Source organism: Pholcus phalangioides, unplaced genomic scaffold (genome assembly GCF_987345545.1).
Source record: "Pholcus phalangioides strain wild (caught in Gottingen) unplaced genomic scaffold, Ppha-v1.0 ptg000010l_1, whole genome shotgun sequence".
NCBI lineage: Eukaryota > Metazoa > Arthropoda > Arachnida > Araneae > Pholcidae > Pholcus > Pholcus phalangioides.
In genome coordinates, this window is record NW_028301603.1 from 1 (window position 1) to 103,475 (window position 103,475).

The window sequence follows — 103,475 nt, forward strand, 5'->3', positions numbered from 1 at the left end:
TTATTCTCCCAACCCTTGGATTGAATTATCCGTGAGTCCAGAGGAATCTTGACTTGGAAGCATTTCGTCCAAAACCGTAGTACACATTTCCAGAAGGGTCGTTCAAGGTGTCGCCATCTTGGCTTGGATTCCATGCATAGCTAAGAACATCTCTCTAGATACAAACTCTGAAATATCCTTTGCTCTGAAGTTCTACCACAAATGTAGTCGAGAACGATTGGATGCCAACTTTCCTTTGGACTATGGCATCTTATTTGAATCTGGAAGCAAGCCCTGAGATCCTACATTCACTGCCTTCACTTATTAATAGTAAGATGTACACACATCTCACAAAAATATGCTTATTATCTTTGAACAATAGTTCCCCAAAGTGAATTGGGAGAGGGTTTTCCCACACCAGAGTGCTCCAACAAGCTATTGCTTATGATCATTGTCACGTGAGGTATATCTGAAATATATCAAAAACGAAGTTATACTCACTTAGAGAACATGTCAGATCATTGGCATTTTCTGTGCTGTAACCGTTACAATCGAAAGGCTAAGAAATGAAGAAGACGTGCACGTTAAAATCATTCGTACATACATTTTTCTTTTGATTCAAATCATTACTAAGGATATAATATATGGAAATTTCACAGAATGAAGGATACCTACCCTTAGAAATGTCCTCTTGCATCAATGTTGACTCTGCCACGGGTCACCCCCCCCCCCCCCCCACAAGACAAATGTGCTGAATGGAATTCAAATCTGGATATTCAAGTGACCTGGCAGGTCTTTGGAAGGTGGTCTATGGAAAGCTCTCCGAGAAGTAGCTAACTGAGACTTGTAATAGAAGTTGTCCTTGAGGTTCATTCCACTTTCATCGGGATGGATTATTGACGTAACCACACTATTATTGAACACCACGTACATCAAGGTGACGGCCGAAATGCGTCGATAGCTGGTTGTGGAAGAACCCACTGTCTCAAACATCGCCAAAAAAATAACACCCCCCCCCCCCCATCCCTGATCCAACCATGACCTTGTACAGTTCCTAACTTGGAATTTCAGATCGATAGCCTCAAGCTGGACTGAGACGAAATGTAAGCTCTATGAGCAGCTCGTAGGCCTGCACATACCATCTGACCATCCGGATGCAACCTTCATTCAGCTGTACGATAATTTGAGCTAATTTGAAGCCACCCTCCCCCCAACAAAGACCAGACCACTCAGAGAACCCAATCCCTGACCACGATCACCACTGAACCACACATGCACCTCGTCCATATTACTCTACGGAACTTCTAACGAATTGGTATATGTTGGAATGTGCGTGTCCGTGTTGTGAACGTAAAGTGGCTTGTTTCCGTGTAATGCTTGCTATAGCGCTGCCACCTGACATCCATTTTTCTAACTGTGAGTGACGTGTGATGATTGAATAATTGCATCGTTGTGTGTGTGTGTGTGTAGGCCTGTTGCTCTCTGTGGTGAGACTTTTTAACACGAAGATCGGCCCGGACCACGATCACTGAAGAAGAACCGCAATTTTCCCGGTTTTCTTTTAGCAATTTCTACAATTACGGATTAAACGTCCATTCGTGGTTCCCCTATAATTTGGCGGTTAATAAATAGAGAAAGAGAAGATTAGGCAGATTACACCGCACAAAACGACACTACTATTAATTTGCTACGTTTCTACAGCACTGCCCCATACAGGGGAGCAAACTCCCTCGCGTAACTCTACTACGAGATTTGCATGTCCTTGCTCATTCCCAATTCCATGGCACTTCAGTACATACAGTACACCACACAAGTTTAGACACTAGGGTGAGATCACGCTATATCTGAGAAGTACTAATTGCATCATAACAAATTAATTGCCACTTATTAGGGTGAACACCACGTACACTTTATGCTGAAAATAATGAAATTAGACCCACTTTGTAGACGACATTACGAGAAAATGAACAAAAATAGTTAATAAACAATCGACACAAAAGTTTAGACAAAGCCAAATTTTCAGCAAAATCAAAATTATTTGAAACTGGTCGAATGTTAATTTTTGTTTCGTTAATACAAATACAACGCCACAACAGGCAAATTGCCCAACGAGGTGGCTGACTTAAGAACATCATGAATCCCCGAGCCCCTACCTACTACTGCTACACCACAAATGCACCCCCCCTCCCCCGCGGAACCCCCCAACGAATCGGTACATGCGGGAATGTGTGTGTACGTGTAGTGCAACCTGACGTAAAGTTTGTTCCTGTGTAATGCTTGTTATGTGTAGTGCTGTCATCTGCCCCCAGTTTTACAAACTATGAGTGAAGTGTTATGGTTGAATGATTTACCGTTGTAGGACTGTTGCTCTCTGTGGCGAGACTTTTTAACGGGGAGATCGGCTCGCATTTGCGCCTTGAAGTTGGGAACCACAGAAAACCAACTTCAGCCGACCACCACTGTGGGGTTCGAACCCGGATCCTCGCATCGCGAGTCCGTCACTATAACCACTCGACCACCACCACTCGTTTCTGTCGAAGAAATTGAGTTTCGCATTATCTGCGGCTCAAAATTTTACCAACAATTCCCAATGGAAGCTTTCTTTTGCGGAAAATAGAATACTGCTGATATTATTATTTATTATTATTTCTATAAACTTCTCAACACAATACTAAAGATTCACAATAGGGTTGACATCGGGGCTACATTCTGGCCAATCAAGAACTTCAATATTGATTTTGTGCATTTTAAATCAGGCTTTGCGACTTGCCATGCGTATGGCCACCACTGTTTTATGCTTTAAGTGACAAATGGAAAAGCTTAGAAAACCCCCCTGAAATGTTTAAGAAGCTTTCATATCCGTAGAAGTATGTAGGAAGCTTATGGGATCCTAAAAATCCGTAGAAAGTGACTTCCCCTGTGTATGGATGCATAATCTTGCTGAAACTCTCACTAGGGGAGACCGGCTAGAAGTTTACCAAATGGTGATTAATTATCCTCTAGTGTCTGTATGTAATGCTGAGCATTTTGGCGACCTTTAAAGAGAAGCTATTGACACTCGCTCATTGCAGCAGAACGCAACCTGAACCATCAGTGAACCACTACCTCGTCTGGGACTTGGATTTGTCCGCGGTTCCTTACGTAAATCGTGGAAATATTGCCCACATCTATCTGACCCCCCATCCAGGTTCCACTTCTTCTTATCGCTGAATAAAATAACTGATTACCATTTCGGTGATCCATATGGCACAGACTCTTGCGAGATAACTGTAATCTGTGTTTTTTGCTCAAGTTGAAACTTGAGCACAAAAAGTTGGGTTTTTTCATAACTTTTCGAAATATACGTACTATTGCACCCGTTTCCTAGTAATTTTTATTACTAATTGCCACCCTGTTTTGATATTCAAATGTTCGAAAAATATTTTCAGAGACAACGCAGAGAGAAGGGTCTGTTAAACCTTATTATTCAATAATTCCGATCTTTGATTACTCAAGAGCGAATTTCACGTGTCTAAACTGTTGCGGTGCACTGTGTAGTTTGGTAATAAGATAAGAGTCCTTCAAGAAAACGTAAGAAACAAACCTGGCACTCTCCTTTGACGCAATACATGTTCTGATTCTGGTATCCTCTCCAACAGGGCGTGCCGTCTGGTATGGTCCACCCTTGAGTCATGTAGCCTCCACCACGTTTGTGGCACCAGACGTAGCACGAGTGAGAATCTGTAGCAAAAGAAACATACATGTAGATACACCAGATGATTTCTTGAAAACAATGTCTTATGCAAATGAACTTTTTTCTTTTTCTTCAAGGGGGATGGGGTCGGGAGGGGGGAAGATCAGGCTTTTGAAAATACACTAAAAATGGTATATCTACTCTATAATATAAAATCACAAACTCGAAAAGGGCCTGTTGCTAAGCAACCGAGTGACGGAAGTGGGTGAAGTTTTTGAGCGACGGAAATCTGTTACGTTTTTGTGTTACGGAAGTCGGTTACGATTTTGGGACGAGTTTTCATTTAACTCCTGAACACATCGGGAACTGCTTGACCTGTAGGGATCAAGTTTTGTGCATGTACTCATAGGTATGTATACATCACCAGTGCTCCCAACACACAGGGTCCGGGTACCCAGGGCGGGGCATTAGACAAATCTCTTTAAGGGGGAATTGACAGGTTTCATTTTGAGTCGAGGATGAATAAATACTTGCTTCTCATTGCGCATCGTGCTGCATTGCTTATTATGGCACTGCAAAAATAATGGTGCATTACTGATTGCGGTGCATCGCATTGTAATGCCGCGTTTAATGCGTATTGTGGTGTATTGCGTACTATAGTGCTTTTTATAGTGCTTTGCTTATTGCGATGCATCGCATACTATGCTGCATTGCTTATTTGTGGTGCATAATATTACTGATTTATATTACTACACACATTACTACATTACTGATTGTGATGCTTTAGGAGTTGTAGTGCCCTGAGTGCTGCATTGCTTATTCTAATGCATTGCTTATTATGGTGCTGCTTATGTGATGCATCGCGTATTGTACTTTATTGCATATAGTTATATGTACTGTGGTGCGTTGCTAATTGTTATGCATTATAGTGTATCGCGTACTGGATTTCTCATTGCAATGCAGTGCTTATTGCGTATTGTGGCGCATTGCGTATTGGGCTGCATTGCTTATTGCGGTGTACTGCAAACAGTCGTGCATCGCTGATTATATCGCAATCCAGATTGCTGATTATAGTGTATCGCTTGCTTATTGTGTTTCAGTGTGTTCACGCCCCTAGATGGCAGCAGCATACCGTTAGCGAGCGGCCGTTGCCTTGGTGCCTGCGCGCGCAACGGGGTAGTATGATTACCGCGATCAAACCGACAACAAGGCGGCTCATGTATCGTTTTCCCTCTCATGTTTCAATAAATTCAGTTAATTTCATCTTGAATTGTCCTTAATTATCGATGGTTCGTTCAGCGGAATATTCGACGCTAGTTACCAGAGTCCCATCCTGAAAATCATGCCACAAAATCGTGAACACAGTGGTTATGGCGTATTGTGGTGCTTATTGCGATGTATAGTGCTTTATTGCGTATTGAGCTGTATTGCTTATTGTGGTGTGTATTGCGTATTCTTATGCATCAATGCAGTATGCGCATTGTATGGTACATTACGTATTGTGGTGCATCGCTGATTGTGTTGCATTGCGTATTGTGGTGCATCGCTGATTGTGTTGCATTGCGTATTGTGGTGCACTGCAATATAGTGCATTACGTATTGTGGTGCACTGCAATATGGTGCATTACGTATTGTGGTGCACTGCAATATGGCGCATTGTTGATTGTGGTGTATTGCGTATTGTTATGCATCACGTATTGTTGATTGTGGTGTATTGCGTATTGTTATGCATCACGTATTGTTATGCATCACGTATTGTTATGCATCACGTATTGTAATGCAGTGCCTATTCCGTATTGTGGTACATTGTGTATTGTGCTGTATTGCTTATTGTAATACATTGTGTATTGCTTAATCTAATGCAGTGGTTATTGCTATTGTGCTGTCTTGCTTAATCTAATGCAGTGGTTATTGCTATTGTGCTGTATTGCTTAATCTAAAGGCCCGTTTACACGAGACAAGCGCTTTAGTTGGCAACTTAATTTTAACTTACCGATTCTTCTTGAAACTGTACACACGATAAGTTGTAAGTAGGCGTTCATTGGATAATTTTTACGGAGGTGAGCGCAGTTAGCGCATGCGCGCTTCAGTCTACTCAAATCCACGGAGAGAGAGAGACGCAACGCGCGGGAGAATAATAGTAATAATTTGTTTTATTTATCTGGCATTCAGAGAGGTGCTTTTTGTAAAGCTCATAGCTTTCGTAACGATGGATGAAGATGATCAGGTAGAACTTACGAATACTGTGATCACAGCCACATTATATGATGTTTTTTAAAGAAGGATATAAATTTATTCACTTAAATAAATTTATTCAATATAAAAGGAGAAACTATATCACTTGCGCAAGAGCAACACACTGAGCAAGAAGTAGGTCACGCAAGGGAAACAGTTCGCTTGTCCCCTTTTTTCGCCTCTGCCACCCACGTAAGGGGGGGCGAGAGATGCAGTGGTTAATGCTATTGTGCTTTAATGCTTAATCTAATGCAGTGGGTATTGCTATTGTGCTGTATTGCTTATTGTAATGCAGTGGGTATTGCTATTGTGCTGTATTACTTACTGTGGTGCACTGCCAATACAATGCTGATTTTAGTGCATCGCATGCTGTATTGCTTATTATAATGCAATCCGATGCAGTCTGTATTGCGTATTGTGGTAAATTGCTTATTGCGATGTTTCGCTGATTGCAGTGCATTGCTGATTCTGCTGGTTGTTGATTTGTACTGTTATGCATTACGTAGTACTGTAGTGCATAACGTGCTGCATTGCTTATTGTAATGCAGTTCTTATTGCGTATTGAGGTGCATTGCGTATTATTCTGCTTTGCTTGATGCGATACATCGCGTTTGCGCATTGTGATGGATTGCTTAATGTGGTGCACTGCAAATGGTGGGTGCATTACTGATTGTAATGCATTCATTGCGTATTGTAGTGCATCGCGTGCTGTATTGCTTATTTTCATGAGTGCATATTGGGGTGTATTGCTTATTGCGGCGTACTGCAAATAGTGGTGCATTCCATATTGTAGTGCATCGCGTGCTGTATTGCTTATTCCAAGACAGTGCTTATTGCGTATTGGGGTGCATTGCGTATTATTGTGTGTTGTTCAATGCGATACATTGCGTATTATTGTGTGTTGTTCAATGCGATACATTGCGTACTGTGGTGCATTGCATATTGTGCTGTATTGCTTATTGTAATGCAGTGCTTACGGTGTATTGTGGTACATATTATGGTACTTTGCCTATTGCGATGCATCGCATATTGTGGTACATTCCTTATCATGGTACACTACTTATTTTGCAGTATTGCTGATGTTGGTGCATTGCTTATTGCTGCATTGCCGATGGTAGTACATTGCCTTTTGTGTTGTATTGTGGTGCACTGCATATAGTGGTGGATTGAGTATTGTGCTTCATTGCCGATAGTGGTGCTTTGCGTGTTGTGATACACCGTATGTAGTGAATCACTATTGCTGTATTGCTGATATGGTGGTGCATTGCATATAGTGGTGCATTACTTATTGTGCTGCATTGCCTATCGTGGCCTATCACGTATGTATTGCGGTGCATCGAGTATTCTGTTGTATTTATGATGGCAGTGCATTGTTTATCGAAATCAGAATGAAAAACTGGCAATGAATAACTATTTCGTAGGCATTTGCAGTGCCTCAGGAATATTTTGCTTTATAATTAAAGAAGATGTGACGAGGAGTTGGGGGAGGGGGGTTGGACGCCGTAAACGTCAGAGGGGCTTTGCCCCCCTAGTATATATATATGCATACATTGAGTACATGTTCTTTGCCCCCCCCCCCCCCCGGAAAAAGTTTAAATGACGGCCCTGTCTCGATCGGCGTTCCGAGGTACTCTGGGGTTACTTGAAACATCGCCAGGGGCTCCACGAAAATTATATTACTCCCAGAACGACAGAAAATACTAGGGGATTTTTTTAAAGCGGTGTTTCTCAACCTTTCATGCTTTAAGTGACCCGATAATCATATCCTTGTATTATTAGATATCATTTGGATGGTTCTCGGAATGGGGGTGGGGGGGAGGGGAAGCGCAGGTGAGAAACGTTGCCATGGACATAAGTAATTTACATTAAATCAGCGTTGAACAATCAGCAGAGTATAAGAGGTCTCTTACGTTCATGTGCAATCAAATATTTGTGCTCCTTCCCCGCCCCTCCCCCAATAAAGCGGGTTAATGCAAAGTTAGATGCAAGTCACTTTGGAACGACGTGTTTGGTGCTCTTCAAATTTTGCATGCTTCAGGCGTTGGCACGCCCAAATACGGCCAAGGCTATAAGAGAGAGAGAGATACTTACTCTCCTGACTAGGGAACTGAGTGCCGCTGTTCTCGATGGTGTTGTCCCTCGCGGAAGCTTGACGGCAAGTATCGCTTATGAACTCGTCCAGCATCAACTTCCTCGTCGAGATCGAACAGATCTGCAAAAGAATATTCAAGATATCAACTGTAATCTAATCCATCTTGTAAATGTCGAATTGCAAGGGAAAAAAATAAGTATTTTACTTTATTCGTGACGAGATATTACCCTCGTGGCATCACACGTGAGCACCCTCCTATCCTTGCCCGTGCAGAACCGACCGCCATTCTGAGGCCTAAAACATATATATACGGGGGCAGTTATATCAATTACAAAGAATAAGAGTAAAATTTTATTTGTCAATAGGATACGCGTCACCTGTCTCAATACCTGGGTTGATCACATCTCCTGGACGACACCATGATTCCGACAGCTGGCGCAGAACCTCTGGAGACGCAATCTGAGGTGCAAGAGCTGTAAGGCGACCAAGATCCCCATTGACCGTCGACGGCATTCCCTCTAGATGAACCGGGTCCCCTCTGGATGGCCACGCACGATCCCCCTTGGCACCACTTAGGGAAAATTGAACGAGAGCTGTCAGAATTATTGTATATAATGGGAGCGTAGTAATCAGGTTCTGTAAGCGCGGCAGGGTGATAGGTTCGATTGTCTCACCTTGTCCCTTCCGCAACTCGTCCCTTCCAAAGCAGGATGGGCCGTGAATGATATCCCTTTACTGCCGTAACCCGTGTCACATCGAAGCATTCTGCATATTTCCTGTGAAAACAGAGATGAATTCACGTCAAACTGGATTATCCAAGGCATTCGTTTAGTCCGACAGATAAGGCCGCTACACACTACAATCACATGACGTGGTCCCACATCACGTCAGATTCGGGCCAAATTCTTACTCGTGAGAATTACGTGGACATATTCATTAATCTGACCTGGTGTGGGACGTCAGCCTAGCGTGTAGCGGCCTTCAGCCGACGAGGCCAACGAAACGGAATTACTCATAGAAAGCATTTATTCCTAAAATTGGCAAACCTCAGATGTCTGGAGGCCTGATCGTCGACTCCCGTCACCGTATCTCAAAGTACACTGATAGTCCGCATCGTAAACTTGACCCGGTGGCTTCTCTGGAGGAGGCTCCAACAGGTCCGTTACAAAAGTGTTTGTCGTCTGAAGGCAATTCGACTGAGGGGACCTTAGAACGAGATTACATGTATTTTAAGCGGGTGGAATAATGACTGAAATATTATATATCACCATATCTTACTGAGAGAGAGAGCAATTGAGTAAAAATGAGAAAAACCTTAGAAATTTTTCCAGGTAATTTCTGCTGCAGCTCGACCAAGTCGTCTTCCCGGCACCTAATGTCGGTGACATAACGTAAGTATCCGATTCGCAGTGATTGCCATCTTGGAAGCCATCGTGTTCCATCCCGAGACTGAAATTTACGATTAGAGTAATTAGTAGCTTTTGATTTCACCAAGATTTGAGAGCATTTAAATTTGTTTCCTTCTGAAAAAATAAAAAGCAGCCATACTCTAGTATGAACGCTTTCCGACTAAATATAAGCGTGGATCAAATGAAAACGAAACAGATGTTAAAATTTGGTTTATTGTTTTTGTATGAGTACGATGAAACCTTGTGTGTGTGTGTGTTTGTAGAAGTAGAGAGAGATGTATATGAGAGAGGAAGAGGCAACCCCCCCTCCCCACTGCGGAAAGGACTTGCATTAGATAGTCGCGTGTAATCGCGTGATATGTGCTGGCGGTCGGCCGACAGTATCGTCGTAACAGACAATCAGTTGTGGTTTTTTTTTGTCTGTGGAATGTTTGCGGGTAAAGAAGAGCAACGTCGTAGTGTTTTTGTTATGTAGTGGCAGAAGGAGTGTGAATCCGTGAAATGCATCGCAGTATAGGGAGAACATGCACTGTCATTGACTCGTATGCATGACTGGTGCGCAAGCGTTTCCTCGTGGGACGGGAATCTATGAATGATGATATGCGACCTGGGGTCAAAGTCGAGTGGTGCAGTGTCAAGATGCTCGTCTTCACCCCCCCCCCATGAAGGTCACCGTAAAGGTCTACAGTTTCGACTCCGGGGAAAGCACATCGAAAACAATTTTTTCCCTTACCGAGCCTGGGACGACCGCCGGTAGAGAGCACGTTCATTTCCCACCCGACTCCACTGGTTAGAAATTACCGTGTGGCGGTATGACCAGAGTTGGTAAAGTAATAAGTGATAAAGCGTGCATGTAATTAACCATGCCCGTCTACCACCATGACGGTGGCCGCCAGGTTCGATCCAGGCGAAGAACGTAGATAAAAAAATGTTTTCCCTATCGCACTTCAGGTGACTACCGAGAGATGTCGTCTTCATTTCCAACCCAATCTCTATAACGGCAGTGAATTGCAATGTAGCGATGTGGTCGGGGTTGGTGCGTGGTAAAGTAGATAATCAACCCAAACAGACGATGCACAATAAGGGGCATCAGCAAGAAAGTGTTAGCGCGTTTAGGTTCCGCTCATGCATCATTGCAGAGAAACACCACTACAAGAAATTGAGTGCACAGTGGAAACACCTGGTGCCAGTCCTGCAGACAAGTCAATAACAGTGCATATTCTCTGTGCACTGCCTTCGTTCGCCGATGCATTTCGCGAACCCAAACTCCTTCTGCCACTAAAAAACAAAAATACTACGTTGCTGGCTGTCCTTTACTCGCAAACATCCCGATAAGAAAAAAAAAAACCGATTGCCTGTTGAACCATATTGTCGGCCGATCGAAAGTACATATCACGCGATTGCCAAGGACTAGTCCATCCCGCAGTAAAAATGGGCTTCCTTATATCCTGGTGTACCTCTAAACAAAGTTTCATCTCACTCATACAAAAATAATCCAAATTATAACAACTGTTCCGTTTTCATTTGATCCACCTTTATATCTGGTGGGGGAACGATAGCTACGCGGATCGGGATGGTGAAAAGCTCACGCAACCGGATTGTTGGGTTCACCTTTATTGGTGGGTGAACTTCAATTCCCTTTTTTTTTTCACAATAATAAAACTTTTCACATAATCACATCACACGAATCTGCCACTTTGCGTGATCTTTATTTGATCACTCAATAACGCAAATGGTCTCCATCATTTTACAAACTACACGCCTCACATTCACGTCTGCACATAGGCAGCTCCCGAGACCCACTGATCGTCCAAGGTCTCTCGTCCGTCCTCCTTTGTCTCTCAAAGGCAGGTGTCCCGATGTTTCGGCGATTCCATTTTAAAGAACAAGGAGGGTTCTCTTCGCCTCAACTTCTGCCATTCGTGTCTTTAGGAAGCACGTCTCACACGCCCCCACCAAGAGAGAAACTTGCCTAGCAGAGGCTGGTTTTCTCTTAAAAACACAATAAGCACATGAGTTTATAATAAATCTTTCCCTCTCTTTACAAAAATTCACACATGGAATTCAGACTTACATACATGTTCAAAAAAAAAAAAACAAAAAAAACAAGAATTAAAATTTAAGCCAAAATACGTTCTGCAATAGAGATGATCATATATGCATAAATATACATATCCATATATTTGTATACGTACACAACAATACTCACATATATGAAATATATATATTCTGTTTCCTGTCTGTTTGAAAGTTCCGGGTACAATACTATGATTAACTCACGTGTACGAAATGTACATAGCAATATCAAAAAATATATATAGAATACATCCTTTAGATTTAATATCCGAATACGAGATACGCACATACATTACAAAAAAAAAAGTACTACAATCGTGATAATGCATCTGGTACCTGATTTAACGCACCAGCTTTATGTACAATCTGAAAATTCCATTGTTGCAGTGCGAGAGCCCAGCGCATCAATTTCGGGCTTTTGGGTGCTGTATCTTGCAAATAAGTCAGTGGCTTGTGGTCAGTTATTATTTCGATTTTCATCCCAATTACCCATTTTTCAAATTTCTTCAAACCAAAAAGAATGGCCCACGCTTCCTTTTCTATGGTGGCCCATTTCCTCTGAGTATCATTAAGTTTTTGACTCACGAAAGCGATCGGTTTGTACTGGCCCTCGGTATCCATCTGTGTGAGACATCCTCCTACCGCAACGCATGATGCATCTGCATGTACCTGAAAATTTTTGTTGAACTGTGGTGTAGCTAGATAAGTTACTCGGCATAATGCATCCTTTAACTTCTGGAAAGATTCTTCCTCTTCCTTTCCCCAACAAACTTTATTTGGAGATCCTTTCTTGGTGAGGTCAGTCAAAGGCGCTGACAGGGCCGCGTAGTTTGGAATATGTGAACGATAAAACCCCATTAACCCCAACACCGAACGCACTTGTTTTTTATCAACAGGTGCCTTCAGGTTTTTGATAGCCAACACTTTTTCCTCGTCTAGCCCATGTCTTCCGTTCCCGATTCTATGTCCCAAGTATTTTATCTCTTTCGCTGCGAATTTTTGCATACGTATGGAAAAACCGTAGTTATCTAGTTCTCTCAGCACTGCAGATATATGCATAAGGTGTTCCTTCCAGGTTTTAGAAAATATTATTATTATATCGTCTATGTAAGCCTGAGCATATTCATGATGTTCCCTGAGAACCCGATTCATTTGTTTTTGAAACGTACCACTGGCCCCGACCAACCCGAACGGCATGGTCTTCCATTGGTATACACCATTGAGAGTCGCGAAAGCCGTAAGATGTCGACAGTTTTCGTCCATTTTGATTTGCCAATACCCTTTCAATAAATCTAAGCTGGTAAGCCAACACGCCCCTCCTGCCACGTACATTAGTTCTTGAATGTCTTTCATCGGAAAGACGGCGACCTTAGTCACTGAATTCAGTGCTCGATAGTCAATACACATACGAATGGAGGAGTCTTTCTTTGCGACACATACTACAGGGTATACAATTTCTGCCTCTGATATCTCAATAAGATTCCAGTCTAGCAACTCCTGAATTTGTTTATCGACCTCTGCGCGATAAGCCATTGGTATTTTGTAACAATGAGGTTTTTTTCGTGTGGCATTGGGTACCAATTCAATCGTGTGTTCGCCAACCTTAGCTGGTTGAACTGGTCTCGTGAACAAGATCCTATGCTTAAAAACGAGATTTTTTTAAATCAGCTGATTGCGGTTTATTAAGTGAATCTATATTAAGATCATTTACCCCTTTAAAAAAATCAGTGGCCTTTGAAGTTTGGGTGTGACATGTCTCTTCCAAAATCTTCATCCCCTTCGAAAATAATACTGGCCGAATTTACACATGAGGAGAATTTCCTGATTTTGTTTACATGTACATGTTTTACACTGCCATCCCCCATCTCAATTAGAAGTGAGTGCTGGCCCTTTTGTTCCTTGATAAAACCCGGACCTTGCCACCTAGCGTACATTTTGCTGTTATTAGTCTGGTATTAACACTATGACTTTGTCCCCCTGTTTGAATGATCTAACCGGAGACCTCAGGTTATAATATTTCGCCATTCTATCTTGTTGTACTTGAGCTGTAAGATTAGCTTGTTCCGCTGCTCTTTCCAACTGACATTTCATATTATACAGGTACAACGATATCGGTTTCGTGTTCAATTGCAACCCGTCATATTTGCCTGTCCATGTATTTTTCAAAATGCATAATGGGCCTTGTGGAGGTCTGCCATATAGAAGTTGAAATGGTGCGACTCCCGTAGTATTATTAGGAATTTCCCAATACGCCCACAAAGCATATGGCAGTTGCAAATGCCATTTCCTACCTTCGGCATGTATAACGTGGTTCAACATCCTTTTCAACGTTTGATTGAATCTTTCAACCAATCCATTTGATTAAGGGTATCCAGGAGTTGAAAATCTCGGGCACGCTCCAATTCTTCTCTCGAATTCTTTAGTCAACTCCGCATTGAAGTTGGTACCATTGTCTGATGCTATGACATTAGGTATGCCCGTTCTAGCAAAGATGCTTAATAATGCCTCACAAGTGCTTTCTGCAGAGATGCCAGTGAGTGGCAAAGCCTCCGCCCACCTGGTATGTTGATCGACCAGACATAAAATGTATTTATGCCCCTTAGAGCTACTAGGGGTTATTGGACCGATTATGTCAACATTGACCACCTGGAAAGGCAATTATGATCTTGTTACGGGAGTTATTGGGACTCTTTCCCTCGTTAATACTCGATTAGTCAATTGACATTCTTCACACAGCTCACAGTACCTTTCGGCATCCTTCTTCAGAGTGTCCCAGAAGAAAGAGTACCGTATTCTTTCGATTGTTTTTCTTTTTCCCATGTGTCCTGCAAATACTGAGGAATGCGCTAGTTTCAATACTTCATCTCTTCTGCCCTTGGGCAGAACTAGCTGCATCACACTTTCCCCCAGAATCTAATCTCGATGCCATAAAAGTTCCCCAGCAACAAAGTAGTTTGCTTTCCCAATTTTCGCGTTATCCCATGCTCCACGTAAATCCGTACACAAATTTTGTTTCCGAAGGAACTGATATTCTTTCGAACAGAATTCGAACAGAATTCTTTCTATGATATTTTATCATGTGTATATATTGTTTATAATTTGTGTTAATTGCATTTTTAATGGGGTTGCTGTATTTTTGAAACATATGACATCCATATTTTTATGGGCATCTTTTTATCAGCCACCTCGTTGGGCATTTTGCCTGTTGTGGCGTTGTATTTGTATTTGTATTTGTATTTGTATTTGTATTTGTATTTGTATTTGTATTTGTATATCGATGACAGCATTTTATCCTTTTCGTCTAAATTGCTTCTTTCTTGATCCATCCCTTCTTTATCAATTTCCTCGGAAAACTCGTAACTCTTGCCTTCTTGACCATTCTCGGACATTTTCTTGGGTTCCATCAGCCCTGCCTTGGAGTTAATCTCCTCTGTTTCTATTTTTCGAGTGTCGAGCGAATTCCCCTCTTCCACACACAGCATATTTCAAACGTCTGGTGGCAACAAAACGTCTTCCACCAAATTCTTGGCTATCGCACACAATACCTCCTGGTGCATCACGTTTGATCTATCCCCAACCGCCATTCCTAAAGGAATGCTTAAAAGTGGGCATTTTACCGCAGGTCCGAAAATCCCTTTTAAAAAAAATAGTCGGCCTCCCTTCTGTTTGGATTTCAGGAAGTACTCCTGTCTTATTACGGTAATCTCACTACCAGAATCTACGAGAGCATAAACTAGTTTCCCGTTTACACTTATTGGAATTCTTTCTAATTTGCTAAGGTGTTCTCGAACAGACTTTCCCGAAGTTGTTTCCCCAAAAGATCGGACTTTTGCCACCACCACCCTTTCGTGCTCGTCTGTCTCTTCTCCCAAAGTTCGGGTATGGTTTATGTTAGCTTTTTTTTCACCTTCAAATTCAGTAAATTTTCGCTTCTCCAGAATGGGACAGTTACGTCTGAAATGAAATTTTGAATTACATTCAAAACAATTGGGTTTTCTCCAACTCTCCCTGTATTGTGCTCCTTTACTGCTCCCATCGAAGAGTTTGTTCTCTGTCCGTCTATCGTGAAACTCTGTCACTCCAACTGCCTCGACGTTTTTCCCTCGGACTCGAAGCCATTTCTCTTCCCCTCGATGCGAAAAAAATATCACATTCTCTCCCTAGGTTTAAACCACTCCCTGTTTTGTCGGATTCCAATGTGGTACGCTGCCTCCCGGTCCAGTGTCTGGAAAAATTTATCGGCTACAACCAATGAGTTCACACTTTCGAAATCCGTGGCTCCTCTCATCCTGATATATTGTTCCCATTGCGACGTAAGTCTTGTCGCAAACTGCATGAACGTCTCTTCCTCGTTCCGACTCGCTTTTTGGAAGTTTTCGAGACATGTCTGCGTGGAGGGCTGATACTCCCTCAACACAATTAATTTCAACTCCTTATAATCATCATATTTGTCACTGCTCAAACATGTCAATAGATTAGCAGCTCTCTCTCCCAACATGCAAATCAAAATTTTTGCCCTTGCCTCCTCAGGTACATTTTCACTCTCGAAAGCTTTCTCAAGACTGGTGAAAAAATAGCCCTCCAACCCTCAGACGGGACTTTGACTGTCAACATCTTTACTACCTTCACGAAATCATCTAAAGTCTTTACCTTACTTCCAGACTCGTTTGAGCCACTTCGATTTTCCATGCCAATACGCATTTTTTCTAGGGCTAAACGCTCCTCGCTTTCTAATCGAAATTGGAGTTTTCTTTCTCTTTGATAAATCTCTCTCTGAATCTCCTCCTGCTCTACTCTTTCGCGCCTTATAGTAATTAATAGTTCTCTATTTCCTCATCGTATGCCTTATTACCCAAAATGATATCTTTCAATTCCATTACCTTGATATCAGGTGCCACTGCCTCACCGAGCTCAATGGCCAATATCTTCAGTTCCTCTTTGCGGTATTTCATCAGAAAAGTAATTTTCCTGTCACTCAATGAACCGAAATTCAAAAACACTATCGGATTCCTACTATCTACCGAATTTGTTGAAAAATTAAAAAGTTTTATGCAACGAATGATCTCACCCCCCAAATTTGTCTTCTTCTTTTTTTTCGAAAGGCAAAGGATAAAAAAAACCAAACAAAAAAACAGTAAAAATACAAGAAACACATTGATCACGATTTGCGATTACACTTACAACAAACACAAAAGAATAAAATCTTCAAACCAAAACTGTCTGAACTCCATAATATTTACCGCCGAGAGAGAGAGAGAAAGAAAAATTTTACTCACGCCACCGAACTTATCGTTTCCTTTTCGTTGTTTGGGTTCCCTTCTTGCCGGCGTCGCCTCGATGTTTGTTTCTCTCACTCGCTACCGATGTATCGGGCTCATCACAAACACATCACCAGTTTTTTCCGAAAGGCACCGCTGCAACCGGATTGTTGGGTTCACCTTTATTGGTGGGTGAACTTCAATTCCCTTTTTTTTCACAATAATAAAACTTTTCACATAATCACATCACACGTATCTGCCACTTTGCGTGATCTTTATTTGATCACTCAATAACGCAAATGGCCTCCATCATTTTACAAACTACACGCGTCACATTCACGTCTGCACATAGGCAGCTCCCGAGCAGTGATGGTAACCTCTTCCAGCAAAATTTCCCTCAAAAAATTCCCTTTTGACTAAATTTTTCCCACGCACTCAAAAAAATGTGCTGCCATCTAGCGAGGAAAATACATAATCAAGTATTTTACAATAGAAAATTATTGCACTGATTAATTTCTTACTTTTTTGCAAAAACTCTTTTGTTTGATGAACTCTCAAAATTTCCCACAAATGCTAAGAAATTTCCCACTTGGGCAAATTTTAGCCAATTTTTCCCACGAATATGGGGAATTTCCCACGAGTTACCATCACTGCTCCCGAGACCCACTGATCGTCCAAGGTCTCTCGTCCGTCCTCCTTTGTCCCTCAAAGGCAGGTGTCCCGATGTTTCGGCGATTCCATTTTAAAGAACAAGGAGGGTTCTCTTCGCCTCAACTTCTGTCATTCGTGTCTTTAGGAAGCACATCTCACACGGATGGTTACGAGAGTCATCTCTTACAATGTACAAATAGGCTTCCCTTTAATGTGAGGCATTTGGCTACACATAAGGGTGTCCCAGAACTCTACCGCCAAAACGAAAGAGGGTGATAGCATGTGTGACATGTAAGGACAATTTTTGCCATGAAACGTAGGGTTTTTTACAATTTTGATCAGAGTATGTTGACATACACTTTGAGCCAAAGTAGGGGTGGGGGGAGGACTAAAATGCTAACAATTTGAGAAAAGTTTCCATACTTCAGTGACTCTTGAAGCCAGGTAATGCACGTATTCCTCCGAATAAGTGGGTTGTGACCCTGACTTTTTCAGCGGAAGCTGTTTGTTCCCACGAGTACCTTCGTATTTTGGTGGAAGAGTTCTCTGGGGCACCCTGAATAAGTTCGAAGATATCTGATGTGGGATTGTATAACGATAATTACTATATATATGCTCGTAAAAAAAGTACCTGTGTCCCATTTCGTGAGCAGCTACCAGGACCGTCTGAAAGCTAGTGCCTTCGCTGATGGTGCAGCTGTTCAAGGGATTGCACATGCCACTCACTGGAGCTAGACCTATTTTTTATAAATTTGAAATTCCCATCAAAATTTGCACTTTTTATAGAATATATTTTTTAGTATTTCCACATGTTTATATTTTAAGAATGTGGTAGTTTTTTGAGTTTTTTGGAGGTTTTCTTTCCCCGACCTTATATTTTTTATGGAATTCACAAAACACACAACAGAATTTATTACGTCGTTTCCCAGCCCAACGAGACTGTCTGGCGACTCACAAATAGCCTTAAATATCCTTACATGTGGAATTTGCAGTTGCCAGTTGATGCGAAGTACCGAGCTCTCGTCTTCTCCGTCTTGGTTTCTCTACTTAGGTAGAGATATTGAAATAGATTTTACGTCAATAATCATATGGAATTTACGTCGAAACAAATATTTTCATTTGTCGATTTCTGAAGCTTTCAGTGATCTTTCTTGACGAGTATGTTAAATGCAATTTGTTTTTGCCTCGAATTTATCAAAAACGAAGCCAAAATCAATTTCCAAAATCTCTGGATCCAAATTGTTGGTGGATTTGCAAATTCCAAAGAGAAAAGAATTTCCGTGCTCAACAGGTGGCGGCGGCAACTGTAGGCAATGGGAATTTTCTAGCGCAACTCAACCGAAACTACATTTTTGTAGTTTTATGTTTTTTACGAACTGGTTTTTTTTTTCGACACTCAAAATCACGTTCAATCATTTGATCATTTTTGTTCATTTTCTGCACACGAGGGCTAATTAGACCGGGACCTACAATTTATTGCCGATTCTGAACGGCAGGCTTGTTTTTATACTGATCGAGAGGTTGGTGCGCTAACCCCTCGATGGGGGACTCCTTGTGGTAGAAATTTTGCCTGCGGTCATGTCGCCGTTTCTGTTGTACCCCTGTGTCAGGAAAGTTTTCTGACAAGGATGAACCGGGTATCGAACTCGCGACACCTCCAAACATCCTTTGGTACTTTAGGCGAGCATCTTATCGACCTGGGCTACCGCGCGCAAATCACGTTCAATTTAAAGATTGAATAGCAGATATTAATGGCTTTTCATTCCTGCAAGGACTAATGTTGGTCTCTATCGGGAGATAGAAATTTTATAATTTTCTGTCGATGTGTGTCAAAGTAAATTAATGGGAACAATTATCGACTTACGTGACAATATCATCAGACCGTTTTTTTTTTGTTTTTTTGCTTTACTCTGGAATTGAAAAAAGAACCTTGGGCTTTTTAAAGTGGTCACATACACCTTGAAGCACCAAATAATAGAATTTTTTTCATTAGCCTATCGAAAACTTTGGCTTTCACTGTATTACTGAATGAAAACCGCATGCCAAAATTCCACCTTGAACGCGAGTTATGCTTCAAAACATGTCTGCGTGGAGATTAAAATGAACCAAAAGATTTCAGATCCATACGTAAATATTTGATTCATAAAAAATAAATTCAATTTTATTCAATTTTTGAAAATTTAAATTTTACGTTTAATTTTACATAAGAATGAATCGATGAAATTTCAATCTTTTAGTTCATTTTATGAAATGAATCGTTTTCTTCATTTTCATTTCTATATTGCGTGGTTACATTGATGTTGTGTCATTTTATCATGCGTGTAAGCTGTTTCTGATGTTTTTTTTTGATAATTTTCAAAAGATTAAGTATTAAAGATGTGTAAAATTTTATTCTGGCATAGAATGGCATATTTCATCAATAACATGTGAAAAAAATTGTAATAAATCAATGGTTAAATAGTATGATACTTTAAGTATCATACTATTTAACTTAATACTTTTTTTTCCCCTGTTGAAGGGTATGTGATCCCTTAAGCCGGGTTTTCCTAGGAGCAGGTTCCTTCAGCGCGCGGAGCGTAAAAATGCTGATTGGTAAAAAAAAACCTGAATTTCAGGTTTTCAACCAATCAGCGTTTTCACGCTGCACACGGCGCAAAAGTTTTACTCCTAGGAAAACCCGGCTTAAAACTCAGAAGCAGCATCTTTTCCGTTTCTGGGTGGGAAGTTTATTTGTTTCAGTTTAACTTGAACAAGTTTTCACCTGGATTAGGAATTATATTTTTATATATACATGGTGATTCAGAAAAGATGGGGGGGGGGGAAACTTGAAGAGGTGATAGTACACACTAATACAAACAATTGTCATCAAAGAATGCATGGGTCTAACATGAAACGCAAACGCGCTAGCGCATTTCGAAACAGTCGCTCCGCAAACGTTAAAACGGCATTCCTGTTGAAATTTATCGGCAGAAAAAAGAACATCATGCATGCAAATGTAACCCGTGGAAGAAGAAGGAACCGTATGCAAATCTGCGTCACAGTGAATAAAAGGCGCAGACGGCAGCCCCGTGAGGTTATTCCAGCGTGCAACCGTTCTAACAGTTGTAACGTACAGGATACTCACTCAGTAATACTTTAGTAATACTCACTTTAGTAATACTGAAAAAGCAGGCATGTATTTCAGTATGAAAATACTTAGCGTATATCATTAGATATGTATTAACATATGAACAGGCACGTAGAAAATGAATTTTATGTACATGTATTCAAAAAGGTCTCTTCGCGTTCTCCTAAAGTCATTTTTCCGCTTTTTCGAGGCTTAGTTCGTCCTGGACTGGAGTATGCTGTAAGGTTTTGGAGACCATACCTACAGAGGGACATAGACTTGGTTGAAGGGGTGCAGAGAAGAGCTACGCGTGTCCTTATTGGCACACGGGGCTTGAGTTAGGAAGAGAGACTTCATTTTTTGAATATGTTTACATTGGATGAACGCAATTGCCGAGGAGATATGATCGAAGTGTTCAAAATTATCAATGGGATGGATAGGATGGACCATGAACTTTTAGTACACCGCCAATCGACTGCTTTTACAAGGGGACACCAGTATCGATTGGTGAGGGACAATGCAAGGTTATGGTGTCGCAGGGAATTTTTCTCTAATAGGGTTGTTAATAAATGGAATAGCTTACCCCTGGAGGTAGTAAATTGTAACACAATTGACACGTTTAAAAAGAAATACGATAAACATGTTGGGGTAAATCGAAAAGCTCTATCCATACTTAGAATCACAGACAACCATAAGTATTCTTTATGGGCATTGTATAATATTTTATCATGTGTATATATTGTTTATAATTTGTGTTAATTGCATTTTTAATTGGGTTGCTGTTTTTTTTTTAAATATATGACATCCATATTTTTATGGGCATCTTTTTATCAGCCACCTCGTTGGGCATTTTGCCTGTTGTGGCGTTGTATTTGTATTTGTATATGATTTCGAGTTTTTAGTTTTACTGCGCCATCTGTGAGTGAAATCTGAACTCTCTTTTATTTATCAAAAATAATTTCATGATAAGTTATCTTGGAACAAAACGTACCTTTTCATGTCAATATGTTGAGCTGTTATTCTATTTGATATTTATCTTCTTTAGGGGCGAGTTCTTTTGCGTGCCGTCATTTTGTACTCGATTGGATAATGGAATTCAAAGAAATCCTTGAACAAAATAAGTTTCCGAGTTCTCCCGATTTCCGTAGTATTTCACGATTCACAAGAGCGTAGTTTCGTACTTTAAGGTAGAGGAATGCGTAGAAACTACTGAAATCCCGTAGTTGTTGGCAAGTATGGTAGGCAATTGCCTGCGTTTGCGCGCATTATGAATTCCCATGGTAGTACATTCGCATTAATCCCAAAATTGACCCCCCAGCTTCTTCCCGAAATTGACTTTTAACGAAAAGTAAACGTTTGACTGAATCTGCACAAATGGCTTCATACAAAGCAATACAATGATATCTAGATGCATTCTTGTAATCTAGTTACAGGGACACATAATTTAGTTCCGTTACATAATATATATCCGAAAACTAGATTATTTATATTCCGTGCAAAAAAAAGTGCAAATAAGAGCTTTTAAATTTTTCTTTTAAATTTCAAAAAACAGTAATAAGTGAATGAAATTTTATAAGATTTTTACGTCGAAAAATTAAGTAGGATTTTCTGTAATTCCTAGTCATAGACAAATTAGTAGAAAAACAAAATTAAAAAATTTTGAATATTTTCTGTGCAGAAAGAACTATAAACCCATCAGACAAGTGATTAATGAATATGCCATAGGCTAATTAGAAAATCCGACTTGTTGCAAAAAGCGGGCTCATTTTGTAACGCACCCGGTCAACTTGAAAATTATCAAGTTTAAGTTATTAGTCTAGAAATGTGTTCTGCTTGCTTGAACAGCCTATTTGTAGCCGTGTTTAATGCAATCGGCCGAATTTTTAAATTACCCTAAAACACTTTTACGTATTTGTGTAAGAAGATACAAACCATTGTCTGAAACGCAATGTTTGGAAACAATGAAAATTATACATTCCAAAATCCATTGTTGAGGTAGAAAACCCGAGCAGAAAGCCGGGTATTGTTGCTAGTTAATATGAAGGCTACGTTTTTTCAAGTTTAATCGTAGTGACATTCTTAAACCTCAAAAAAAGGATACTCACCAAGCAGACTCCGTTTTCCGTGTGCAAGATGGCCGATCAGAACCAAGCAGTTGAGTACGAAAATTCCGTCAGCGATGTCTTCCAGTCGGTATCAGTGCCGTCTTAACGCATAGGCCCACCCGGGCACGGTCCGGTTGCCTCAGAAGAAAAGGGGCCTCACAAAAATGAGATTCGGTTGAAATTTTCAAGAATTTGCAAGGTAGGATCTTAGAAAAAACCACTTGGCCCGGGGGGGGGGGGCCCATGATGCTCTTAAGACGGCCCTGGTCCTTATTACCCGACTGCTCAGTAACCCTAACCTGTCAGAAAATGATGGCTAATCTTTTTTGATAGGCTGGTCGAACAAGGTTGGAACGAAGTACTCCGTCGCATCTGAAAAAGGCATTTGACATCTTGATGGAAGAAGAATTGGCTGCCTTCGCGGACTACGAAGGCAGCTTGTCAGTATTGACACGTGAGAGGCGATTACTAGCTTTCGCAACGGAGGACAACGTCCCGGCCAGCAACATCTATAGCAGTAGGCCTCCGCGCGAAGCTCGTGTAGTAATTTCATCTGTAGCCATTTGCTATAGCGAGTCGATGATGCATGCGATATCTTTACACTTTTCTGCAGTATATATCCAATGACTATAGGGTAAATGGACTTCTTCAGTGACGTCACGAGCTTCGTGCGGAGGCCTTCTGCTGTTTGTGGTGTTGCCCCTGCCCAGAATTAAGGAGATTCCAATCCAAACTCGACTAAAAATCTAAAATTTGAAAAACAGAAAGGCACGTTATTGGATTCAATGTTCAGATCATTTTGCTGCGCAACTTACCAACTACATGCCGCTTACGCCTGCCATTTTCATCTACGACGTACATGTTGATACTGGAACATAAAGTAAAATATTGTTTACTAAATTTCAGAGCAAATGAAATACATTACAGATCGTACAATGAAGCGAAATCACCAAATTATTCCAAACCACCAAAATTTTTGATTTGAGAAATATTTTTTCAGTTGAATGCAAAGTTTTTGATTTGAAAAAATATGTTTGTGGGTGAATGCAAAATTTTTGATTAGAAGAAAAATATTTTCTGCGTATGAATGCAAAATTTTTGAGATTTGAAATTATTTTTTGATAACGAATGCAAAATATTTGATTTCAGAAATATTTCTGCCGATGACTGGAAAGTTTTTGATTTGAAAAATGTTTGAGAATGAATGCAAAGTTTCCGATTCGGATTTTTTTTTTTTTCGTGAAATTCATGTATTTTTAGTTATGGCCAACGTCCGAAGTCTGGACAGTAAAAAAAAAAAATGCTCAGACTTCAAGTATTGACTCTTAACACGTGCACTACTATGACAAGTGTGAAAATGCGCCAAAAATATATTTTACCCCGAAAGAAGCAGGGCGTGATCCCATCGAGGTGATTTGCCTCTTCCGTAATGCCTCCTGTTGTGCTGCCATATGCAGAAATTCGTCAGGTACGTGTCAATGTTATCAGATGGGTGCAGATCCTGTACGAAACGTAGAAAATTGCCAAAATCGTAATTAGGACGGGGATATTATGCATTTAAAAAAAAACTAAACCGTATAACAACGTTTTTAATCATTTCAACATACAGAAGGTTGAGTCTTCAGCGTTTCGAGCAGTACCAGCCTGACATCCGGGGACTTTCCGAGAGACGAATGTTGGAACAATCTCTGCACCTGAAGAGACATGAAAAACATCTGTCACAAACAACTTTCCGGTAAATAACACATTATGAGTTCAGTTCAACAAAACCCGTGAGTCAAAACTTCCGGGCCGAGTTGCATGGAGTTACTTTTTCAAATTTTCAATTATTTAATTTATTTTATTTTTTTGGGAAGAAATTATTCACTTTAACAAAAACACTTTTGATATTTAGAAGAAAACAATACAAAAAAATTTAATTTTAATTGACAAAATTATAATTAATGTTATTAATTGAGGAAAACGGGATTTTGTTTCAGTTTATTTGTTTGACTGATGCAAATATAATTACATGCATTACTAAGGGGCATGCCGAATTATGTATGGCAAGAACGGTCTGTAAGATAACACTGAATTTTTTCCACTGACAGTATTGTCCAAAGCGCTTGCAGGGACTCAAGCGCTCAAGCTCTCTCTTCAAGCGCTTTAGTATAGTCTAACACTAAAGTTAGTCGTAATTGGATAATTTACGATCATTTACGCTTGTACGAAATTATCATGCAGTTGTTGCGACATCTAGTGTCGGAAATGGGATTGAAAGTCTTTCCATCTGAGCTATTTAATGAAGATTGAATTTCTGCATTAATGAGAACACTAAAAATGTAATGAAAAGTTATTTACAGCAACGTAATAAGTAAAAGTGTCAAGTTTTCAAAATTTATAAATAGAAAATTTGCAATCGATTATATTTTAAAACATAAAAGTTCATAAAATAAATGTTGCTTTAATTAAGAATCTTAGGATAAGGAGAAGACAGGTGAACTTCGAAGAGAGCGGATGTGCGTGGGCGGTGCTGTCAAATTGAGTGCTGAGTTACATACATCGCAAGAAGCAGAGGTCAAGCTTGCGTGGGGACGGCAGTGACGCCCGTGTGTGTGGCGGGGTGACTAAGAGATTGTAACGGTGAAAAGTGTTTGCGCGGGAAGGTCTTAACGAGACCAGCGTATTTCTGCAAATTTTGATACTTTGGATTCCACGTCCGAGACATTTAGTGCCTATTGGATATATATCGGCTAGATGAATGGATAACTGTATTAGTGGCGACAAAATGGTAAGTGCTGCTTCTGTTGTCATTTTCTTTTTGGCCGAGTTTCATCTGTGAATAGTAGTGCAAATGTCGCGAACCATGGTTGGTAAAAATAAGATGATGGTATGCTTTGCGCATAGTGTATTGCTAAATAATGATAAGTTAAATGTTAGTAACATAATTGATAAGATCAAAGAAACTGTAGATGATGAAAAGCTACCTCTTCAGGACACTATAGAGTTTATTTTTTATGAACTGGATCCAATTATTCAAGAGTTCATAAATCATAATAAGTTCAGTGAATGGCTATGTGAAATCGATAGTGAATGTGAAACTAATGGTATCTTACGTACCATTATAAAATTAGTTGGAGACTACGAAAATTCAAAAGATGCTGCGTCTGATAAAATAATTAGTACCGAAATTTTTTGTAGTATGAAAAAATTATACAATCGTGATTTCCAGAAATGTGGATTGTATTTAAGTAAGTGTAGAGATGACGAAAAATATCCGATAAGGACGCGAAGTAAAAAGAAAACTAAAGTAACTCCTGACATTATTGTCAATGAAAAGGTAATTGTTGAAAAGGAAACACGGACTGCGGATGAATCCCAGGCTTCCCAAAACACTCAACAAGAAAAAACAAAAATCATAGCAGATGATCAGGTGGCTGGTCCATCTAAGCAACCTGATAATTGTTTGCCCAACAGGGCTAATGGAAAGTCAATAAGTAAAAATGTTGAAAAAGAAAATACAAATGATCCAGATCCCACTAACACAAATGAGTGGCAGTTGGTTGAAAAAAAGAAGAAAAAAGTCAGAATACCACCATTAAATTTGACAAAATACAAGAACTGGAAAGAACTCTCAGTTAAAATTAGGGGTGTTTGTGAATCAAATTTTGATGCCAAAAAAACTGGCACAACATTGCAATTACACGTAACAACAGAAAATGATCATAGAGCTGTGACTAAAATGCTTGAAAAAGAGGGAGTAAATTTTAGCACATTCACACTAAAGTCAGACAAAAACATAAGAGTGGTTATTAGGGATTTGGATACAACAACATCTTGCGATGAGATCAAAGAATCTGTCGAGGAGTTGGGTTACACAATTATTAGTGTGGTACAGCTAAAGAGCCCCCGTCATAAAGATGGTGAAAAGATTATGGTCCCAATACCACTATGGCTCATTGATTTGCCCAGGACAGATAAAAGCAAGGAAATATATCAATTATCTTCATTAAATTACTTAAAGATAAGAGTAGAAACATACAAAAGAAGGAAGGGGTACACGCAGTGCTACAACTGCCAAGCCTGGAATGGGCACACAGCCCGAAATTGTTTTAACGAAGCCCGCTGTGTCAAATGTCCAGAAAAACATCACACATCACAGTGTGATAAGGTAAAGGGTAAGGACTTACCAGTGTGTATAAACTTCTTTAAATCATCCGGCGAGTTTCCGAGGATGTAAAAGGTACCCGGGGAACCTTAAAAAATTTGGTCCTAAAGCAGTTACTGGGTCACAAAAACTTAGACCACCAAAGCCCAGGCTTTTTTCCGTCACAAGTTCAAGTGACGATGAAATTGAGAAAATAGACATTGAAGCTGAGGAATTACCTCAACAGCAAAAACCAACAGAAGTAAATAATAGACCTACAAGAAGGCATAAGACATATGCAAAAGCTGCAAATGTCCACGAAGAGGTGGAAAATAACAAAAAAGAAACTAACAAAAACACAATGACATCAAAAGATGTTAACATGACTGAAACAAACAATAATGTATACTCTGTACAAGAAATTATACCCACATCAACTATTGCAGTTGAACGTAGGGAAAGTGTAAATAATGAGGTAACCGCAAAGATTCCTCCCAACAGGATAGATGGGGAGGTGTCCCAGATTGTGAATACCGGTAATAATGAGATATCATTCCCCTTACAGGAGTTAATGGGTCTAATGAGAAAATGTTTTAATAACATATTACAAGCTAAGACATATCAAGAAAAATACTCAGTATTTATTGATAGCTTTACTGAAATATCCATGAAACTATTATCGGTAAACTTCACCAATGTTCAATAATAGTTCACAACAAATAAAATATCTCAAGATCATGGCGTGGAACGCCAGAGGTATTATTCGTGATCTCCAAGAATTAAGAGAAATTGTTGCAGATGAAGATTTTGATCTGATGTTAATTTGCGAAACATTTTTAAAACCATGTTATACAGCTAAGATAGCAAATTATGATTGTATAAGGAAAGATAGAACGCACGAAAGAGGAGGGGGAGTAGCCTTATATATCAAAAGGCATTTAAATTATGACATTGTTGACCTCCCACATTCCCGAGATTGCGAAGCGTTGGCAGTGGATTTGCACCTCACTAGCACTAGAAAAATCCGAATTTGTGTTTTATACAAACCACCAAATAATCAATTTGATATCTCTCTGTTAAATCATATATTTGACTGCAATTATGCAACAATTCTTAGCGGTGATTTAAATTCTAAATCACCAATTTGGAATTCAAATAATTACAATGCAGCAGGACGTATATTAGAGCAGTATTGCAGAAATAAAAATATTATTACATACGGGCCAAGTGCTGCGACACACTATCCGGATGACAGCAACCGAACACCAGACGTCCTAGATATTACACTGGTCAAAAACCTTAGTGTTCCTTTAGCAGTAGAGGTAATATCTGCACTTACATCAGATCACATTCCAACAATTATTGATGTTGATTTCGAAATTCCCATACAACAAAAAATCAAAAAAATTACAAACTGGCCACTATATAGGCAAGTGCTTACAGGAATTGAAACACCAGATAATGCTAGTGAGTGTACCATAGATATAGAAAATGAAATAAACTCATTAACACAAAAATTGCAGGACACTGTTAATAATTCCACTCGGGAAAGGTCAAACGAAAACAACCCATTAGCACTCCCCAGATATCTGAGGGAAATGATAAGAGAAAAGAATAGAGCTAGAAGAAGGTGGCAAAGAACCAGAGATGCTACACATAGGCTCAGATATACAACATTACGAAACAATACACGTCGAGAAATCAGGGAATTTACAAGTGAACGATTTCTAAGGTTCCTAGAAGATGCTAATTGTGAGGATGGGTCGTTCTATAAAATTTATAGAGCACAAAAACCCCGTAGCCAAAGACTTACATCTATAGATGGCCCGCATGGACTGGTATATACAGATGAAGATAAGGTAGAAGTATTTGCAGATACCTTTGAACTGCAATTCTCACCAAACACTAATACTTCAAATGTTCAGGTCGAGAGAGTGCTTAGAACTATTAATGAATATTTTGATAATCCTCCACCTGAAACACAAACAGCTCTCACTCCAACAGATATCAATGAATTAAAAACAATAATAAAACATTTGAAAATTCGGAAAGCATCTGGGCATGACCTAATTTCAAATATGGCACTGAAGAATTTGCCCAATAATATTTTAGAATATATTGTCAAAATTTTTAATAGATTGCTGGAGCTCAAATATTTCCCATCTAACTGGAAAACAGCAATTGTTAAAATTATACCAAAAGCTGGCCAAGATTTGCACTTTCCAAGCAATTGGAGACCCATCTCATTGCTTAGTAATTTTGGAAAGTTATTCGAGAGAGTTGTGGTAACACGTATCAACACTTACGAAAAGTCTCATCCAACAATTGGGCCCGAACAACATGGATTTAGAGACGGTCATTCTACAACCACACAATTATTAAGAGTTATAGAAACACTCCAAGAAGCTAGAATTTATCATGATACAGCTGCAGTTGCACTGTTGGATTTAAGTAAGTCATTTGACAAAGTGTGGCATGAGGGGTTGCTCTATAAAATGATTAGAATGGCCCTACCCTTTAGCATAATTAAAATTGTACGTCATTATCTTGCAGCAAGAACTTTTTATGTAAAAATCAATGACACAATATCTACAACTAGACGAATTAGATCATCTATAGTGCAAGGCAGTGTTATAGGACCTTGCCTCCACAATTATCACATGAATGATTTTCCAGTGGCAATTAAGGGTATTACTGCGCTGTACGCAGACGATTCAATGATAATTTGTACAGATAGAAAACCACAGAAGGCATTAAGTAATTTACAAGAATTAATTGATCAAGTCGAAACATGGTGCGAAAACAGCAGAGTTAAACTTAATGCAGACAAGACAGTATTTATGTGGATCACAGGAAAACTAGATCTACCCCCAGATGCCGGAATAGTGGTTGGGGGGAAATTCATTGAACCTGTTATAAGTACTAAATACCTGGGAATAATAATTGACAAACGATTGACATTTGTGCAACAACGCAATTATGTAATACGAAGAGCAGACGTAGCAAAACACACTTTAAAACGCATACTTGCAAGCAGATCAACATTGACAATCAAGAACAAATTAAATGTATACAAAATGGCTATCAGATCCATACTTTTATATGCTGCACCAGTGTGGCTGTACTCGAGCAATCAACACATGGTTAAATTAGAACAATATCAAAACAAAACAATAAGAGCTATGCTGGGAGCCAATTGGTTCATCAGGAATAGAAGTATAAGAAACGATATAGGAATGCCCACCATACACGCCTTTGCTCAAAAGCTGGCTAATAATCTCTTCCAAACTCTTGAAGAGTCAGAATACCAACATCTTAGGGAAATATCCACTTACCCAAAAGATCAGATATCAGCTTTTTCCAGACCCAAAAACTTTCTGGTTATGAAAAGACCGGAGGTACCGGGATTGTGAAAAATGTATATAAGCAACTATATATAGTGTAAATAATTAGACCAACTGCAAAATATCAAATTTGTAGATAATATATATTTAATCAAATAATCATAATTAACTGCATTTAATAACATATAATCGCATTTATTAATATGATCTATAGTTGACGCTGAACATAAAAATGAGAGTAGGTAATATATGCATTATGATGAATGATTAATGTTAAAAGAATAGCATTAATTATAACTTAATGACGTCCTAACAGGCTGATGAAGTGACATTCTGTCACTGCCCTGTTGAGTGACACTTTCTGCTTTCTATTTCTCCTCCAGCCTACTTAAGCTTTCTTTTCCCCCTACATTAATAACCCAATATGGGTAATATTAAACTCTAAGTAGTTTAAAAATAAAACATATACAACCATGGCGAAAATAGCACTACTAGTCCAGGATGGCTAAGAAATGACTCAGGGGTATGCACTGATTGCCAATTTCAGTCGGAACCCACAGGCCACTATGTCATATTTAGGATTAAGAATCTTTATATTGAATTTTTTTCGAGAATTTTATTGCTAAACTGTACGTGTAATAAATCACATTTTTCTCGGTGGCACTTTCTCCTGGTGAATCCATACTAAAAATCTCCTGAAAGTTCATATTCACTATATTTCTAACTCAAACTTACACAATCCTTTAGGTCAGCGAGTGACCAAGAGAGTTTGTAAGCACGCGGGGAAGTGACTTGGAGTGAGAGCAAGCAGGTGAATGACCAAAAAGAGTGACCTGCAGAGCGAGGGACCTGATCATTGAGTGTCCTAGAGCATGTGAATGACCAATAGAATGACTTAGAGAGTGTGAAGGCATATGAATGACTAAAAGAGTGATCTACAGCGTGTGCAAGCGTGCGAATGGCCAAAAAACAGCTTTAATTGGCAAATTTACTTAAATTTGACAAATTTTTGCAACAATTGTGAATATTATCTACGGATCCCGATTTTCCGTATTTTTATGAAGGACGTAATCAGCCTAGGCTTTTAACGTGTTGTGTGTATTGATACTTTTGCCCTGGAACACCTTTCGCGAGCCGGGTGGAACCCCTAGGCCAGCCGTCACATTTGGCGGAGAATGTGTGTTTACCCCCCGCTATACAATGTCAAGAGACTACATCGCATTAGCACGAGAGGCATGGCACAGACACACACACACGCTCACCGCATTCATCATGGTGAGTACGAAAGTCTTGAGCTGCCTGTCGGTGTCCTTCGGGAACGTCCTCTTCATCTGATCATAAAGCGCCTGGTCGATGAAAACCGCAGTCTCGATGGTTGACGACGACGACGAATCACCGGCATTGGTCGTCGCGGCCCTCCTGACGCGTTTCGGTGATGCCGTCGTCGTCGAGTTTCGGTCGTCCAAGTACTGGACATCGGCGATTTCTTCGTGTCTTTCGGACGCGATCTTGGCACTCGGAGACGCAACGTCATACGGGCTGTCGTTCTCGCTGGCACCGACTACATCCACGGAGTTGCTGTTGTTCTGCATCGACCAATGGTGTTTCCTTCTCAGCGCTGTGGGGGCAAAAGAAATCAATAATATCAATCGAAAACGAACAGATGCATACGATGATAGTGATACTGATACAGAGCCACGGTGATCTATAAAGGTTTCGTGGATCCAATTGATCTGGAAATGTGTCCGGGCCGCTTAAATGTTCTGGAACTGTACCACGCATCACTCAAGTGATTCGTAATTATGCCATGGATCCCTTAAGTAATTTGGGAATGTGCTGCAGGTAACGTGAGTGATGTACAAACGCACTGGGGGCCACTTAAGTGCTCTAAAACTGTGCCACATGTCACTCAAGTGATCTGTGAATGTGCCACGAGCCTACTTGAATGATCTGAATATGTGCCACGGGCCGCTTAAAGGACCTGTAAATGTGCCACTTGGTTAATTTTTACGAAATTCGGTTTGGGGAGGAGCAGTCCGCATAACTAGTGGTGTAGTGGTGTAGCAGTAGTAGGTAGGGCCTAAAAATACGCATATATCGCTGTGAGAAAAATAATTTTCAAGCTGATTTTTAAGAGATTTTTTCCGCTCCCCGAACTTTATGGGGGGGGGGGGGGAAAGATCATGTATAATTTCTTTTCTTTGGTACAAATGCTAAATAGGTATATTGAAGGCGTGGAGAGGAAAAAATCTTGAAGAGATCACGTAGAGGACAACAGAAGAGACCTGTTGTCAGCACTGTAATTACTAGATGGAGATATGCAAATTCACGGCACTCCCTGGTCCAAGGGAAGGCTCCATCCAAAAAAATGGTGATCGCAAATAGTAATAGAAATGTGCTGGGTATTAATTTTCCGAGAGGGATGTGCGAACCTTTTTTTTTTTTAACAAGAACGTAAGTCAGCGCCTATGTCTTCAGCTATCGGATTGGACTAGGGAACACCCTGAAAAGGTCTAGTTCCCCAAACTTTTTGTTCCATCTCCCCCCCCCCCCTCAACATTTTTTTGTTCTCATCACCTCCAACTCAAGCCAACCCATAGAATCCTGTACTAAACCCATAACTTCTACCGCCCCTTGGATCATTCCATTGCCCCCCAGGGATGTGATATTGCCCACTTTGGAAAACACTGGTCTAGTTGAAGATCCAGTGAGAACAAAGAACTATCTGTGCTTGCTGATGCATCGTCTTGGTCCATATCGGTTTTTCCCGCTTGTTGTGTTCTACCTGAGCACTGCAAGCCTGAATTTTAGAATGTCATAATAGTGCGGTAGATTGATTAATCAGTTATTATAATATTATCAAAATATAATCAGTTATTATAATACTATCAAAATATAATCAGTTATTATAATATTATCAAAATATAATCAGTTATTATAATATTATCAAAATATAATCAGTTATTATAATATTATCAAAATATAATCATATATTTTAATATAATCAATTATGTAACTATCGTAATCAGTTACAGAATGGATCGCAAATTTTAGTTTGTTTTTTTTTCCCCAGGAACAACACTACCTCTTTTCCAATAGCGGCCACATTTTCACGGCCCCGTTAGTGGCCGTTTTTTGTTGGGAGATTTTACTGTGTATATATATATATATATACATACACTCACACAATAAAACCGGTTTTTCTTCTTCCCCTCTACTCTAGCAGCGAAGACTCACTGCGCAAACGCGGCGAAATTTGCATGACGGCGCGATAAACCTAGGTGGCTCTATCATTTTGGGACACTTTTTCTCTATATATAAGGCCGGGATTACATTATAAGTTTCAAAGTTTCATGAAAGTTCATTTATAAAACTTGAAAAATGTAACTAATAAGGTTACCGGTTTCATTCGAGCAAATGCAACCAATGCTCTTATTGGTCGCATTTTACAGGTTTCATAAATGAAGAAACTTTTATAGTGTAATCCCGGCCTAAGAGAAAACATTCGATAATTTTTTTATCTTTTGTAATTTCAACAAAAAATATTTAATACAGCTAGGTATGGGTGTAACATGGCAGCTCGTATCAGGGAAAACCCGGAAAATACAGGTAGCTCTATCATTTCGGGACACACCTTATTTTGGCAAATGGAAGAGACATGCCACAATGCCAAAAACAAAAAATCAAACCCGCATAAACGGAGAAGTTGAACAAGTCCAAACTTGCCAAAAATAATTTTCGTGCGGAGATGGGAGAAGCCCGGTAACTGTTGAACGACCGAAAACAAAATCAATGCCGGGAAGACGGAGCGCTCCAACGAGTTTTCACGAGACAGAAATGGTTCTTTTTTGCATAACAGCTTTCGTATTTCTTGAAAACGTAAGAAATACACGGATTCGGTTTGTAGATCATCGGATAAATGAGCCAACCATGTTAATGAACTCGATACATACCATGAGGGCAAAAAGTGTCTCTCGTAGCAGTTTCTCTCTTGACGATGATATGGATGGGCTTGTCTTTGTCGGATGTCGCTTTCAACTGCCTGTATACAGGATGTATTGCGTAGTCCGAATCCGAGGTCTGTATGTAGCCTCTCTAAATTTCAAAATAAATAAAAATAAAGTAAAACATCGTCGTATGAGAGGTGCCCATTGAAATGAAACTGCATGTGCGGTATTCAAATCCTGCAAATGTTACCGTGGAAATATTCACTGATGATTACGCATAAATCATCTCGGTAAGTTTGTGAAACTGAACAACATTGACCACTTTTACCGACGATGATATGTTGTCCCCCTCATGCCAGAAGCACGAAAGTGCAATGCGCTTGGGACAAAAAAAAAAAACCTTGTGGGAAATGACATTTTTGAGTGTTTACTCTCGCTACAAGGGCTGGTCCGATCAATCGGGTCGGTTAATCGATCAATCGTTAATCTTAGTTAAAATTTTTAGTTGAATTAATCGACTCGATCAATTCGATTGAAATTTGATTATAGTTTGCAGAAAAAGTTTGTAATTTAGCTCGATTTATTTGACGACACCAATTTGATGTCTTAAATTATGTTCTTATTTACATGACATCCTCCCCCCCCCCCCACACACAACACTTATACACTCTTTTACCCCATGAAAAACTTAAATTTCCCTTAGCTAAAATTTCAAATTTCCAATTGGAGATCATAGCTCGTACGGAGCCGTACCCTTTACGGAGTGAACAAGAATGCATTTATAAGACGCCTCCTTCAAAAGTCCCATTTCAGTCATTCAGTCGGGCATACATTTCAGATGAGTGACCATATTTAAAATTATTTGAATCAATGCATTAATCAAATTTTTCGGCATTGGGGGAATACATGTCGATTTAATGGAAATTGGTAATACAGAAATTTCAGTTTCAAATTGAGTTTGATGGGCGTTTAAGAAGAAGAGACCAAAATTTATTGTCTCCACCGTGTGAAAACAACAGTTTCCGTATGTTCCGTATATATTTTTGACATCCATAATTTTGCAGACATTTTTTTTTTCAGCCACTTTGTTGGGCAGTTTGCCTATTGTGGCCTTTGCATTTGTATTTGGGAAGCATCAGCTCCTACTACCAACAAGTACTATCCGGCAAGAGCTTCTAGGAAATCAAGCGACAGTATGAAGATTGGAAGTAGTTTCGAAATCAGTGATTAAACCTAAAATAACTGACTTAAATGACAAGATCCAAGAGAAGAAACTTTAAGATTTTTGACAAATAACGTTCAGCATCTTAAAATGCTTCACGCGGGCAGCCTTGATTTCTTAATTTATCCTTATATTTGTTTAAAACTAACGAATATAGGTGTACGAAATGAATAAACTATATATTTATAGCATCAGTTAATATTATATACGTAGTTGCAAAAAAAAAATATTCGATAAAAGTTCGATTAATCGGTGGATAAATCGATCAAACATTTTTGATTAACCAGTTGAAAATTTTAATCGATTCACAGCCCTATATACTCTCTACCCATATTACTCTACGGAAGTTATTTTCCGAAAATGTTTTAGAACACGTGTTTCGATAGGGATACACATTCGATTTTCAGGCAAAACTTAAGGGGTGTCACGACCCCTGAAGTCGAATTTTCAAAAATGACTTGTAAAAATATTTCATTCGATAGCAAATAATAAAATTTCGTGTCAATCGGTTAATTTGTTTCGAAATTAATAATTTTATTAATGTTAATTTGTTTGGTAGCGTTTACCGTATATAACATATACAAGAAAGAAAACGCTTTGAATGTAGTTTTCTCAGATTGCAATTTTTAACCCGAATATCAGATGATTCGTTAGAATTCTATGCATTTTTAAAATTTGAAAAAAAAAATATTATATTAAATATATAGCCATTTTTGAAAATTCGACTTCAGGGGTCGTGATACCCCCACTTAAGTAGCAAAATAAGATATTCAACCAGCTGATAAAAAATGGGGGAAATTTGCATATTCGTGCTTCTGGCAGGCGGAGGGGGGTGGTGTGGGAGATATATCTCTAATGATGTTGTCGGTTGTGGTTTGTCCTATCAAATATCAGTGCTCTCAATCCGATTTCGGCAGACAGATCTCCACCAAAATTTCAAAGAGAACTGAAACAGTATTGGAGGCAAAAGGCGGCGGTACAACGGCGAACCAAAAGAGCGGCCATAATAAATTATCCATCCAATGTGTAGTAAGGTATCTGATGGTAATATAGGGCGTTTTTTTATTACCTACGCAGTTTTTTAATTGCCGCGGAGTTTTTTTTTTGTTTGAAAATTGGCAGAGCACTGTTCCGATCATTTTTGTTGTCTATTATCACTCCGATTAGAAGACCATTTGACATTTCTTCATTTTTCAACAATTGTGCGGTTCAGTATCGCGAGCAACGCATTCTTATTGTAAAAACTCATTACAAAAACGGGGAGTGCTACGCAGAGACTGTACGTAAAACTTCGCGCTATCTTTGGACGTGACAATGCCCCTACCGCAACAACAGTTTCGATGTTGGTACAGGTTTCAACAATCGGATGACTGTGTCTGCAGAGAAAGTGGAGATGACATACGTTAAATTTTGCTTCGATTTTGGCTGATTTATAGTATTTTGATTAATGCATTTTTTTTACATTATTCGTTTTTCAGAAATCATCATACGGGCCTCAGCAAAAACCAGTGAAGCTAAACATGGCTATATTGCCCTCAGTTACCTTATGTTAATTTGTCGATTACGTGCCTTTATGTGAAAATTTCATTTTGCACAAAATGCGTGACAAGTTTTGCCAATCATCTTGAAGTTGAAATATCGTTTGTTATAATCCAAGTGACATTCAAGCCTTTCTATAGTCCACCAAGGGCAGGTGATACTTACCACACCATCACAGATCGAAATAGCTGCCATGCTGTCCTTGTGATTCTTAGAATACCCGTGGTAGTAACAAGAATCGTTGAGACTTAAGCTATTCAGGTCCATGCCGTGATTCTTATTCAGATGTAGAGGGAATGCTTGTCCGTGAGCAAGTATATTGAGGTGCAGTTCATCGGAATGGCCGAAGGAAGAGTTTTGTGTGTCCCGGAACGGGATCTCAACGACATCCACATCCGACGAGTCTGAAATCAAAAATCAAGTGAAAGTATAAGTGTTCGATTTTAATATTTTAAACTGTATTCTTTTGATTCCTTATCACAGTTCCGCATTAAACACCATCAGTTCTGTATCAAAAAAAAGAAAGAAGAAAAATACTAGAGAACCACCCGCGAATATCCGACCATTATGCAGGGTAACAATTGCCCTCAATCGCCAAGTCAACTGAGTCGGACGTAGGATTTATATTTATATGAATACAACCACGTTCTACGATATCCTGTCGGGCTATTGTTCCTGTAGGTCGGATTTGCTCGACAATTTCGACCTCTTTTACTTAATCCATGCATGTTCAAAACTCATCACAGTACTGTACTAGAAAATATACAAAACTAGCTATAATAACCTGCGCTGCCTGATGCTGACCTTCCGCAGCCCCAGCGGAAGGTCCAGCATCAGCGTACCAATCGTGCGATAGTAGCGATGAGAGGGACCCGCCCATGCGAAGCGAACCCGAAGAAGAGCGGGGCAGCGAACAGCCAGCACAAGACGGGACGCATGGCGGCACCTACACCATCATGGTACGGGCTGACCGTCAATGGCGAGGCATTGCCCGAGGAGTACGACAATTTTGCCGTGCACCGGTGATAGCCAAAATTGTGCGCGATGAATATAAAATTGACTTTTGCAACGCGGAGGACTATGGTATAATCCTGAAGTTCATAGAAAGTAGTCCCGCAGAAATTACGAGGCGATCTGCATCGGACGCCCCTACCCTCAAGTGTCGTTTTACGAGGGCTAACTGCTGCGATACCAGCAGAGGACATAAAAGATGAACTTCATAAAAACGATGAAGGATTTTCACCTTTGGATGTAACTCAAATTCGCTCCCAGTGGAAAAGAGCCAGGGGCAAACCATTGCCTCTATGGAAGGTAGATTTGCCGGGCGACCAAGATTCGAAGCGTATATTCGATCTCAAAAAGCTCTTTTTAATCGATATAACGATAGTGCGTTATCGAAGAAACCCCAATAGAACATCGATTAACATCTGTTATCAATGCCAGGCCTGGGGTCACCGAGGCGATGAATGCGAGCGTCCACAAAAGTGCCTAGTATGTGCGGGGTCTCACGATGTGAAACAGTGCGGTAACATAAAAGGAAAAGATGTGCCGACATGTTCAAATTGTGGAAAAGACCACACGAGCAACTAGAGTCGAGTCAAACGAACGTGATTGGCCGGTCAAACGCTACGGACTTCCCTACGGCGACAGGCGAGCAGCGAGTTCAAGCGAAAAAATAAAAGTCCCGCTCTACGGACTTCCGCAAAAGCACAACCGAGTTGCGAACAAACTTGGGACAAAAGTGCGACAAGGCGAGTGAGCTGCCCCGAACAAGCAACGACCAGCCCAGGCGTAGGTTGAGCCCAGAGCGTACCGTTAGTGATGCCGGCGAGACGAGCGCCCAGACTGCGGAAAAGGACATTAGAAAACCCGGATTAAATACGCGTGTAGAAGTGGTCTCGGATCTGGACTCTGATGCTACCAGCGCAAGCGATAGCCCAGCTGGCGAAATTTACGAAATTGCACACATACACACACAAAATTATATATGAAGAATACACTATCTACCAATAAGTATTTGGACACCTATGCAAATGACGATATCTGCAGTCCTGAGATACGTCACGCCCTCCGCCGGTATATATCGTGTAGGAAACAACATCGGCATTAGTCGCATGCAAGATGCCGCTCAGTTCTGAGCTCTCTGATTTCGAGAAAGGTATAATTATCGGGTATCACAAAAATGACCGATCCTTAAGGGACATATCTAGCGAGCTGAAGTACCCAAAATCGACAGTGGCCTATGTGATTAAGAAGTGGAAGGTGAGCTGTGATTGTCGGAATTTGCCCCGAGTCGGCAGACCGACGGGTGCTGTCCAGAGAAATTCGGAAGAACCGCACCCAACCGATGGCCCTCATCCGCGTGGAGTTTCAACAGGCATCCGGGAGTATTGTTTCAATGAATACCATCCGTAAGGTAGCACATCTGATTGGTTTTCATGGTCGTGCTGCTGCCCATAAGCCTTTGATCACAAAGTCCAACCGCGTTGCTCGGTTAATGTGGTGCAAAGCACATCGAAATTGGACCGTAGATCAGTGGAAACGGGTTCTTTGGAGCGACGAATCAAGGTTCACCCTCTACCGTTCGGATTACAGGGTCTGGGTCTGGCGTCTGCCTGGAGAACGTCTCCTGCCAGAATGCATTGTCCCAACAGTCAAGTTCGGCGGAGGTGGAATTATAGTCTGGGGGTGTTTCTCCTGGTATGGACTGGGACCTTTGGTCCCCATTCATGGTAAGCTCAACGCCGATGCCTACTGCACTATTTTGAATGACAATGTACTTCCTACGTTGTGGCAGTTTTACGGGGTGGACCCCTGTTACTTCTAGGACGACAATGCCAGCTGTCATACTGCGAGGTTATCCAAGGCTTGGTATGGTGCCAATGGGGTTCATCGAATGGACTGGCCTGCCCAGACCTGAACCCTATCGAGAACCTCTGGGACGAGTTGGATCGCCGAATTAAGGGGTGCCCTACCCGTCCAAAATGGGTGAAGGAACTGACATGTCTTCTCCAAGCCGAGTGGAAGAAAATACCACTAGCCGTCACACAAGGACTTGTGGAAAGTATGCCCCGGAGGGTTCACGCTGTAATTGCCTCTCGTGGAGGCTCTACCAACTATTGATTTTGAATAAAGTTAGTTTTTCTTTTCTATCACAGGTGTCCAAATACTTATTGGTAGATAGTGTATAATGACGAAAAGCTCGCGTAAAGACAAACGAGCACTTCTCCAAGAATTTCAGAGAGAAGCTGGGCATCTCGCTCGCTAAAAATTTTGCAGAGCAGCTTGCGATGAAGCAGCGAGCGTTCAAAAAGAGCAATTAAGAGCTCTTAATTAACCGAAAACTAAGATTTCGGTATTTTTTCTATCTTTATCTTCGTTTCCCTTAACCATCTTTTCAAGAATATTTTCTACAAAACCATATAAAAAACAAAAAAATTGAGGCACTTAAGATGTGAGGCTCTGAAAAATAAAATAAAATATTCTCTCCCTCTATTTTCCATGCTTTGCTAATAGTACTAATACTTTTCCTCTATTTTTTCACCACTAATTTTTTAATTAATAAATTGCATTTCATGTTTTTCGATTCTTTTCAGCCAATCATATTGCAGGCACTTAACCGACGAATGAGGTGTGACCATGGCGCAGAGTAGCTGACGTCACGAGAGCAGTTCACTTTTCCTGCCGAAAATATTAATAAGTAATATTACAAACAAGTTCGTCCAAACATGTTGAGTTATTAATTCCTGGCTAATTATTTTTAATTAGTGGCGACCTAAATTACCGGACTCTGACCAACATACACGCACTTTCACAAAACACATACATTTGATCCCTTGCCCTTCTTCTTCATATTGTGCCCCCGCGGGCCTGTTTTGAAGGCGGCAGATGTCTGTAAACAGATAGGCCCCGCCAGAAATCATTTTTTCCGCATTTCCGCACGATAAAGAAATTACAAAAAGTGGTGCCTTGAAGAAACCGTGGAATGACGATGACAGCCCAGATGAAGATAAAAACGAAGATACCTCACCCCACTATGATGATCTGATGGATTACCATAAGCTTGGAGACTCAGAAGAAAGGGATTAAAAAATTTGAATCATTTTCTATTGTAAATTTCCGTAAGCTATTCATTTTGCGTGAAAATATAAGAATTTGTTTTCTCTGAAATGCACGGATTTTTTGGGGTCGACTTATACACGGGTTTTCAATTTAGTGCGGTTTTGGTAGTGCTGAAGTAGGGTGGTCGTCTTATATACGAGTCGGCTTATGCACGAGTATATACGGTACCTAGATTATGGTACTGCATATTTCTCGGCTATTGGAAGTTACATTTGTGGTCATTACAGGATCAAAACTATAGAAATTTTCAATTTAATCCGGCAGCGTTTACTTTAAAACTCGGACTCGAGTACGTGCGTGGGATCTATATAATCCATCTCATAATGAATCAAGCAATCGTGAGTTAATAGAATGATTGTCAATAATGAATATAAAATTTCGAATCACAGTGGACCAGCTAATCACAGTCATCCATGTTTTTATATTGTCCAGAAGCCACATCAATTCGATTGTCGGCATCGATCTTCAGTAGTCATAGATCCGCCGTCGTATAGGCCGCAAGTTGTATGTCCTCGCCTGACTTCTGCACTCTCGCGGGGTGGTTATGTGACGTCAGTAACTCCTCTCAGTGTTGGCCGCAAGTCGTACTCCCTCACCTGGCTGCAGCACTCCCTTGATGGCATATACGTCGGTGCCTCCTCTCGATTCGCGTATACCTCAGCCTGGAAGACACTGCTCTCAGTTGCACAAGCCTTCTCTTCCAAGATACTTCACGAGAATCACCATGCCGCAAAACCACAAATGCACTTCCGGTTTCTTCGGGGGGGGGGGGGGGTCTTCGAGCCATCCGTACAAACCAGTCTTGTATCGGGCGCTATCACAAGATTACTATTGGATAGCATTATCTGGTTTACCGCTATGTCCATGCTTGGGCTGTGGCCAGGTCTTGGGCGTCTTTTCGAAGTCGGCTACACGCAGTCGTCTAGCTTCCACCACAATATCCTCGTCGAGGTGAAGCAGTCGTGTTTTGCGCGCCTCGTAATCAAAAAAGCTACTGAGAGGTGGATTCCCAGTTGTTACATATAAGACGGCGTTGGCCGTGGTGACGTCAGGGCCATCTTAAGAGCATCATGTGCCCCCGGGCCAAGTGGTTTTTGAGAGGCCCTACCAGGTAAACTCTAGTAAATTTTAATCAGATCTCATTTTTATCAGGCCCCTCCACTCTTCAGCCTCCTCGGGCAGTGCCCGGGTGGGCCCATGAGTTAAGACGACACTGGGTGACGTATGTCCCTGAAACATAAAGTAGGAATGGTCTCTGAGCTATATTCAGAGCTCTTCTTTGCCTCTGCGTAGGATCTCGATACCAAGAAGCGCATCCATAGGATAATTTCTGCTGCACCACAGACTTGTAAAGGCCCCACCGCGGTCCGGCCACTCTTCGCAACAACTGCAAAGTCTCATGAACTTCGTCAATCAGTTTCACCAAGTGCGACATAAAGTTAAGCCGGCTATCTATATGTACTCCCAGATACTTTATTTGCTTCGAAGGCCAAATGCGGGTATCGTCGATTATTATGCGCGGTTTATTTTTCTTAGGATGGGGCCAAAGAAACTTCGTCTTCTCGACCTCCATCTGAAGATGATTCTCACTAAGCCATCTAGTCAGTTTGTTGAACGTCATCAGTAGTGATGTCGTCGTGATTAGCACCAGAAATCACAAAAACCAGGTCGTCCGCAAAGGCTTGAATATGGATATGCGGTTCCCAATCAAGCTTAAGCAGAGGGCCCAGGACCAAAGACCATAGAAGACGACTGCTGCAAGAACCTATTTTGAAATGATGCGGGATCACCGACTTCTCTAGTAGCTTGTTGAAGATCGATGTCTGCAGCATATCTCTGAAGAGTGACTTCAATATAGGGATACTTATGTTCTCAAATCCAGGAGCCCAGCGATTGTTTTATTTCTCCACGATGTGCAGGCACTTCAGATTTCGAGATTGGGAGGTCGCCACTCAAAGTATTACTGGATCGCGGTAACCAAGATTATATCGTCTGTGGGGTCCGGGAAAATAGTTTTCAGCTGGAGTTCGGCGGCTTTCAAGATTGTAGCGTTTGAACCACTTTGACGCATGATAATTTGTGGCGAGATTCGACGACACTTGAAGACCGAGCGGTACGCTGGTCCAAAGTGGCGATTCTGTTCTTCACAAAAGTTCGCCGAACAAGTATCCCTTGTCTTTTTCACCAGCCGCGTAAACTTTGCCTAAGCTTTTTTATATGAGGTTCTCGCTACACCTTTGGTATCCTCCCGTGCCTTCAAAAACTTGTGATCCAAAGCTCTTACCTTCCTCTCATTAGCCAGCTCTTACGTCCACCAACTTAGCATGTGGGCATTTTTCTTGTGTGTGAAGAACAAGGTGTCTGTGCAAAACAAACGGTGACTGAAATTGGTACATAAATTTGTCTACCGCAGCATTCACATCGACCTCGGTTACAACGTGGCTGATTCGCTGATGTAGCTCAGAAACCATCGGCTTAATTGCTGACATTAGCTTGTATAACCTTCTAGTCGTGGTTCTGTCTCAGTATTATTGTGACAACATACAGCTCTCAAGACCATGTGAATGTATTTGTGGGAGCTGAAAGAGTCATCGTCCCCACTGACCAGGTAACCTCCACCATAATTGAAGTGAATGTAGTGAATGTTAAATCGGGCCAACCTTTCAATTCGTATGTAGGAGCTGTTCGACTGGAGTTGAATAAAAACATGTTGCAACCCCCTAGAAATTCCTGTAGTGATCTTCCTCTGGAATCTCGGGCTGTACTATCTCTTCATGCTTATCGGGAATCCGATCCGTATCCCCGCCGATTATGACAATATAAGCATGAAAGGGAAATTTCCGTACTAGCGCCATTCTCCCTCCGAAAACAAGCATCGTATTTCTCCGAATATTCGGATGACGATGAGGATAGGGGAGACCCACTTCTTAAGCATCGGATGATCGTATTTTCTACTCGCCATCGCGAGTAGAAAATACGAAAAATTAAAAATTTATTTCTTGGACTTGGAAATTTATTACGATGACTTATAAGTGGTGTTTTTCCTTGAAAGAAAACTATGCAATTTCGTCGGCTTTTTGCAATTGATTGGATGGATTCAATTAGAAATCCAAGTGTAGGATACAGTGGAACCTCGCTACAACGATGCTCGATATAACGATAATTCCCTCTACAGCTATATTTTTTCGAGATTTTTTTTTTCACGGTATATTTCTCGATGATATAATTATATTATCCTAAAATTATATACATATATATATATATATATATATATATATATATATATATATATATATATATATATATATATATATATATATATATATAATATGAAGCAAAGTGTAATAATCACCCACGTCCATCAAAATAGGCAATGGAGGACAGACAATACAGTATTATCCCAATGTGATTTCGGTAGTTCCTTATGAAGTACGGCTTAAAAAGAACTTCAATAAATTAATTAGAATGCTGAAATATCTTATAACATTTAAAAGCTGAAAAATATATTTTAATTGTAGAAATAATTCTTCATATACTCTTATTTCCCATCCTCCCCATTTAAAAAAAGTATCTAGCTGATAGCCGAGCTAACACCTTCCGTTTTTAACGTTAAAGAATGTGAAAAAAAAAAAAAAAATGTTCTGCACGTGCATTACATGGAGGAAAGAATTAGTAAAACTGAATTGCGTTGCCACCGTCGTTGAACAAAAAATTCAGTAAATGTATAGTAGTAGTTGCTTACTTCCCCACGCTTAATTTTGATTGGTCAGTGGTCGATCGGCCAAAGGGAAAAATCGCTTTTCCCTGTGTAGAAAGGGATTTCTTTGATTTTCCCTCTTTCACGTCACCTGACGTTAAGGAGTGAGCCTACGAATAATTCCTTGGTATCGTTTTTCGGATTATTCTTAACGTCATGCTTATGAACCGATGCTTATAATTCGGATCGGATGAGAATAAGCATGAGGAGGTAGTACAGCCCCTGTATTCTTATATCTCAGAGCGAAGAGTGGCAGTTCGGATCCGTACAGAATATTTTCTCTATCCCTGGTGACATATTAAACACTTCCTCCATCTCGTTTAGCATATCTTCCACATTCTCATAAGGGGAGACTTAGGCACTCACAAGAACCAGCTCAGTTGTACAGGTACAAGATGTTGTACAATTCTGAAGGTTGCTGGGTCAATGTATATGGAAGGAACTATAATAGCGCTTTTCTCGTCGAGGGATAGCCATCTGGTAATAGTTAGTTAATAGTAACTAACTAAAAATAGTAAACTGTAAGTACGCTAATACAGTACTTGCTTTCCATGGATCCGGCAACAATATTTTTAGCGTATGTTACCTCATAAGCAAATGCAAAATTTCACATTTTGAATGTTTAAATGGTTGAACGAAGCACGCCAAGAAATACACATACTAATGAAAATAATCGAAAAGATAATTTTGGAAAGAATTCGATAAAATGGGCAGTACAGCGACTGTGCAACTTCAGTAATTAACAAGGTAGCAAAGCGATCGCACTCTGTTCTGCAGGAGAATGACGTCAGACCGAACGTGAGACTTACATGGCCCTGCATTGTCGAACCTGTGTATCCAGCATAGGGGCTGTCACACTCCATATTCGCACACCAACCTACTTCATTGAACTTTTTGAGGATCAATGTATGATTGTTCTTTACTACGGCTCTGTTGTTTGAGTTTTACATTTTCATTTTCTTTGCGATTTCCTCCTAAGTGTCTATTGCTTCACCCTATGATCTGTGTAAATGCCAACAAAAAGTAATACAGTGGAACCTCTTCTAATGGACAGTCCCCGTTAACGGATACTTTTATGATCACCGGTCCTGTGAAATTGGTCTTCAATGTATTGCACTCTCCGTTAGCGGACAGTAGAACCAAGCGCAAACTCTTATATATATTTTTTCAATCTGTAATTCATTCATTTTTGGACAGAAACCGAGAATTGATCATTAATAACTAAGATTATGTTTAATCTCAAGCTAGTAAATACGATAAATCGTAAACTAATTACTTAATTGACTAAACGTAACTTTAGTCCAGGATGGTGAATTCGAATGGTAATGTGGGTTTGCAACCAACTCTGCACCCCTTCAACCAAGTCTATGTTCCTCTGTAGGTATGGTCTCCAAAACTTTACAGCACACTCCAGTCCAGGACGAACTAAGCTTCGGAAAAGCGGAAGAATGACTTCAGGAGAACGCGAAGAGACCTTTTTGAAAATGAGACCACGCATTCTATTCTTTTTTTTTTTACCACTGCTGAACAATGTTCAGAAAACCTAAGTCGCTCGTCATTGAGAATTCCCAAATCGGTGACCCTAGTTGCATCCGGGATAGCGACACCATTCCACTCGTAAAAGTGAACTCGTTTATGAGCATTTTTGGTACTGTTGCTCAACTTTTGAGCAGCAGTGTAAATATGATCCATGAGTATAATCATCACACGTATTGTGTACCATGCCATTCATTTAGAACCGGATTAACCCATATCATGGCCCTAAGCACTCAAGTTATTTTTGTACCCCTTCCCCCACCGCCCCATTTACGCATGGCCCCTGGGGCCTCATGACAATTAGATCTGTTTAAAATTTTCGAGAGTAAGTATGCAAATTAGTAAAAAAGTATTTTCAGGTGAGTAGGGAGAGGATTGAGAAAAACCATTTTGCCCGGTCGCTGTGATGCCACGGCTAGGGAGCCTGAAGTGCCGTTAAGGCTATTTAACAATTTGATCTTGTTAAAATTTTGGTGAGATTAAGTATGCAAATTTGATTGGTATTTATACCTATTTAGGGGGGGACAAAAAAAATTGCTTCGCCCGGAGGGGCCTATGATGCTTTTGAGACGGCTCCGGGTTACTTTATGGAAATTTAGTGAAATCTCGATCCAAAAACTGAGCATTAACGCGAGTTCTTGCTCGAAATTAGTTTCTCTGCTTTTGTGCCACTGTCAGGGTCGCAACTAGAAGAACGAAAATTTATTCTTTATCTTAGAGTATGGGCACCCCCACCCCGTAATTTTTAACGGGAAAACTTTCTGAGCTTCGGACCCTCCCCTTCCTTCACGTCCTTCCTTAGTTACGGCCCTGGTCCATCTTTCAATTAAGATCTTCAACTCTGTAATAAAACACTTAAAATTTTAGGATTTTCTACCGGATGGTTGATGCTGGGGGAAAAAAATTGCATATTTAAAAAAAAAAGGGAAAATTTGATCATCTTTTTGCGGTGGCTCCTTTTCTCCTAAGCACCGTGCTTATTGGCTAATCCGGCCCATTCGTAGTTTCTGAGGCCACTTGAAATCAACCAGGCAAACATGAATGCTCATAAAATTTCCAACAAAAACACTCAAAAAAAGTAAGTCATCGCGGGTGCAACCTATTTCCCCTTTGAACTGCGCATTCACCATTACAACACAAAAAACCTCTTTATTACGGGAAGTTCCTATTCAGGCCCGACAGTGCAGCGAACGCGCTCTAATATGTGTGTGACGCCACCCAATTTTTCTTTTCTCTGCCCAATGCTTTCACCTGTTCCAATATGGAGAAAATGATATATCATTACCTCTACCCGGTTTGACAATTCGGTAAAGCATACATGCTCAACCTGCGGCCCCGCTGGCCAAATGTGGCCGTCCGAGTCATTTGATGCTACCCGTGACCTCAAACCTAATTTTGTAAAAATGAACTATATAAGCGGCACATTTTCAGATTACTTAAAGGGACCCACAGATCATTTACAGATCATTTTAGTGACCCGGGTGCAGTTTTAGTTCACTTAAGGCAGTGGTTCTCAAACTTTTATCACCCGCGGCTCCCTTGCTAAAATCATGGTTCGTCCTCAGAGTAGTTTAGTAGATATTTTCACATATAAAAATCTAGACGCACAAATCAATATCTCTAGCTATACCAATATATTTGACGGTCCGGACAAAGGTTGGCGACGCTCCTAGTTACCACAACGCATACTTGGAGATGCACCAACTTGTGGGGTCCTCAGGCATTCCCAGATCGCTCAAGTGACCCGCGACCTACTCACATATCCCTTGAGTGACCCGCGACCTACTCACTTATTACTTGAGTGACCCGCGTCACAGTCACAGATGACCCAACTGACCTGCGGCACATCTATGGAATTACTTATGTAGCCTCCAGACCAACCGTAATTCCGCTCTGTCCCCCCAAGGCCCTAGGAAATATAAACTCTCACCAGAGCAACAGGCCTATACCGATACAATTAATCAATCATTACACTTCACTCATAGTCAGAAAAATTGATGGTAGATGGCAGCACTACACATGTCAAGCATTACCCAAACAGACTTCATCTGGTTCACTTCACGTGCATTCCAACAAGTACAAATTCGTTAGAAGTTCCGCAGAGGAATGTGAGCGAGTCGCATGTGTGGCCTAGTAGTGGTAGTAGGTCCTTTGCTGCAAAGAGAGAAATAAGGTATATCTTCAAGACTTTGAGAACAATTTCGAGGGGTTACCTTATTACACAGAAAATCCTTGGTTGTTTTGTCATAAATTTCTAATTTTTTTTTAATTACTGTTAAACGAGGGAAAATTGTTTCTAGAAACGAAAGATCAACATGTTTCATTTCTTAATGATAAGGCGGATGCTGTATTTAGCATTCTTAATTGATAATTGAAAATTCATCACTGAATTTTCTTCCTTGTAATCTTCATCTCCACAAATAACCAGTCTTTCGATGAATCTTGTATTGACAAGTGGAGAGGACGTTTCTATAAACATCTCTTATGTTTATTTTTCATCTTTTCATTGCAGATTTTTGCATTAGCTCTGAATTTTAACGCATAGGCAATTTTAGCAATATATCGACAATTCACCAGGAAATTGCAACATTCCAACCAATAATCTTGGTAACAATTGCCGATGTCCCGTCCTCAGTGTACAGCTACGATCTCGAAGAAATATGATCACCGCCACGTCTAACGTTAGGAAAGAGACAGCATAAATGAAGCAAAGGAGCGTTTCCCGTTAGTTTTTTTGCTGTTCTTTCACAACTTTCTGATTGGATGTTAGAGGACAGGGGCCCGTATAAAAATTTCGATTTTTTTATTTTGTGAAACACTGTATTTTCACTTGCAAAACTGGTACAGTGTAATTTTTGAACGCCTTTTGAGCGTTTTTCGAATCGAAACCAACCATACCCTCAACGACGGACGGTTGATAAAATAAACCCTTTTGTAAAGATATTTCGAAAACAGCAATAACGATTTTTTTTTTCCTTTCGAAATATCCTTTAATATACTTTTTAAAGTCGCGTGTTTTTTGTTCTACCTAGGACGCCTGATATTGTCGGTATCTGGTATTACCTGGTAACTACTGTGGTCATAGCGATGGACTTTGCATCGCGAGGACCTGGATTCGAACCCCACTGTTTTGCTGGACGGCTGAAGTTGGCTTTCTGTGATTTCGAGGTGCGAATATGCGAGCCAATCTCCCCTTTGTAAAGTCTAGCCACAGATATCAATAAGCCTCAATACAAATATACAATTTTTCAATCGCTTCACTTCACTCGTAGTTAGAAAAATTGATGGCAGATATCTATAAAAAACATTACACGAAAACAATCTACACATTAAGCGTACAACACATACATGTACGTTTTCCAGCATGGCCCAGGTCTTGGACCACTTGCCCGTCGTTATAACGATATTTTTTCTTGGTCCGCAGAATATCGTTACGTCAAGGCTGCATGTACATGTAATATAATGTAAATACATGTAAATATAAATAATATGTTTTTTGTTATGAAATCAGTTACATGCAGGCAGGGCCGCAACTAGATGCTTGGTCAGCCTGGGCAAGCATGCATTTTGGCGCCCCCTCATAATGTTGAAGGAGAAATTAAAGAGTGAAATTTGCGCCCCCTCTAGTACAGCACCAGATCCGTCTGCACCTTCCTAGTTGCGGCCCTGCATGCAAGTCGTACATACCCACGTCATCAGAGCCTAACAGCGTCCGCCGTTCCGCATGCGTCAAGAGATTCAGAAGCTGAGCGCTGTCGACACCCTGTATGGGAAACAAGAAAGTTATCCATGATGTATAAAGAAGACGTTCTTCTGGAATAATCTCAGTAATTAAAAATTAACTAAAAACATCGTTTAAACATACGTTTCAATGTACACGCTAGTGACACCACTTGAATTCTAATGCAAAAGTTTGCCTTAAACGGTGCGTGAACCCGAACAGCCCCTCCAGTTGGTAGCGACATTGAAAAAGGTGACAGACGCAAAATCATACATAAGTACATCCTTTTATTCGTGCAAGGTCTCGTGCTATTCACCGAGCATAACTCGGTTATTATTACCATTATTATTATTATCATTATAACGCAGGTATGACATCGTTGTATTCGGTCATTGTAATCCGTGTCGTTATTCCATGTTATTATTGTATACTTACTTATCTCATTGCGCTCTGGTGCTGCTGTTCAACCAAGTGTTGCTTCCGCTTCAAGAGGGAGCCCCCAAAAGAGTTGAGTTGCCCATGGCCATAGTTTACGAAACGCACGATAAGCATATTATTCTGGTCGTACTAGATATTTGCATTTAATACGAGTTATTTCGGCTATATAGGTACTGTTTCATGCTTTTTTCGATTCGTCCTCAAGTCAAAATAGTGCCGTTTCATCCTCAGATTGTAAGCACCTAGTTCTGATTAGGGTTTCCTCTCCCGGGATCCCGCACCTAAAATGCAACCGGGAATCTGAACTCATTTCCCGGGATCCCGGAAGAAGAATAAGGTTTAACCAGATCACATTTCTGTTCTGAATTAGGCATGCCTAAGATATTTTTATCACTAGAAGCTGCGATCAATAAATTTTGAACAAAATTGCCCGTGTCAATAGATTAAATTAATGAATTACACGCATTATATTTAATCCTTTAGTCGGCATTGACGAGATATCTCGTCAGTTTCACATCACATCTTTCCTTGAGAATCAAATAAAAAAAGTTCGAAATTTTTTTTTTATTCCGCTCAATTTTCCAATTGCTCTACTTACACCTTTTATAAACGATGAAAAATTAATTAATAATATCCTTGGTTCTAATAATTGAAATGAAACAGTGCCATCTGAATCAGACTCTCACTTACTTGTATATAGAAAAGACGTCACTCTTCCAATGTTAATACAGCAGGTACGGAAAACGGGCTGAATGAAGAGATATCGGTGTTTTAGTGGAGGAAAATTCATCGCTGCCCACACGGGGACTGTATACTTCTATCTGTCTTCATAGCATAGTTGGTAGAGTACTCGTTCGACAAACGAGAGAGCAGAGATGAATATTTCCTTCCCTGAAACACCGATATCTCTTCATTCAGCGTTTTCCGTATCTGTTGTCTCACTTGCTAATAATTTGAATGATCATTTTATATTATTTTCAAAATAATACAAAATATATTAATATAATTTAGGAACTACTTTTTTGATTCCGCCTAAGACAGGTTTTCCGTCTCATACAGTGTCCGTCTTAGATGGGTTTCACTGTATAGTGATACCTCGGCTTGAGAAGTTTTCGGCTAACGAACGTGATTCCAGAACGAATTATCTTCTTTAGAAGAGGTATCATTGCATTTACAACGTATGAGTCCATTTGTCCATTGAAAACTGATGGAGGATCAACGTAAATGAAAGCTTCTGGAATAAATCAGACATCAAAATGAAATGAAAGTTATATTGAACTTATCTATAATACCCTACGCTGCCCGGGTTTTCTTCAATGAGGCTTTTTGGATCACGTGATATCTCCCTCTTTCTTTAAGGGACATACAAACCGTGTCTAACTTAGCCAATATGGCGACTTCCAGCGCGACTCATGAAAGAAGCAAATCTAGATTTACAGAAACGTAGAAATTAATATATTTTTCCCTTTTTAAGGGGCGCTAGGTATTTCGATTCCCCCTCCCGTGAACTTCAAGTTATCATCTGCCTAAAATGTAAATTTGTAAAGTAAACTATATGTAAAGTTGTTTTTTTTGGGGAGAAAATAAATGCTCCCTTCGAGGAACCCCGTACGATGAACTATGTTTGCCGGGCCGGGGTTAGTTATCTCTTATCCATTCAAGTTATCGATCTGCCTGTTTCAGCTTTCAACAATGCTTGGTTAAGGCTGTGGAATTCCTTCGATGTACTTTATGGGCCGATAATTAATTTTAAAACATCTTAAACTATATGAATTTATGCAGTTGAATATCAAAAGACAATACGGAGACATTAATTTTCATGCTTGAGAAGATATAAATAAAAAGTTGAAATCAATGTTATTGCAAGGATATTCAACTCAAAAGTGGGCACGGGGCTAATTACTTCATATTCAATCTTCTGCGCTTCGTGTATCTCTAAACGAACTCAATATATTTCAAAAATCAAGAATTTTCGAGAATTCTATACAATTTTTAAAATTATTGGTTTGACGGAAAACCCCACTAAATTTCCGCATTTCTACAGTTAAAAATCTGCAATTTTAACACTGATTTCTATGAGGATCACCCTTTTCCCTGACCCTCAAAGCGATGCTGATGAAAGATTATGACGTCTATTCAAAAAGCTACTGAGAGTATTGAAGTGACAAACCATTGTAAAGGCATAAACACGTCCGAAACTCATTCCTAAGGAACCACGGCTGGGCGCGGTAGCCCAGGTCGATAAGATACTCGCCTCAAGTACCAAAGGATGTTTAGAGGTGTCACGAGTTCGATACCCGGTTCGTCCTTGTCAGAAAAATTTCCTGGCACAGGGGTAGAACAAAAACGGTGACATAACCGCAGAAAAAAATTGTTACCACAGGGAGTACCTCATCGAGGGGTTAGCGCACCAAACTTGTCGATGAGTATAAAAAACAAGCCTGCCGTTCGGAATCGGCGATAAATTGTAGGTCCCGTCTAAAAAATTAGCCACCGTGCGCACAGAAAAATGACCGTAGTGCGACAAAAATTATCAAATGATGATCAATCACACGGTAACCAAAGTAAACGTTCGAAAAGTGATTGTTGAGGCCCAAAAACCATTGTTGCCCGACAGCTTTTTTGCTCGTTTGGGGCATTTGCCTTGCTCTGACGAAATTTTAAATTAGCCTATCTTTTTCAAGTCGGGTCCCATTTGGTATATATACAAAATTTGGTGATGATCGATCTAAAATTGTAGATTTGTATAGAGAAAACACAGACACAGAAGATCAAAAAATTTTATATATATACAGTATATATAGATAGACTACAATGTGTGTGTGTGTGTGATCACTATATACCTGACTTTTACCTTTCACTGCGGAAGTTAGTGATCTCTATGGGCTCAACAGAGAACAAAAATAAAATAATTGAAAAATATATATACTAAAGATAACTTAGATACTTCGACGGCAGCACCCACTCTGGAGAGTCTAATTATTTTCTAAGTCTCGACTCGGCAACAAACATATTTGCCACTAATTTCATTTGTTTTATCCAATAAAAGTATTACACACACAGTGGTTGACGTGAATTCCAATATTCGATTAAGCGGAGAAAAAGTTGCTGGGCTTATCCAATCGGGGGGGGGGGGGGGTAAGCTTCATCATTGTCCTTAGGGGAGAAATTTTGGTTCCAGAGAGTTTCATCCGTTTATTCGTTATCCGATTAAGCGGGGCGACTGTACTTTGGAATCCGGCGGGATTTTCGCTAAGTTCGCTCCTTCTCTCAGGAACGTTGAAATCTTCGGAGAAATCCTTACTCTGGATTTTTGACGACCAATTTGTAAGTATAGCTAGATAATAGAAAAAAAAAAAATAGCGAACATCACAACACATACGGTAACAATCGCGTAACATCCATTCTGTTGTCGATCCAGCAATCGTTTTCACGCGGAAAAAGAAAAACCTTCGAGAGACATGCCAGATGGAGCAAGTAGAATAAGTTATGAAGCGAGACCCATCTAACGGAATTTTTTTGAGAACCGTAAAACATATAAATGTTCTTTCGACAATTTGAACGAAAAGTAAACCATATACGCATAATAATATTCCATTATTTGATTATATTTTTGTGAAATAAGTTGGATATTTGTGGATTCACATTACTTCAAGTTAAGGTCTTTTAGATATAAAAAAAGTCATTCATTAATCTAATGATCAGTTCATCTATTGCTGTAGAGGTGGCTGGTAACACGTGGAGTGAAGATGCCACATGTCCCGATCCTTGGCTTGTTCAACGCAGGAAGTCATATGAAATTCCCTACATTTCATATGACCCGTGCTTCATACAAAACCTCGGTTTCTCTAGAAAAAATCTGTTCTGAACTTCATTTCAAAAACACACACGAGAGAGAGAGAGAAAGCAAAACGTATAGACTGTTGTATGAAAAATTACAGATACTTTATTGGGAAATGAACACTATATATAGCAATCGAGAAGCATAGTAATGAGGCTTTGAGAGAGCCTACAGATAACAATCACCCCAATGTTCGGGCAAATTTCCCAACGTGGAAAAAGTTTTAGTATATTATGATTTCTGAATTCATTCAATCCATGCTACAAAATACTGAGGGTGCTCGAGCACCTCTGATGCCGCTGCTTCCACAGCATCACTCACCGCTTGATTGCAGGTGAAGCGCTGACTTTTTAGGGCCTTCTTTAACGAACCAAACAGTGGTAATCGTGAGGCTATAATGCAGGTGATTATAGCCTCACTATATGTCCGATAGATTCGGACTATAATGCAGGTGATCCGACGTTTCCCAGTGGAGAGAGCACGCAGTGTTCTTTCTTGCTTTGACAGTGTGCACTATGCATCCTTTTTCTTATCCTGAAGCAAAATCACACTTCCTGGGAATTTGCATGGCTACTTGCTTTTGATGCCCCTTCGAAGTTTCTGCAACAACGTGTTGCATTAGCGTTGAGCGTTGATTGCGGCTCCGACATCCACTCCAACATCAATGGTCCCTGGATATCGAAGAACAGACTCAACCAGACACACATGACCTTTCCAGCTACAGCAGATGACTGGGCCTTCTTTGGCCACATTGACAACGAATGTCTCTGTTCCTGGCATCATTTTTGTTGCCGGTCGGAAATGGTGGCACCATGTTTCATCCATAGCCACAGTGCGCTCTAAGAATGCTCTCCCGTGCTTATCTTATGGTATCGGATAAAATGTCCCAGGCAAATTCCCATGCGGCATTGTTTCTGCTTGTTGCTAAGGTGTCGGGGTACCCACGGAGCACAAACTTTCCGAAACCCCAGTTGTCGTGTGTGTGGATTTCACGATAATGTTCGCAGCAGTTGACAGTGCATGCACATACGGTTATGCGGTGATTCACCTTCACCAGCATATCCACACGAGAAATTGCTTCGGTATCAATTACGGGCTCCGATCCAGGGCGAGAGAGGTCCACCGTACTTTGTCGGCCACTCCGAGACTGGGCACGACACTTGAACTCAGTGCTTCGCTTGAGGCACGTCTTCCCATACACGAACCCGACTTGCATTCGACGAAAAATTCCACGAGCCGTCACACTTTCTTTGCATAAAAAATAAATAACGCCACGCTGTACTTGTTTCGACGTATCCGTCACACCCCCTCTGTTGTTACCAATGGCTCCTTCACGTATCGGAGTTGTCTCTGGAAATTCACACGTTCTACGCAGTTTCACCTCATCGCCAGTTCGTCTTATGCTACCATCCCGTGGCCGCATGAAAAATATTCCCGACGTTACATTGGCTTGGTCTATGTTTCGATTGCACGACTCGGTATTGCTAGCCTCGGTACATATGTGAGCCTTACATTTCCTGCAACAGGTTCTTGTATTGCGGCGGCTCTTCGATAGGCACATTCCAACTTAGTTGGCTTATCATCGTCATGGCTGCCTAATGCATCATCTTTGAAAACCGCTAATTCAAATCAGAAAGCTTCTTCGTTTCTGGCATTCATGTTTGCCTTTTTTTCCGAAACTATGGTAATGCAATGTGTGTTGAGAGCATGGACTGAAAAACTACCATTGGAAATTTCTTTGTCTTCCTAATTGCAGTATAGCACCGAGTCATTTGATCCATGGGCAGGATTACGTGTGGCTTTTACTCTGGTGTTGAGTTATCCACCTCGAGTTGATTGGGAATTGTGCTGAGAAGAGTGACAGTTTTATTTTTCTTCAGGACAGTAAAACACTAAGGTTTCATCTTTCTCGAATCCAAAAAAGGCTTCTGTTTGCTGTCCTGCATTAGTCTTCTTTTGTAAAAAACAATTGGAAGTTCCGGCTCATATTTTTCACAGTTCCGACATAATGTGAGTTACCGTTGCTTCACTTTACGGGCTAGAGATAGACTAGTGAAGAAATTATCGGTGATAATATTCTACCTATACCTATCGGCTCTGTCAGTTCAAGATCTCCTCTCTCACATCGATTGGTTTCCATCTTTTGTTGTGATCTCTTTCGAGTGTATATCTATCTACATGTTGCACGCATAGCTTGTTGTGCTATCGCAAGTAACCCAGAATTTTATACTGCATTTTCTTGGTTTAGTGGGGTTTGTGCTGCCTAAAAGGACACAACGCCCTTTGAATGCAAGCAACTGCTTTTCCACCGTTACGTTATTGCCAAAATTTCTCAGATTTTTTACACTATGCTGCCAAAAGTCAGTGTCCTTTTTGGGGAGTTTAGACATTTTCTCGAATTTCTAAAAAAAAAAAAAAAAATACTGGGCTAATTTTTCTGGAATTTCGGTCATATATACTTTATATTTGTAAGCCTACTTACCATTTCCGACGAAAATTTAGTCACGAGTACATTTAGGGGACTGGCAAGAAATTGGATAAGGAAAAAAAATGTTTTCGATCAAACCTGTATCAGAAAAAGCTGCAAATGACTTGCAAATTTGAGAAACTTTTGTACTAACTTTGTGCAATACCTCTGTGCATTTTCGTGGGAACAGCACGTATATTCACAAAGATATGAATGTTTTCATAAATACTCCAATTCTCACAGCATGTTTATTGCTTATAACAAGCCGATTTTTTATTTAATTTCTACAAAATTTGCCGAAAACACGACGCTATACATAAGACATACCGTATAGAAATTTGAAATGCGATAAATCATTATTCAATGAGATATGAGAATTTTTAGTAAATGATTATTAATTGCGCATGCGCAAGAAACAGACTTTATCTCCCACAATTTGATTGCCAAATATACAATGCAACTCTTATATAAAAGTTCCAGCTGAATCTCACGAAAATTCAGAGAGACATACGCGATAATCTGAGTTATAATTTCGAAACTTACTTTAGTGAGGGGCCATTCAAGTATTACGGCAGCAGATTTGTAGCCATTTTTGATTGTCAGCAAAAGTCAGCAAGACAATGACCCCCTCCCCTCAAATGGCTGCACTTCTCGAACACTAACTTTGTGGTCCTAAAATGTTTTTGATGTCTCTCTTACAAAACTCCAGGCACGCACCAATTCGTTAGAAATTACTTAGAGGGAATGTTTACGACGTGTATGTGCGGTTTAACGGCAGCAGTTGCATAGGCGCCGGAACCTAGGGGCTGAGGGCTGAGGCCATTTGAGCCCCCCCCCTCACTTGTAATTGGGGGCTGAGCCTGCCCTCAATAATTTCTGAATAAAAACAATGCATTGCACCTTCCTCCTCTTGCGTACGCGCTTGAGTCCCGTATATACGGGACGACCAGCAAGTTTCAGCCTATCCAATGCTTTCTTCATGTCGGCGCCTCTGAATAGGGAGATTTTTCAGACCTGTAAGCATCTTTACGGACACTACCTAGTGGAATCAATGATATGTGAGTGAAAAGGGTCATCGGAAGGCTGAAAATTTCCAAGAAACACCAGATACACAAGAGAGAGGTTCTCATGAAATTCCTTGGTCACTATAAATTTTTGTACACAACCGAAAAATTCCAAGAACCACCCTGTCACGAGGGAAGTTCCCATGAAATTTATTTCTTGCAATCATTTGAGCGCGGCCAAAAAGTTTCAAGGAACTCCCCCCCCCCCCCCACCCCGTACACGAGATAAGTCCGTAAGATGATTCTATGATCGAACGTCTGGGACCAAAGCCATTCAAATTTGAATATTTTCTATGGCAAGGATGCTTGACCTTAAGAAGAATGCGGGCCACTTCATTGGTTTCAAAGCGTGTCGCGAGGTACTAAGTTATCCGTAAATTTGCCGCGGGGAACTTAAGATGTTCGTAAATGTGCTGCGGGTAACTCGAATGAGACGTGGAACTGCACAGCAGGCAGCTTAAGTGCTCTAGAACTCTGGGCACTCAAGTGATCCATAAATATTTCGCTGTTCACTTAAGTGATATGGGAATGATCCGGGTTAACCTGTGGTATCTGAAACTCACCGCGGGCCGCATAGAATCTGCTCTAATTCTGTCACGCGTCCCCTCAAGTGATCTATAAATATTCCGTGGCTCACTTTAGTAACCTGGAAATGTGCGTTGAGTCACTTAAGTGATCTGCAAATAAGCCGGGGGGTCACTTATGGGATCTAGGAATGTTCCTCGTGTGACTTGAGTGATGCGGAACTGCACGGAGTGCAGCTTATGTGCTCTGGAACTGTGCCACGGGTTACTTGTGTGATCTGCAAGTGTGCCGCGGGTCACTTAATTGATATATAAATGTACCGCTTCGTTCATTTTTACAAAATTAGGTTCGAGGTCGCGGGCCATGGGTTGAGCTTATTTTATAGCGACGTCATCCTTATGGCATTTTCACGACTGATAAATAACATTGTGATCTAATCCAACGCTTTCGATTTTCCCCACCGTGACGGACCTCAACACGCGAATCATAATCGTGTCCTGTCCAACAATCCGTTCACTTCGGCAGTGGCGTACCAACATATATTGCATGTTTTCACTCAAAAGAAGCTCTCACATACTCAAGGCATGACCTCCACACGAAATCACGCGATTATTGATGATAATAATAACATTGGTAACAGATTTGAACTGTGACTTTTTTATCTCGCATCTAAGTTACGAAAAATGTCATTTTTTCTTCTTCTTCTATTGGATGAACTGAATTTGTTTTGAGAAATGTTCGTACAAAGAAGGGGTTTGCAACGCTTTGACGAGCATAACAGGGCCATTCTATTTACTGTCACCAAATGAATGGATGGTGTGTGACCGTCTGCCACTGTCCTGTCTCGTCACGCGATTTCAAGTTCATTTTTCTGAAGGACACGATGTCGAGGATAAAGAAAGAACCCAAAAAGGAAAATGGCGTTCACCTCATTACCGTTCGTTTTGCGTGTGAAAGCGTTTCTTTTGACGGATTCGTGAAAGGTTAATGAACAAAATGGCAGTTTCGTCAATGTAAATTGGTGGGCTACGTTCCGCTGTGGTAGTCGAGTGGTCATAGTGTGACGCCCGGGTTCAAACCCCACCGGCACCATAGTGGTGGTCGGGTGAAGTTGGTTTTCTGCGATTCCCACCGATCTCCCCCATTGAAATGCCTCGACACAAAGAGCAACAGGCCTTACAACGATACAAATATTTAATCGTCGCACTTCACTCACAATTTTAAATATAGATGGCAGCACTGAAAAACCAGGCACAACATTAGATACGCATTCGAACTGTTAGGTAAACCAGCACCTCCTAGAGATAGAAGGTTTCCTCACGGGTTGCCTGTAACGTCATTAAGAATACCTAGCGAGTTTTCCCACATTTTGAAGCACAGCATTCTATTTCGTTTCTTCTTATTTTGGCGTAAAACATTCCTGGTTGGCTCACAAATACCGCATGGTGATTGGATGTAGGGCATAGAAATCGCCAATTCTGAGCCTGATCATTTCTTCTCCGCACAACGATGATACTAGCACGAACAGGGAATTTTTTTTACATGAATATTCTGAGGGAAAATGGACTACTTTCTGACGTCACGAGCAGCGTGCGGAGGCCTATCTGTAGGAAGTGCTGGGTAAACACACTTTGTTCCAGACTCTGCCGAGAAGCTGGGCTGGAAGAAATCTCGCCAACGGGATAAGTTCGGTGGCAGAGCCTTGCGGTTCATACATTCTTGATGGTCTATGTGAGTGCTTCCCAAAGTGGGCAATATCGCCCCCTGGTGGGCGATGGAATTGTTCTTGATTGTCAATGTTGATCTGCTTGCAAGTATGCGTTTCAAAGTGTGTTTTGCTACGTCTGCTCTTTGTATTACTGCAAAATTGAAATTTTAATATATATTATTGTTAAAAAAATATTATTTGATATCACATTATATTGTTTTTTTTATTCGGCGCGTCAATCAAAAACCGGTCACCAATCTCAATCACAACAGTTGTGTTTTTTATCCGATAGGTGGCAGAATGATGTTTCTCAATATACACATCTCGTACTGTATGGTTATATTCTAGAAGGCACATTTCGGCTAATAAAATTTTATTTTCACCCGTTTGTTGGTAGTTGACAAAAGTAACTAAGAAAGACACTATTTTTCATGGTGTTTACGAAATATGGACATTTAGAGTCTGAAAATTAGTATTATCCGAAAAAAACTAGTTTTATAGGGTAATTTCATTCCTGTCCAAAGTTTCAAGGGGCAATTTCGTTTAAAAAAATGGAGTATTTTTTTCATTAAAAACAGAAATAATTCTAATAAAAAAATTACTAAAATCTGCAGGAGTATGTTCACACTCCTCAATAAAATTTGGAGGAGTAAAATTGAATTTCGATGCGTGAATCGCGCTTCCACATATTGGCGAATGAATACTTCTGAGGATGCTTCCGTGTATACAGAGTTTTTGCTTGCGCAGAAAAGAATTCTCCACATTGTATAAATGTGATGTAGCGTATAATGTAGCACGATATTTTTTTCATTCCGCATAGATATCGAAATTCTGTGCGCAGAGAAACAACAAGTCTGTGCTGGTGAAATTAGAAAGGATGTGGCCCCATCTGAAATAAAACAAGGAGAGAACATTTCATATGGGAATAAAATATTTTCTTGCCCAGAGATTGGGCACCCCCCCCCCCCCATCCTTAAGCCAGGTCCTCCCAGACTGAGATGTTTTGTGGGGGCTCCTCTATAGTGAATTTACAGTGTAAAAACTAACAAAAGTAATGAGGTTTATATCTGGAGCCCCCGTGCTAGATCCCTGCCAGCCTACTACCACTACTGTGGGGGGGTCATGGTGCTCACTTGAGCCATTGAGGATAGATGATTGATTTCACACTCAGGAGATATTCATCGACAACTCAAGCCGCCCCCCCCCCCCATTAAATGACGGGCCTGTGAACGCCTACCTTATGGTTCAATGATTATATAGCATCGTGATGATTTCAGTTAAAGCATATATCAGAGTTCTTGTACGGGAGCTCTTATTCTGGTGATGGATACAAAGCTCTTGATTTTGTAAATATGGCTTCAATAGTCTGACAGGGATTCAATAGTCTTCAATAGTCTGACAGGGATTCAATAGTCTTCAATAGTCTGACAGGGATTCAATAGTCTTCAATAGTCTGACAGGGATTCAATAGTCTTCAATAGTCTGACAGGGATTCAATAGTCTTCAATAGTCTGACAGGGATTCAATAGTCTTCAATAGTCTGACAGGGATTCAATAGTCTTCAATAGTCTGACAGGGATTCAATAGTCTTCAATAGTCTGACAGGGATTCAATAGTCTTCAATAGTCTGACAGGGATTCAATAGTCTTCAATAGTCTGACAGGGATTCAATAGTCTGACGAACCTCGTGAGTTTCACCTTTAAGTTCAATCGGTCAGGTCATGGAGATCTATAGCCACCGCATCCTGCAATGGGGCACCAGTAGAGTTGGGTAGGAAATGAAGGCACCATCTATCGGTGCTCACCCCAGGCTCAGTAGGTAAGGAACTTGTTTCTGATGTCCTTCTCCGGATTCGAACCCGTGGACCTCGACGGTAACCTTCACGGTGGGAGACGAGCATCTTACCACTGCATACCTAGCATCACGAAACGCAATGTCGAACGCATAACCATCCGAAGACTAAATTACCCATTAATTAAAAAACCCCACTAAATTACCCATTCAGCCTACACTCAAAGTCCCGTGCCAAACGATCACCGCTCTAAAATGGGGAGAAAGAATACACCCCGATGACACCCCAAAGCCGACCACACATATCCAGTTTCCAGTCGCATAAAATTCCTCGGACGTCTTCGAGCAGCAACCGCATCTGGAAACCACTTCGGATTCCGACAAAAGGTTGGGCTGTTGTCCCTGGACCAATTAGTCAACAACGTGGAAGAAGGGTCCTAGATCTGTAATCTAGAACGGGGCCATTGGTATAAAACAAGAGCCCGAAAAAAAAAAAAAGGGTTGGCCAAACCCATAAAAATAGTTCTGGGTCATTGTGAATCCTTAAAAACACGAGAACCATTAAATGAATCACTGCCACATTTGTGTGCATAGTTTACAAGGCAAAACTATAACTGCATCCACAATTCGCGTGTTCTGCCGTTGACCTCGTGTTACGCCGACCATTTTTATTAAATGTAACTATTCCGACATGTTACTACAACAACAACTACTACTACTAGTATCGTGTCGTTCCTCTCTCTCTTTTTGATGCCGTCTGACATATTGTTCCATCATCCCTTCTGTGTTTTTTTTGGATGATTGTATTTCCGCCGAGTTAATTATAACCACGTGTTCTATTTCGGACCAGAAGATACTCGACGGGAAACTGAATCAGATGGTGATGACGGACAACTGAAGAATGCATTCGTACGTAGTGACCTTAACCCTTTTTTTTTCTTTTTTTACGAATCCATCTCGTATATTACAAAAAAAAGAGGACTTTTTCGTCTAGCCAGATGTGTGTATACGAAGGGTTAAGGACCAATTTGTCGTTTTGAAAGTCATATTACAATGATATTTCGCTGTTTAAATCCAATGTTTGCATGAGTTCTGGTTTCATGAAGTCCTTAGACTGGAAATATTTAGTGATAAAATTATACAGTGGAACCTCGCTACACCGGTAATTCGATACAACGATGAATTCCCTATACAATGATTTTTTTTTTTCAAATGTTCATTGGAGTTGCCTATAGTCCAATGTTAAACTCCTCTCGATACAACGATATTTTAGGAGATTTTCGAAAAACTACTCTTCACAACGATATATTTTTACATTTTGGTCAAATTCGTTTTGAATTTTATTCTAACTCGTTCTTCTGAAGGCTTCCAATAACATCTGTAATTTGCACCACAGTATCACCGAGAGCACTAAGGAAGTTATTGGTATTTTCTGTGTAAGACAAAAGGGCAACGCGATAAACAACTGTATAGGGGCAGTGCATCTATAACTGAATTTTAACAATCAACCAATCAGTTACAATTTTTCACGACGAATAAATAGCACATTTTCTGCTGGTACTAACAACGCCGATTTAGAAAAATATACCAACAGCAGCATAAATTTGATGACACGCTATAGTAACACCGCCTCTCGATACAACGATAATTCTCTACAACGATATTTTTTCTCGGTCCTTAGACTATCGTTATATCGAGATTTCACTGTGTTATGTAACACGATTTTTGTTCTTGGTTACCTTGGTTGGCTATTCCACCGACACATATGATAAAAAAATTCTCCATCAACGAAAGGCTTCTCACGTTTCGCAATTTTTTCTGCTATTAAATTTACGCCCAAGAAAGCAACTGTTTCATCCACTACCGGAGGGTTTGAATGAAATGGAGGCGCCGTCCGTATAGGCATATAGACGAAAATCTGTATCTTATATATTCCATCGTGATTGCTTATACTGAAAATCAATGAGATTGGTATATTCTATATAGAAATGGATAAATTCAATTCCAGATTCTATCATACGCAAGACTAGATTGTTGAGCGATTATCTACATAAGGACAATTACAAAATTACGGACTGATTAACTGTGGACGATGTTACGATAACAATTTTTATCCTAGATTCCTGATTGTATATATGGAAGTAACTATAATATATACCCGGCATTGCCCGGGTTTTCTTCAATTCGTGGGAGTATTGAAAAAGTGACACGCCATTACAAAGGGATACACTAATATACACATATAATACGGGCGCCATTAAAGAAGGGAAGGTAAAGGCATATGAATGTCTGAAACGCATTGCTAGGGAACCACGGTAACCAACGTAAACGTTCCGAAAGTGATTGTTGAGGCTCAGAAACCATTGTTGAGGCTCAGAAACTATTGTTGCCCGACAATTCTTTGCGCATTTGGGGAACTTGCCCAAGTCTGACAAACTTTTAAAGTAGCCTATCGTTCAAGTCGGGTCCCATTTGGTATACATGCAAAATTTGGCGACGATCTATCTAAAATTGTAGATTTGTATAGAGAACATACCCCCTCACACACACACAGGCATAAAATCAATTATATATATATAGATTTCGTTGTTTGTTATATTTTTACATAAATTAATAAACTTCAGGATACACCCATCCTCTGGGAACGCTTCGATATGTCTCTGAGATGGGAAGCGGGGGTGTGTCCGGTCCTTCAATGTCCGATGTTCTTGGCTAGAAGAACACGTTTCCCAATGGTTTACTACTGAAAAAAGACTGAATGAGGCAATTTTATGCTTTAAACTTGTGTTTTGTGATGAGGGGAATCAATATTTTGCGAATTTGCCCTTTGCCATTGACTGGTTGGGTTACTGGAATATTAAAAATGACAACACAAAAAAGAACTTTTCGCATTGAAATTAATTTTAAAAACTGCAAATTACTTTTTAAAATGCAAGTCACGCATCTGGACGTTTAACTGAAAATAAAATTTGAAATTTGAAAAAAAAAATGATGGGACTTTTTCCACATCTGTATTCCCATATACAGTTCATTTTCAGGGGGGTCCCAATCGTCCCCCGTGTTTTCTCCCTTATTACATACATGCTCCAAGTCGAGAATTATTTGATGAGGCGCTCTCTTTTAGGTAAGCACAAATGCTTTATTCGAATTTCTCGAGAGGAGGATGTACCATGGGAGGATCTTATACCATGTCCCGGGATATTGGTACCATGTACTTTTAGCATATCTTTCAATAACTCATTCATTTCTAGTACTATGTTTCCCCCGAAAATAAGACCCGGTCTTGTATTCATTTTTGCTCCAAAAAATGCGCTAGGGCTTAATTTCGGGATAGGGCTTAGATTAGGAGCATACTGAAATATGTTTACTTGTGACAACCGCATTCATTGGGTAGCCAAAATACATCATATATATATATTAGTTTTTTGTTTATTGTTAGAAACGCAGTAGCAATAAATCCCTGTTAGCAAGCGATTACGAGGATGAATCCGTAATCTAATGAAGCCCCGAAGAAGCGCTCAAAAGAGTGAATTACACTGGGTGGATTGAACTGTCCGAGCGGAATGGGGGGTGCTCCTCCCTTCTGTCATACAATCCTCGATCGATCAAACTTCTTATTGCGCAATTTGCGATGTGATTTTATACAACTTTCTATGATTGTTTATTATCGGTGCCCGTTGCATTCACTTTCAATTGATTGATTTGATTCTTCAATTTACATAATTTAATTACCATGCACTATATGTAATCTTTGACATAAGGGTTATTCAAGTATTACGTCAGCATCGATGGGGCGGGGGGGGGGTTCCGATCTGCTGACTTTTGATGACAAGCTGGGAAGGGGGGCCTTTATGAAAATTCCCTTTATGAAAATATGAAATATTGTTGATGGCATCTTACTTGGGGCACCAAAAAAACGGAAAAAACCTTTCGGTAGTTATCGGGCACCTGAACTAACACATTCTCCCTAATGATAAATCCCTTACAAGAGCCACTTTAGTGATCTCTAAATGTTTCACGGATCCTTCAAGTGCACTGGAAATGTGTCCGGGTCGCTTAAGTGTTCTGGAACTGTGCAACGCATCACTCAAGTGATCCTTAATTATGCCTGGGATCACTTAAGTAATCTGGGAATGTTCCGCGGGTAACTTGATTTATGTAGAACAGCACCGAGATGGGGGGGGGGGGGGCACTTAAGTGCTCTAAAATTATGCCACACGTCACTCAAAGGATTTCTAAATGTTGCCACGGTTCGTTTAAGTTTTCTGGAACTGTGTCGCGGGTTACTTAAGCGATCTTTGAATGTGCCACGGGCCTACTTCAGTGATCTGAAAATGTACCACGGGCCACTTAAATGCTCTGGAATTGTGCAATGGGTCATTTAAGCGATCTGTAAATGTGCCGCTTATTTCATTTGATTCTTCAATTTACATAATTTTAATTACGATGCACTATATGTAATCTTTGGCATATTAATAAATTCTGATTTTGCCAGAAATATCCGGGTTCCCCCCGGGGTCCGAAGGGCTTACGTTCTTTCTTCCGACTGAGCCTGAGTGTCTCGCGGTTTCTCCAGAAATTTTCTTCATTTTGCTTTGATAAATGTCAAAGTCTCAAATTTATCTGTTTACGTAGGTGTTCATCTCGCGTCCAAGGTACCTGATTCGACATTAACGACAATTTAATATAATATATATTGCAATTTATTTTAAGTGCAGTAAACCCCCCCCCCCTTAGATGCGGTCACCCTTCTTTTAAATAGGGCAAAATAAGAATCCCCCCCCCCACCACGTATAATAAAAGCACGCATTTCAGATCCCTGATTAACGGCCACCACTGTTCCACGGACGAATTTTTTGGTCCCGCCGGTGTCCACAAAAGAGAGATTTTACTTTATTAATTTGTATGAAATCGTTCGTTAACACATTTTTGTTTGATTATAAATATCAATGAAGTCATCATTTTTTAAGGTTCAATACATCCGTCGTGTGTCGCAACGACATACCAAATGCGTCTGATTAACGACTTCAACTAGGGCTTATTTTCGGGGTAGGGCTCATGTGTTAGGAGAATCCTAAAAAATCATTCTAGGGCTTAATTTCGGGGGTAGGTCTTATTTTCGAGGAAACACGGTAGTTATAGATATATTGGTTCCCAACCTTTCTTAGGCCATGCCCCACCAAAGCATCTCTGAAATCCTGATGCTCCCTCCCAGTACGGGTACCCCCCCCCCACCCCCACCCACGGTAAAATTTCATAGTCCCATAATTTTTTTTTTTAATTTTAGAAAAAAAAATTTGCTTTGTTTCCTTAAATTTTTGAAACCAGGGGTCTTTGCTTCCCCCTCCCCCCCGCCTCCATTTCTATTACTTAGTCAAAAGCAGTGGTTCTCTTAATCTGGGGGTCCTCAGAGAGACTTTGGGGGGGGGGAGTCCGTGAGCTTGGATGAGAATACAAATTAACCCATTGCTTTTATATTGCTATACATAGAATATTATTTTCTAAAGGAGTTCGTGGCCTTCATTTTTGTTAATTTTAATTGGCACAGGTGGGGGGACCGTGGACTTCATCTTACAGGCAAAAATTTCCCGTGGAACACAAAACATTAAGAATCCTTAGCCGAAACCCTTCCACCCCTTCATAAAAAAACTCAAATTGCCTCAAGCTAAAAATCAACCTGACATCTTGCGGGGGTTTCGGGCTCCACGTTGGGAATCACCGAGTTAGACATTCACTGCTTTTTTCTGAATTTTCTTTGTGGTGAAAAGCGCTTCATCAACTTGCATCCGATTCCTCTGTTTAGTCACTGAGACGACTGAACAATTTACTTTCGCATGAATAGAAATTTAAAATGTATTCTTCTGACTCCCCCCCCCCCTCCTTCTCCAATCGCGTAGTGAAAAGGGTCTTCAACATTTCAGACATTGCGGGCCAAACTGAAAACTTCCGTGAAGCCCGCGGGCCACCGAGTCATACCGTAGTGTAGTTATTACAATCAACAATTCTGAAATTATTTCTCTCTCAGTAGTTCTGCAATACATTTCTTTAAGTAATTTTGTAATTATTTTAACTAGCTATAATAGCCGGCGCTGCCCGGGATTTCATCAATTACTGTGTGGGAGGATTGAAAATATGACAAACCTTCATGAAGGCATAAACGAATTGGAGTTTTGGAGATTAGCATTGAAGGACCGGACGCGTCCCACCTCAGAAACCGGGACGTTTCCACCTCTTAGAAACAAAAGAATCTTCGAAAAGTTCGTAACTGTCACCACACACACACCATCTTATGGAATAATCTACCTCATCAATAATCACCCACCATCTTGCATGGAATATAAACAGTCTAGTTCTTAGATTATGTAACTGAATTAGAGATTATGTATCTAGATATCATTATATTGCTGTTACATGAAGCAATATCGTTTATGCAGATTTAAATCTCTACTTTTCGTTAGCGCCCTCTAGGGGCTAAGATTACGAAAGAAAAAAAAATCGACGAATCAGAACAGAAGCGTAAAAGATTACCAGAACCATAATTGGTCTATCGGGGTCCCAAACACCACTATAAAAGCAGTCCATACCCCCCTTCATCTAGTGTCACCACATGCGAGCGAATGTCGCATGAAGCCGTAGCGTTTGGGCAGATTTAGTCAAATTTTTATTTTTCGTAAAAAGTCAGAGTCCTCTAGGGATAAGGATTGCGATGGTAGACACGGGCAAATCAATGTCGGAAAGAAGCAGATGCCCGTGTCTGACACGGGCAAATCAATGTCGGAAAGAAGCAGATGCCCGTGTCTGACACGGGCAAATCAAGCAAGTGGACAAATTTAGTAACCAACCAAATTATTTGGTTATTAATCTTAGTATCGGATACTGCCATAAAAAGCGATCATCCGTCATGATGATCATTAGTCGAAAATTGAGGGTCATTCAGATTAGCCGAGTGTCTACGGATTAATGATTAATTCAAGTAAATGTCGGTTAGTATGAATGAGATGCAAATGAGCAGTTTTGGAATTGCTACCAGCAGATGGCCGTATTAAGTTGTATGGGATAGGCATGCACCAACGTACAGTAGGCTATATAAGATACAATGCGGGTTATTTGCAATGTATTCCCGTTTATAACTAGATATCTGTGTGCTCCGATGATGATGTCCTTCATTTCTCACTCGTGACGTGCGAAAATTCAATGCCAGCGACCTCACAGAAAGGTTAGACAACAATAATGGAAAATCACCGACTTCTAGAAAACCGGCGAATAACTTAATGGGCGAAAACATGGTTTCTTCAAGAAAACATGTGCAAGGATCTGTTCCTGTTTAAAATACTGATGTTTCTGGACATATCAACTCTAAAAAAAAACACCCCTTTTATAGAAGAGCAATGTGATTTTTTTTAACCCTCTCGCTGGCATTGACGAGATATCTCGCCTTCTCAAAAGACTGTTATTTTAGCAATCACATATTTCGTAAAGTTCAGATTTATCATTTCCTTCATACACTCTTATAAAGTCTGACTCCCGATCGAATTTTTACAACGAATATTAATAAAAACAAATTATATAAGAAAGAATATACTGCATCCTAATAATTAGAGCCCGGAGGAAGTTTAGGCACTAAAAATGCCTAAAATAGGCACTAAAAAAATGCATTTATACTTTACATATAAGAAAGAAAAAAATAACTGAAACTAAAGTATTAAGGGTCCAAAAACTAGCTGAAAAATTGGTTGCATTTAACCCCTGTACTGCTTTAATTATGGTTTTATAATGGCATTATCATCCGAGTTAAACTGATTTCAAGACCAAAATTAAACGCTAGTAGACCCTCAGGATTAGGTTAATTACAGGGCCACCATTACCAGACGCGGAGCCCTTAGAGAAAATAATCTGTGAGGCTCCTTGGAGTTGCGAGTAATTCTTGTTTATTTATTGTATTATTTGGAATATAATCATTATTATTTCTATAGTTGATACATAGCTACCTTGTTCTGTTGTAGTAAAAAGAAATGAACTTTTTTCATATTACCACATACGCGGGACTCCTTCAACAGCGGAGGCCGCATCTGTCTCACACCCCTGAGGGCAACTCTGGTCGATTTGATCGAATACTAAATATATGTATTTAAACTAACCTAGCAGAGCCCTGTCTGCTTCTAACTCGCTTGTGTGAGCGACGACGACGTCAACTGATGACCTCTTGCCACAGTCATTGGTCAGCGAATTCCTGATTTTCTTCTGCTTTTCTAACACGAAGCAAAATCATTCACGTCCAACGCCGCCATCCTGTCAAAGCAACGTTAATGCATTTGGCAACACCAAGTTCCCTATCTCTCAGATCACTTATTCGCCTTAAAAAGGGGCTGGAAGATGTGTGGAGGGGGAGAGGGGATTTCTGATGGTAATTAGTACCGAGAGAATCGGGAAAATTTTAAAAAGAGCAATTCTTTTCTTCCCAATGCTCAAAATATCAAAGTTTTACAGAATATATGGCCTCTGAAATTCACTAATAAACTTAAAAACATGTTAAAATAGACATTTACGGCAGGAAAATTTCAAAAAAGGCATTTTTTACCAAAAGAAAGTTTGAAAATAGGCAAAAAAAAAAAAAGGCATTTATGGCATTGTGCCAGACTTTCCGGGCTCTACTAATAATAATAATGATTTTTGTCTCATTGAAATTAAAGGAAAAAGAAATAACTTCACGAATCCCTCTTAAATATTGGATCCTTTCATTGGAACACGGGTCTTGAGTTATGAAGAGAGACTTCATTTTTTGAATATGTTTACATTGGATGAACGCAGGTGTCGAGGAGATATGATCGAAGTGTTCAAAATTTTCAATGGGATGGATAGGATGCACCACGAACTTTTAGTACACCGCCAATCGACTGCTTTTACAAGGGGACACCAGTATCGATTGGTGAGGGACAATGCAAGGTTATGGTGTCGCAGGGAATTTTTCTCCAATAGGGTTGTTAATAAATGGAATAGCTTACCCCCGAAGGTAGTAAATTGTAACACAATTGACACGTTTAAAAAGAAATACGATAAACATGTTGGGGTAAATCGAGAAGCTCTGTCCATACTTAGAATAAGACAACCATAAGTATTCTTTATGGGCATTGTATAATATTTTATCACGTGTATATATTGTTTATAATTTGTGTTAATTGCATTCTTAATTGGCTTGCTGTATTTTTGAAATATATGGCATCCATATTTTTATGGGCGTCTTTTTCTCAGCCACCTCGTTGGGCATTTTGCCTGTTGTGGTGTTGTAATTGTATTGCATAAAGTTTTCTATCAGAAGCGTACGACTTTCGTAAGGAGGGTACGCACACGGGGTTTCGGGGGGGGGGGGGTTTCCAAGGAATTTATACCAGAGAATTTTGAGTTAGTAACCCATAAAAAGCATTTTAAATTAACAGAAATTGATTAAGGTTGTATATTAAAGTATTTTGTTTCGAAATTTTAATTATTTACGTACGTCTTATTCAAGAACTAAAAAAACATTTAAATTTGGGTTACAATTATGTGATGGTAACTCGCGGGAAATTTCCCACATTCATGGGGGAAGAATTGGCCAAAATTTGTACAAGTGGGAAATTTCTTGGCATTTTTGTGGGAAATTTTAAGAGTTTATCAAACAAAAGAATTTTTGGGAAAAAAAAAATGAAAAAAATTAATGCAGTGCTATAATTTTCTATTGTAAAATACTTAACTACGCAATTTTTCCCTTTAGATGGCGGTGCACTTTGATGGCGACTTATCCGAGGATGAAAGTGAAAGGACGTGGGTTCGGTCAACACCATCTACAGAACAAGGCCTCCGCACGAAGCTTGTGACGTCACTTCAGAAGGCCATTTCACCTATTGCCATTGGATATTGCAGGCCGACGCATGCGATATCTTTAGCTTTTTTTGCAGTATATCCAATGGCAATAGGAGAAATGGCCATCTTCATTCACGTCACGAGCTTCGTGTGGAGGCCTTGTTGTGTAGGTGGTGTTGGTTCGATTCCCCGTAGAGGCAGTGCCGTCTTAACGCATGGGCCCACCCGGGCACGGCCCGGGGGCCCCAGGAGAAAAGGGGCCTCACATAAATGAGATTCGGTTGAAATTTTCTAGAATTTAGGAGGTAGGGCCTCAGGAAAAGCAATTGGCCCGGGGGGTCCACGATGCTCTTGAGACGGCCCTGCGTAGAGGCAGTTGAATTTTCTCTCTTCCCGAAATATATCTTCGCATCAGCCAGCTGTTAAAAAAAAACCTTCGTATAAACTGAGTTTGTTTGTCCTTTTATTTTTAACATAATGCACGAAATTACACCCGGAAAAAAACTCTTCCATTTTGTTTTTGCATGGCTACACTGCAAATGTTTGTACGACGCCAGCACGCTTTTTTCCCGTACTAAGCAAATACACGCGTAATTTTGCGTTTTTCAGGAATGTGTCTCGTTTTTCTACCTGTATTGCAAATACTGAATGATCCTAGGTTTACGTACAAGACGAGGAAAGACGTACAACCCTTTATTCGATCAAGTTGATGTAAATTTGCATGAAAATATTCATGTAATAATAGGTTTCAAGTCAGATGTTTTCTTTTAATTTTTGAAATCTCTATCGGGGTGTTCCAATTTTTTTGAAACACGTATTCAAAATCTATTTTATGCAGCCGATATTGGAAGATGAAAATGCAAATTGTAACCATACCCCCCCCCCCCCTGAATTTAGGCTTTCGAACTTGAGTATTTACGCGAGAGCACCGCTCCCGTAAATTTCTGGGGTGCTCTAATTTTTTTCAAAAAGACGTGTAAACGCAGAAAATTAAGCCACGGCTTCATGATGAGAAATTACGGTTATGATAAATATAATTTAAATTTATTCGAAGGTTTTTCAATTTTTTTTTTCTTCAAATTACTCCGAAAGAAGAAATTTCATAGTTATTTTGATGTTTTGAAAAATGTGAATTTCAATTTCACAAACTGCATTCATCAGTATCTATGAACTACTATTTCTACGTAGCATATTACATCACAATTATAAGTATTACCGTATATAAAAAAAAAATTCTTCTTATTAAGGCCGATATTACACTATAAAAGTTTTATAAAAGTAATTTTTTAAAAAACCAAACAAATGCAACCTATTGCAATCGAGCGAATGTAATTCAATTGTTCTGAGCATTTATAGGAAACATTTTTTTATCAAACATTTATGAATATTAAAAGTATTATTATTTGTACAGTCGACACTCGTTATAACGACCCCAATTTCTTGCGGCCATTCCATTACACATCGACCGGTAGGATAAGCCCCAAATGTTTTCATATAACGACTATCATATATGTTTTACTTTCGATATTACGACCCTACCAAATAACGACGTCCGTTCTCAACGGGACGAGGGGGGGGGGGATCGTTATATCGATCGTCGACTGTGTTAACGCAAAATACAAGATTACATGAGAGAAAAAATTGTTGAGAATGTGGGCGCCGCATTTTTCTCAATGATAAAATTCAACTGCGGCGCTTGCGTTCAGCAATTTTTTTTTCCCGCTATTATTTTTCGACTGCCCAAAAAATAAGAAAATTTTGTTTTTCCGACTCACCTGAACGGAAGTGACGTATCCTAAAACGAATACGAAACCGAGGACACCGCGGACCACAACATGGGACGGGGGGACGACGACTTTCGATCCGGATCCGTCAATCATCATCATATCGTCGTCAAAAGCTCGTCGACCGTGGACTCCCCGGCAAACCGACAGATTCCTCTGGATGATGATGGACCAAACGACGACGAATCCCGTCCGATCCCAAAAAATACCATCCACCAAATGGTCATGGACGGCGTGTCCGCACCCACCATCAATGAATCCATCCCCCCCCCTCTTTCTACCACCTTCTCTGTGTACGCCGCTGCTGCTGCACCTTTACATGCTGTTTTGGGCCTTTTGATGCCGGCGAAGCGCGAACTTCACGTCATAATAGTGGGAAAAAAAAGCAAATAATAATTAAAATACAAGAGAAAAAAATGGGAATGCACACACACACACACTAACATTCTCGGGTATTCGCCCCCACAATCTTTTTTTTTTTTACTCACTTTTATTTCATTTTAGCGCATGGCTTGCGATGGCCTATGGCTAACGCTGACGTCATTTGCAGCGGGGGGGGGGGGAAAGAAACAACAACGGTCTATGTGCGTATAGTATTATGGGTGGGGGGAAAGAGCAACATATCCATCCGCACACGCACTTTTTTTTCATTTCCACAGAGAATCTGCTCATCATCTCTGATATCTGAAGGGGAAAAAAGAAAATCCTTCATGCAGGTGGTATAGATGAATGACTTTCCTCTCGCCCTCTTGAAGGAGGCGCCCACTTCTCATTATGGAGACACACACAAGGCTTTCTCTCTCTCTGTGTCTTAACAATTGATACCATTAGGGAGTTAGTCGCTGGAAACGAAACCTAATTATGATGTATTGTAATTGATGATTCCCATTGAAGAAAGAGATATTAGAGACCGGATAGTTTTTCCTGAAGGTGCTAATTGATGGCCTTCAAAAGAAGTCTGACTCAGGGCCCCCGGGTTGAGCTTCGTTTTTTTTTACATGATGAATCAGAGCATGGGGGGGGGGGGACCTTCAAACTTTCTCGAGTCGCTAACAGAAGTCGCTTAAATTTAAAGGGGGGTCCCGCACGTTGAGTCCTATTTTTTGTTGCATGATGAGTTAGAGGAGGACGTAGAAAAGTTCTGGACTGGAGGTCAGAATAATATTTCTTGCTTAGAGCCAGGCACGTCATTTGGGGGGGTCGGGGCCCCCCCCCCGGCTTTTGAAAATACACTACAAATGGTATACATATATACAAATATATATATATATGCATGCATTGAATACATATTCTTTGCCCCCTCCCGGAAAAAGTTGAAATGACGGCCCTGCTTAGAGCTCTACTGTAGGCTTTGGGAGAACTCTAGTACCAATTTGAAATCGATAAATCTCGTATGAATCTGACTCAGCTCTAACTTGGGGGGGGGGGCCCTAACTGAATTTTATGTGTTTTGTGTTATTTCTTTTACATAATGGATTAAGGTGCAGAAAAAATTGTGAACTGGGAATCAAAATAACGTGTGCCCCCCCCCCCCCGAGAGGCATACTGCAGAATTTTAGGCAGTCTAACACCAATTAAATTGAAATTGGTTGATGTACGAACCTCTGCCTGGGCTCTCTAATACTCGAGATCTTACAGTGAAATGTTTATTTTTTTTTGGCATGGGGATGATGTCGGAGAAAAATTCTGGATTGGAAGTCCAATTTTTATATCCTCGCATCAAGGTCTAATGCGGGGTTTAGAGCTTCCAGCACCAACTAAATTGAAATTGATGAATCTTATATGCTAATTTCCCCCCCCCCCAGCCTCGGGTTCAATTTTTTTTTTCATAATAAATTGGGATCGGAGATGAATGCTTTAGTTCCAGGACCGCACATAGGCAGACGCGAATTGAGGCCGTAGAACTGAAATAAACTAAAGTGCATTGAATACGTAATCCGTCGTAACTGCCAAAGTCCTAGCTGGAAATTAAATAGTAACTACCTGTATTTAGGTATCGCCAACAAACCTTATTATACAGCATGTTCAGGAAATCCTTACGGAAACCCTTAGGGTCGCCTGGCAGTCCAGTGGTTAGGGAGCTAGCTTCTGACTGTGCAGGTCTGGGTTCGAATCCCAGTTCAGGCATGGATGTCTACTAATACTAACAAATTCCCTGGACAGATCGTAGAGATCTCTTGGCAATTAGCACGTATAATATTTAAAAAAGTAAAAAAGTCAACTTCACATCTTACCCCAAGGAGCACCAATAACATCTTGGGAGCATCAATTTAGTGCCCCCAGGGGTTTATAATAATTATTTGACATAATTATCACACTGTGGATATAGATTCTCAAAATTCTTCATTTTCTGTTGCATTAATATTATGATTTATTTTTTATTACAGTAATGTTTTTCAACGGAACCTGTCTTTTCAACGGAAAAAAAATCGTCCCGTGATTTCAATGTCAAAATGCACATTGAAAAACCCGGATTAAACGGTCTTCTAACGCGGAAACGGAAAGTAAAATTGTATCCTTTAAAAAAAAACGGAAAATTTCACACAACACACTGTGAGTGTTTGGAGACCAAAGGATCATACAAAATGTTAAAGTACTCCACCGGAACTTTGTACGTAATCCATGCTTGGAGAAATGCGAGTTCTACATCATCCACCATTACTTAGATTAGCGAAAATCCGTTTGTGTAGTATCAGCGGTTCTCAACCGGTGCTCCGTGTGCAACTTCCAGGGGCTCCGCGGCGGAAAATGAAATGAATCAGTAAATTTTATGGATAAATAAATAAGAGAGGCCTACAAGGTTCTGCCATAAAAATAATTATGTACAAAAAAGGACTCCTCGAGTCAAACAGGGCTCCGCCATAGAAATTATATACTGAAAAGGGCTCCGCGAGTCAAAAAAGGTTGAGAACCGCTGGTGTAGTTGATGCTGTGGCTTTGATAAGCCATGTTTAGTACAGCAATCTGAAACTGTGACAAAATTTTTCGGAAAATCAGGCCTTACACCACGTGAGAAATCAGTGTAAGGGTTGAATTTCCTAATGATATGCAAAACTTACAAAAGTGTTTGCAAGATGTGTGCATTCCGTGATCGCAAGGCTGACCAGGGCCGGAATTAATCAGAGAGAGGGAGGCAAAGGGGGTGCCGAATTTACGTGGGAACGAAAACACCGTAATAAAATCATCGAATTTTACAGTGGTAGGGGCGGCAAAATAATGTTGCTCTTTCCCTCATAAAATTCCTAGTTAAGATGGAGAAAAATATGTATATGTTATCTATACTGCCAAAGCCCGAAATTGGCAAATTCGTGACGGGGCCGGTCATTTCGCGAATTTGCCAATTTCGTTAAATATTAACCGGGTTTCGGTCACTGACGGCCAGTTCGCGACGTGGTCGGTGATCCCTTGCCAACGTCCGATAACAAAAGACATGATTAGGGATCATCGTCAAGTTGGCGTATTGTACTCGCGACAATTATGTTCACGTGAGTTATGGCAACCCATCAAACCATAGTCACGATGCGGTAATCATCCCCCCCCCCCACCAATTTTGCAGGAAAAACTGTTTATAAAATTCTCTTTATAATTTTTCCCTCAAAATTAACTTTTTTTTTCTTTCGTCATATGGCTAATCCAATACAGCTGCCATAAAGAAACATGTATCACACGTTGGCGCTTAAAAAATGCGTTTGGCTCCTACCGGGCTGTCTTATATCAGCACATCGAGCTTTGGCCGCCAGGGATTTCCGGCCGCTTCGTGAAACAACCTGCCAAAGTTCAAATCCTTTCTGCATTCCGGACTTTGGCCAATTCGCGAAGTGGCCCGCCCCGTCGCGAATCGGCCGCACTTTCAGCTCTGGCAGTAACGCATACAATCTTGGTTTTATCAGTCTCTATCTTTGCAGCAACAATATTTTTACTGGCTTAGTTCAATTTCATCACAGTCAGTTGTTTGTTTAGTGTTGCTACTTCTGCTTTATGTTCTTCGTCATCGGCAGTTATCCTCCATTTCATAGGAAACCCCCATTAGTTATCCTTTGAAGACATATGGTTCATTAACCCCCTTCGCTTACAAACGAATTGGCAAGAAATTCGGATACTGTCTATCGGACGAATCGGCAATAAATATATTAACCTCGTCCTAACCTAACGTTAAAGAAAAGGAAGGAAAAAAACACAAACGAAAAAAAGAGTAAGACAGTATAAAAGATAAGGTGATAAGAGTGTATACAAAGTTAGATTGCTTTTCACCCTCACCCCACCATTTCACTCTTAGAAGAAAGATACGCCATATGTGAGGGGAAAAAATCACTATACAAAAAACCAAAAGAAAATTATGAGGTTGCAACAAAGCTTCGGGATGATCAAGAGAGAGGAAAGAAAACAGAGCGAACTTGTTTGAATTCACATTCCACTGGCGTTTGGACGCAATATTACGTCCTTTGATCGTAGGTAAGTGTTTAAGGCAGAGTATATCAATTTCTTTTTCTGTGTCAGTTTGTCCAAGATGGCGCATGGCCCGAATGGATCAAGTTTATACGACCAATTGTATCGCTTCCCCCTATTCGTCTAATTGTATACTTTATTTCAAGCTAAAACCACTTATACTCGGATCAATATTTTTTACTGTTGAAACTCTTCTTATATATATGAGGATCCCTCCTTCTTTTATACGTCTGTAAGTAGGTGCGCGGTAAGAATTTTTACGTGCCCCGGGAATGTCGGGTAATAGACTTTCCAGCCTTATCCCAAGAACACAAGAGAGAAACATATGTATGTACCCCATGCACAACTACTTTTATTAAACACGTAAAAGAAGGAGGGATCCTCATAAATATTGATAAGAGTATAAATGGTTTTTTAGCTTGAAATAAAGTATACAATTAGATGAATAAGGGGAAGCGATACAGTGTGGCCGTATAAACTTTATCCATTCGTGCCATGCGCCATTTTGGACAAACCGACACAGAAAAAGAAATTGATATACTCTGCCTTAAACATTTACCTACGATCAAAGGACGTAATATTGCGTCCAAACGCCAGTGGAATGAATTCAAACAAGTTCGCTCTGTTTTCTTTCCTCTCTTTTGATCATCCCGAAGCTTTGTTGCAATTTTTTTTTTTAAAAGACGGGTGTCTTACCGATCCGCAATACCTGATTAAAGAATCATACGCCTGAATAATCCGGAAGAACTAGAAATAACATGACCAGAAAAAAACAACATACAATTCGAGAGGAAATGCTTATGATTCCTAAAAAAAGACCGAAACTTCCCATACACACACCACCAATGGATCCATCAATGGGATCCATTCTCCCAAAAAAAAAAAAAGCCATAAAAACCGAGAGTGACAAGTTCGTTCCAATATGTATGGCACTAGTCAATCTTTTCCTCTATTCTTTTCGGCACCTGACACAGATACCACTCGCTCTACACCATGAGATTTGTGTCGCTTTCGGCCCATTCTGGTATTGTACCAACACAACAACACCCCCACATGTCAAATCTCATTTTCTCTTTCTCTCTTCCGTTGTAAAAATGCCGGCCTTCGATATGTCCCTTTTTCCCCCCATTTAAAAAACAGACAAAAAATTGGGTCGCATCGCTCTCATATGTATCGGGCGCTCTTCCTCTGTGACGAAACTCCCCGAACTGTCCCGATGGCCGATACAATAGGCGAACACAACAGGAAACCGGACCGGGCTCGTCATCTATTCTACCTAAGGTCACGGAGGTTAATTTCGGACCATGTTTTATATATGGCTTCCCCCTTTCCATTTATTTTCAATTGGATTTAACGAGACTTTCCAATATGTTTGAGCACTTCCTAGTTATAAAGACCATTTATATATTACTAGAGGGCGAAATGGTATGGCGGGAACTGACAAGGTTGTAATCTATTTATTCTTGTGTTTTAAATGAACGATGTGTGTATTGGGAATTATTTATATTGTCTCTTTTTTGATGGATTCCAAGGACTTCTGAAATAGATCGCGAGGGAATCGGGGCTTATTTTCCACGCCATTCATGGACTATGGAGTTTTTTTCTCAATGTCGTTCTTAGCACATGGACATTTCCAACAGGAATATCTATTCATTGTGCATATATTTTACGTTTGGGGGATCTGATCCTGAAGTCATATGCCCCCCCCCCCCCCTGCGGTCTTGGGTATTCAAAAGCATAAATGCTCAAACTTTGGCCCGCGGGGTAAGTATGGCCTTCGGAGTCATCTGAGATGGGATCCGTGACCTCAAACCTAATTTTGTAAAATTGAACTAAGCCGTGCGTTTACGGATTACTTGAGGGACTTATATTGCAGTTCCAAGTTAGTTAAGTGGCCCGCGGCTCATTCAATCAATCATGACCCGCGACATGTTCACCTATCCCATAAGTGACCCTCGGCAGAGTTCCAGCCCGCTGCACAGTCACAGATCACTTGATTGACCCACGGTGCAGTTCCAGATTATTCAACTGACTCGCGGCATATTTACAGAATACTTGAGCAACCCACGGCACAGTTTCAGAGCACTCAAGTGACCCGCAGTGCAGTTCACGATAGCTCAACAGCCTGCAGTTCTCAACTGACTTGCAGCATATGACTATTGCGGCAACTGACTTTAAGCTCTAGGACGGACCAAATGGGTCTCTAGAGCTGCATAGTGTATGCTTTATCTTTTGTTCTGTTGTCTATATTTATTTTATTTTGTATATTATTTGTATTTTGTATTCATGTATTTATGTGTGCTCTTTTGCTATCATTAAAAAAATATATACATATATACAGGGTGATTATAAAAAAACTATCCCGACATATGGGCCCCTAACTATCATACCATTCACAGAAACTGAATGAAATTTTGGCATAAGGTATTTTGAGGTATGCGCTCAAGAATGATATGGAAAACAACAGTGTCACTCTAACAGTTACGGTTACAGTGAGAAAATTTCGAAAATATCAAATGGCAACACCAAGTTTTTTGTATTGGAATGTGATCTCCATTGTGAAAACCCCTAAATAGCGTTCGAACGGCAACTGTAGCATGAAAATCACCGACGGTAGATAGGCTAAAAGTGAGGACAACCAATAAGGACAGAGAAGCAGCATAAAATAAAGCATTTTATTGTGTTTCACAAATTTGACCTTGTGGAGGACTAATCAGGCTGGGATCTCAGCCGAAGAAACGGTGTGACGAACATTAATGCTCTGGTGCACGGCAAAGTCCTTTTTCCTTGCCTAACTCCGGGGATTTTCGTGCTACAGGTGCCATTCCAACGCTATTTAGTGTTTTTCAGTATGGAGATCGCATTCCAATACAAAAAACTTGGTGTTGCCATTTGATATTTTCGAAATTTTCTCACTGTAACCGTAACTGTTAGAGTGACACTGTTGTTTTCCATATCATTCTTGAGCGCATACCTCAAAATACCTTATGCCAAAATTTCATTCAGTTTCTGTGAATGGTATGATAGTTAGGGGCCCATATGACGGGATAGTTTTTTTATAATCACCCCGTATATATTTATGGATCACTTGAGTTATCTGCGGCACAGATTCAGAACACTTAAGTGACCCGCGGTGCAGTTCCTAATTGTTCAAGTGGCCCGTGGCACATTCTCAGATCACTCAACTGACCTACGGCATATTAACAGATCTCTTGAGCGATTCGCGACACAGTGTTAGAGCACTTGGGTGTCTCACGATAAAGTTCCAGATCATTCAAGTGACCCCAAACCGCATTTACAAATCGCTTGAGTGATCTGTGATACTTAAGCGGCCTGCACAATTCCAGATAAAAAAAAGTGGCCCCCATCACGTTATCGATAAAATGGAATGGTCCTTCACTCTCCTAAAGTTTGAGCACCCGTTTTCTAAGGGAGAGCCACGGCAATTGGTTAAGGAGAGTGTGGGTACACAGAGAGCTGTAAAAAAACAATTAATTCAGCTGTAAAGAAATAAAGCTTTGAAGTGAAATATGCTAGGATAAAAAATGTCTCCATAGAGAGCCTAGACCATTTGAAGCACATGACCCGGGGGCGTCATGCCAGCTGGAAGCATACATGATAATATATCTATTATCATCATATTACCATCTTCATATTGTTACGAACTATAGGCGATAGATGGCGCAATTCTTTATCGCGGTCTTCTTTTGGCAACGGGAGCTGATGCCGGTTTCGGTTTATTGGAGAGGGATGCTATTGTTGAGAATTTAGCTAATTGGTTCAGCTATTTGATGTTTTATTCCGTGATGTAATAACATGATCAAGAGTTAACAAATAATTAACATTTATTTAATTAACTTTGCGAGCGAGAATTAAGCGACCGACTGATACAACAACAAGACTCTACAATATTATACAGTAGAGAACATTGGTCAGAAACGTGAGCTCAGTTTAGCTAGTGGAGCCGAAGAGGGCGCGCGCGACACGACTGCCATCTCGAGGAATATTCGTCGCCACAATACTCCCCCGTAGATTAAACGCCCGCCTGAAAACGGACTTAGTTTTGCCGCCAGATTTTGTGTTACATGCATTAGGTATGGGGCACATTAACAACACTGGGAAAGGAAGACGTGTTGGCTTCTTGTTGGATGTATGCAGGCTTTACCCGATAAATAGAAATATAAACTTTCTCATTGTTAATTAGTAAGCAAAAAGTTTTTAGAGTCTCTAGATACGACATGATATGGCGGAACCAATGGACGTCTCACAGCATCAGTTCGTAGAAAGACGTGAGAACAATCCTTCAAGTCCTTTGAAACGAATACTGCTTGTGTGGCATGGTTAGAAGCTGGTGTTGGTCGCAGTTTGGACATGTGTTGGCGAATCCTCTAGACGAATACAGGTGCTGGAACTGGCAGTTGGTCAGAACTTTGGATGAGTTCCCCGGGAAGTCTGAGGACAGTTCCGAAAACTAGTTCAGATGGTGATGATTGCAGATCTTCGCGAACTGTTGATCGAAGAGATAGCAACACCAAAGGTAGAGCCTCGCTCCAATGCACTGGGTCTACTGCCATCAGAGCACTTTTCATGGTTCGATGAAATCTCTCTACCATCCCATTGGCTTGAGGATGGTAAGAGGTAGTGTGAATTCGCTGAACTCCGAGTAACGTGGACTGAATCTGGATCGGTTTCTGGAACGGTTGCGAAAGCGAGTGCGGCTGTGACTCGAATGAGATGAATTGTTGCTGCTAAACTGTTGAAAAGCATTTTTCTGTTCGGCAATTTCTGTACGGAGGGTGCTGACCTCGGAATGAGAATCGACAGTCGCGACTACGGTACTGTTTCTGGATACCTCACAGACTTTATCGGCGATTGCAGCAAGCTTCCGAATATTTGTAGATTCATCACTACAAGCACTGAGAATCTGCTGTACATGCGAGGGTAACCGTTGGGTCCACAACGTGCAGAGTGCGCTTTCGTTTAGTTTTCCGCCATTGAGACTTTCCATTTCACAAAGCAATTGTGATGGACGTTGATCACCTAAATGCAAATCGTTGAACAATAATCGAAGCCGTGAACTTTCCGATTGCTCAAAATATGCAAACACGCGTTTTTTGAGCGTGTTATAGGGGGCTGAACGATAATGTCACGGACACATTTCAAAACGTTTGAATCTAATGACGCGACAACAGAATGGAATTTTGTTAAGTCATTAGAGATGCCAGAAACTAAAAATTGTGACTCCACTTGTGCAAACCACACGGCAGGATCCGTTTCCCAGAATGGAGGTGCCTTGAAAGCGACACGGCACAAATCGAAAGCACGTGCGTTGACATCAGCTTGAGATGATTGATCCTGTTGTGCATTCGAATTTGCCATGATCGATTAAGAGCAGTTTAGTTCACTAAATTGTTGAACGTGAAATAAAAGTTTCGCCTACCTGAAAAATATTAACGGCAAAAATCCGTGCTAATGAGAAGACCACATGGTGCTGATAAACGAAAGTAAAGCAGGTGCGATAATATCCATATTGAAACGGCCGGCTGTCACCAGTTTAGCTAATTGGTTCAGCTATTTGATGTTTTATTCCGTGATGTAATAACATGATCAAGAGTTAACAAATAATTAACATTTATTTAATTAACTTTGAGAGCGAGAATTTAGCGACCGACTGATACAACAACAAGAAGAAGACTCTACAATATTATACAGTACATTCGACAACATTGGTCAGAAACGTGAGCTCGGTTTAGCTAGTAGAGAGCCGAAGAGGGCACGCGCGACACGACTGCCATCTCGAGGAATATTCGTCGTCACAAGAACATTCCAAAAAGTCCCGCCCCTCCAGACAGTCCGTACGGTGGCGCCGCCGACTTGAAACTGTAAAATAGAATTTTGTAGAACATTCTTCTTCCTCGAAGTTTCTGCCAAGGTTATAAATAGAGTGGTGCTCACAAGATGGCAGGCTTAAAGAGATTCGATGAAAAGTCAGTTGTGATTGAACTTTGCGAGAAAGTTGTTAGCTCTCTCATTAGCTTGAAAATAAGTGTAAATTGCTGTTCTGTAAATAAATCTGTGTTTGTCCGTCGAACCGCTTCTTGTTTTGAAATCTCGAGGTCTTGCGGAAAATTATCCGGAACAATATTTATAATCTTCGCGATTAAGTAAGCAAATGTGTAAGTTGTTACTTTCCAGCTAAACACGGCCCCTACATCTCACAGCAGGGCTCCTAAACCAGGACTCTTTACGGGGTCTCTCTACAATAAATTTACAGTATAAAAAAAATTAAATGATAGAATTCGTCGAGGTGTCACCTCCTGGGCTGTATTTCCTGCCAGCCCTACCAATGCTGGGACCACGCAACTAAGTATGTGGTCCAATGATGTTTAGACAGCTTTACATAGTCCTCTAACCCCCCCCCCCCCAAGAAAGAAGCCTGTGCAACTGTAGCCCTGAATTTAACCTGACAGCCGAGCATTCACTAATACCAAAATTTGATTTGTTTTGTCCGGTAGCATGAAATTGGAAAAATCAAATTTTAGCTAATTTATGATATTTTATATAATTTTCCAAAGCCGAGTTAACTCTCAGCTCCGCTTTAATCATGATTGAATTATAACGACATCTAGTGAGAAAAATAAGATTGTGAGAGTCTTATCATCACGACGTTGTTTGATGAAATTGAGACTGCTCCACAAGTGAGAATACTGTTGAAAAGTTATAAAAAATTACAATAAAGAGAGTAAGTAAAACTAAAAATTAATGAAAAAAAATTTGAAAATTGTATTTGAAAATATAAATTTTTATAAAGATAAGTGTCATTTTACAATTGTATACCCCCATCGCTCTTCTTCCACATCTGTCTAAATTATTCGAAAGGGTATTTGCAGCAAGATTGATAAAAATTTATAGAAGATCACAATCTCTAGCCAGAGCCGAGCAGTTTGGTTTTAAAAAAATAGGAGAAGTTTGTCACAATAGGAGAAGCACGTTCTTCCAAAAAGTGCGTTAAGGCGGGAATCAATCAAGGATCAAACTTAGGACCTATATTACACAATATGCACATATAGGATAGTTTCTAAGGCTCTTAGCAACCTCCAGGAACTGATGGAAGAAGTGGAATACTGGAATTTAGTAAACAGGGCCAAATTAAATGTTTCAAAGTGTGTTTTTATGTGGCTGACAAATAAGGAGGTTCCACAAAATTCTTACTTGCTTATTGAACATCAAGCGATTAACCCAAGCATAGTGACAAAGTATTTAGGAATATACACAGACACTCGCGTAAATTTCAAGTATCATGTCGAGCCAGTGATAAAAAATCCCAAATTACAATGGAAAGTCTCCTCCGTTTTTGCTACCCGAAGTCACGTGTATCACTAAAGAACAAGTAAATAATGTATGAACAAGAGACGGATTCATTCCATTGTGCCGTCCACATCCTTCTTTCATCGCACCATTGGCGGCGGAGACGTCTGTGGTTCTGCGTCAAGGGTAGACGAAGCAATGGACGTCTTGCGGACAGACCACTCTGCTGTAAGCGGCGTCGAATGGTACGCGCAGACACTGGATGATGCGGTACAGACTGAATGTGTTGTGCTATGGTTCGTGATGTGGCTGAGCGATCCGTCACTGCCATACGCACAATACGCCCGTCATCACGTGAAGTGGTGCACTGAGGTGGATGCGATCGAACACGTCGGTCCGTCGTACCCTCCTGCATCCAACGATCACATATCCGCATTACAGTTGTTTGGTTTCGTCCAACACGACTACCGATTTCCCTGAAAGATAATCCACAATCTCGGTAGGCCACTATCCTTCCTCTGTAGAACTCGGATACTTGATCAAGCCGTACTTCAAATCGTCCAAATCTCCAAGCCTTAAATAGCGCTTTGAAGTGGCGCCACAGGCGCGCGTGATGTGCTTTCATCAGACCCGTTCTTACATATGGCGCACCTGCTCTTGGTCTTTCGCTCAGAAAAGCAATATTTACAACCTCCAGAAACATCAAAATTATATTCTCAGGAGATTCACAGGTGCTCCAAAATACTTCAGACTAACCGACTTGCACGCTGATCTTCAAATTCCATCCATTTAACAAATATATATACAGTCAAACCTCGTTAATGAGTCACTCTTGGGAGAGCAAAAATGTGACTTAGTAAGCGGAGTGACTCGTAAGCCATAGCTGTGCCAATTCCTGCCTTCCTATGGATGTATTCATGCAGGAAAAACCAAATTTTAGTTATTTAAACGTGTTCAATCATGAAAATTGATTACTCGAGTTTCTTAATTAATTAATGTTTATTTGCTACGTAATTACTCGTTTGAAAACACAAAAATATTACCTTTTCGATTTTTCAAAATTCGAAAATGTTTCCTCATATTTATGGTAACCAAAATATTGTCTTCTATAGCAGTTTACTTTTTCTGGTACATTATAAAAAAAATTCTTGCTGAACCATTCCCAAATAACAAACAGCCTAATGGTGACAGAAGGATTCTGTTAACAAGCCTGTAGTAAAAGGTATGGATGGGGGAATGGAGATGGCTTCAGTGGCTTCTGCTTGAGAAATGCTAGACAAACAGCGAGAGTGAACGACGAACTTTCGTGTGTATTGTACGAAGAGCGTACTTGAATGGTAATTTTCGAAAGGGTGCTTTCGCCAAAGTGACTTATTAAGCGGAGTAGAGTGACGCATTATCAGGAGTTCAATAACATTAGTACCCCATAGAGGCCAATTGAGACTTGAGACCGGGTTAACCGGGTGATGCACTAACGAGGTTTGACTGTATAAGGAAACTGACCAGAAAGTACTTTGAAAAGCAAGATGCTTCAGAAGTGGATGTTATAAGCAGTGCCGTCTTAATGCATGGGCCCACCCGGGCGCCTCATAAAAATGAGTCTGATTAAAATTCACTAGAATTTACCAGGTAGGGCCTCACAAAAACAACTTGGCCCGGGGGCCCATGATGTTCTTAAGACGGCCCTGGTTATAAGCTCAGCATCCAACTACCCAGCTGAACAGAAATTAGCACAACTGAGACCAAGGAATATCTTGGTAACAAATTTTAGAAAGGAGTTTTTTTTAATTGTTAGAACAAGCAATAATGGTTAATCAAACTGAAGTTATGATTTTGAAAAGACCTTGTATTTTTTATTAATAATGTACCACAGCATACTATAGATAAATATTACTACAGTAAATTTCATCAATTTTTTTTTGTAAAATGCTGCAAATGCTAACACACACACACTCTCTCTCTCTCTCTTTGTCAGTCAGTCAATTTCATTTTTAATATGGTGGAGTGAAAGTGTTTTATGTAAATAAAGTTATTCATAAAATTAATTATTGTAATAATTGAAAAGTATATGTGATATGAACGCTTTGTGAATTATATAACCATTTGTTATGTGACCTATCAGCATAGATTTTGTAATCTATATATATAAAATTGATTTTCTGTGTGTCTGTGTGTGTGTATGTTCTCTATACAAATCTACAATTTTAGATCGATCGTCGCCAAATTTTGCATATATACCAAATGGGACCCGACTTGAACGATAGGCTACTTTAAAATTTCGCTAGACCAGGGCAAATGCCCCAAATGGGCGAAAAACTGTCCGGCAACAATGGTTTTTGGGCCTCAACAATCACTTTCCGAACGTTTACTTTGGTTACCGTGGTTCCGTAGCAATGCGTTTCAGACGTGTATATGCCTTTACAACGGTTTGTCACTTCTTTAATCCTGTTAGTATATGTATAATAGTTTATGCCTTTATAATGGTTTGCCACATTTTCAATATACTCTCAGTAATGAGGCTTTTTGAATAGACGTCATAATCATCATCAGCATCGCTTTGAGAGTCAGGAAAAGGGTGATCCTCATAGAAATCAGTGCTAAAATTGTCGATTTTACTGTAGAAATGCGAAATTAGTGGGATTTTCCGCCCCATCAATAATTTTAAAAATTGTATTGAATTCTCAATTTTTGAAATATTCAGTTCGCTTAGAGATATACGAAGCCCAGGAGATTAAATATGAAGTAATTAGCCAAACCTGTACTTTTGAGTTGGATATTCGAGCAATATCATTGATTTCATTTATATCTTCTCAAGTATGAAAATTAATGCCTCCATATTGTCTCTTTTGATATTTATTTGCATAAATTCATGTGGGTTAGGATATTTTAAAATTAGTTATGAGCCCGTGAAAAGTGCATCGAAAAAATTCGATAGCTTTAACTAAGGATTTTTGGAAGCTGGAACAGACAGAGGGGTAACTTGAAGTTCAGGGGGGGGGGGGTCGAAATACCTAGCGTCCCTTAAAAAAAAGAAAATATGTATTGATTTCTACGTTTCTGTGTAAATCTAGATTTGTTTATTTCATGAATCGCGCAGGTCGCCATATTGGTTAACTTGGACACGGTTTGTATGTCCCTCAAGAAAAAGAGAGGGAGATATCACGTGATCCAAAAAAGCCTCATTGAAGAAAACCCGGGCAGCGCCGGGTATTATAGCTAGTCTAATATAATTGTCAAATGTTCAAAAGTTACATCAAATGATTCTGATGGGACTATGAGGACTGCATTAATGTTATGTAAATTCTAATGACCATTTGTATGTAACCTTCCCCCCGCTATATTTTCCTATTATGTGCAATCTGATGTGGTAAAAGATGTTTTAACCGCTGAAAACTGTTGACAATGTAAATCAGTTTCCTGATATTGTTTTGTAGTAGTGAGATTATTTTATGTATAAATGGTTATATATAATTGAGAAAAAAAAATCACCGATGGTTGTTTTTAAGTGTTCTGTAACTGTGTCGCGGGTTACTTAGGTGATCTTTGAATGTGAAAGTGATCTTTGAGGCCTACTTCAGTGATCTGAAAATGTGCCACGGGTCATTTAAGCGATTTGTAAATGTGCCGCTTAGTTAATTTTCCCAAAATTAGGTTTGAGGAAGGGGGGGGGGGACAAGCCACATCAGATAACTTTCAGGGCCACATTTGGTCTGCGGGTCAAGGGTTTACCATATAAAATGGCTTAAAGGGTGGGTTAAACTTTTAAAGAGAAATTTTGAGTTTTTTCAAATAGCATTGAAATGAACAGAAATCGATTATAATAACCTAAAAAGGTATTTTCCTTCAAAATTTCAATTTTTAAAAAAAATATTTTTTTTTTCTTCTGGGGAAAGGCGCACGAGTCCCCTATGCCCCCTCCCGCGTACGTTTCTGATCCCACCAATATTCGTTAGGAGGTAGGGAGCAGCGTCGACGAAATTTGCTGACAAGGGGGGTGAGAGTTTTGCTGACAAAGAGGGGGGGGGTAGTCCAAAATGGCTAAAAGTTTGCTGACGTAACATTTGAACGGCCCCATATTGGGATGTGCGTGTAGTGAAACTGACGTGAAGTTTGTTTCTGTGTAATGCTTGCTATATGGGCCTCCATCTGCCATCAATTTCTATAAATATGAATGGAGTGTAATGAGATTGAATAATTGTATAGTTATATACATCCGTAGCTCTCTGTGGCGAGACTTTTTAACGGGGAGATCGGCCAACACCACATAGCAGAAGTCCTCCGCGCGAAGCTCGTGATGTTACTGAAGGTAGATTATCATAGCCATTGGATATAGCAGGCCGACGTATGCGCCACGTTTATCCCCCCCCCCCCCAAAAGCGGGGTCCCCCATTCTTTAGTAGTATTCGCGGGAGTTATGTTCCGGGGGGTGATCGCGAATACGGAAATCCGCGAATAACCGAGAAACCGTAGGATTTTTTTATATCTTGTTTATTGAACATACCATGAGAAAGAGCAGGGTGACGCAGAGGTAAAAGAGGATGCAGCGATTGTTGGCGATGTTTTCTGAAAGAACATTGTGATTTCTGTTTGCCGTTTCTACTTCATATCATCAAGTATTTAGACCATTCTCAAATCGCTCCCACTTCAAAAAACATGCCAACTTCTTCTTACCTGTCCCGCAAGTTTTTTCCACACTTCTTTTGAAATCCCAGGCTTGGTCTCCGGCTCTTATGTGCCACTGCGCGCACGTGCAATTTTTCTCTCTAGTTCAGCTATCCATTTTAGTCAAATGGCTTGTACGTTACATCGAGTTGATAGCTGTCTTCAAATAAATCTTTGCTAACTTTGTCCGACACAACCCTGCCTCTTTTGAAGTAACGGAAGTAAGTTGCTTTGCATCAGTCCGGGTTTGTGAGTGGTTCTATCTATCTATGAAACCACCCTTTAAGTGCATAAAATTCTGATGAAATCATAATCTACTATGAAACTCAGATGGAAGTATCCGAGGAACTTGGAATTGCCCAAAGTGTCATCTCTAGGCTTTGGCAACGATTCCAAGATAACGGAAATATCAGTAGACGTTACAGTACAGGTCTCCCCCGAGTTACAACGCCGAATGAAGACCGGTATTTGGCAGTAACTGCCAAAAGAAGCAGACAGAGCACAGCATCCGACCTGTCTCGTCAGCTATCTGCAGCCACGGGTACCACAGTATCAAGGCAAACCGTGTACAGACGTTTGGGAAATATTGGTCTATATGCTCGCAGGCCTGTCAGATGTGTTCCGCTCACGGCAACTCACTGTCGGCAGCGATTAGCCTGGAGTAGAGAACATGCAATGTGGACATCGTCACAGTGGGCTTGTGTGATGTTTTCCGACGAGTCCAGGTTTAGTTTGCAGTCTGATTCACGCCAGGTACCCGTTACCACCAAAACAACATCATTGAACGACACCGTTAAGGTGGTGCAGCATTGCTCCTTTGGAGTGGAATTATACTGGATTCCAGAACAGATCTGCATGTTCAAACCGGAACCATGAAAGCCCAAATTTATCGGGACATCATTCTGGAACAACATGTACGTTTGTTTAGGGGTGCCATGGGCGCAGAATTTGTGTTTATGGATGACAACGCCCATCCTTACCTAGCAAATATCGTAAACGAATGCCTTGAATCTGAGGATATAACCCGTATGGAATGGCCAGCATTCTCACCTGACTTGAATCCGATAGAGCATGTGTGGGACATGCTTGGCCGACGAGTTGCAGCCCGTCAACCACCTCCTACATGTGTACCGGAACTTCGGAGAGCATTGCTTGCTGAGTGGAGTGATCTTCCCCAAGATCAGATCGATAATTTGATACTCAGCATGCCTAGGCGTTGTACGGACTGTATTTCATCGCATGGGAGACATACAATGTATTAACCATCATACCAACCATGTAATAGTAAGTTTTTGTAAAGGAGATATTTTTTACAATTGCTCCAGGGAGCAAAAATCGTAGTTTTTATGAATGGTATCATACATACACCATCGTTTTTGTTCTTTATCTTTTGTTTAATAAATGGGCTTTATGAATTAGTAACGTATGTTTTGTTTCTGAACCTTTATTTTCCGGAGCTGGCATTATCCTTAATTTATGGACATGAGTGTATTTAATAAAACTAAACGAATGACAGATTAAAACATGTCTAAACGGAAACTAAAAAAACATCGCAAGAGCGCATTGCCCTCTCGGCAGGTACATAAAAAGCACAACGTCAATGCGCGCGCTGCACAATCACATTCACTGAAATACATAACAGGTATTTAAAATGTTGAATTTATTCATGCGATTGAAACTTGGGATCACCATCTCTTTTTTTTTCTTTAATTTTCATTCGGAATACGTACAATAGAACGCGATTGATAGAAAAGTGTTGTAAATAATTACATTTATTTCAAAAGAAATTAAATTACGTGGTGTACAAAACACAATCAATCATTGAAATTTGTGAATTACATAAAACAGGTTATAAGTTTAATTTAAGCAAAGTAAAAAAATGTTGATATCACTTCCATCTGTTTAAACTTTTCGAATAATGAGGGATATCACTTCAGAGGTTGTTTCCACGTGATTATGACGCTCGACTCCGGTTCTCACTGCAGTTTCTAGCTCGCGTTGAAGTCGATTCAGAATGTCCTTGGAATATCCTCTGGACAGACGAAGCGCATTTTCGGGGTGCGGTAGCCCGGTCGATAAGATACTCGCCTAAAGTACCAGAGGATGTTTAGAGGTATCACGAGTTCGATACCCGGTTCGTCCTTGTCAGAAAACTTTCCTGACACAGGGGCACAACAATAAAAAAAAACGGCGACTTGACCGCAGGGAGCCCCCCCCCCATCGAGGGGTTAGCGCACCAACCTCTCGATGAGTATAAAAAACAAGCTTGCCGTTCGGAATCGGCAATAAATTGTAGGTCCCGGTCTAATTAGCCCTCGTGTGCAGAAAATGACCGTGGTGCGACAAAAATGATGGAGCGCATTTTCACTTTTATGGTGCAGTCAATACTCACAACTGCCGGATTTGGGAACCAGAAAATCCGCATGCTATCTTAGAGGTTCCGTTGCATTCACCAAAAGTGACGGTATGGTGTGGATTTATTCAGTACCTAGAGATATATGGTCTACGCAGTCTGCTTGTAACGTCAGTAAGTACTCCATTTTCCCTCAGAATATTCAAGGGGAAAAAATTAGTTCCTTTAATTTCAACTATCATACCCAGAGCAATCAAAGCTTGTGTTTGTATTGAAGTTTTCATTTCGGGTATTTGAAAAATAGCCAACACTAGCAATGCTCATTGACACGAGCAAAAGTAGTTTCCCAAAAAATATAAATATGTTGAATACACATATGAAATGCTCCACGTATGAAATACATAATAAATGAATGTTCGATATACACGCACCAGAAGTTTTGACTAGCTACATAAATAAATGAAAAAATGATATCAATTATTAGTATCTATTACGATATAAAAGTGGAGCCTTTATGGTTTTTGGTTGGTTATGCCAAAAGCATGAAGAGTATTGTAGTTGGCCCTTTGGCAACATGTTAAGGGGAATGGTTCCCGTAAATAAAAGTGTGATGTTGAACATGGAGGAAAGAATAACAGGAAGTGACGCGACCAGCGCCTCCCTTGAGAAAGCATGGGGAATCTGGGTTGCCAGATGAAGCCAGTGATCGCTCTATTAAAGGGACCAAGTAAGCCCAAACAAACCGTGGCTTCCCATGCTTTCCTATGAGAAACACCCCCGTTTTTAAAAATCATTTAAAAATATACTATTCACTTTAGGAACTCGATTTCCCCCCCCCCCCTCAAATTCTGTGGATATATTTATACAATTGAATGAGAGCTTTTACAATTTTAGTTGTTTTCGAATATTAACTTCAACATGGAACCTTTCACAAGAAATAACCAAAATTTACCCATATCTTGTGCCACAAAATTTCTTCTCGGCATTTTAATTTTAAAAAAATTATGCTAAAGTATGTTACACCTCACAGTGCTGAGAGAAAGACAATGTTTAAAGACACTTTAACAAGCGGTGTTTGAAAAAATCTTGACTTTTTTTTGCGAAAAACATTATATATGCAAAACATTAGCATATATAATGCCTTTCAGCTGTTTATATTAAAATAATGTAGAAATACTTCCATTCCAGGCAAAAACTCGAAAACAGACAATTTTAGATTTCAAATTCAATTCGAAACTTTTTTTGTCAAACTTTTGTACACATACCACTTCAAAAGCAAAGTAATTGGTACAAAATGAATAAGAGAAAAAAAACAGCCCAGATTATTTTTCTGAATACTATAGGCCAGAGAGATGACTTATCGCGGCTCGTGAAAAAAGTTTATTTTTTAATATTTTTTTCTCAATACATCATCTACATAGCGGAAAGTTCGGATGGGCGGCATATATTTCCAGTAATACGTATTCAAGAATACGAGAGTGAAACGGAAGAAGGGTGGCGAAATTTGTATAGCCTACAAAACCATAAATACACAGTGGTGGACGACGCTCTAGCACTTCCAGTACTTTGAGGCACGGGGGTGACAAAAATCCTAGCTACGGCCCTGTCAGCAGGTGCTCGAGCACCTCAGAATTGATTCAGAAATCAAAATTCCTCAAGTAAAGCGCCCACGGGCCTGAAACACTTTCGAAATGTCCCGGATCTATCATAATGATGAACGAAACAAAAAAGCAAATAAACAGTTAAAAGAAAAAAATTATGAAAATTGCATTTTATTGAAGCTTCATATTATTTTAATTAATCATATTCCCATAGACATTAATGTGAGGCATGAAATTTTTAAAATAAATTGAAGCACTGAACTAAAAACTTATGACTAGTCGAGAGTGAAAAGTGAGTGTAGATTACATGAAGACGCATTAAACAGTCATTGTGCTTAAATTTATTTAGTTATTAATATTTTAAAAGAATTCGATCCGGCAAAACACATGTTAAGTATAGGGAAAAGAGCGGTTTGTTTGGGCTTACTTGTCAGCCCATAGGGTTGCCACAACGGCTTCAATTTCCGTGCCTGATGTCACCTCCTTGTATTCTTTCCTCGATGGATGTGGAAGGACGTGCGTTTCCTTGTGTGATTAGTGTCTTTCACATGCGATATATCCAGTCCACCCACCCCGTTTCGCAGTATCGATCGACTATAGCAGTGGTTCTCAACCGGGGGCCATATGGCCCCAGGCTATTCCAGGGGGGCCACGGATGAAAATCTCGCAAAAGGGGAGCCACGGCTACTGATACAGGGGCCACGAAGAAGTTTATGAAAAAAAATTTAATTGCAAACAAAATGCATAGAATAGCATACCTATAGAATATCTTTTTCGCAAATTTTCCCCTATTCAAGTAACATTAACATGAGGAAGAAAATAAAATAAGTTCATGTAATCTCGGACTTGGGGGGTGACAGTAGGCCCTGACACAAACTATTAGAACAGTTTTAAGCAAATAGAGTAACTGTAAACACAGAAAATTGTGTGTGTTCGAAGACTTTTCATTCAAAGAGGGCTGCCATAAAGAAAGTGGACAAAGATTTGTTGACCATTCATTGATATTCTTTTGAGTGCTGGTAATAAATGGAATCCAAGAAGTCGATGAGTGAAAAATGAAAGCTTGTAAAAAAAAACCCCATCGTTCTCATGCAATTACAGACGGATAGCCATCTAGTTGAGCACAAAGCTATCTACAGCAGTGGTCTGATGGGGAATATATTTATAAAAATCGAATAAAGAATGATTGCTCTGGGGTATTTTTTTATGAATTATGAGGGGGGAGCCAATTCATTGCCTTTGCTGAAAACAAATAAAGTCGATTTCAGTTATAACGAACTCCAACAGATCAAATCATACATACATGAGGAAAAATACCCGCGAAATTTAGTTTTTTGAAACTACATTGCTGTATAACTATAATTGCATAAAATTACTATTGTTTCAATCGCAAGTGTTCATATGCCATTCCTTTCAATTTAACAGGAAAAACGTAATTTTGAACATATTTAAGACGGTATTAACGTCATTTGGTTTGCTGATTGTTGTCTATATGCAATCCAAGAAGATAATGTATTAGAACTTCTCTCTTCTAAGATTAACAATACACCTTTAAAGTTTTCTAATCGATACTGCAATGCTTCCTATTAATTAACTGGCCTACTACTGGCCTTTGACCTCTGAAGGCCAAACACACCCTGCTTCCCATCTCATTGAGATATCGAAGCGTTCCCGGAGGATGGGTATGTCTGGAAATTTTATTAGATATCTTCAGGATAATAAATAAAAATATTACATATAGTTTGCACATATAAATTTACACATAATCAATGTTCGTTAATGGACGGATCATAATATACGGAGGGAAAAAAATCAACTATAAAATCTATATCACAATCTTCCGAAAGTTCTTGATTCCATCCGAAGATGAACACTAGCGTCCATGCGCTCTAAACAGCGTCCCTTGACACTGTGGTCATAGCCTTGTTGAGGTATAATATATATAATCTCAATTTTTTTACAAGTTGATCAGACATTCATCAGTACGAAATGTCGATAGGCGCCTACCACTGGCCTGCAACATCCCAAATAATTTCAATGCAATTTTCCTATCCTGCAAGAACAATGTTGTGGACATTAGAAAAAAAATTCTTAAAGGGCGTATGACCACATTTAAATTAATTTAAATCCGTTTATTTGAGACTCACTGCGTCTGCTGATTTCTCAGAAAAGTGCAATAAATTCTCACGTAAGTCTTCACTTTGAAGTGTCAATAGCCGGCTGAATGCATCTCTTTGTATCTGTCAACCTAAAATTTATGGTTTTTAGTATTGATAATATGCATGCAAAACCAATTCAGCGACGCATTTTTCACAATCTGCAAAAACTGCGTGGATTTGATAGTTTGAAATGTCTACATGTCAAAGATTTGGAGAGTTCGAATCAAAATGAAAATGTCAAATAATTTAAATTTTTCTTCGTATAAATGAAATATTTTAATATTGAAAGCTATACTGTATATAGAGATTAATCGTGACCGTAGTCAAACGTCTCATGAATGTGAAATTTTGTCATAAAACTGAGAGTGAGGCGCAAATCCCCTTGTGCACAAGTGGAATTTCGAGGCATTTACGCACAACCGAGCCCCTCTTGGTCATTTTTCTTTCTTTCTCCCCACCCCTGTTTCTTTCCTAAATTTATAAAAGTAAAAAGGACATAATCATTATAAAAAGCACTGTTTTCAGATCAAATTGCCGAAGTTCACTTACTTTACTGCAAAAATGTCAGATTTTTTTCGGGGGGGAATAGTCAAACCTCATTATAATGAACTCCAAGATACAGGAGAAATCACTTCGTAATAACGAAATTTCGTTACAAAGGAATTCCAGATTTTCATATTGTACCTATGTAAACTTACCCGGGGATTAGAAAAGTTTTTGCTAGAACGATATTTTTTCCCGTTATAACGGTATTCGTTAAAACGGGAGTCGACTTTATTTCGTCTCAAACTATTTACATGTATATGCAGGCTCATGGGTAACAGGACGTATGGCACTTTACTGGCGGGCCGTTAGTCTTAGAGACATACCCAACTAGAAAAAGTATCCAAATCACGTGTCCAACTCAGATATGTCATTCATGTTGTAAGGGGTTGTATAGGTGTAAAGTAAAAAAAACTTTTTATACCATCCCCGTGTGCCAAAGAACCCAATTAAGACGTTGTTGCTCTGTCTTTCCCGATGCCAACTAAAATAATTTCACGTTTCTAAGTGCAATATTCACCGAGATATGCGAATTCGAAAAATTGAGGAAATTTGGGAAAAAACAGCAACGGATATAAAATGGTTTCCCCGTATTTAATGCTGTTTTTTTCCAACTTTCTTCGAATATCTCAGTGAATATTGCACTTAGAAACGTCGAATTTTTTTTTTTGGAGACCGGGAAACAATTTTCACATTGGGTTTTGGGGCACAGGGTGTTCGCATAAAAAGTTAACATTTTTATTTTAACAACTGTGTAACCCCTGGCAACATGAATCAAATATCTGAATACTACACATTATTCGGGTACTTTTTCCAACTGGAAGTATGCCTCTAGGACCAATGGTTCGCCAGTAAAATGTCATATGCCCCGTTACCTATGCGCCCTGTATATTAAATATAGTACGGACTGTTATGTGAAATATTGCCCTGTGTTTAAGCCAACTCGCACGTTGCTTTGTCCGCCTGCGAGAGAGCGGCCACATTATGAACCAAAAAGCCACTTGAAGGCAGCTTGTCATCCAATGAAATATCAGATTTTCACCGTATCAAAATTGAAGTCAACAAACTGATAATTTTCTTATTTGAAAATCTGTTTATATTTTCCAATGGGCTTGAAATCCTGATAATGAATCATTATGTTCACATGAACAGCTTTGTCACTGCCCAAATGGTTTTTCTGGAATGAATGGTTCAAACAAATATTCAAAAAAATTTCACACGTATTTTAGTTCATTTTTTTAAATTCATAGTAGGGCTACAACATGAACCTATATCCTTGATACATGTATTATTGTTGAAAACGGTGTGAAAGGTTGAACTTTTCAGTTGCGATTCATTTGTATACGACTACTCCCTCATTACTACTTTTGTGTAGTAGGTAGGGCCTCCAAAAAATGGCTCGGGGATCCATGATGTTCTTAAGTCAGCCACCTCGTTGGGCAGTTTGCCTGTTGTGGCGTTGTATTTGTATAAGAATGCGTATTTTGGAAGCTACAACTGACATTTCTCAATGAAACTATAATCATTTTACAAACAAAAAAAAAAACCTAATTTGGAAATAATACAAATTTCATCCAGTACAGTAACTTGATGACATTGTGCCATCTTCCAAGCGCAGAGTCTACATTGACTGAAAATAATTTATTTTTTACTGTATTCTGTTTGTTTTGCTTTTTCATTATTTTCATAAATTAAAAATTAATCAAATTAAATTCAAACATATTTATACTTCAGACAATTTTTGAATAACTATCTTCTAATGGGAAAACGGGGAGGGGGGGAGTAGAAAATTATTCATCTTCGCAAGGGGGCCATGGACAAAAAAAAGGTTGAGAACCACTGGACTATAGTATCTTGATTACACGAGTTACTGCGCATATCACGAGACACTCTCTGGTGATACGCAGCAGAGTCAAATAAACGAACCCTCTTCAAGAATTCGTCGCAAATGAACTTCCATTATTAAAAAAATTCACAAGCGTTTTACCGTTTTTCTACTTCGTTGTTGAAAGTTATTAATATTGAAGTGTGTTTCGAGGAGCCTATTGCGCAAACTTTTTGGCTTCATTCGGATGAATACTATGAAAAAATATTCATTGTACCGCGATTCTCTTCACTTTTCATACGAATGAAAATAAACGGAAGATGAATCTTTCTAAGACATACCTTTACTCGCGAATAGTTTTAAAGACTCCTGCTGTTTGCATCACCATTTTTTGTAATCGATTCAAGTCCACGGTACAGTTCAGAATCGTTGGTTGCGAGTGGACCAGGTTCTGAAGCGAGGCTTGCGCCCGAAAGAGGTTGGTGGACATACGAATACCTATAGCAGCTACGTAACAATTCTGACATCTATCGATATACTTAGAAATTATTTCACAACTTTATCGATTATGTCCATACATTCAATAATGGAAGGAATGGTGAAATCTCACCTTCAGCCTGAGAGGACCAGTATGAATTGCCATTTTTCCAGAGCGGGCCATTTTTGAAATTTCTCTATTTAGTCAAGGTTCGAACTAACACTGCTGGTCAACATTTGAATTCATCTTTATATAACCGTAACACACATGCAGTATTGATTCCATACTCATTATTGTGGGTGTCTGAAGGCCGTTGCGTTCGAGCTCATTGTCCTTTGTCAAATTGAGACTTTTTTCTGTTATTGCATTGTTCTGTTACGTGGCAATGTTTTCTGTTTCTTTGATATGTTCAGTTAATATGTTGTAAAAGACGTATACATGTGTTTTGTGTAACACAAAAAAAAAAAACCACACATTTATGAAAAATATTACTAATATCAAATTTTCAAAACAGCTCTCGCATATCGCTGCCATGCTGGGTTGGTCAGATTTTGCTCAACCGGAAAAACTTACCGAAAACTACATTTTAAAACTGCACTTATTCGCAAACATTGCTCTCTAATAATTTTGAGTTGTCTTGCTCTATCTAGAGAGAAATGCATTGATAAATCTATGTATTTAATGCAATGCTGATTGTAGGGGTTAGAGGAACACAACCTTTGAAAGAATCCATTACATAAACCCATCTTTCATAATAAGAATGCAAAACGATTTCGCCCCCTTTGTCAACAATTTTCTATAATGAGCCACCATAAAAAATTGCCATACTATAATATTTGTGGAAGCCACAACTTGCTTTCCTCATGCTCCAGTATCATAAACATAAAAACAGTGGGTTGGGTTTTTTTTCTGCTATGCGAACAGAAGCCTCATCCAGAGCAGTTGTCTTTTTCAGACATCTTCACCAGTGACGGCGAAAGTGACTTTGTAGCGGGCTCCCAGTTGAATTTTTCTGGCAATTTTTTAATGATAATTATAAAATTAAAAAAAAAACTTTCGGCCATTCGATACTCTAGGAGGTATTTCAATTTCTTATACTCTTGAAAATTCATCGGCTACAGCATTTCGATTGCCTGAAATGTGCTCGATACGTGTGGAAAATTGGCTAATGAATTCTAGATGACGAATCTGCCTACAGTTTGTTTCAAGTTAACTTTGCAGTAAAGGGGAAGCTACGAGGGAACCTTTCAACCAATGTATCGATGCGGTCTCAGTAAGGTATGGCTGATTATCGCCAATCTCACTGAGAAAAATCCTTTTTTTACGTATAATGGTAACCAATATCTTTTTCTAATTTAAAAATTTTAAATGAATAAAGATCGGTTGGTTCAGAACGATATTTTCTCAATCATTCAAAAAATTGAAATATTCTGCATAAATGATCATCGTAAGCCTCCGATACATGGGAACTATATTTTGCGGCGAAGGAATACATTCTCTACACTGCAAAGTTAACCTGAAACACACATTATAGGTGAATATTTTTCACTTTTTTTTTTTTTTGAGAAAATGCATAGACCAATGGTTTACAGTCTGTGAAGATTTCGAAGCGAGATCCTTCTAGCATACGTCGAAAATATAGCACTGAAGTTAGCTTACGCGAGAAGAAACCTAATGGCTCAGTTTGATTATCAATTGCTGGATTCCAAACTCCACCAATCGCGAATCAGACGCTCCGACAACTATAGTCCGTTTCAGGTTAACTTTACAGTGAAGGGGAAGCAACGGCCCCAGTAGAACAACGATATAGTACAATATCTGGACCATATTGTTATATATTGAAATGTCAGATGTCATAACTATGATATAGAACGATCTTGTCCCATATGGTACAAATTATTTATATTAATTGATCAAGTCGAATAATTTTTCAGTCGAATATGTGTGTATTTAGTTCCACATGAATAATCTCTAAAGTCGAGCGTACAAATTTTTGTTTGAAAGCGTTTGAATAATTATGAAATTTTGATTTTAATAGGATTAATAATGTTGATAAATCAAAATTTCATCAATTATAACTGAATCCTTACATTATAGATGTTTGTACTTTAGGAGCATCAAAAGAACTTATCCACCGTAACTTTAATTGCCACTTTATAATTGCACATATTTTTTAATTTAAAAAAATTTGCTCGTTTTTCTCAAAATTATTCATTTTTCACCATACTTTGAGAATTATAACTTATTTGTGTTGCATATTTTTTTTTATTCTGTATTTTTAAATTAATAATTTTAAATAATATACTACACAATACATTGTTTTTGTATTATAATTTCCTTAATTATATAATTTTCCAATAATCTGCCTCAAAATGATAAATGCGTCTCACAATTTTTATTTTGCAATTTTTGTGCATACATGAAAACGAATAAATTTGATTGAGATACAAGTTTAAAAAAAACCATTACGTGTAAATTAATATTATAACAACAAGCAGTAACCAGCGCTGGGTTGGTAAGATAGGGAGTTACGGATGGGAAGGGTACATGGCACAGAGTAAGAATAATACAAGCGGCTTTGGTTCAAACCCACACATCGCTTGTATATTACTTTTTCTGAAAGGACGCCATCTATCGTCCAAAATTTATATCACATTCACGATATAGATCTCTTTATTGCTATGCCTTGTTTTAGTCAGAACGATATAGATCTATATCTTTGTGCTACTTTGGTTAAGAGGCTTTCGTTCCCCCATGTATCGATGCGCGGTCTTGGTAAGGCATGGCGAATTTTCACCTCCATCTTACTGAAATTTTTTTTTTTTTTTTTTTAAGCGTAACGTAATGAGTAAAAAAAAAATTAAACTAAATTAGTAATAATTATAGAATTAAAAATCCAGCCGATACCTTCAGAAATTAAAATTGTCGCTTCGTAGGGTTGAAACTACTATTTTTTTATTTTCAAGGGACTGAAAATTTACATCTTGGGGGGGAATCCAGCTTACGACATCACAACAACCGTTCGAACTCGACTGCCACGTGAGCGAATCTCGGGTGCGCCACCTATATTCGTGTATACGGTCGGCCTTGACCGTCACAAAGTAAGGTTTTTGAAATCATTGTTTTTTTTTTTTTGCTTAGAAAGTTTTAAAAATAGAAAAAAAAAATTATCTTATGTCAGCGTTTCACTTACTCTTCATTGATGTGCCGTAACACTAAAAATTTCGAAAAAGAAATAGTCGAATCCCGTTATAACGAACGCTAAGAGACCGGTGGAATCACTTCGTTAAAACGAAATTTCGTTATAAAGGAATTCCAGGTTACCTTACCTACAGTATTGTTCGTCCGTAAACTTATTTGGGGGAATTAGAAAAAGTGTTCGTTAAAACGAGATTTTCGCTATAACGGTATTCGCGCGAGACTATTTCCCTTCCCTCAGTTAAAATTTATTCATAAAAAAATTCCAAACAATAATATAAAAGCATCGTATAATTTTAAATCTTTATATATTTGATTTTCTGTCTGTGTGTGTGTGTTCTCTATACAAATATACAATTTTAGATCAATCGTCGCCAAATTTTGCATATATACCAAATGGGACCAGACTTGAACGATAGGCTACTTTAAAATTTCGTCAGAGCAGGGCAAATACCCCAAACGGGCAAAAATGGTTTTTGTGCCTCAACAATCACTTTCCGAACGGTTACCGTGGTTCCCTAGCAATGCGTTTCAGACGTGTTTATGCCTTTATAATGGTTTGCCACATTTTCAATACTCTCAGTATTTTTGATTAGACGTCATAATCATCACCAGCATCGCTTTGAGGGTGAGGCAAAGGATGATACCCTATAGAAATCAGTGTTATAATTGCCGATTTTACTGTAGAAATACGAAATTTGGTAGGGTTACCTGTCACATCAATAATTTCAAAAATTGTATTGAATTCTCAATTTTTGAAATATTGAGGTCGCTTAGAGATATACAAAAAGTCCAGGAGATTAAAAGTTCGGGGGGGGGGGGGAATCAAAATACCTAGCGTCCCTTAAAAAAGGATAAAAAGTATATATTCATTTCTATGATTCTTTAAATCTAGATTTGTTTAGTTCATGAGTCGCACAGGAAGTTGCCATATTGGTTAACTTAGACACGGTTTGCATGTCCCTCAAAGAAAGAGGTAGATATCACGTGTTTCTAACAGCCTCATTGAAGAAAACCCGGGCAGCGCCGGGTATTATAGCCAGTTACTGTATATTAACCATGGCTCACAAAAAAAAACTTAATTTTTTTCAATTTATATGGAAAAACTGAACATTAAAAGGAAATTTTTCAAGACAATAAAAAAATTAAGAACAAGCAGATTAACTATTTTCATGCATAAATGCAGGAATAGCACCAAATAATAATTAATGATAGGGTAAATTTTTTTTTTTTTTTTTTTTTAAACTTACTTTTGAAGAAGTATTTCGACCGACCGACCCCCCTCCCCCCGAACAGAGTGAAATAGGTGATGCATAAAAATTCTACAATATGCAATAAAGCGCAATACGCGATGCACAAAACGTTCCATAATGCCGTCAAATACGAGATACACCCACAACACGAGTTACAATATGCAAAATGAACCGAGAAAGAGCAATAACGCAGTGCAAAGAAAATCCACAATATCACCCAACGCGATAGCAGTAATAATACTTAATAAAGTGCAATACGCGATGCGCAAAAAATTCCACAATACCATCCAATGAG

The 103,475-nt window shown here is 39.8% G+C and overlaps 1 protein-coding gene across 1 annotated transcript; it reads right to left on the reverse strand.

Moving 5' to 3' along the window:
- Positions 1-480: 480 nt before the first annotated feature.
- LOC149080711 (A disintegrin and metalloproteinase with thrombospondin motifs adt-2-like) lies at positions 481-73,706 on the reverse strand (the record flags this gene model as incomplete). Its single annotated transcript, XM_089237341.1, has 17 exons — positions 73,346-73,706; positions 49,865-49,940; positions 36,928-37,166; positions 34,008-34,149; positions 31,317-31,672; positions 24,192-24,278; positions 23,964-24,085; positions 23,400-23,452; positions 18,005-18,110; positions 9,294-9,428; positions 9,026-9,185; positions 8,654-8,755; positions 8,369-8,550; positions 8,207-8,273; positions 7,979-8,099; positions 3,563-3,699; positions 481-538 (listed from the first exon to the last, which is right to left on the reverse strand). Coding segments are annotated over exons 1-17 (2,254 nt in total), but the record flags the coding sequence as incomplete, so codon positions are not given.
- Between the last annotated feature and the right edge of the window lie 29,769 nt (positions 73,707-103,475).